This window comes from Perognathus longimembris, chromosome 1 (assembly GCF_023159225.1).
Source record: "Perognathus longimembris pacificus isolate PPM17 chromosome 1, ASM2315922v1, whole genome shotgun sequence".
NCBI classification, from domain to species: domain Eukaryota; kingdom Metazoa; phylum Chordata; class Mammalia; order Rodentia; family Heteromyidae; genus Perognathus; species Perognathus longimembris.
This window is the reverse complement of record NC_063161.1, coordinates 1,364,096-1,506,060: the sequence shown is the minus strand read 5'-3', so window position 1 is coordinate 1,506,060 and position 141,965 is coordinate 1,364,096.

Below are 141,965 nucleotides of genomic sequence, written 5' to 3'. Positions count from 1 at the left end.
GTGGGTATTTAAAGGGAACGGCTTATGATGTTTTCTATCTTTAGATACTTCCTGAGAGCGTGGGTGTGCTTCACTTCCTTCCCGAGGGCGTGGGTGTGCTTCACTTCCTTCCCGAGAGCGTGGGTGTGCTTCACTTCCTTCCTCCCCCAGAGCGTGGGTGTGCTTCACTTCCTTCCTTCCCGAGAGCGTGGGTGTGCTTCACTTCCTTCCCGAGAGCGTGGGTGTGCTTCACTTCCCTCCTGAGAGCGTGGGTGTGCTTCACTTCCTTCCCGAGAGCGTGGGTGTGCTTCACTTCCTTCCTTCCCGAGAGCGTGGGTGTGCTTCACTTCCTTCCCGAGAGCGTGGGTGTGCTTCACTTCCCTCCTGAGAGCGTGGGTGTGCTTCACTTCCTTCCCGAGAGCGTGGGTGTGCTTCACTTCCTTCCTTCCCAAGAGCGTGAGTATGCCTCACTTCCTTCCCGAGAGCGTGGGTGTGCTTCACTTCCTTCCTTCCCGAGAGCGTGGGTGTGCTTCACTTCCTTCCTTCCCGAGAGCGTGGGTGTGCTTCACTTCCTTCCCGGGAGTGTGGGTGTGCTTCACTTCCTTCCTTCCCGAGAGTGTGGGTGTGCTTCACTTCCCTCCCGAGAGCGTGGGTGTGCTTCACTTCCTTCCCGAGAGCGTGGGTGTGCTTCACTTCCTTCCCGAGAGCGTGGGTGTGCTTCACTTCCTTCCCGAGAGCGTGGGTGTGCTTCACTTCCTTCCCTCCCGAGAGCGTGGGTGTGCTTCACTTCCTTCCTTCCCGAGAGCGTGGGTGTGCTTCACTTCCTTCCCGAGAGTGTCGGTGTGCTTCACTTCTTCCTTCCCGAGAGCGTGGGTGTGCCTCACTTCCCTCCCGAGAGCGTGGGTGTGCTTCACTTCCTTCCTCCGAGAGGGTGGGTGTGCTTCACTTCCCTCCCGAGAGCGTGGGTGTGCTTCACTTCCTTCCTTCCCGAGAGCGTGGGTGTGCCTCACTTCCTTCCCGAGAGCGTGGGTGTGCTTCACTTCCTTCCCGAGAGCGTGGGTGTGCTTCACTTCCTTCCCGAGAGCGTGGGTGTGCTTCACTTCCCTCCCGAGAGGGTGGGTGTGCTTCACTTCCCTCGCGAGAGCATGGGTGTGCTTCACTTCCCTCCCGAGAGCGTGGGTGTGCTTCACTTCCTTCGCGTGGGTGTGCTTCACTTCCTTCCCGAGAGCGTGGGTGTGCTTCACTTCCTTCCTTCCCGAGAGCGTGGGTGTGCTTCACTTCCCTCCCGAGAGCGTGGGTGTGCTTCACTTCCCTCCCGAGAGCGTGGGTGTGCTTCACTTCCTTCCCGAGAGCGTGGGTGTGCTTCACTTCCTTCCCGAGAGCGTGGGTGTGCTTCACTTCCCTCCCGAGAGCGTGGGTGTGCCTCACTTCCTTCCTTCCCGAGAGCGTGGGTGTGCTTCACTTCTGCCTTCCCGAGAGCGTGGGTGTGCCTCACTTCCTTCCCGAGAGCGTGGGTGTGCTTCACTTCCTTCCTTCCCGAGAGCGTGGGTGTGCCTCACTTCCTTCCCGAGAGCGTGGGTGTGCCTCACTTCCTTCCCGAGAGCGTGGGTGTGCTTCACTTCCTTCCTTCCCGAGAGCGTGGGTGTGCCTCACTTCCTTCCCGAGAGCGTGGGTGTGCTTCACTTCCTTCCTTCCCGAGAGCGTGGGTGTGCCTCACTTCCTTCCCGAGAGCGTGGGTGTGCCTCACTTCCTTCCTCCCGAGAGCGTGGGTGTGCTTCACTTCCCTCCCGAGAGGGTGGGTGTGCTTCACTTCTGCCTTCCCGAGAGCGTGGGTGTGCTTCACTTCCTTCCTTCCGCGTGCAGAGCTCATTTTTGCCTCTCTATTCTCTGGCCATGGGTGCGGGCTTTACCCTAGACTCTTCTGGGAGCATTTCCGATGCCCCCTGCCTGCCTTCCTCGTGGGGCGTCGGGAGGTCTGACGGGGTCCGGCCCCACTCCCCGAGTCCCCGGGGCAAGCTCTTCCCTCATGCACTGCTGTCTGGAGCAAAGCATTGTGGGTGCCCGGCGGGCGTGTCCATCTCTGATGAAGCCGGGGGCCACATGGGGGGCAGTGGTGGACTCTCCGTAGCCTTGGCCCCGTGGCCCCAACGGGGAGATGCTCACAGTCTACACAGAGCAGCCGGTGGCCAGGACATGAGGTGCTTACTCAGACCATCACGGAGCCCCTGCACCCCAGTCCCCCACCCAGGACACCCCGGCCAGCAGCCACGCCGAGATGGCCCAGACCATGGCTTTGAGGAAGGTGAGGGGTCGGGAGCCTGGGATGAACCCCCTGGGCCCCAGAAAGAGCTCTAGGAGGACCCCGGACGGGCACAGATGCCCCTACCTGTGCAGAAGGCTGTCCCCGGTCTCCATGCCTCCTCCCCTGCCTGGCCCCTCCTCTTGCATTTTAGGATGGAATTATGTAAAACTGTTGCGGTAACTTCCTGAGTTGTTGGGGTGTTTTTGTTTTTTTGCTAGTCCTGGGCCTTGAACTTGGGGCCTGAGCACTGTCCCTGGCTTCTTTTTCTCAAGGCTAGCACTCTGTCACTTGAGCCACAGCGCCACTTCCGGCTTTTTCTGTATATGCAGGGCTGAGGAATCGAACCCGGTGCTTCATGCGTGCTAGGCAAGCGCTCTACCACTGAGCCACATCCCCAGCCCCTTCCTGAGTTTTGAGAGTGGTTCTGGACAACGGGCTGCGTGGCGAGGTGGGAAGAGGCTGGGTTGGGGGGCAGGGTAGGAGGCGTGGGCTTTGGTGGGGGGTGGGGGCCCCTGTCCTGTGCTGTGTCGGTGGCATCTGACCAGGGCGCCGCCCCTGCTGCGCTGCGGCCCTCCGTGCGTGCTGGGCCGGGACGGTGGCGGCAGCGGAGCCCCGGCTGCGTCTCCTCACCGTACTGAAGAGCTGCTCCCCGCGGAGGACGGGCCCCCGCTCTCCCGGCTCTGCGGTCACTGCGGTCACGGTGAAGCAGGGCCGCTGGGACCGGCCGCGTTGAGCTCTGACCCTGTTTCAGGGACATCAGGACAGAGCCGGGCCGGGACTCGCTAGTCAGAGACCTGGATTCACCCGTCCGCTGGACTCTGGGCCCAGACAGGCGCCCAGCTCACGGAGTTCACGCACCCGTCCAGAGGGCTGCGTGGGAAGCTGACCGGAGCGCCCCAGGGCTGAGCGCAGGGGGAGGTCGGCCCGGCCAGCCCGCCCCCGGGACGTGGGTCTTGAGAGCGGTTCAGAGGATGAGACGCTCAGGAAACGGGGACCGGGCACGTGGGACGGTCAGGTCGGAGCGGAGCCGGCTGCGGGGTGCAATCCTGGGGGCTGGAGCTCCGTGGGGATCCCAGGGCCTCGGAGATGAGGGCCTGCCGGGCCCCACGCTGGGGCGGGAGGGGCGGCCGGCACCGCTCCCCGCAGGCTGCCCCCCTCAGGGCCCGCTCCCCGCGGCCCGAGTCCCTCGCACGGGAAGATGTGCTTGCCTCGTGCAGTACAGATGGCAGCAAGGGGGCCAACGCCGCTCAGCAACCACCTGCCCCTCCCCGTCCCTCGGCATGTCGCCCCGAGACCCCAGACGGCGAGGGGCAGGGTGTCCGCGCCGTCTGTACTGAGGTGTGACAGCAGTGCGAGGCAGCACGACCGCTCGGAGGCCCGAGTCAGTGCTAGGGACTGACGTTTATGCCCAGGTAAACCCCCATGTGTCCAAATCGTGGGCTGCACCGTGAGGGCCAACTTGTGTGTTTCTTTTCTTTCTTTTCTTTTATGGTGGCACTGGGGATTGAGGACAAGGAAAGCGCTTTTGTTCTTGGTTTTCTCTTGAGGTAGGGTCTCCTGGAACACTTTTCTGGGCCGGGCTTGAACCACAACCCTCCTACTGCTGCCCCTGAGTCACTGGGATTGTGGTGGACACGTGCCACCAGCCTGGCTGCCAACGTGTGCATTTCTGAACAAAATATAGCATGCTTGGGGGGTTGGGGGGGGTTGGTGGAAGTGTGTTCTTGAATAAATTATATTGGGGGAACCTGTCATGTGAACAGTACTGTTATATTGGACTTCCACTTAATACTTTTGAGTCATATTTTGTGACTTTAAATACATGGGTCTTTTCTTAAATGCATTTACAAAAGATTTACCCCTAAGAAGTTCATGGTTTTTGAAAAAAAAAAAAAGAATCTTGCGATTGTAAAGACTTATAATTAAATTCAACAAATGCTCATTGTTAAACTTATGAAAGAGTTGACTTTTGGATTTTACTAATCTCATTTGTGCAATGTTTTGGTAAATACCTTAGAATGTTCTGCATATATGCTCTTTCCACCCTTGAATTAAAACAGATATCCTTCCATTCTTCATGCTCAGAGTCTCTCCATGGAAGAATATTGAGTTTCGTCAAAAAGCCTCTTTAGAATTTATGGAGCACTTCCTTCTTTATGCTGCTAATATAGGAAAGTAACAGAATCCATTTTTCAAATCCAGTTTACATTCTTAGGATTCCCTGAGGGCAGCAAAATCTGTGGCTGCTCGACTCTCTTAAATGAAATATTGTAGAATTTGCATGTAACCTGTGAGAACTATCTCCAGACGACTCATCATGCCCACTACAACACAAGTGCTGCGTAAGGGGCTGCTGTGCGGCGCGTACACGGTCAGCAGAGACACAACAGTTTTAATCTGTCCAACCCATGGTGGTTAATTGGATCTGCAAGTGCAGCGTTGGCTGGTAAGAAAGGTCTCTCTCTCTCTCACACACACGCACACACGCACACACGCACATGCACACACACCCCTTCATGTCCTTGTCCAGACATCTATGCAAATACCCATGGAGAGGCTCATGTTGCTGATCGCGTGAGTATTTCCTCACCCATGTGTATGATGCTCCGAGAGTTAGCAGCCGTCATTGCCCCCCTCGTGCTTATGATCATGTGGGACAATGGCAGCTCTCTCCTCACACCTTGGAGCACAATGGCAGCTCTCTCCCCACTCCATTTGGTGTCTCCTTTCTTCCTTGAGCATCTGACAGGAGTCACCGGTGAATCCAGCTAGATCTGAAGTTGTCCCTGAGGAAAGACTTCAAATCATGTATTTAATTTCTACTCATACTGCAAATCCTTTCCTTTTCAGTTTCGATCATCTGTTTATTTTGGCGATTTTCTTTCCACTAGCCTAACGGATACATAATCTTACCAGTTTATTCTCACGTCTCTCATCCTCTCAACTTCTGCTGTGCCGGTTGTGATGTCCTGCCGCCGCCACCGCCGCCGCCGCTCGCTCTTCACGTCTTGCCTTTGCTCACTTACCCTGTCTTGAAGAGCTTATGGATTTTATTGACGATTTTAAAGAACGGGCAGAGCGTTGGCCTCCTGCCTGTCACCGGAAAGGTGTGAAGATAGGTCCTGCACAATACGGAGGTGTCAGGTCCATCCAGCCGGCAGGCAGGAACTGAGCTCCCAAGCCTGTTAACAGTTAGAGAGAAGCACAGCACCCCGAAGACAGGAACTGTGCTCACGACCATCAGAGAACCGACCTCACAGGCAGGACGCCCCCCACCCGGCCCCCCGGAGATGGACAGGGCGGTGCCCCTACTCTGGAGAGAACACACTAGCCTTGAATGCTAATTGCTAATCTCCTGTGCTGGTTCGGAAGGACTTTGGAGATTCCACGGGAATCCAACGCCACCGGTGACCGTCTTTCCTCCCCTGCCCGTGCGTGTTTTGCCACCAGGGACCTCCGGGCTCTCCGGCATGCTGTTGAACAGAGGCCGACACACTGCAGACATGCACACGGCCTCTGTTCTTTTACAAAGCACAACCTCGTTTCCCAAGAAGCGAGGCACTGCCCCTGGGACTTTGTAGACTCCTGACGGTGCGGCAAAGCTCCTTTTCATAGTCCTGGTCTGTTGAGTGACTCTTATTATGAATGGATATTGAATTTCATCAAACTATTTGTCTGCATCTATTGATATGGCTTTTGTTTGTTTTTACTTTTTTAGCCTGCTGGTATGATGGATTACATTGATTTATGCTCAAATATTTAAATAGATTTCCACTCCTAGCATAAAACACTCTTGGTCATAGTGTATTACTCAGTTCATATAAACTGCTTGATTTGCTAGAGTTCTATTTATGTGTTTTCCCCCTCTGTATCCACTGGGCATGTCAGGCTACAGTTTTTGCTTTATTCTTGTACTGTTTTGAGCGGTGTTGGTATCTTGGTCAAGCTGGCCCGGTGAAGTGTACTTGGAAGGTTTCCTCCTAGTATCTTTCAGAGCATGCAGAACTGTTGTCTCTGTTTATATGCTGGTTATAATTTGCTGATAAAACCACCCTTGAGTTTACTTTTTTTTAAAGAATATATAACATCAGATAACACTTGTCTAATTGATGGAAATTCAGTATCTGATAGATTATCATTGACCAGGCAGTTCAAACAACAACTATCGTTCTCTAGTTTGGTAGATTGAAAGTCCAGGGTTGGTGCTAATGTTGAATTCTTTTTTGTGTCTTGGGTCCTGTGATTTGGCAGAGTCCATGGACAGGTTTCCTCATATAGGGGCACGCACGCGTTCAAGGAAGCATCATAGTCCTCACGCGGAAGACACGTCCCGTGTGCACTTGAGTGTGACCCGGGTCCTCTCCAGAACGCTTGCAGCTGCTGTCGGCATCGAGACTGGCTGGCAGGCTTGCTTTTTGCCGTGCCCCCCCCCGCCCCCGGATTTGGGGAGCCAGGGGAGGGGCGGCATCGAGGAGGCATCTTCAGAACCTCTGCGGGGTTCTGTCCGAGAGGGAGGTGAACCCTGCTAGTGATGCCACGGCCTCCCGCACACACAGCGAGAGCCGCTGGCTGGGCCTGCACTGCCCGCTCGCAACGTGGCTCTGCCCCCCCCCCGCCCCACCCCACGCGGGCACCTGCGCTCCTTGCAGGGGCTCCGACGGCTGGAATCCCCGGGCATCGAGGCCAGGAGAGCCGCTCTGGAGAGGCGTGCCAGGGTTGGGTAGTACTCCGGTTTCACTCTGCTGGAGGACGCTCCGGATCCACCTGCCCGGTGCCCGTCCCCTCCCAGGCCAGGGGAGGCGCCGTGTCCCTGGCCGCCAGCCCCGAGGGCCCCCCAGCCCCTCCCTGAGCAGAGCGGGCACTGGGCACCACGGCCCAGGAGAGGACCTGTGCCCCACGCCTCTGCCGACCGTGCACTTGCCCGGGAAGGTGACCGCCGTCCACAGTCAGCTTGCCAGCCCCGAGGCCTCATCTCCACGCCGTCGTCCCGTAAGCAAATAGTTGCATTGCGTTCGTTGAGGGTAATTCTTCACACTTCACGGCAGCTGCTCAGTTTGCCTCCAGATTCTGCTGACTCTACCAGGAATTTGCACAATAAAATCACGGAAAACTACAGTAGCCAGCGAAGCCAAACCCCAGATCTCATTCAATCAAACCCCCGGAGCAGAGCGTGCTCATGGGCCCCCCAGCCCCTCTCCCCGTCCTCCCGGCTCCCAGGGGACGCCCTCGCCCGCCCGGCCCGGCGGGGCCGCCTCGGCGTCTTGTGCCGCAGGGGCTCGGCACTGGGTTTGCTCTACCCAGCTTCTGCCGGCATCTTTCGCGGGGTTTTCACCCTGCAGGCATTTCCGGACCCCCAAGTTGAGCGCCTAGAGGGTGGGGCCGCCTCCGGGAGCTGTGTGGAGGCCAGGAGACGGCTGGGGACCGGCAGGGGCAGGCCCTGCGACGGCCCCGGGCTGGAGGCGTATCTGGGGCCAGAGCCCAAGGCAAGAGAGAGAGAGGGCACGCGGAGAGAAGGCTCCTCGGGGTAGGGGCTGCTTGGAAAGGCCCGGTGCAGACAGCGGGAGAGAAGGGAAGAGGCGGGGCGGGGCCCACGGCGGCTGAGCACAGACCGCGCCCACGGGCGGAAGCGGTAACGGGGCCCTCGGGAGACACGCCCGCCTTCTCACTGGGAGCCGCGTCTTTGCAGGTTCGGTTAAGCTGCCAGGTTTTGATGAGATTACCCTCCGTGATCTCCTGACAGATCTGAGCGGTAGACCTGGGCAGGAGGAGGCCCCGGGATCCCTGCCCTCTCCTCCTGTACCAGACCGTGCTCAGCACTTTGTGTGCCGCTTCCGGACATGCCTCCCCCAGGCCCTGTGATTCTGGCACTTTCTGCCTTTCCGTCCTGGAGCTAATGAAGATCAAGCCGCTCTTCCTGGCCAGGAAGGAACTCGCAAAGCAGCCCGGACCCCGTGCTCGTTTCTGCGAGGTCTCGCTCACTGGCTGGGGAGCCAGGCGCCCATCGGGGCAGAATTCTCCGATCACCGGGAGCCTCCAGCGGCCGGCCTGGCTGGGTTCTGCCAGACCTGAGACGGCGGGGGTGGGGGTGGGGGTGGGGGTGGGGGTGGGGGTGGGGGTGGGGGTGGGGGTGGGGGTGGGGGTGGGGGCGGTGCGGCACATGGGCTTCGGGCAGGAGAAGCGTTAGCGAGGGTGGCGCAGTGTGGACAGCAGGCTTGAGCCGGTGGCCCTGGTGGGGGGGGGGGTACCCTGAGGCTCTGGGAGCCAGGCAGGCAGCGAGCGGTCTGCTGTGTAGTCCCCAGCCTGTGTCTCCAAGGACGCGTTCAACCACGTGAGGATGGCGGTGGCAGCGTCGGTGGTGGGTCAGGTTCAAGGTCAAGTCCACGACCTGGGAGGAGCTGGAAGGGGGTAGAGGAGGAGGAGCCGCGGGGGACCGAGGGTCCTTCCCGTGGACGGCTCTGCCAGCAGGGTGTCAGGCTTACGAATGGCGTGCCGGAATGGCCGTGTACCGAGAGCAGGCGTTGTACATGCTCCCCCGCTCTTTATTCGGAGTCAGGGATTGCAAACCACTTCTGCAGCCAAGCGAGTCTTGGGGGACACATTCCACGCCCCGCGCCTCGCTCCGCACCCGCAGACCCACGAGAAACTGCGATTTACGCGTTGGGGACAGTGAGAGATTAGCAATAACTAGGAATAAAATAGGACTATTAGAACAACATGCTGTCATAACAAAATTCCACGAGTGAGCCCTGGCTCCCGCCCTCGCCCCCTCCCTGGAATTGTCCACTCGGCACTCATGGGCAGCAGCTGCCTAGGGGGCCCCGAAGGCACCGGAGGCCGAGAAGGCTGGGGGCAGCGGGGGGGGGGGCCTGCCCCTGAGCCCAGCCACGTTGAGCAGGGGACACCCAGAGCTCTCCTTCCGCGGGGGCGGATGCCGGCGTGGTCCTCTCCCTCCTCCGCCCCCGGCCTCCAGCCGCCAGGCACAGGCCTGTGGGGGACAGAGCGGCCTCGTCCCCGGCCAAGGCTGGAGGCTGGACCCGCCCTCTGGACCCGCCCTCTCCACCCACCCTCTGGACCCACCCTCTCCACCCGCCCTCTCCACCGCCCTCTGGACCCGCCCTCTGGACCCGCCCTCTGGACCCGCCCTCTAGACCCGCCCTCTGGACCCGCCTTCCGGACCCGGGAGCGCAGAGCGGAAGGCCTGGCCTCTGCTCTGCAGATGAGTCGCTGCAGCCAGGGCCGGGCCTCTGTCTCCAGGACGGGGGCTGCAGGTCAGGACGCCCTTCCGGAGAGCCGGCTGCTGTGCTGGCAGAGGACGGGGGCCCCCCCTGCTCGGGCCCCAGGGGATGTCGCCCACCCCTGCCCACCCCCGGCCAGGTGCCCCTTGTGGGGAGCTGGGTCTTCTGCGTGGGGTTGGCGTTTGGGGCAGGAAGCCTGCCCAAGGGGCCTCCGGAAGGTGAGGTGGGGGCGCCTGCCTCAGGGCCTGAGCGGAGCGGGGCCAGCGGAGCAGGGAGCTTGCGGGGTCAAGGCCAAGGCGAAGATGCCCACCCCGGCCCAAAGATGCCCACCCCTTTGCTCTTGGGGTCAGGTGTCAGAAGGACCTTAGGAGCTGGCAGGAAGGCCCAGGAGAGAGCTGGGAGCAGCCGAGGTGTCGCGAGCTCTCGTCTACCTGGAAGAGAGAGAAAGTGGGGGGCATACGGTCCCTCTGGTAGAGGAGACCAGTGCTGCTCGCCACTCTCCAGGGCTCTGATGCCAGTGCCCCCCCCCCCCCGCAAGGGGCTGCGGGGCTGAGGGCTCTGCCGGCAAGGTGCGCGGGAACGGGCAGTTCTGGGCAGACGGCACGTGGTGTGGAGGGAAATGCGTCCCACGGGCCCAGCCCGCGTCTCCTCCTCACGTGTGTTACTTCACACCGAGGACTCGCGGGGTCTGTGCGAGCCACGGCGTTCACAGACCTGGGAGCGAACCAGAGAACCGCCACGCCCAGGCCGCTCCCACCCCACGGCCGCAGCCCGCTGGCCGTGCAAAGCAGGCCCGCGGGAGGGTGGGCAGCTCGGCTGGGTGGCTGCGAGGGGCCGGCCTCCTTGCCACCATGGGGTCCCGTGGGCCACCCCCAGATCTTGTGGAGGCGGCGGTGTGGGGGTCCCTTGGGCGTCAGGGTGGCTGTCTGCCATCCACAGGGGTCAGGGTGCGGAGCGGGCCGAGCGGCAGCTTTGGGCCCTGGGGCCGCTGTCTTACGTGGGAGGGAGAGCGCGTACCATGGGACTGGCGTGGCTCCCACCTGCTCTGTCCACTCCCCCGTGGGCCGCCCCGGCCACGCCAGCTGGAGGAGGCTCCTGCCTTGGGGGCTCAGGCAGAGCAACCGGGGGGGGGGGGCAGCCATCCATCCCTGGGGACCACATACAGCGTGCACCCAGCCGGCCCGCTGGGGGCCGAGCTGCCTCTGAGGGGCCCGGCAGCATCTCCCGCGGCCGTGGCCAGCCGTGGACGTGACCCCCGCCCTGAGCAGCAGGCATTGGGGGAGCTCGAGGACGGCCCTGGAGATGGACAGGCGTCACCTGCACGCCCCTCCCCCACACAGACGCCCAACTCGGGACGTCCCTCCCCCCCCACAGACGCCCAACTCGGGACGTCCCTCCCCCCCACACAGACGCCCAACTCGGGACGTCCCTCCCCCCCCCACAGATGCCCAACTCGGGACGGCCCTCCCCCCCACACAGACGCCCAACTCGGGATGTCCCTCCCCCCCACACAGACGCCCAACTCGGGACGGCCCTCCCCCCCACACAGACGCCCAACTCGGGACGGCCCTCCCCCCACCCACAGGTGCCGAGCTCCGGTGCTCTTGTCTTGGGTGGGTTCACTTTGTCTCCAAAGTTCCTGAGCATCCAGCAAGCGGGGTGCAGGCCGTGCTGGGCGCTCCGGCGAGGGGTGTGGACACAGCCCTGCCTCCCTCCCGGCAGCTCTTCTCTCCTCCCTTCATCCTGGGGAGATGGTGCCCAGGCCAACCGAGGTCAGGCTCCTGTAGCTGCTGCCCACTCCCTGACCTCTGGCCCCCAAGGCCTGGTCCTGGCCAGAGCCCAGCCGCACGGTGCTGGCCAGAACCCTCGGCCTCCTCCATATCCGACAGACCCCTGGTTCTCCTCCTCCCAGGCCGCGTCTTTACCACGACGCCTGTGAGGTTAGCGCAGCCAGAGTCCCCCTTTCCCGCCGACGGCTCCGCGTGGCTTCCCACGCCCTGATGTCCCCTGCGCCTTGCCGGTAGCCCCCTCCTGCCTTCTGCGAGGAGAGCGCGCCTGGCACCTTCTGCCGCAGCCCCGGCTTGGCTCCGCGCTGCCCTCCGCGGCCTGCCCTTCAGACGCTGGCACGTCGAGAGCTCCAGCCTGCCCCACTCCGGGACTGACTCGAAGGTGGTACGGAGCCTAGCCCAGGACGCGGGCCCTGATCTTCCCTTGCGCCCTTGCCCGGATCCCTAGTGGAAGAGCCTAGTGGAAGAGCAGCAGCCGAGGGGCAGCGGGGGCGCGGGGGCAGTGCCCTGCGGGGGCCACGGTGCAGGCTCTCCGCCAGGCAGGCCTGGGATCCCTGGTGCTTACGGAAGTGACTTTCTAGAGCTTCCGGCCTGCAGTGGCTCCAACCCTGCGGCCCATAAATTACTAGCACCCCTGTGCTCTTTGGGGCTACAGCAGTGAGAGCTGGAGGGAGCCCGGAGCACACCTGGAGGGGACCCGGAGCACACCTGGAGAGGGCCCGGAGCACACCTGGAGGGGGTCCGGAGCACACCTGGAGGGGGCCCGGAGCACACCTGGAGGGGACGCAGAGCACACCTGGAAGGGCCCGGAGCACACCTGGAAAGGGCCCAGAGCACACCTGGAGGGGACCCGGAGCACACCTGGAGGGGCCCGGAGCACACCTGGAGGGGGCCCGGAGCACACCTGGAGAGGGCCCGGAGCACACCTGGAGGGGGGCCGGAGCACACCTGGAGGGAGCCCGGAGCACATCTGGAGGGGGCCCGGAGCACACCTGGAGGGGGCCCGGAGCACACCTGGAGGGAGCCAGGCCGGCCCTGTGTCCCCGCCCCTGTCACCTCCACCTGCACCCATGGGAGCCAGGCCGGCCCCGTGTCCCTGCCCCTGTCACCTCCGCCTGCACCCATGGGAGCCACGCAGGCCCTGTGACCCTCCAGGCCGTCCTCGGGGTGCTGGCTACCCAGGTCCTCACGCCTCCCGGGCCTTCCCCGATCGCAGTCCTCCACGGAGCACCCAGCAGGACTTCACCTTCTCCGCAGCTGAGGCCGGTGTTTGGCGATGCGCCCTGAGGTGGGTGTCAGCCATGGGGGCTCTTGTGGGGTGACACCACTGTCACCGCCGCCCGGCCGTCCTCCGCCAGGGAGCAGAGGAGCCCAGTGTGGCGGCTTCCACGGGGGCGCAGGCCTCCGAGCTCGGTCGTCGGCCCCTCCCCCAGGACAGGCGTCCAGACCGCGGCCAGCGCTCAGCCAGAGGCCGCAGCGAGCTTCCAGCGCACCGCGTGGCACGATGGGCAACCTGCAGGGTCTCATCCCAGAATCGTCATGTGGGTGTGCACGCGTGTACACACACACACACGCACACACACACAACCCGATCTCCACGGCACCTCGTGGCACGATGGCAACCTACAGGGTCTCATCCCAGAATCGTCATGTGGGTGTGCGCGCGTGTACACACACACACACGCACGCACACACACACAACCCGATCTCCACGGCACCTCGTGGCACGATGGGCAACCTGCAGGGTCTCATCCCAGAATCGTCATGTGGGCGTGCGCGCGTGTACACACACACGCACACACACACACACACACAACCCGATCTCCACGGCACCTCGTGGCACGATGGGCAACCTGCAGGGTCTCATCCCAGAATCATCATGTGGGTGTGCACGCGTGTACACACACACACGCACACACACGCACACACACACACAACCCGATCTCCAGGGCACCTTGTGGCACGATGGGCAACCTGCAGGGTCTCATCCCAGAATCATCATGTGGGCGTGCGCGCGTGTACACACACACGCACACACACGCACACACACACACAACCCGATCTCCAGCGCACCTCGTGGCACGATGGGCAACCTGCAGGGTCTCATCCCAGAATCGTCATGTGGGCGTGCGCGCGTGTACACACACACGCACACACACACACACACACACAACCCGATCTCCACGGCACCTCGTGGCACGATGGGCAACCTGCAGGGTCTCATCCCAGAATCATCATGTGGGTGTGCACGCGTGTACACACACACACGCACACACACGCACACACACACACAACCCGATCTCCAGGGCACCTTGTGGCACGATGGGCAACCTGCAGGGTCTCATCCCAGAATCATCATGTGGGCGTGCGCGCGTGTACACACACACGCACACACACGCACACACACACACACAACCCGATCTCCAGCGCACCTCGTGGCACGATGGGCAACCTGCAGGGTCTCATCCCAGAATCATCATGTGGGTGTGCACGTGTGTACACACACACACGCACACACACGCACACACACACACACAACCCGATCTCCACGGCACCTCGTGGCACGATGGGCAACCTGCAGGGTCTCATCCCAGAATCGTCATGTGGGTGTGCACGCGTGTACACACACACACGCGCACACACACACATACACACAACCCGATCTCCACGGCACCTCGTGGCACGATGGGCAACCTGCAGGGTCTCATCCCAGAATCGTCATGTGGGTGTGCACGCGTGTACACACACACACGCACACACACGCACACACACACACACAACCCGATCTCCACGGCACCTCGTGGCACGATGGGCAACCTGCAGGGTCTCATCCCAGAATCGTCATGTGGGTGTGCACACGTGTGTACACACACACACACAACCCGATCTTCAGGGCACCTCGTGGCACGATGGGCAACCTGCAGGGTCTCATCCCAGAATCGTCATGTGGGTGTGCACGCGTGTACACACACACACGCACACACACACACACAACCCGATCTCCACGGCACCTCGTGGCACGATGGGCAACCTGCAGGGTCTCATCCCAGAATCGTCATGTGGGTGTGCACGCGTGTACACACACACACGCGCACACACACACCCCGCTCACACTCACCCAGTCGGCAGACAGTAGGCCTGGCGGTGACTGTGTCCCCAGGAGACCGCGAGACTGATCCCAGGGAACATTTGGACTGAGTCCCTGCTCCGTGCAGGGCTAACGAGCTGCCAGGCCACGCTGAGGAAATGTAAAGGCCTCGGAGGCCTCTTCCTGGCCTGGGTTCCCGGGATGGCGCAGAGCACTTCCCGGCATCCATCATCCGTCCTGAGAGAGGCTGCTCACTTGGAGGCTGCATTAATTCATCCGCTAATTGCTTCTCCCGATGGCACAGTTCGGCAGGCCGGAGCGGCGCGGTGCCTTGCAATTAACATTTTGTTCTCTGAAACTCTGCCAAGCACAGGGCTCTGAAAATGCCAAGCACCAGGGCTCTCAGAAACCATTGGCCTTGGCGTTTGGATGGTTCAGACTCTGGGTCAACCGACAGCTGTCAGACCAGGCATGCTCCGCCTCTGCAAGTCTCTGTAATCCTGGAGCTGGGGCGTCCTTTCCGAGGAGAGCCTGGGCCCCCGAGGGCCGGGTGCCGCGGAGACCCGAAGGTTCTGTGGGTCTAGGTCCCCTGGATGCCATCCGGCAGGGCGACGCCCTCCAGTCCCCGGTCCTGTGCCCTGGGCCCCTCTCTCCTCCGCCTGACCTGCTGGCCGTCCTCACCCGCTCTGGTCCTGTCCCGCGAGCCCGCTCCCTCGGAGCACGGAGACACTGACCTTGCCTGTGCCGGCACCCAGCTTGCCCCGGGAGCTGCACAGTCCTCAAGGACACGGTGGGCGCCTCCCGGAGCACAGGGACCCCAGGCTGGAGGTGTCCCATGAAGGGAGAGGAGCACGGGCTGAGCCCTGGGCTCCGAGCACCCCGGTGCCAGGTGCCCTTCCTGGGAGAGGGGCCAGAGAGGGATGCCTCACCCGGCCAGTGGGGAAACAGAAGGTCTGAGAACCGCGGGGGGGCAGAGGAGGCCTCCAGCATCCTGCTGGGATCACTCTCCAAACCCCCACGAGGGGAGGGAAACTGAGGCCCGCTGGCCTAGGTCAGCGTCTTCCCGGGCTCCATACAGGCTCCTCCTGTCCTAGCCATGTAGGGCTTCCCAAAGCAGGAGGGCTCCCGGGCCTGAGCCCCAGCGGTCCTAGCAAGACGCCCTGCCCCACGGGATCTCGCGTGGCAACCCGGGAGATTCAGAGACCGAGGCTGAGCCACCTGTGGCTGAGGGCCTGGGCTTCGTGGCAGGAGAAGGCGAACTCCCAAGAGTCCCTGAGATCCCTGGCCGTGATCGCCGGCCCACCCTCGAGGGCACTGCCTCAGGGCACCTCGCCGGTGGGCGGCACAGCCGGGGGCAGCAGTGTCCCAGGACAGATGCCTTCCTCCTCCACCCGCTTTTGTCAGGAGCTCTGAGCCGTCCTCCTGACCAGGCCGCATCTCAGCCCGTCCAGCCCAGCGCTCCCCAAGCCCCCGGGGCCAGCTCAGAAGGCCTTGCCCTCGGCCTTAGGGCAACGTCTGCATCTTCATCCGGGATACCGCAGGCCTGAGGTCAGTCCTGCTTGGCAGGAGCCCTCCGTGGCCCGCGTGGCACCCACCCCGAGTGAGGGTCTCCCTCTCTTTGCCATGCCGTCCACATTTCACCCGATCTCTCTTGCTGCTAGAAGCAAGTGCCTGGGTTCTAGGCAGAGCCGCCGCCCTCATGGCCTTATTCTGCTGGCTAGAAGTCCCCAGGACCTCCCGGTCCCCTTCCCCCCCCCCCCCCCCAGGGATGCTCAAGGCCCTGCTCATCGGCGCCGAACGTAGCTCGTGACGGATGCACAGTTCTGCACCATCCCACGTCCCCACGCAGCCAGTGTCCCAGACGTAGGAAGTATGTGGCAATGGGCACAGCGAGGCAGGGTGGCCCCTCCAGGGCCGGGCCTGGTGCTTTCCCAGGAGGCAAGGCGAGTGCAGAAAGCCACGTGTGTGTCGGGTGGCCTGCTGGGAGAAGAACACGTACACAGGCACACACACACACACATACACGTGCACGCTCACGGGCATGGGTGCACACACACCCCAACACACACGTTGCTCCTTGCCCTCCCGGTGGTTTGCAATGCACGCTTGATGAGAGAGGAGACAGAGCCTCGGGAACCTGGGGGGGTGGGGCTGCGTAGCCCAGGCTGGGCCGGGCCACCCCCCAGCCCGGGGAAGGAGGGCCTGGCCACTCCACCCCCCCCACCCGGAGGAAGACCACACGCCCCGTGTTGCCCTCCAGGTGTTCCTGGGGCCCCTCCCCACGTTCACCTCTGAGCACCCACCATCTCCTGTCCCAGCCCCCAGTCCCAGACCCTCCCTGGATGGAGGTCTCTAGGGAAGGCCAGAGCTGGGGTGGGAGATGCGGTTGCCATAGCAGCGAGGGCCCTGGTCAGCCAGGGAGGACGGCCGGGTGTCAGGCCTGGCCTCCTTACTGGGGCCACCCGCCATGTGTGGGCGGCCCCGAGTCCTTGCAGATCGTTCCGGCACTCTGTGCCCGCGGCGTGGGGCTCCCGGTCCCCCCGACTGTGGATCGGCGCCCGTTAGCCACCCCTCGCTGCCGTCGGGGGTAACTTAGTGGAGGGAGTCACACCTCTCCAGACAGCACGAGGTGGTGTGTGTATATGAGTGTGTGCGCATGTGCACGTGTGTGTGCGTGGGGGGGGATGTGGTTTCGCAAGCCTGTTTTGGCTCTTTTTAGTTGTCATGTGAACCCACCCGGCTTAGAAATTTCTAGAAGAATTTCTGCATGGACAAACACGGAGGCTTCCAAGGGCCCACGGCGCGCGTGTCCTTCCCTTCCCGTTCCGGCTCACGGCCGGCCGAGGCGGTGCTGGTCAGCGAGCTGTCCCTCGCTGTCCCGGAGTGTCCGAGAGCGTCGCGGAGGGCGGGGGAAGGCCCAGGCTCGCTCACGCCCACCCGCCGTTACATCCGTGGCTTTTGGATGTGTGAGGATGTGTGGCGGACGAAGGCTGCTCGCCTCCAGGCATCGGGGCGCAGAGAGACCTCGGGGCCAATTCCCTTCAAGGCCTTGCCCTCAGGGAAGACACCCCCCCCCCCCAGGTCTTAACCCACGGGCCTCTGGGTCACAGTGCCCACCCAGACTGCAGAGGACCGCCACCCTTGGGGGGATGGGTCCTTAAGTTCACTGTCAGGTGTATTATTTCAATACAATTTGAGGCTGCATTTATTCATCTCTACCCCTAGGGTGGAGGATACGACGGAACAGGCTTACCTGTGCGTTCTTGGGGGCTATTCTTTTCTTCCTCTGAAAGCTGTGCCTGTGTCGACTGATGCTTCACACACACGGGCTCGCTTGCTGCCACGTTTGCTGAGGATGTTCTAGTCTGTGCTCCTTAGGCTCACGGTTTCTAGATTTGTCTTTTCAAATGTCTTTTGCGGGTTTTTAACTCAGTTCTTGAGAGCTTCCTAACAATGTGTGGTAGAAATCCTTGATAACACAACTTTCTGAACGTGTGCGTTAGAACATGACTAGAACATGACTCCCCCAGCGTCCTCATTTCTTGCACTAGTCGCGGTTTCCACCGTGGTGGAATTGTGAAGGAATTGTGAAGCCACAGCAGGTGAATCGTGGTTTTTAATTCTGCTCGCGCATTTTCGAGGAGTGGTGTGCGTTTGCGATCTCTTCGTCCATCCGTCGCTCGAGTCATCTGTCGATGGCACTAAATCTTTTTGAACAGCTGCCTTCTGACCTCCGTCATTTTCTCTGCTGTCCGACTCCTACTTCACCGTATCTCGCTGACATCATTAGGTCTTACCTTATTATTATATCTCACTTCCCTGATTATTACAGCTTCTACGTGATCTGTTTTACCCCCAGTGCCTTTACACAGAATTATACGCAATTGAGTCTTTGAATTCCTTAATTTTTTTTTATTTTTATTTTTGCCAGTCCTGGGCCTTGAACTCAGGGCCTGAGCACTGTCCCTGGCTTCTTTTTGCTCAAGGCTAGCACTCTACCACTTGAGCCACAGCGCCCCTTCTGGCCGTTTCCTATATATGGTGCTGGGGAATCGAACCCAGGGCTTCATGTATGGGAGGCAAGCTCTCTTGCCACTAGGCCATATCCCCAGCCCCCATTCTTGATATTTTTCTTGCAAATATTTTCTTCAGTTCCTGTTGCTTTTTCTTTCAGTTCTTTTTTTTTTTTTTTTTTTTTTGGCCAGTCTTGGGCCTTGGACTCAGGGCCTGAGCACTGTCCCTGGCTTCTTTTTGCTCAAGGCTAGCACTCTGCCACTTGAGCCACAGCGCCACTTCTGGACATTTTCCATATATGTGGTGCTGGGGAATCGAACCCAGGGCCTCATGTATATGAGGCAGGCACTCCTGCCACTAGGCCATATCCCCAGCCCCAATTCCTTAATTTTTTAAGTCTAAAAGTGAGATCTGTCGGTTTGCTCGGGCATGTCATGTCAGCTGCACCCCAGTCTGAATTTTGATATATTTTGTATTCATGGTGATTTAGCTTAACTTTATCTCGAACGTTCCTTGCACTTTCCCTCCCTGACCCATAAATTATTGAGAAGCTGGTTGTTAATTTTCTAATCCGTAGATGTTTTACATAATCACGCTGCTGTTCGTTGGGACTCTAATTCCCTTGCGACCCGTGAACGCGAGTTGTGCAGTGTCCGTGAGTCGGCCTGGGTCTCTTGCACGCCAGCCCACAGGCGGCGAGTGTGGCAGCGTTCCTGTGCTTTGCTCTGTGCCTCCTCTGGTCTGGGTTATTTAGAGGGCTGCACTGGCCCCCGTCTCGCCCGCCTGCCTCACCACCCCGACGGCTGCAGCTTTTCTGCGCGGGAGCCACGAACCGCAAAGAGAGGGGCAGCCAAACCCTGGTTGCACGTGTGCATTCATCCTCCATTTGGTAGATATTTTGCTTCAAGCATTTGAAGCGGGCTTCCTGTCCGTCTGTCTGCTCTTTCTCTCTGTGCGTGCACACTAAAGATGGCTGTGATTTGGGAGGAGTTAGTCTTTTTCTTCGGTTACGTGTCATCTCATCCTAACCCAGAGCTGCCCCTTGTCTTGACTTTCTCCGTGGGTCGGCACGGCACTGGTGATTCTGTGTACCTCTGCTCGTTTTCACTCAGCTGCCGCAGTGGCTAAGCTCTGTCTCCCATGCATAGCCTGCTGCTGGGTCTCGCTTTCTATTCTGTCTCTTACTTCGAAGAGGAGCATTTAGTTCATTTGTGTTTAAAGGGATCTTGATTTACATCGTGTTAAGTTGACTGTCTTTCAGCATACCATTTATCCCATCTGCTCTTTCCCCTTCTTTCCTCCCGATTTGGGTTAATCGTGCATATTATAATAGGTATTCTTCTATTGACTTATTTTTGCTTTACTTCAATGCCATAGTCTTTATATACAGTAAAAAAATGCACTGATTTAACATGGCTACTGCAATGACTTTTGTTACAACAACTTCTCTCTCCTCTCTCTCCCCCCTCCCCCCTTTCTGTGTTTCTCTCCCCCTTTTTGGCAGTGCTGGGACTTGAACACAGGGCCTTGTGCTTGCCTAGCAAGCACTCTGCCACTTGAATCACACCTCCAGGTCTATTTGCTTTAGTTATTTTGCAGGTAGGGTCTCGAGTTTTCCCTGGGTTCAGTCTTGAACCCAAACCCGCCCAATCTTCACCTCCTGAGCACCTGGGATTACAGGTGTGCACCAACACACCCAGGCAAGATACTCACATTTCCTATCAACCTTGAGAGTCACACGCACACCTTGCACGGAATCCACACTCCCACCCCGCAAGGCTAACCTTGAGCTGCCCCTCAGTGCCGCAGCTTTGACTCCGCTGAGATGTAGTACACATTAGTAACCAGGCAGTGCTGGTGTGTGGTGTCTCGTTTCCTTCATTCAATCTGCAGATGCGATCCAGCCACATTGTGTGATGTCAGGAAGCACGGCTGTTTCACTGAGTCTTAGCGCTGAATGGCGTTTCCTGTGCCGCTGTACTACAGCGCAGCTGACAGCCATTTGGGGTTTGCAGCCATCTTCAGCAACGATGAGCAACGCGGCATCAGTACACACAAGTGTCTGCGTGCATGTGCTTTTCACTTTTCCTGGGCTCTGGGTGGGGAAGTTTTCTGATGAGTGCGCCTTGTGCTTCCTGAAATGCTCCTGAGCACCTCACAAAGTGTCCGTGGCCTTCTGGGCTCCCGCGGCAGGGCGAGACCTCTCCTCCGTGCCCGAGCACACCGTGCCTTCCTCCGGCTGCTCTGGTGAGAAGCCATACCTCGTTATGGCGTTCATCTGCATTCTCCTGCAGCTAATGGCAACGGATGTCTTTTCTCCTGCCTATCAACCATATGTTTGTCTTCTTCAGTGAAGCATCTGGTCAAATTTTGCCAATTTCTTAAACATTTCCTTTGTCATCTTCTCACTGAATATGAGAGTTCTGCGTGTCTCCTAGATACAATACTTTCGTATATGTTTTTCAATTATTTTCTTCCCTTCTGTGTTTGATTTTCATTTTCACATGTGGCTTAGGGAGCAGATGTTTTGATTAAGTCTCATTTATGAGTTTTTGAGAATTCTGCGGCTCAACTTTGTAATATGTTACTAAGGAATTCTTGCTTAGCACAAGACCACTGAGCAATCTCATTAAGCTTTGTTTGTTTACAAAGGGTTAGTGTTCCAATGTTTGCATTTAGCTCTACCATCCACTTCAAGCCCAACGTTGCCTGGGGTGTGGTATGGAGTCCCCAGATCTTCATTTCCACATATGGCTATGCCTTCTTGGTCACAAGATTTTCTGAAATGCTGTGTTCTTGCATCAAATTTTGTCGGCACCTTCGTTAGAGCCCCACGGACTGTGCTTCTGTCCTGGTGCCTCACACATCCCCAGCCTTGAAAATAGTGTACATCCTTCTTCTTCAAAGTTGTCTCCACTCAGGCTGTTCCTCGTGTCTGATGCAAACTTGAGAATCTGCCAAAACGTACAGAAAAATCCCACAGGATGGCTGTAGGGAGGGCATCCAGACCGAAGTGGGCTTCCTGACAACAAATCCCTTGGCCTCTCCAGCCTCCTGTTCACCGATGTTCTCGGCACTTCCCTCCCCAGTCCCAGATCCCAAATCAACCACCTCCGCACATGGGGACTGGGATTGAGAGCCGGCGTGCCAGGCAACCGGTGATACAGAACCGGCAGCCTGTGAGGTGGTGGGGGGTACCACCGGGGCACAGTAGCCCAGAAGTGCGGTCATGTCACCCTCCTGCTGAGACAGCAGGCAGGCTCCTGTGCCCCTCTCCCCTGGAGCGGGGTTTGCTGTCCCTGTGGCTGGGGCCACACCCACAACAGGCACCCCTGGGGCTCTGCACCAGCGCGCTCCAATGTGGGGATCCGAGACTGCCACCTTTCCTGGACGTACAATTAAAAATTATGACAATCGCTCCATCTGATATGTTCAGTTAAAAAGCAATAAAGATGATGGAAAGTTATGAGACGGACGCCTAATCAGTCCATCCAGACAAATCGAAGCCATCGATCCCCGTGTGTTTTTCTCCATCCCTGCATGTGTTTTCACAGCCTCCACCCCTGCTCGTGGACCTCCATCCATCCTCTCCCCGTGGTTCTGTGGGGAGTTCACAGGCACGGGCCTGTGGTGTGGTACAGCAGCAGACTGCACCTCATGAAGGTGCAGCATCAGGAGCCAGCATCTGGCCATGCCAGGTGCACTTGCTCTGGGCAAGTGGTTCCCTCCTTAACCAGTGCGCTCCTTGTTTGTACAGAACAGCTACATGATAGCATAGACTTCCAGGTGTGCCAGGGAGATGCCATGAGACAATCTGCATGTGGCAAGTACAGAACATGTGTCCAGTTGGTGCTCGCTCATTCACTTGCTAAGGCATTGCCCATCTCCACACACCACATCAAGAAGAGCACTCCCTGTGGGAGGACCAGGTGATGAGGAGCAGCAGGTGGAGGAGGAGGAAATTCACAGTGGGAAGAGAGGGAAGGAGAGAGCCCTACCTGAGGGGTGAGGAAGATTGAAGGTATACATGGGTCTTTCAATGGGAAGATTGGAAAAGTGGAAGGCAGAGCTCTCCCCAGTTCTGTCTGCAAGTGGAGCCATTCTGGGGAAGGGTGGGAGTGGCCCTCGCTCATTGGCAGGCTAAGGATGGAGGAGCATCAGGTGTACCAAGCAGGAGGCACCTGGCCACACGCCTGTACTGTACACCCCACCCCCAGCACTCAGCTGTGGGCTGCGGCTGGCCCTGTGGTTGTGCGGTTTGCATGTGTGACAACACAGGGCCAGCAGAAAGGCGATGGTTACTGGCCCAGGTGCTGCTTCACAGGGCAGCCAAGGGCTGGCTGAAACACATCTCTCCACCAAGTGGCTGGATTTACGGCTGCTATGACACTGGACACACAGCCCGGTCCTGGAGAGCGTTTGTGTGTAGTGTTTCCCCAGGCTCAGCCCAGCGGGGGGTACTAGCCACCCGCTCGTCCAAATGGAGCAACAGAAGCCCCAGCAGGTATCTCCTCTCGGACAGCCTGCCTCTCGGTCATAGGAACCAGGAGGTCGAGTGTGAGGAGCATCCGGTCTCAGTGTGTGTAGGATGGAGCCGCTCCGTGTCTTCCTGGGCTTAGACTTGCACTTTACTTCATAACAGACTCGCTGAGATCGTGACTTGCTGTCTCCATGCCGGGTCATACAGGAACAAAAGAATAAAAGCCATTTAGCATCGTTCATAACAGCCCCTGGGGTTCTCAAAGCAACGCGCATTCCTTCCTTCCCAGTACTCTCGTCCTAGGTCAGGCTTCACAAAGGCCTGTTGATGAGGTCTGTGAATGGGGGCTGGTGTGCTGGCTTGGCTCCTCTGCCATGAATATTCATGCAGAGAGCACAGACAAAGACACTGAGGTTCAAATAGAGGACATGCTTGTACACAGCCCCCAAGCCCCCAGGACGCTGCAGAAATGCCCTGTGGGGAAGCTACATGGGAAATCCGAGCCTCTGCTGGGCTGGCGTGAGCTCGTGTGCACAGGGCACCACTGTGTGCCCATCGTGAGCTCGCGTGCACAGAGCGCCCCCATGTGCCAATTGTGAGCCCATGTGTGCAAATCATGAGCTCACATGCGCAAGCGCCTCCATGCACAAATAGTGAGCTCACGTGCACAGAGCACCTCTGTGCGCCAATCAGCAGGCCGGGCATCAGATGGGAGCTCTGTTATGAGGGCGGGACTGACCGTCAAGCTTCTGGGAGGAGAGAACCCTGGGGGGTGCATTTTGCCGATGGGCCATGGAGCAGAGGCACAGTGATGCTGGCAGAGTGCCGGGGTCCTTGTCGTGTGCCGTACTTGAAGTAGCTCAGGAGAACCTGAGACGACCTAAGTTTCTCTCCCCATAGGAAACCGCAAGGTAAAACCCGTAGGGTGACAGAATGGAGGGGGGCCCTCTGCTTTATTTCCCCCGTGACTGGGCCAGGAGCCATCACCCCCACCCTTACAACAAGGAAAAGACAAGCAAGGTGAGAATCAATGGCTGTTCCTACACGTGGGAGCTGACAGAGAATCTTGGTGGATGTCTCAGGCCCAAAGCCACTGAGCCACCCACAGGCAGCGCAGGGAAGTGGTCCTTGGGTTCGTTGTTGGAAGCTGGATGAGTCCTCACTGAGCTGAGGGAAGCAGGGATAGTGGGCTTCCGGGGGGGCCTTGTCTCCAGAAACCCTGCTAGATTCTCAGGGTGGCGGGCACAGGAGACCCTCCCGTGGCTCTGGGCAGAAGGCAGAGGTAACAGAACCTCCCTCCACCTCTGTGTTCTGATTGGGCTGAAGGGGTTGGGCGAAGCTTGAGGTGGTGGTCAAATCCATGTGTCAACCTGCCTGGGCACAAGGTGCCACCTGTGGTTAAACAGCACCTCTGGGCGTGGTGGGGCGTGGCTGGGAGGGTGTCCGGGCACTAGAAGCAGTAGACAGAGCATAGCCCATCTCCCCAGGTGGGCCGGGCTGGCATGATGCAATCTGCATAGAATCAAAGGATGGGGGAAGGGTACCTGAGATCAGGGAGATCCTTCCTCCCCTGCACTCAGACCCTGGCGCTCTTGGTGCTCAGTCTCCAGGCTCAGACCCGAGTGTACACCATTGGCTATGTGGTTTTCAGGCTCTCCCTGGGGCTGGAACTTCACCTCGGCTTTCCTGGGCCCTCAGGTCACAGAGCTGTCACTCTGTTGATCTCTTGATCTCCACGAACCCTGCCTTTGGCTGGAGCTGCTCTGGGGTCAGCAGCCGTTCAGCCTCTGCACCCAGCTCCCCCAAATCTGATCATTTTCTCTCCCCGCGCGGTTCTCACCCCTGCAGGGCAAGGGGCCTGACAGGTCTTTTGAGTGGGGCTGGGAGAATTCATATATGCAAGTTTTGGGTAATGCAGCTGGGTCCTTCATCCAAGGGGTCTCTGTGTCTAATAATCCAATTCTGGGTATTTGTTGAGGCTCGTGACTCTCCATTCTTACTCTTCAGATGAGACTTTTCACCCCTTGACCCAGAGCTTTTCTGCTTTTGTAGATCAAGTGCAAATTCAATAAACTTCTAACCTACTGCGTTTCCAGAAACACGATCAACGCTTAGTATCTCAAGGCCGTGTGAGTCAGACTATTCCAGCTGCTGATCCATAAAGCACGTTTTCCATCTTAATCGTGGTGAGGAAGGTAATGTACTATAGGGCGATTCTGAGATTTGCTTTTTTCACTCAACATTCCATTGTGAGACCTATTCTTGCTCAGGCAGATACTACGGCAGAGTCATTAAACAACTGTAAGCGGTGCCATTATGCTGTTATACCCCACTTCACTCATCGGCTCTCCTGTCATAGACACTTTGGTTGTTGCCATATATTTGATTTAACGCTGTGTGACTGTTCCTGTACACAATGAGCATGGGGGCCGGGAAGGGCCAGGTCACACACACACGTGACCTCAGCTCTGCCTGGTCAGGTCACACACACACGTGACCTCAGCTCTGCCTGGTCAGGTCACACACACACGTGACCTCAGCTCTGCCTGGTCAGGTCACACACACACACACACGTGACCTCAGCTCTGCCTGGTCAGGTCACACACACACGTGACCTCAGCTCTGCCTGGTCAGGTCTCACACACACACACACGTGACCTCAGCTCTGCCTGGTCAGGTCTCACACACACACACACGTGACCTCAGCTCTGCCTGGTCAGGTCTCACACACACACACACGTGACCTCAGCTCTGCCTGGTCAGGTCTCACACACACACACACGTGACCTCAGCTCTGCCTGGTCAGGTCACACACACACGTGACCTCAGCTCTGCCTGGTCAGGTCACACACACACGTGACCTCAGCTCTGCCTGGTCAGGTCTCACACACACACACACGTGACCTCAGCTCTGCCTGGTCAGGTCACACACACACACACGTGACCTCAGCTCTGCCTGGTCAGGTCACACACACACGTGACCTCAGCTCTGCCTAGTCAGGTCTCACACACACACACACGTGACCTCAGCTCTGCCTGGTCAGGTCACACACACACACACACGTGACCTCAGCTCTGCCTGGTCAGGTCACACACACACACACACACACACACACACGTGACCTTAGCTCTGCCTGGTCAGATTATACACACACACGTGACCTCAGCTCTGCCTGGTCAGATTATACACACACACGTGACCTCAGCTCTGCCTGGTCAGGTCACACACACACACACACACGTGACCTCAGCTCTGCCTGGTCAGGTCTTACACACACACGTGACCTCAGCTCTGCCTGGTCAGGTCACACACACACACATGTGACCTCAGCTCTGCCTGGTCAGGTCATGCACACACGTGACCTCAGCTCTGCCTGGTCAGGTCACACACACACACACACACCCGTGACCTCAGCTCTGCCTGGTCAGGTCTCACACACACACACACACACACATGACCTCAGCTCTGCCTGGTCAGGTCTCATGCACACACGTGACCTCAGCTCTGCCTGGTCAGATTATATACACACACATGTGACCTCAGCTCTGCCTGGTCAGGTCACACACACACACACGTGACCTCAGCTCTGGCTGGTCAGGTCACGCACACACACACGTGACCTCAGCTCTGCCTGGTCAGGTCACACACACACACACATGTGACCTCAGCTCTGCCTGGTCAGGTCACACACACACACACATGTGACCTCAGCTCTGGCTGGTCAGGTCACACGCACACACACGTGACCTCAGCTCTGCCTGGTCAGGTCACGCACACACACACGTGACCTCAGCTCTGGCTGGTCAGGTCACGCACACACACACGTGACCTCAGCTCTGCCTGGTCAGGTCGCGCACACACACACACATGTGACCTCAGCTCTGGCTGGTCAGGTCACACACACACACACATGTGACCTCAGCTCTGGCTGGTCAGGTCACACGCACACACACGTGACCTCAGCTCTGCCTGGTCAGGTCACACACACACACACGTGACCTCAGCTCTGGCTGGTCAGGTCACGCACACACACACGTGACCTCAGCTCTGCCTGGTCAGGTCACGCACACACACACGTGACCTCAGCTCTGGCTGGTCAGGTCACGCACACACGTGACCTCAGCTCTGCCTGGTCAGATTATATACACACACATGTGACCTCAGCTCTGCCTGGTCAGGTCACACACACACACACGTGACCTCAGCTCTGGCTGGTCAGGTCACGCACACACACACGTGACCTCAGCTCTGGCTGGTCAGGTCACGCACACACACACACATGTGACCTCAGCTCTGCCTGGTCAGGTCACACACACACACACATGTGACCTCAGCTCTGGCTGGTCAGGTCACACGCACACACACGTGACCTCAGCTCTGCCTGGTCAGGTCACACACACACACGTGACCTCAGCTCTGGCTGGTCAGGTCACGCACACACACACGTGACCTCAGCTCTGCCTGGTCAGGTCACGCACACACACACACATGTGACCTCAGCTCTGCCTGGTCAGGTCACACACACACACATGTGACCTCAGCTCTGGCTGGTCAGGTCACACGCACACACACGTGACCTCAGCTCTGCCTGGTCAGGTCACGCACACACACACGTGACCTCAGCTCTGGCTGGTCAGGTCATGCACACACACACGTGACCTCAGCTCTGCCTGGTCAGGTCACGCACACACACACGTGACCTCAGCTCTGGCTGGTCAGGTCACGCACACACGTGACCTCAGCTCTGGCTGGTCAGGTCACGCACACACACACACATGTGACCTCAGCTCTGCCTGCTCAGGTCACGCACACACGTGACCTCAGCTCTGGCTGGTCAGGTCATGCACACACGTGACCTCAGCTCTGGCTGGTCAGGTCACACACACACACACACGTGACCTCAGCTCTGGCTGGTCAGGTCACACACACACACACACGTGACCTCAGCTCTGCCTGGTCAGGTTTCATGCACACACACACGTGACCTCAGCTCTGCCTGGTCAGGTTTCATGCACACACACACGTGACCTCAGCTCTGGCTGGTCAGGTCACACACACACACACACGTGACCTCAGCTCTGCCTGGTCAGGTTTCATGCACACACACACACACACGTGACCTCAGCTCTGGCTGGTCAGGTCACGCACACACACACGTGACCTCAGCTCTGCCGTTTATTGTTCAATCCCAAGCATAGGCACTCCAGCAGGATAAAGCGTCCTGCCTTCTCCTCCTCTCTCACTGACATTTGGTTATTTGGTTTTTATGAGTCTGGTTGATGTGCATAAATTTGTCTTATTGTTTTAAGCTTGAATAAGATTAAGTTTTTTCTCATATGTTTGTTGGGCATTTTAACTTCTGCTGTTCTGATTGTGTATTTATCGCTTACCCAGCCTTTTTCTTTCATTTTATTGTTCATTTACAAGAATTGTTTGTATATTCTAGATTATAATCCTTGCTGGCTTTATTGGATAAAATATCTCTTTATCATTTATGATGATTCTGGTTCATAAAGGATTTAATTTTAATGCAGGGAAAGGAGCCATTCATTTCCGTTATTTTTACTCTTCTGAGTCTTATTTAGGAAATAAGAATATGAATAATAAAAAAGACAATTTCTCCTTCGATTTTAAAGTTTTGCTTTTCACATTCAGATCTCTCCGCCATCTGGAATTCCTTTTTGTGTATGGCTTGGGAGATGGATAAAATTTTATCTTCCCATATGGCCGGCACATTGTCCTACCCCACTCGTAGACTAGCCCGCCCGGTCCTCACTTGCTGTGAACGGAATCTTCATCGTGAGCCAAGTGTGCATTGGTGTTTGCAAATGTTCGTGGCTTCTCTCATCTGTCTCGCTGATCTATTTCTACATCCCCGCTCCCGTGCGATGGAGTTGTTGGATACTTCATGCCGCACTGGTCTCTCTGACGTGGGCAGGTGTCATCTGTTCCCAAGCACGCCTTCCGTTACCTCTGCTGGCTTTCCTCTCTTTCCATATGTACGTCTTTCTTTGGGCTGCGATGTAGTCCAGTGGCCGAGCACTTGTCTACCACGGCAGGAACTGGGTTCACTGCCCAGCACTGAAAAAACAAAAGACTTGCCTCGCTTCTGAGGCTGGGCACTTTCCGGGCAGCCAGGCCCCAGCTCTGCCACCGAAGCCCTCTACAGCATCCAGCACCAGGCGTGGCTGGGGCAGGCACGCCCTCTGGCTCTGTTTCCTCCTGAATCGCCAGCAGGGAGTCGGCCGGGCCGGGAGGAACATCGAGGTGTGAAGCAAACATTAACTACGTGAGCGAAGTCAGAAAGAGATGAAGAGGTGGGTGTTGGGCCATCCTCTCAGTTACCGGGGTCTGTGCTGAGGGGCTGGGAGGAGGCTGGTGCTCAACACGGGGACAACACAGAGAGCAGCCACTGCGGTCACCAGAGCAAAGGGCCAGCAGCCAGCACGAGCCAGGCCTGTCCTCTGCACTGACCACCCCGGCCTCGCCTCACGAGCCAGGCCTGTCCTCTGCACTGACCACCCCGGTCCCCCCTCACAAGCCAGGCCTGTCCTCTGCACTGACCACCCCGGTCCCCCCTCACAAGCCAGGCCTGTCCTCTGCACTGACCACCCCGGTCCCCCCTCACGATCCAGGCCTGTCCTCTGCACTGACCACCCCGGTCCCCCCTCACGATCCAGGCCTGTCCTCTGCACTGACCACCCTGGTCCCCCCTTATGAGCCAGGCCTGTCCTCTGCACTGACCACCCCAGCCTCCCCCTCACGAGCCAGGCCTGTCCTCCGCACTGACCACCCCGGCTTCCCCCTCACAAGCCAGGCCTGTCCTCTGCACTGACCACCCCAGTCCCCCCTCACGAGCCAGGCCTGTCCTCTGCACTGACCACCCCGGTCCCCCCTCACGAGCCAGGCCTGTCCTCTGCACTGACCACCCCGGCCTCCCCCTCACGAGCCAGGCCTGTCCTCTGCACTGACCACCCCGGTCCCCCCTCACGAGCCAGGCCTGTCCTCTGCACTGACCACCCCGGCCTCCCCCTCATGAGCCAGGCCTGTCCTCTGCACTGACCACCCCGGTCCCCCCTCACGAGCCAGGCCTGTCCTCTGTACTGACCACCCCGGTCCCCCTTCCATAACAGCCTTACCGACAGGCTCCTCCTGAGAAGGGAAGGATCCAGCACAGAGCTGGGGGACACTTGCCTAAGATGACAAAACTGGGGTCCACGCGAGGAGCCAGGCGTGGTGCTCTTGACCCTAAAGCCCTGCCCCGTGGCACTTACAGTTACACATGTCTATTTACATTTCTACCAGAAAACGACCACGTTAGCTTGGTCAATGTGTCACACCATGCACAAGGTGCCTTTGAAAGGTCAGGAAGACGTCTCTGTGAACCCTTCCAGAAGCCTGGCCCGCTCTGGGCTGCTCCTGTTCTTCCATAGCTCTTCCTCTGTGCACCGTCGTCCACCACCACCTGGGAAACACTAATAGTAGCACGTCACGCCTCCCTGTTTCGCCTTCATCTTTTCTCACTTAGCCATTCCTTCTAGAGCTATCCTTGGATCATCCTGTTTCTAGCGGCTCAGGGGTGCTCTATAAGTTATTTGCCCGTGTCTGCCGTGAGACATACTCCGTGGAGACACCCCCCAACACAGGCCAGTCCTCAAGCACGGAGCGCTTCACCCTCAGCTTTTAACCCTGGCAACTTGAATACTCTGTGCGGTTTCACCGGGGATTTCGTTTCACACTGGTGTTAGGGGTTCGTCGCCGTCCTGGCTGGAGGCCGAACCCCGGAGGACTGCGGGTTGAGGCCCGCGCGGGCCTGCGCCTTCCCAACCAACCTCTGCACGTGGTGGCGTGCGCGGGTCCACCCAGCCCTGCGGACCCCAGGGAGCCAAAGACCCAGGACGCTCTGGGCGGAAGGGTTTGTAAGATCATCTCCGAGGGAAGGCGCCTGCCGCCCCGGCTACGAGCAAGCCGAAAACAGGTGGGACACATTCTAGGTTGGCCCAGGGCTCAAAAGAACCGGTCCAAAACGTCCCCGCCCGGCGGTGGAGCGCCTCCCTAGCCAGCGCAAGGTCCCGAGCCCCAACGCCAGCACTGCCAGCAAATGCATTTTGAACCATTAACAACTTCTGTTTCAGCACTTGTCAGTGCAGTCTGCCTGTTGGATTACCATAACCGAATCACTTCTGGTTCCTGGAAGGAGGCATACTTACATACCGTGCGTGTTTTCCAAAAAATCAGACGGTTTTTGCTTATTAATGCGGGATGTGGGACTTTTGCACTTCTTACAAACAAGTGGCACTTTTAGCTTTGTGTGTGTACGCACACTATTTGGTTGTGTTGTGTTACAAATCTGAAAAAAAAAAGTCTCCAAAATGTAAGTAATTTCTGCATTCTTCCTCGTTGATGCTTTGAGAAAATTCCGTATAGAATTTTCATGGCAGTGGTGATTTAAGAGGAAATAGCTAGTCCCAACCTTCTAGGCTTTGCATTTGGAAAGCAGTCTATCCAGATTTCTCATCTACAGAATGTTGATAGTGTCTTCCACCTCCATCTCTGTGAGCATGTGGGTGCACGTGTGTGCAAGTGTGTGTGTGTACATGCGTGCACAAGTGTGTGTGGGTATGGGGAAGGCAGCCATTCCCATCTGTGGGTTCTGCATCGGGGAATTCACTTCACCATCTACCAAAATATTTGAGAAATAATTGTTGGCCTTGAACACGTGCACTTTTTCTTCTTTTCTTTAAGTGCTAGAGTGCAATGGTTATCTTGTAGCATTTTCACTGCACTAGGTCTGACACGTTAGAGACAATGCAAGCGGCAAGGGTGCGTATGCACAGGTCGTGGGCTTTCCCTCAGTGTCTTGAGTGTGTTGAGGGATAGAGAGGGTCCTGGAGCCCCCGTGGGAGCTTTGGTGATACACAGGTGTGTGAGTGTGTACACACATACGTGCACACACATGAAGGTACACAACACACTCTCTCATCATAGGTTTTCAAACTATTGTTACAACAGGAAGAAAAAATATATTTAATCTGCATTTTAAATGTCCTACTCCTTGTTTTGTGTTTGCATTTCCTCCCCTTGTCTGCCTTGCACCCTTGAGTCTGGTATCGGGTATTTTATAAGGGCTCTTTGTGAAGAAGTGCTCTGTCCACAGCTCCATGAGACACCTAGGGTTGTTATTACTGTGAATGCTTATAGCTAATGCTATAGCTTAGCGCACAAATTGCCAAGGTCTTATCTCAGCATCTCACATAGTAATACAAATAATGACAATTAAATGCGGTGAGGGATCTCTAGCTGGAGAGCAGTTTGGTGTCGGTCCGCGGCCTCCTGGAAGAACCCCTTTGTTTGGCCTCATTGATTGTCAGCTGGGATGGTGGCAAGTCTCTGTGTGTCTCCGCGTGTGTCGCGCTGGGTTTCCCGGTCGTGAGTGGGGATCGATGGAGAGCTGCCCGGGCCCCCTGGGCACCCGGAGGAGGCTCGCAGGCCCTGGACGGAGACTGGAACCTCTGTGCCCCCCGAGCTCCTCCCCAGGAGAGACGCCCCACGGCTCCCGGCCCCAGCCCGGGGGAGACCCCTGGCCTCTCCGCATCCAGCAAAGGCTCACCCGCCTGGGCACGCGGTGTCTGCTGCCGCAGTCGGGTTACGTGGACGTCCACTGAGTCCTGGCTGGTCTGCCAGGCTGTGTGACCCCGCGTGACCCTGCCTTCCTCCCGGGCCTGCTGAGCCTCGGGTCAGCCTTGCAGGTGTCTCAGCCACACCCCCCTCACTGGTCCATTTCCCCCACATGTAAACTGTACTAAGGCTAGCCACATCTCTGGGGGGGTCATGGAGTAAAGGCCATAGGTCATGCGGGAACAGCTCTGCAGGTGAGGTGCTGATGTCTTGTCAGGAGAGAGAAGGACAGATGGGGAGGGGGGGCCTCCAACCTCTCTGGGCTCTGGGCCCCTCCCCTGTGGGGGAGGAGCCCCTCAAGCCCCTCCCCTGTGGGGGAGGAGCCCCTCAAGCCCCTCCCCTGTGGGGGAGGGGCCCCTCACAGCCCCTCCCCATGGGGGAGGAGCCACTCACAGCCCCTCCCCTGACCCCCTGAGCTCCCAACACCAGAGGAAACAAGCGGCGCCCTGGGGAGGGCCTGGCCCCCCCCCTCGGGGGCTCTGCAGGGCCCAGGCCATGAGGTCCTGAGCCGTGGGCTGCGCTCACCCCTCTGCAGCAGTCCTCTGATGGAGGGCACCAACCGCTCCTCTGTCCACAGAACCAACCGCAGGGCAGGGCGGCCAGGCCTGTCTCCTGTCCCAGGGGCAGCTTCCAGCTGACCCCTGCGCACGGAGGACTAGACCCGGGGCCTTCCCCGAGCCCCAGCCCCGAGGCTCCACCCCAGGACAGGCCTTCCCCGGGCAGCAAGGCCTCTGCACCATGTGGGCGCAGCGGAGGCAGGCAGGCCAGCAGAGTGGAGGGCGCTCGGATCTGATCCGAGGCTGGGACCTGGCACTGCAGCTCTTCTAGGAAACAGGAGGCTGGAGCAAGCCACGCTCACGACAAGCCAGCTGCCAGCACCTTCCCCTCTGTGACAGACACAGGTCTGCCAGGGCCCTGCCAGTCCCCCTCCCTGCCCAGCCCTCCCTGCCCCCCCCCCCGCCCGCCTCCCTGCCCAGCCCTGGAGCACTGCAGCTCTGGGTACTTGCTTCAGCCTCCAGCTCTGCGGCCGGGGGTGGGGGTGGGGGGAGGGGAAGGAGGCATGACGGGGACCCTCCCTGGGGCTGCCCAGGCCAGCCTGTTTGCAGGGCCACCCGGGTGCTCAGAAGACATCTTGTGGGCGCACGGCCCTGCCAGGGCCCGCCCTCCGAGGGCCTGGGCGTCCGTGTGCGCGGTGAGCGGCCACCTGCCTCCAGCCCACCCCTGGCTGCTGGGTCCTGGCCGAGCTGTGAGGACCCTGTTCCTCCAAAGCAGGAGCAGGGCGCCCACTGCCGCTCTGCGGGTCACAGAGCCCTTGCCCCGACCCAGCGTCAGACAGCTCTGGGCTGTGGATCTCACTGTTCCCCTGGACTTCAGAGTGAGGGTTTCCATGGCAACACTGCGGCCTAACGCACCTCCATTTTGGAGAGCGGAGGAAGCCCCGGGGCCTGTGGGAGCCAGGCAGCTCTCCTGATGGAGTCCTCCCAGGGTCAGTGTGCTGCCCTCGGAGCTCCTCCCGGCCAGCGCAGGGAGCCCCCTGGGGGGGGGGGACGCCGGGGGCTCGGGCCGCTCAAGACAGCCCTGAGAGGCTGCCGAGCTCGCCAGGCCCTCCCTGCCCCGAGAGCCACGTGGAAGGGCAAGCCGTGCTCGGAGAGCTCCCCACGCCCAGCGGACGGACCAGCAAGCCTGCGGCCGCAGACAGGAGCCCCTGGAGCCAGAGGAGGGCGGGCGGCAGCGGCTGCCGTGAGCTGCCTGGGCCCGGCTGGTCCCCGGGTCCTCCCGGCCCCGGCTCCCAGGGGTGCTGTCCCCTCAGAGGGACGCGATCCTCAGCCCACGAGATCCCTCCCCCTCCCGGCAGAGGCTTGTCTCTGGAGGACACAGTGCCCCCCCCGCGTGGCGCCTGTAGGCCCCCGAGATGGGCCTGGGCTCAGGGCGGGAGAGGTCTTCAGTGCGCACCGCGGCGGTGGGTTCTGCTGCTCCCCCCATCTTGCTGGGGGCCCTTCTCCAGGCGGGCCCGGCAGCGTCTCCCTGGTTGGCCCGCCCCGTGGTGGGAGTGCACTGCGTGGGGGTGGCCTTGGGTGTCATGGCGGGGTTCTCGGCCTCTAGAACTCCGAGTGCCTGCGCGCTCCCGCTGCAGATCCACCGGAATGCAGAGGGACTCAGAGCCGGGGGTTCCTGCAACAGAGGGAGCCGCAGAGAAGACCATGCGGCAAGAAAGCCAGGCGCTGGAACAGGGCAGGGTGACCGTGGGGCTGGCGAGGCCCCGCCCGTCCTCCGCAGCCGCGCCAGCCCCGCCCACGGCTCCCCCAGACGCTGGCTCCCGAGCCCCGGACACGCACTTCGGTGATTCTGAGCCATTACTTTTGTTGTTCGTTGTTACTTTTTACGACAACCCATTCAGGGCTGTTTTCTCTCCTGGAACCTCCCGGCTCTTCCTACAGTGTTGATTTCTGCCACTGCGTTCTGTGAGAACCCTCTTCTAGAAAGCTTCTGGAAGGGTCTGGATGCAGCCATGTGCTCTTGTCCACACTGCGTGTCCAGTCCAATAGCGTGCTCCGTCCCGCACCGTGTCCCTCCCACGCCGTGTCCCTCCCAGGCCGTGTCCCTCCCACACCGTGTCCCTCCCACGCCGTGTCCTGTCCCACCCCGTGTCCTGTCCCGCGCCGTGTCCCTCCCCGCACCGTGTCCCGTCCCACGCCATGTCCCCTCCCGCGCCATGTCCCTCCCACGCCGTGTCCCGTCCCACCCCGTGTCCCGTCCACGCTGTGTCCTGTCCCACCCCGTGTCCCGTCCCACCCCGTGTCCCGTCCACGCCGTGTCCTGTCCCACCCCGTGTCCCTCCCACGCCGTGTCCCGTTCCACCCCGTGTCCCGTCCCGCGCCGTGTCCCTTCCACACCGTGTCCCGTCCCACGCCCTGTCCCCTCCCGCGCCGTGTCCCTCCCACGCCGTGTCCTGTCCCACCCCGTGTCCCATCCCGTGCCGTGTCCCTCCCACGCCGTGTCCCGTCCACGCCGTGTCCTGTCCCACCCCGTGTCCCTCCCACGCCGTGTCCCGTCCCACGCCGTGTCCTTCCCACGCCGTGTCCCCGTCCCACGCCGTGTCCCTCCCACGCCGTGTCCCATCCTGCACCATGTCCCATCCACACCGTGTCCTGTCCCGCACCGTGTCCCGTCCTGCACCATGTCCCGTCCCGCGCCATCCCCCATCCCACCGTGCTGTCTGTTAGTCTGGGAGAAGGCTCATGGAGATTAACATGGCCGTTGGAATTCTGTTCGGATGGAAAGTCCATTCTCCAGTCTTTAGCTTGAAGCTCTCCTGGGCTTCTGGCTCATTCCATTTTCCACTTCCCTCATCCAATACCATCTTAAATAGAATCCACGAGCAATCAGAGCGTGAGCCCATCAACCCAACTTGGAAGCAAACTCCAGTCCAAGGAAGCAGGGACAGCGACTCTGCGGGAGGGAGCCTCCCGCCGGAGACGGGGGCCGCCCAGCTGCTCCAAACCGCTCCGCTTGCCTGGCCTTCGTCCCCCTTCTTAATGGCCACGGCCGTCCCCGGAGCTGAGAAAGTGGGCCACGGAGTTGCTGTGCGGCAGCAGCAGCACGGGCTCTCTGGGCTCCGAGGGGACCGAGCCTGTTTCCCGCATCTTGGGCAGGCTGCGTCTGTGGGCCAGGCTGCAGGGGGAGGGAGAGGAGGCGGCTTCTCATAGGGACAGCCCCACTCCTGGCATGGCCCTAGAAGTGGGCGTGGCCTGGAGGGCGACCCCCTGGCCCCAGCAGACAGGGGAGGATGAGGGGGAAGAAGAGGAGAAAGAGGGGCGCCTTCTAGATAGGAGCCAGCCTCCGTGCTGGAGGCTGGGGGCCGGGCAGAAGGCCAGGGGATGTGAGAGAGGGGGTGTCAGCATCCCCCACTCTTCCCAGAGCTGGCCGCAGAGATCTGCTCTCGACTGACCTGTTCCCTGCCTCTCCTGCCCTGCAGGCGAGGGGGGATGTCCACCCCAAACGTCCACGGTGACCCCAGGCCAGGCGCTGCAGCAGGTGCCTGCCTGCCATGTTCTGGGTGACCCGGGGGTCCCCCTTGTGGGTGGCACCGGTGGTCCCTGAGGGACGTGGGAGAGTGTCAGCCGATGGGGCGCTGGCTCAGCCTCTCCACCTCGGAGCCCCCGCCCTCGCGCAGTGCCTGCCTCAAGGAGCCACTCTTACCGCTCCACCGAAACCCCCGTCCGGCTCCGCGTGGGGCTGTGATGTCCACCCCGCCACACCGCGCCGGGCCCCCCGGGGTGCCCCGAAGGAATGCCACAGCCCCCCGGGGGAGCTGCTCTGCGCCTCCGAGAATCTTCCTCCGCCCGGACCCGTGTGCTGGGCTTTCCTGTATTCCGAGTTCCCGCGGCAGATGGAGAGCCACAGCGGACTCCGGGCACGGCTGGGCAGGGCGGAGAGGGGGAGCGGGGGAGCAGCGCGGAGCCCGGGAAGAGAATTTCTGGTCCAGACAGAGATGGGGTCTGGCCCCCACCCACACGCCTGAGCCCTTTCCTGCCGACTGGAAGTTGGGGTGCTGGGGTACTCAGCTACACATCAGCTTCTCGCTGCTGAGAAGGCTCCTGAGGGGCCCCCAAGGGGCTTGGAGGACCTCACACCCAGACTGCAGCCCGCCTGTCCCCCCCCCCCCCCCCCCGTGAAACTCCCGGCCCTGGGGCTGGAGGGCGAGCCTGCCCCCGAGGCCCGGGAACCCGCAGCGGGTGGGTGGGTGTCCGGGAGAGCAGATCTGAGCGCACGGGGGTGGATCCAGGTTGAAGCCGAGAGCCGGCGGGGAGGGCAGTGCTGTCCCCGAAGGCCAGGCCCTCGGGCACCCCGGAGCCCACGCCCCGCGCAGAAGGCGCCCGGAGCACTGAAGCGCGCACCGGCCACAGAGGGCCCGGCGGCCTGCCGGCTCCGAGGCGGGCGGGCCAGCGCTCCCCCAGCATCGTCGCCACCCGCACTGGGTGTGGCCGGCGCCATGGGGCGAGCACGGTGACTCGGGGTCACAACCCGGGGACAGCCGTCGTGTCAGGCAGGTCACTGTGAGCGGGGAGAGCCCCCCCATCTGCGTTCAGATATGGTGTGTGCCGAGGAAGATGAGCAAGAAGAGTCCCACACGTAAGATCGGATGCCTCCCAGAATTCCTTCCAGGAGCGTCTAGAACAACGCCATTCTTCCCAGCATGGCGTTCAGCGGAAAGCAGCCCAGGACGGCAGAGACAGGGTCCAGGTGGGGGGTGACCCGCAGACTGTCGTATCGCTCTGCAGATGTCAGTACCGGGTGGAACCCAGGGCTTCTACTTGCCGAACGCTCCACCAGCCGTTACCCCCCCCCCCCGCCCGTCACCCCCCCCCGCCCGCCCCCCACCCCTGGGACGAGACCAGGGCCCTGTGCTCTCATTCTACGTCCCGTCCTTCAGGTCCTGTGGCTGTGTGTCTCTTGCGGCCTGCTTTCCGCGCCGGGCAGGACTGAGTATGGGCAATTACTCAACCCCTGCTGCTCCGGGGGGCGAGAGGGGGTGGGGGGCTCCCTGGAACACATCCCGACTGGAGAGCAACTTAGAGGCCCGTCTCCACCCAGCCCTGCTAGGCGCAGCCTGCATTTCAGGAGAAAAGGGTGTGGAGCCAGGACTGTGTGGGCCGGCGGTGGGCACCCCGCCCGCCGCCCTGCCCGGGCTCCCGGAGGGAGAGGCCCGCAGCGGGCTGACCCGCGGTAGGTGCGTTGGCGTCGTCCTGAGGGCCACGTGGGCGGCCACCCCGGGCAGGAGCGGGAACGCCTCCCCCGGCCCCCTCGCGTCCAGGGGGGCAGGCGGGTGCGGCTCCCCGCAGGGGCATCGATCGTCCTGGGGCGCTGGGTGTCTGCGTCTGCAGTTGTAGATGGGGTCAGGGGCAGCCGCGAGGCGAGGCGTGGGACCAGAGGTCTGGAGCAAGGCACTTGGGGACGTGGAGCATCAGTTCACGGCGCCCATGGGCAGCTCCTCACTGATTCAAGCACGCCGTGACACAGGCGGAAGCCCGCCTTCAGGAGGCCGCCCTGCGGGCCGGCGGTGGGGGGGGGACCCCACCCGCCCGCCCGTCGGGGCGCCCACCTCAGAATGGCACACTCCATTCCCTTAAGGAGGAATCCACACAGATCCAGACAACCTGCTTCCCTAAAGAGAATCGTACACGTCTCGGTGACATCAAGATGGCTGCGATTGGGACACACAGCAAGTACTTAATCACGCAGCAAGTACTTAATCACGCAGCAAGTACTTAACGACGTTTTAACCTGGTATGGTTGCAGCCGGTGCAACAGCCAGATGATTCCTCACGGCACTGTCAGAACTGGGGAAAGGAAGAAGAGCGGGAAGAGCCTTGTCTCAAAGTGGGTTCCTCCGTCCCCCCCTCCTGAAGGACTCGTCCCTTCTGTCTGCAACCTGTGGGCCACTCAGGCGGCAGAGCAAATCATGGCAGCGACGGCCCCTACCACCTGGCCAGTCCACCCTCGCGCCGACCGCTGACGATCCCCGAGAGGGAGGGGGTGAGGGCCGCGAAGCCAGGTCCTGCCCAAAGGCTCGGGCAAGGCCCGGGGGACCGGCTCCTAGCGGACTCCTCCGGGAGAAGGGGGCGTCCTGGGCTGCAGGGATCTCGGCAGGAAAGAGGACCCCGGCGGCTCAGCTGAGGGCTAAGCACGGAAGGGAAGCGGTCGCAACCCGAGCCCAGCAGGGTCTCCGGCACCGCCACGGCCAGAAGCCCGTCCCTGCGAACGTCCGCTGCGTGGCTGGCTCCTCATCCCCGCTTCGCTCCTCCACGCCACTGGGGCCCGGGCCGAGCGGTGGCTTCCTGGGGCCCCTGCAAGGAGGTGCGGGCGGGGAGGGGGGCCCACGGGAGAAACGGGCACCTCGCAGTACTGGAGCTGGTGTGGCAGGGACTGCCTGCCTGCCTCCCTCCCTCCCCCCTTCTCCAGGGCCGTGCCCTGGCCCCTCCCTCCCTCCCTCCCTCCCTCCCTCCTTCTTCCCTCCCTCCCTCCTTCTCTAGGGCCATGCCCTGGCCCTTCCCTCCCTCCTTCTTCCCTCCCTCCCTCTCTCCCTCCCCCCTTCTCCAGGACTGTGCCCTGGTCCCTCCCTCCCTCCCTTTTCACCTCCCTCTCTCCCTCCCTCCCTCTCTCCCTTCTCCCTCCCTTCTTCCTTCTCCAGGGCCCTCCCTCCCTCATTTTTCCCCTCCCTCCCTCCTTTTCCCCCCTCCCTCCCTCCCTCCCTCCTTCTCCATGGCTGTGCCCTGGCCCTCCCTTCCTCCCTTCCTCCCTCGTTACCTCCCTCCCTCCCTCATTCCCTCTCTCCCTCCCTCCTTCTCTAGGGCCATGCCCTGGCCCCTCCCTCCCTCCCTCCCTCCCTCCCTCCCGCTCCAGGGCTGCCCTGGCCCCCAGCAGCTGCTGCGGATCCCAGGGCTGCCCTCTCAGACGCCGTCTCCTCCCATCTCCTCTCTGTGCCTCCTCCGAGCGTCTCAGGCAGTGCCCGGGGGGGGATCAGAGCCCTCAGGAGACCGCGTTGGCTTCTCCTCGGGTCTTTAACGGAGACGGCGTTCCCTGGACGGCCCTGGCATCTTGTGCGCGGGCCTTCGTTCTGGGAAGTCCCCAGCTGTCCGTGTTGACAGCGTCCACCGCTGGCCCATGGTGGGTGACGGTCACAGCACAGGCCGGAAGCCGTGCGCGCTGCCCACAGAGCACGCGTGATGCAGTGAGGGCTCCCGGAGCCGCCGACCGGGCGTGGGCGGGGGCCCCCGGAGGGCGCGCAGGGCTGCGGGGGGGGGGGCGTCGTTCCCATCCGTGGCCCAGACCCGGCACGCGGTGGGGAGGGGCGCGTGTGACCGTGGCCGGGAGGAGACGCAGCGGCGGGGCTCCGGCTTCGGCGGCCCGCGCCTGCACTGCCTGCCTCGGGAGCCCGGCTGACGTCCATCGGGGGGCCAGGCCTGCCCCCCGCAGCCGCGGCCCCCCCCCGCCTCCCCTGGCTCTGAAGACGGAGCAGCGCATGGGACCTGGCTCAAGCTTTGCCTTCCACAGCCGTGGGCCCGGGGGTGGAGAGAGGCCGGGGGGGGGCCTCGCGGGAGGTTGGGGCGTCCCGGGAGCTGCTGTGGCCCAGTATCGCCAGCTGAGAGGGTGGAGGCATGAAGAGTGATGTGAAGAAACCTCCCTGAAGACCCCGGGACGTTCTGAGGATCAGGATTTGTGCTCAGGAGGTCGGCAGGTGCCGGTGAACCCTGCCCCCCCCACCCCCCCCCAAGCCGGGTCCCACAGCGAGGAGCAGGGGTGGGTAGGTCCTGTCACTGTCCCCGGGGGAGGCATCTCTGGCCTCGCTCCTGGACAGGGGACAGAGGTCGTTGGCCGCCCTCCGCCGTCCCCGGCTCCCGTCTGCGTGGCCAGCATGGGAGGAAGCCACGTCTGGAAGCTACATCACAGCCGCTTGTCACGGTGGCCGCTGCCAAGGCATTAGAGCCTCGCGGGTGGGAGCCATGTATTAAATGGTTCATTGGGAAAGATACTTCTGCTTAGCTGAAGGTTTCTTTTAGTCAGCCTGGGGCGTGGACTCAGGGCCTGAGCACTGTCCCTGGCTTCTTTCTGCTCAAGGCTAGCACTCTGCCACCTGAGCCACAGCGCCATTTCCGGCTTTTTCTGTTTCTGTGGTACGGGAGGCATCGAACCCAGGGCTTCATGCATGCGAGGCGAGCGCACTACCGCTAGGCCACATTCCCAGCCCAGCTGAAGGTTTTGATGCAGGAAACGCAGCACATGAATTAAAAATGCAAAGCCAGGGAGTTCTGTGCACAGTCTGACCTTCACGGAAGGTCAGATCAGTGCTGATGATGCTCAACCCACATAGCTTCAGCGTGGGGTCTATGGACACCGCTGCCACTGAACTTGCCCCCGTGGGGATTGCACGCCGAGCGGCCCCCCGTGGGGGTTCCACGCCGAGCGGCCCCCGTGGGGGTTCCACGCCGAGCGGCCCCCGCGCCCCCCAGTGCACAGCCAGCAGGACCCAGGGAAGCGGGGCTGTGAGGTGCAGGCTCTTCAGGTAGCAGGATGCATCCGGTGGCTCCTGAATCCACTGTGTCCCCTGTGAGAGTCAGATGAGGAGACACAGGAGAGAGGACTGAAGAGAGGCAGTGACCTGAGCCTTGCGCCAGAGTCTAGACAACCCCGGAGCCAGGAGAGCGCACACAGCAGCAGGGCTGTCTCCTGGACGCACGAAACGGCTCCGACTGGCTGGGAACCAGCAGCTCACGGAGGGCTTTGCCCCAGGTAAGGGCTGGGGGCATTGGGGGGCTATGCATACTGAGCCGGTGGAGGGACTCGTGGAAGGACGAGCATCTGAGCGCCTGCCGAGTCCTGCCACGGGCTGGCTCTAGCCCTCCTGGTCGCAGGGCCCTGCCTTGAGCCGGGCTCAGGCCGTCTGAGGCTGTGGCCCTCTCCCCTGCAGTTCCTTGTGGTTCTGCAGTGGGCAGGAGAGGAGCAGGGGAGCAGGAAAGCCAGCACTCACACGAAGGCCTGCGGGGTCTGCAGAGCAGAGGCGGGAAGGGCGGGGGCCCAGCAGGGGCCCTGGGGCCGAGCCTGCTCACTGTCCCCAGCTCCTGGGGCCTGCAGAATGAAGCCGTGGCCATGCACCTGGGATTCCTGGACCTCAGGTGGGCACAGGACTCTAGAGAGCGTGGTGCTCACATTGGCTCTGCTTCTTTCTAGAAGATGCTGGGCTGGGTGCTTGTTGTGGGAAGGGGGGGATCCAGGGTCAACGACGTGGCCTGGATTAGGTTGGCACTTGCTGAGGGATGGGCAGAGTAGAGCCCGGTTACCACCTGGTGTACCAGAGGGGTGTGTGTGTGTGTGTGTGTGCGCGCACGCTCGCGTGTGCATGCCGCACGTGAGCCCACCAGTCCTCGGGTTTGAACTTAGGACCTGGGTGCTGTCCCTGAGCTTTTGTGCTCAAGGCCAGCGCGCTACCACTTGAGCCACGGCTTCATTTCCGGCTCTTTGGTGGTGAATTGGAGTCGGGCGTCTCACGCGCGTCCCTGACCTGCCCGGCTTTGAACCGGGATCCTCCGCTCTCAGCCAGCATGCTGTTAGCGATGCTGTGCCCACCTCCCTGGGAAGCCAGTGGAGTGAGCTTGAGCTCTCTGCCCCCGGTCACCCACGGGGGAGGGGGGTGGACAGGCCTGGCACCAAGGTGGCACCACGCCACCCTTGGGCAGAGGCAGAAGGGGGTGCTGTAAGTGCCAGCTGCGGGCTTTCTTCCCGGTCCCCCCCTGGGTCTGCCAGCCCTCGGCAGGCTCCCACCCCACAGTGGCACGTGGGGCAAACACAGCCGCGAGAATGCTGTATGCGGCTGCAGCTGAGCACCCGCAGGCCCTGTCCTGAGAAGTCTGCGCCCACAAACCCCCCGGCGCAATGCTACGAAGCTGCTACCGATGCTCCCCGTACACTGATGGGAAACCGAGGCGTGAGGAATGCCAGCACCTTCCAGGGGCAGCGGGGCCGGCGGACAGCGGCTCCCGACAGGTCTGTGCCGATGCCTCCCGGGAGCCCAGGCCGCGTGTTTGCCGCGCTTTCTGTATTCGACCTTCGGGTTTTCACAGGGAATATCTGAGCTTTCGCAGCCAGTGCCAGACGCCCGAGAAGCCCAGCGCTTGTCTGTGATAAGAAATCGTTTTGGATAAGAAGCGACTGGATCAGATCCGTAAGCTGCAAATCGAATTAGACATTTCCTGTTGTGCCTGACCCTCGGCAAATGCAAAGCACCGTTTGAAGACAGCGGGGACCCCAGAGCCGCCGGCATGGGGACAAGCCAGGAGTCCTTGGGGGTGCTGGGGGGGGTGCCTGAGGGCCCAGGCGGTGGTGCCCGGGAGCTGCGCTGCCCAGCGTGGCACTGCGTGGGGAGGGGCACGTTTCCACACAGGCCTGGGACTCTGTTTCTGCTCCTCTGATCTGGGTTTGCATCTAAGAGACGAGAGGAGCAGGTGGACTTCCTAAACCCAGGGCGTTTCCCAGGGGCTCAGCCTAATCCTCTCAATCAATTAAAAATAAGAAGCCGGCCACACTGGGAACGAGGTTCCAGCCCGGGAGCTTCCAGACCATGGCGGCTGCGGGGACTCACACGGGGCCTAGGGACCCGCCACCTGCCAGAGCCCCTCCTCAAGCAACGCATCTGTGGGTCGAGTACCCGATCCGACTCCTCACCCCCCATTGTCCTCGCTCCTCCCCGCTGCTGCCTCCAAAAGCGTCCAACAGGCCCCATGGTTCTGTGGACACGCGTGCATGCAAAGAACACCGGCTGCGCTCGCCCGCCCTGCCCTCCCTCCACCTCCCGCCCCAACAGAGCCTGCTCACCTTCCCGCCATTCCTTTCTCTCGTCCCTGTAATGTGTATTGCTTGCACAAATGAGCTTATCCACGGCATTTCACAGGTGTGCGTGTGCACACACACAAACATTATGCGCTACTGAATCGACCGCCTTCACTGATCTCTTTCCCAGTCCCTCCTGCCTCCGATGCACAACCTCCAGTGAGATTCCTGGGTCTTCTGCGTGCACAGAGGGCGTGTGTACAGAGGGTGTGCACAGGGCATGTGCACAGAAGGCATGGGCACAGAGGGCGTGTGCATAGAGTGTGCGCAGAGGGCGTGTGCACAGTGTGTGCACAGGGCATGTACACAGAGGGCGTGTGCATAAAGTGTGCGCAGAGGGCATGTGCACAGAGGGCGTGTGCACAGTGTGTGCACAGAGGGCATGTGCACAGAGGGCGTGTGCACAGAGGGCGTGTGCACAGTGTGTGCACAGGGCATGTGCACAGAAGGCATGGGCACAGAGGGTGTGTGCACAGGGTGTGTGCGCAGAGGGTGTGTGCACAGGGCGTGTGCGCAGAGGGCGTGTGCACAGGGGGTGTGTACAGAAGGCATGTGCACAGGGCGTGTGCACAGGGCATGTGCACAGAAGGCACGTGCACAGGGCGTGTGCACAGGGGGTGTGTACAGAAGGCGTGTGCACAGGGGGTGTGCACAGAAGGCATGTGCACAGGGCGTGTGCACAGGGCGTGTGCACAGGGGGGTGTGTACAGAGGGCGTGTGGATGTATGCTCAGAGCACGTGTGCACAGGGTGTGCTCACCGACGGCGTGTCCCCCGTTTCCTCCTCTCATCTCTCCACACAGGCTCGCGGCCACACGTCGCAGGCCCTGGAGAGTCGGGCACTGGCGAGGTACGCACCGAGGCTCCCTGGACAGTGACGCCCCCCCCCCAGGCTGCACGTACTTGCCCCCGTTGGCTTGAGGAAGTGTTTCTTTCAGCCTCTGGGCCTGGGGGCCTTAACTGGCAGGAGCGCGGGAGCAGAGGTGGATTGGAACTGAATGGGGAAGAAGGCGTCCTGTCTGCACCCTCAGGCACAGGGGGTCCCGGGACCCCGTTATGCAAGTGTTTGACAGACATAGCAGGTGTAGACGGCTGAGGCTTTGCTGGAATCGACAGAGCTGTGCTCTCGGCCTTCTCTCCATCTCCTTCAGCACCCCTCGCCCCTCGGGGCCCTGCTCGGGCTGAGGCTGGACCACGGCAGACACATTCATGTCGTCTAGGAATGCGAGTGGATCTGTGTACAGGTCTAGATTCTATCAATCAGTGATATCAGGCTGCTTTCTGAGCATGGCATCTCTTCTTCAATGGATGGTCCCCGGCTCCATCCACTTTCCTGCTTATGACATAACTCAACTTTTTTTCTGGCTGAATACTATTCCATGGTGCATGCCGATGGAAAATGGCCTGAGCTGACAGCACTCACTGTCCTCCTCCCCGACAGCCATACCTCAGGACTGTCCTTGCTGCCCCTCTTCTCCCCTCCCGTCCCGTCCCCCTGAACAAGCACACGGGGTCTTGGAAGGGAGCCTGGGACCAAGGCCGCGTCTGGGGCTGGCGCCCCGGGTGACACAGCTGCTATGTTGACACTCCTCACTCACAACAGCCGTGGGCTCCAGCCCGCCTCCCTCTCACCCCTTCCATCCGCCCGCCTTGTTGTAAGTAAACTGTCAGAGAAGCTGCACTCTGAAGGATGGAGCCAGCCAGTTGTCGCAAAACACACAGACCCTCCACACTGTCGGGACACAGGCCAGAGAGGAAAGCGAGCACAAAAACCATACCCACACACCAATTCAGCTCCACTGGAGAGCAGACTGGGGACGCCATGGTGACCGGAGACCAGCCCGGAGACGGGACACAGGATGCAAAGATGGAGACGTGGGGCCTGGCGTGATGGCACCTGAGCTGGCCTGGCCCTAACTAGGATCAGGTCGGGGGGTGGGGTCACAGGAAGCTCCCAGTCCCAGGCACTTGACTGACAGGGTCAGTAACCTATAAGCCAAGTGCCCACCCCTTCCTCTAGGAATTCAGCCACGCCCATGAAGACCAGAAGCCAGATAGTGCGGCTCTCCAAGTGGCCAACGATGGCGCTGGCCAGACCTGCCCTCCTTTCGTCAGCCTGACTTCTCTTTTCCTGCCTCATGTGTGAAGGATCCTAATTGCAAGGCGGGCGCCATTTCCCCTCCAGCTGGGCTGGCGGAGACGTGGCTGCCCTTCCGGGCGTCCCTCCCGCAGAAAGCCTGGTGGACTGCTGAGTTTGCCTTTCTGCTCTTTCTCTTTTCTGACATACATACCCCCTTTTCTGTACCCATTTGTCGGCTCTTGAGCACCGTGGCTGATTCCGTGGCGTGGCTCTTGGGAACAGCCACTTTGAGGCTTCTCCTCAGATGTTCTTATCCCAGATCCTCTCACTCCCTCCTAAAGCCAGGACTTCCCTCCCTCCCTCTCAGCTGCCAGCCTGGCCCTGCCCCCCCCTCCCCAGGCCAGGCCCGGCTGTGGGCAGCCATGATGGTGGTGTTCTCAGCAGGACCTGGGGGACACGGGGCTTCAGGTCCGCAGGCCCTGCCCTGCCCTCCCGCTTCTGTTTCTTGATGTGGGACTTGAACTCTTTTCCTTTGTGTGTGATACCGACCGAGGGTTGCACTCAGAGCTTCTCGCTTGCGGGACGGGTGCTCCGTCACGAGCTCCACACCTCCAGCCTGCCTTCTCTCTGCCTCCTCATCCGTTCCTCATGCTGGCTGGGTCCGTGGAGGGAACACAGACCTCTCAGGGCCTGGCTGGCCGCCAGAGCTCAGGTCCCAGTCTCTCAGGGGGAAGATTCCAGCCTGTTGCCCCTACCACTGCAGCCTTGCGCCTGCCTTTTTGTTTGCTTGAGGTGAAGTTCCTGATTGCCCGGGGCCTTGGAAGGAAGGGTGAGTGACATGCAATTTACTCCTGGAGAGTCAGGAGGCCCCAGGAGCCGATGGGGGTCCCAGATCATTTAAAAGGAGTGTGCAGATAAACACCGAGAGCCGGGGCCCTGGGGAAGGAGGCGACCTGGCTCCATAAACAGTGATCTCAGTGATCTCGCGTCCTCACTCGCCTGTGCTTAAAGGATGTGGGTATTTCCAAGTCATCCCCAGAGATTTTTCTCCTGTCACTGTAAGGCTTGAGGAAAGTTCATTGCGTGTGTGGCTGCGAGGTGGATAAAAACACACCAGGCAGAGCTGGCCGCCCTCTTCTTCCCACAGGAAACGGGAAGCCAGGGGAGTGCAGGCCCCGCCATGGCAGCCTTTCTGGGCAGAGGACTCGAAGCCCCTGTGGCTGGCAGACAGATGCATCCACACAACCACCCACCCACGCGTGCGAGGGCCACGAGAGGGACGACAGGGGACATCAGAGCACACTCAGGCGAGCCGGAACTGGGCAGACAGGCCTTGACCTCCAGGTGGGTGGCTGATCCCTGCTAGCGCACAGAAGAGCTAGAAAAATTCAGGATTCCTGGCTGGTCTGAAAGAACAACTCAACTCACAGAGTTTCCACAGGCAACTTCCCCAGGGAGACCTGGCTCACGCAGGATGCTGGGTATCTCACACAGGATGTCCCAGCAGACCTGACTCCCAGGATGCTGTGCGCCCTACACACGACATCTCAGCACCTGACTCCCAGGATGCTGTCCGCCCCGCACACGACATCTCAGCAGACCTGACTCCCAGGATGCTGTCCGCCCCGCACACGACATCTCAGCAGACCTGACTCCCAGGATGCTCTGCGCCCCGCACACGACATCTCAGCACCTGACTCCCAGGATGCTGTGCGTCCCGCACACGACATCTCAGCAGACCTGACTCCCAGGAGGCTGTGCGTCCCACACACGACATCTCAGCAGACCTGACTCCCAGGATGCTCTGCGCCCCGCACACGACATCTCAGCACCTGACTCCCAGGATGCTGTGCGTCCCGCACACGACATCTCAGCAGACCTGACTCCCAGGATGCTCTGCGCCCCGCACACGACATCTCAGCACCTGACTCCCAGAATGCTGTGCGTCCCGCACACGACATCTCAGCAGACCTGACTCCCAGCATGCTGTGCGCCCTGCACACGACATCTCAGCACCTGACTCCCAGAATGCTGTGCGCCCCGCACACGACATCTCAGCAGACCTGACTCCCAGAATGCTGTGCGTCCTGCACATGACATCTCAGCACCTGACTCCCAGGAGGCTGTGCGCCCCGCACACGACATCTCAGCACCTGACTCCCAGGATGCTGTGCGCCCTGCACACGACACCTCAGCAGACCTGACTCCCAGAATGCTGTGCGCCCCGCACACGACATCTCAGCACCTGACTCCCAGAATGCTGTGCGCCCTGCACATGACATCTCAGCACCTGACTCCCAGGAGGCTGTGCATCCCGCACACGACATCTCAGCAGACCTGACTCCCAGAATGCTGTGCGTCCCGCACACGACATCTCAGCACCTGACTCCCAGAATGCTGTGCGTCCTGCACATGACATCTCAGCACCTGACTCCCAGGAGGCTGTGCGCCCTGCACACGACATCTCAGCACCTGACTCCCAGGAGGCTGTGCGCCCCGCACACGACATCTCAGCACCTGACTCCCAGGATGCTGTGCGCCCTGCACACGACACCTCAGCAGACCTGACTCCCAGAATGCTGTGCGCCCCGCACACGACATCTCAGCACCTGACTCCCAGGAGGCTGTGTACCCTGCACACGACATCTCAGCAGACCTGACTCCCAGGAGGCTGTGCGCCCCGCACACGACATCTCAGCAGACCTGACTCCCAGGAGGCTGTGCGTCCTGCACACGACATCTCAGCACCTGACTCCCAGCATGCTGTGCGCCCCGCACACGACATCTCAGCAGACCTGACTCCCAGAATGCTGTGCGTCCCGCACACGACATCTCAGCAGACCTGACTCCCAGAATGCTGTGCGTCCCACACACGACATCTCAGCAGACCTGACTCCCAGAATGCTGTGCATCCTGCACACGACATCTCAGCAGACCTGACTCCCAGAATGCTGTGCGCTCTGCACACGACATCTCAGCAGACCTGACTCCCAGAATGCTGTGCGCTCTGCACACGACATCTCAGCAGACCTGACTCCCAGCATGCTGTGCGCTCTGCACACGACATCTCAGCAGACCTGACTCCCAGAATGCTGTGCGTCCCGCACACGACATCTCAGCAGACCTGACTCCCAGAATGCTGTGCGTCCCACACACGACATCTCAGCAGACCTGACTCCCAGAATGCTGTGCATCCTGCACACGACATCTCAGCAGACCTGACTCCCAGGAGGCTGTGCGCTCTGCACACGACATCTCAGCAGACCTGACTCCCAGAATGCTGTGCATCCTGCACACGACATCTCAGCAGACCTGACTCCCAGAATGCTGTGCGCCCCGCACACGACATCTCAGCAGACCTGACTCCCAGAATGCTGTGCGTCCTGCACATGACATCTCAGCACCTGACTCCCAGGAGGCTGTGCGCCCCGCACACGACATCTCAGCAGACCTGACTCCCAGAATGCTGTGTACCCTGCACACGACATCTCAGCAGACCTGACTCCCAGCATGCTGTGCGCCCCACACACGACATCTCAGCAGACCTGACTCCCAGAATGCTGTGCGCTCTGCACACGACATCTCAGCAGACCTGACTCCTAGAATGCTGTGCGCCCCGCACACGACATCTCAGCAGACCTGACTCCCAGGATGCTGTGCGCCCTGCACACGACATCTCAGCACCTGACTCCCAGGAGGCTGTGTACCCTGCACACGACATCTCAGCAGACCTGACTCCCAGCATGCTGTGCGCCCCACACACGACATCTCAGCAGACCTGACTCCCAGAATGCTGTGCGTCCCGCACACGACATCTCAGCAGACCTGACTCCCAGGAGGCTGTGCGCTCTGCACACGACATCTCAGCAGACATGACTCCCAGAATGCTGTGCGCTCTGCACACGACATCTCAGCAGACCTGACTCCCAGCATGCTGTGCGCTCTGCACACGACAATCTCAGCAGACCTGACTCCCAGCATGCTGTGCGCTCTGCACACGACATCTCAGCACCTGACTCCCAGAATGCTGTGCGCCCTGCACACGACATCTCAGCACCTGACTCCCAGGATGCTGTGCGTCCTGCACACGACATCTCAGCACCTGACTCCCAGAATGCTGTGCGTCCTGCACACGACATCTCAGCAGACCTGACTCCCAGCATGCTGTGCATCCCACACACGACATCTCAGCACCTGACTCCCAGAATGCTGTGCGCCCTGCACACGACATCTCAGCACCTGACTCCCAGAATGCTGTGCGTCCTGCACATGACATCTCAGCACCTGACTCCCAGGAGGCTGTGTACCCTGCACACGACATCTCAGCACCTGACTCCCAGAATGCTGTGCGCCCTGCACACGACATCTCAGCACCTGACTCCCAGAATGCTGTGCGTCCTGCACATGACATCTCAGCACCTGACTCCCAGGAGGCTGTGCGCCCTGCACACGACACCTCAGCAGACCTGACTCCCAGAATGCTGTGCGCCCCGCACACGACATCTCAGCACCTGACTCCCAGGATGCTGTGCGTCCCGCACACGACATCTCAGCAGACCTGACTCCCAGAATGCTGTGCGCCCCGCACACGACATCTCAGCACCTGACTCCCAGAATGCTGTGCGTCCCGCACACGACATCTCAGCACCTGACTCCCAGCATGCTGTGCGCCCTGCACACGACATCTCAGCACCTGACTCCCAGAATGCTGTGCATCAGAAGCACTTTAAAAGGTGAGCCCAAGGGCGGCCTTCCGGATGCTTCCCAGGGAAGGCACGTCCTCACATTCTCTAAAGGATCTTTACTTTTTCCAGAAATTACAAGGAAATGTTCAAAGACATCAACAGATGAATTTAGACCACGGAAGCTCCGGGACAGAAGAGGATCGCCCCGTGTAACAGGTCACCTGAATCAATAGAGTAGAGACATGAAACTGAGAGACGAGAGGGAGGGAGGGAGGGAGGGAGGGAGGGAGGGAGCGAGGGAGGGAGCGAGGGAGGGAGCGAGGGAGGGAGCGAGGGAGGGAGGGAATCCACATCAGCTCTCTGTGTAGGCATCCCTGTTTTTAGCAAGAGAAATGCTCTTTCTTCATGGAATATTGTGTTTTCAGTAAGTCCAGTAATGCAATTTTGAAAACCCAGTGACGTTGATCCAGATCTTAGGTAGGAAGCGCATTATTAAAATAGATAACACCAGCCTAATGCATTCTAGGTTATGGGTACAGGAGATGATAAATCTTGAAAGTCTGCATTGTGTAAAAATGTGTTAGTAGACGGTTTTGTAGTCAGGAAGATGAGCTGACTTTTTGATTGGCTGTTACAGCCTGGAAGAGTCAAGATCAATGCCGCCTACAGCACGTGCCCCTCCGGGGGAAAATCGGCCGAGATGAATGGCCTCCGCGTGCCGATCAGGAGCGTTCACCCCTCAGCATCCGGCTCCGCTCACCCTGTCGAGGGCGGGGTGGCCTGGGGGCAGGCCCCGTGGCTGGCTCCGGATCCAGGGGTGGAGGGGCTCCCCCGACCCTCCGTGGCGTGGAGGGAGGTGGGCCTCCCTTGCCCGCCCAGGCCTGCCCCGCAGCGGGCCCTCGGCTGGCCGGCGGGAGGGGAGTCCCGATCTGATGCACTCAAGCGTCTTCTTGCCTTCGTACATGGCATCTGCAGCCTTGTGTTCTGCAACCACTGGCATTTTAGGTCTCCGCCTGATGTCACCTGCAGTTACTGGCGTCCAAAAGTGGATGGGGACACCGGGGCAGGAGGGGGCCTCGGCGTGTTCTGCGCTCTGCCACGGAAGCTCCAGCCCTGGCTCCCCGTGGAAGCTGGGCTCCAGCTCCGTTTGTACGAGGCCCCTCCCTCCTCCTCCTTGCACACTCAGGGGGCACTTCCCCCCCCCCCGGGCGGATGGGGGCTGTGCCTCCCAGCCTCAGGGGAAGCGCTGAATTTCACAAGATTTGTGACGGTGGTTCTGTGTTCAGGGTCTTCTCTCCTTCCCCGCAGCCCAGCCGCCTCCTCCTTCCCGAGCCCTGCCCCCACGTGGCGCGCGGGCTGCGTCCAGAGCCAGTGCACCCTCTGCGGCCACGGCCCGTGGTGAGTTCTAGCTCAGCATCAGGAACACGTCCTGGACTCGGGGAGGAAGCCGGAGCGATTCGGTGACTAACCAAAAAGGAGTACGTTCTGCACTTCCAGATGGCAGTGCCTCTCGGTGTGCACATTATATCCGCATCAGTAAACCCAAGAATGCATGCCTCCTATTCCCAAACCACACAGGTCATTTCTCCCAGCTCCCCTCCACCAGACACCATAGAACCTTCTGGAAAGAGTGTGAGAGATGAGCAAAGGAGTCTCGACAGGGTGCCCAGCAGGGTGAGCTCGGTGCCGGTGAGAGGGAGTCCCCCTCCCCAGGGGGGGGGGACCCAGAGGTGCCCGGCACCTTGCTTGGCCCCACATGGTGGCTGAGTCCAGGCGGAGCAGAGGAGCAGACGTTTCTTTGACCGCGGGCCAGGCCCACCCCCTCCGTGGGGCAGGGCGGCAGGCTGGGGGATGGGGAAGTTCCCAGTTCTCCCTGAGCCTCCCTTTCATGTGAAGGACAGATACGCCCAGGAGGCCGAGGCGTCCTCCACGCTGGGGCTTCTGGTCCAGGGGACCCCACTTTCCTTCTGGGTCCACCTCAGGAAGAGCCAGGGGGAATCTGGTGGCCACCAGGCAACCTCAGAAACCAAAAAGCATGGCAAAGCCAGGAGGTGCGCTCCACCAAAACAGAAGACACCCGACAAAGGAGCAGAAATGATCAGAAAGAGGAAGACGGAACAGAACATACAAAGCAGAAAGCACGCCAGCAGAGGTGCTCTCTGGAGGGCCAGTAACAGAGGGGATTCCACAGAGCACCTGGCGGAGGGTGTGAGGACCAAATCCTGGACTCCGCCGCCCATCCACCCCTCCCAGAAAACAGCCAGGAAGCAGAGATGGGCTGAGGCCCTTCTGTCTGTGGGAAAATAACAAATGACGGAAATTTAGATAAGCATATTTTCAGGGTAAAGAGAGAGGAGAGTATTTAAAGAAATAATGATTGATTTAAAGCGCTCAGAATCTGGCAACAGACACAAACATTATGGATGCAAGAACGTCGGGCACGCCAAATGAAGACTAAATGACAGAAACCCACACCAAGACACATCATTATTAAAATTCCGAATAATGGGGAAAAAGAAAAAAAAACACCTTGAAGTAAACCAGAGCGAAGTGGCCCATCGGGCTCGGGGGAGCACCGATTTGAGTGACAATTTCTCATCTGAAACCATGGCGACGGGGGAGCGCGGCGGCAGTTTCCAACTGCTGAGAGGAGCGTTAAACTGTGAATTCTAAATCTGGCAACAGAGTCCTGCAGGGCCGAGGGAGCGACGCACTCCTCCTCCTCCGAGGAGGGAAAACGGGAAGGCTGGCTCTGGCTCTGGGAGCTCTGCCCTTCCAGGCTGGCCGGGGACTCCCTGCTCGCCGAGGAAACCCCCGACCGTCGGCCGTGAGGGGACCGGAGAGCAGACGGCCCTGCCCTCCCGAGCTTCCGACACCGCACTGAAGGACTCAAAGAACTCATGCCACGGGGGGACTGACTAACGCAAGGGCAGCGAAGGCACTGAAACGCCCGTGGGTCTCCTCTGGACATGGGGGGGACGCTAATGCCGGGAGTCGAAACAGAAGCCCTCTGCGGACTGAAGCACTCAGAGCAACGACCCCCAAAACGACACGCAAGGCGACACGAACATGCTCCAAATGAACCAAAACAGAGTCCCGAAATACCACCATTTAAATCAGAAAAATACAAGAGACAGAAAAGTGAAGTGCATCAAACAATCAGAAAAACTACAGCACACAGACTCAAGCGGCAACTTACAGATCATTAGAGAAATGTGAATGGCTAAGGACGCCGCTACGAATAGCATCACTCAGAAGTTTGCAGGATGGACGATCATGTGTGCACGTGCATATACGTGTACATACACACATTCGTACGTGGGCACACACGCATGTGCACGTGCATACATGGGCACACACTTGTGCACACAGAGGCACGTGTGCACACATTCCATTCGTCACTTTCAGCGGTACAGGCAAGCTGGCTACGAGGAATGGGGAAAGACGCATGTTGCACATATTCATAGAAAACAAAATGCATCGGGCAGATGACTATCTGGTAACATAGATTTCAAAACCCAGAAAAGCGCTGGAGACGATGATTATACGCTGACGAAAGATCAATCTACCAGCAAGACAAGGCAATCATTAATGCAGGCACAGCGAAACAGTGAAACCACCACACTCCTGAGACCAAATGGGTGTGGTGAAGGAGAGAGGTCGCAGCCCCTTGTAACTTCAGCGTTGGCCTTCGGCGTTCGGTTGAGCCAACGTGGGGGGAAGAACACGTGTGTGCAGAAGGTCTACCGTGCACAGTCAAGGACAGGCCATGGGAGGACACGGACGGAGCTCTGCCCAGCCGCACGCGTGTGCAGAAGGTCTGCTGCGGTGGACAGTCAAGGACAGGTCACCAGCGGACGTGGGAGGAGCTCTGCCCAGCCACACGCGTGTGCAGAAGGTCTGCGGTGGACAGTCAAGGACAGGTCACCCGCAGACGTGGGCGGGGCTCTGCGCAGTCACACGCGTGTGCAGAAGGTCCGCGGTGGACAGTCAAGGACAGGTCACCCGCAGACGTGGGCGGTGCTCTGCGCAGTCACACGCGTGTGCAGAAGGTCCGCGGTGGACAGTCAAGGACAGGTCACCCGCAGACGTGGGCGGTGCTCTGTGCAGCGTACAGGCAGGCCATCGTCCAGGGCACGAGCCACGCCCCCCACGGTGGCACAGGCTGCGTCTTCAAGGAAGCCTCAACAAATTGAAACGTATTGGTCTCTGTGCAAAGTGTGTTCTCTGACTACAGCAGAGTCAACCAGAAGTCAGTTTCCAAAAATCCCTGGCCCTGAAAACCAAACACTGTGCTTGCGAACCATCCATAGGGTAAAGAGGGAATTTTGAGTGAAGAAAAATGCTAAGGAGAATGAAGGATAACGCACCACACATTCAAATTTGGGGGATGAAGTTAAGTCAGGGTTGAGAATGGGATCTATTTGTCAGGGACTAATAAATGCTTATTTAAGAAATGACAAGGGCTGGGGATATAGCCTAGTGGCAAGAGTGCCTGCCTCGGATACATGAGGCCCTAGGTTCGGTTCCCCAGCACCACATATACAGAAAACGGCCAGAAGCGGCGCTGTGGCTCAAGTGGCAGAGTGCTAGCCTTGAGCGGGAAGAAGCCAGGGACGGTGCTGGGGCCCTGAGTCCAAGGCCCAGGACTGGCCAAAAAAAAAAAAAAAAAAAAAAAGAAATGACAAGAGCTCTCAAATCAATAATTTCCCACCCAAGGACCTAGAGAAAGGAGAGCAAAATAACCACACTCAAGAAGAGCATCAAAAGAATAAACACAAGGGCAGGAGCCAGTGAGAGTAAAGATAATAATAATAATCAAGAAAATAAAGCAAAGGAACTCAAACTAAACAAAACACTGGTTCTATTAGAACCAATAAATAAAATTATAATCTTGTATCATGTTGAAATGCTGTCGAATAGGAGACATCACTACGGACTCTGCAGCCTCTGAGTTCAAATAGAGGGCGGCCATTCGCATCTCTGCCACCCCCTTCTCCACAGCCCAGGCCAAGCCCTCGGACCCGCCCCACGCTGAAACCCGGCCAGGGTCACGTAGAGGGTCCCAGCAGTGCCTCAGGCCTGGAGACGTCACCGTGGACCAGGCCCAAGGTCCAGTCGCTGCACCCCAAGGAGAAAGGTGGCAGCGTCGTCACAAAGGAGTAGTTCTATGTTGGAGAGCTCCACAAAAGACACATTCCCTCTCAGGCCCAGACAGCCGGGACGGGCGGGGCAGGAGGGGCCCTGGCGGGGCAGGAGGGGCAGGCGGGACGGGCGGGGCAGGCGGGGCCCTGGCGGGGCAGGAAGGGCAGGCGGGACGGGCGGGGCCCTCGCGGTGTGGGGTGGGGAGGGGCGTGGCGCGTGCCGGCTTGCCACTTTCATCGGATCCTCCTCCGGCTGACAGAAGGTCCCATGGCTGCCACCAGCCAAACACCTGCCCGCAGCCATGGCACTGAGGGCTACGGGGGAGGCGGAAGAAGAGCTGCCTCCAGGGAATGCGCCAGAAAGGGAAACTGAGGGAAAGCCCTGGCCAGGGGCTGCCCAGGCTCGCGGCCTCCCGACACCGTGGGCTGGGAGTGCAGCTCCGTATCCGGAAGCAGGTGGACGAGGCGGGCCCTTTGCCCAAGGCCGTCCTCCTCACCCCTGCTCCTCCCGGGAGAGGAGTGACCACAGCCCCGGTGGGGGCCGGCAGGGGCACCCCGCAGCTGCCCCCCGTGCCAGGGTCCTCCGCCCCTCCCACCCCCGCAGCCAGGGACTTGGGTGCAGATGGGAGGAGGGCCTCCTTCATGGCGCAGGCCTTCCTCCCCCACCCCTCACCCCCACCACCGCCTATCATTCTACCAAAGCCCCAGCAGGCAGGACGCCACCCGGGCCTCAGCACCTGTGGTGTCATGGAGAAGCCTAGTGGCTCCAGCACCCCACCTGCGTGTGTGTCCGGTTGTGTGTCCATGTGTACTGAGGGCCAGCACCCCGCCTGCATGTGTGTCCACGTGTACTGAGGGCCAGCACCCCACCTGCGTGTGTGTCCACGTGTACTGAGGGCCAGCACCCCGCCTGCGTGTGTGTCCACGTGTACTGAGGGCCAGCACCCCGCCTGCGTGTGTGTCCACGTGTACTGAGGGCCAGCACCCGCCTGCGTGTGTGTCCGGTTGTGTGTCCATGTGTACTGAGAGCCAGCACCCCACCTGCATGTGTGTCCAGTTGTGTGTCCATGTGTACTGAGAGCCAGCACCCCACCTGCATGTGTGTCCGGTTGTGTGTCCATGTGTACTGAGAGCCAGCACCCCACCTGCATGTGTGTCCACGTGTACTGAGGGCCAGCACCCGCCTGCATGTGTGTCCGGTTGTGTGTCCATGTGTACTGAGAGCCAGCACCCCACCTGCATGTGTGTCCAGTTGTGTGTCCATGTGTACTGAGAGCCAGCACCCCACCTGCATGTGTGTCCAGTTGTGTGTCCATGTGTACTGAGAGCCAGCACCCCACCTGCATGTGTGTCCAGTTGTGTGTCCATGTGTACTGAGAGCCAGCACCCCACCTGCATGTGTGTCCACATGTACTGAGGGCCAGCACCCCGCCTGCGTGTGTGTCCACGTGTACTGAGGGCCAGCACCCCGCCTGCGTGTGTGTCCACGTGTACTGAGGGCCAGCACCCCGCCTGCGTGTGTGTCCACGTGTACTGAGGGCCAGCACCCCGCCTGCGTGTGTGTCCGGTTGTGTGTCCACGTGTACTGAGGGCCAGCACCCCGCCTGCATGTGTGTCCACGTGTACTGAGGGCCAGCACCCTGGTTGCATGTGTGTCCAGTTGTGTGTCCACGTGTACTGAGGGCCAGCACCCTGGTTGCATGTGTGCCCGGTTGTGTGTGTCCACGTGAACGGGGAGCAGAGCGAGGCAGTGGGGGGTGGCGCGGGCACCTGGTACTTCGTGCTTTCTCAGGACACCCAGGGGACCCTGCTGAGGCGCGGCCCCCGAGGAGTCCCGGCACACCGGCACCTGTGGAGAGCTGGCTCAGTCCTGGTGTGGGGCTTGAGCCCGGCCCCCTGCCGGGCCGTCTGGGAAGGTGGCGAGGAGGGGGGGGAGGGCAAGCGTCAGGCGGCCTGTGCCTAGGACAGGCAGTGAACACGGGGAGCCCCTCAGCCACTGCGCCCCGACGGCCCGAGCCTCACAGCCACTGCCCGGGCCCTGCCTGCGTCCGCTCCCTGCAGCCTTCTGGGGCCATCGCCCCCCTGGAGGACGAAGGGCAACTTCGCCGAGGCCACAATGATTGGGAGGACTCTGTGGAGGGAGCCCCTCCTCATCGGCGTCCTTGCTGAGCCCCCCACCCCGGGAGGGGCACGAGCTGGTCTCTGGGGGTCCCTCCCCCTAAGGTGGCAAGGCGGCCCGAGTTGTCCCTAATTTGCCCCTCCCATCCTCTCTACAGAGCCCCTTGCTCGTCTTCCCAAGGCCAGAGGCCCCGGCGTCCAGCCCCATTATTCCTGTGACCCGGGTTTGGAGGGGAGGCGTAAGCCTGCTCATTTACTGCGCTCGCTCATGAGAGCCGGTCAGACGGCGGGTGACGGCAGAGCCGCGGGGCGGCCGGCCTCCAAGCCGCCCCAGGACCCGCGCCCGCAGAACCAAGCCGCCCCAGGACCCCGCGCCCGCAGAGCCGGCAGAGCCGGCAGAGCCTGCAGCGTCAGCATGGGAGGCGTTCTTCAGGAGATTCGAACTGCGTTTTCCTCCCAAGGTTGATTTCCTGTGATTAGAAAAGAGTGAGGCCAATGGTCTCGCGCCGTCCCCCTCCCCCTCCTTCCTTGGGAACGGAGGAGGAGCACTGGCTGGGAGCACTGGCTCACCCCCCCCCCCCGCTGGTCCTCCTTGCACACTCAAAGAGGCACAAGACAGAAAGCTGAGCGCCAGGGAAGGCTGGAGGAGCCCCGGTCTGGACGCGACGGCACGCGCGGTCACCCCTTCGGAGCCCCGGGGTGGAGCGGGGCTGGGCCGGCCTGGTCTCCCCGCCCCCCGCTGCCCCTCATCTGGGCACAGTGGGGGTTGTTCCTGGAGCTGCTGCATTGTAAACTGTCAGAGAAGCCGCACTCTGAAGGACGGAGCCTTGGAGTATTTATCAGAGCATTAGCAGTCTGCAGGCAGCCAGCTGTTACAAAGGCCTGCAGCCCACACAGACCCTCCACACTGTCGGGACACAGGCCAGAGAGGAAAGCAAGCACAAAAACCATACCCACACACCAATTCAGCTCCACTGGAGAGCCGACTGGGGGCGCCATGGTGACCGGAGACCAGCCCGGAGACGGGACACAGGGCGGGGTCACGGGAAGCTCCCAGTCCCAGGCACTTGACTGACAGGGTCAGTAACCTATAGGCCAAGGGCCCACCCCTTCTTCTACGAATTCAGGCACATCCATCGCTGGGGGTGGGACTTCCCTTCCTCTAGGAATTCAGGCACGCCCATGAAGACCAGAAGCCAAATAGTGCAGCTCACCAAGTGCCCAACGACGGCGCTGGCCAGACCTGACCTCCACACTACAGAGCCTCCCAACTACGGACTCACGGAAGGGGGGGGTTCTAATTAATTGCATAGTAGAGGATTGGAACCTAGTGGATCACTGTGGGTAGCAGTGGGGCCTGCTGGGTAGGAGGCTGGGGGCCCGGCTGGTGACGGTGAGCGCGGGGGAGGTGACCCGAGAGGCCCCTGGGGTCCCTGCTCAGCCCACGCGGGGCAGGCGGGGAAGCGGGGTGGACCAGGCCCCCGGGAGAACTGCCCTGGGTCTGCACAGCCTCGGGACAGTGAAGGGAGGAGGCCGAGAGGGAGGGGCCGGGCCTGTCGGTGTGTCGGAGCCCGCGGTGCCCCCCAGTGCTGGACGAGGAGAAGCCCACGCCCTCCGCCCCGCCCCCGGCCGGGGCCTCGCTCCGCCCGGGGACCCGGGGACCCGGGGGGTCAGGACCTGCGGCACGGCCCCCAGCTCCGCCACACAGCAGGACGCGGCCCCTTCCTCCCATGCGTGCGCAGGCCCCGGCCTCGGCTCCACGCCCCCATCCTCCGGCCTGAGGCCCCCACGGAGACGACGAGGCCGTCGGGGGCGGCAGCCGCGCCCCGGCCGCGCCTGTGCTGGCCACAGCCCCCTCAGCTCCACAGAGCTTGCCCGTGGGTAAACCCCACCTGTGAGTGCCGCTTCATGGAACATGCTGGAACTTGGGGGGCCTGGCATCCCGGCATCGCTGGGTGGACACCGCTAACATTTCTGTATACACACCGGCCACCCTCCATGTGCACACCTGTGATCCCTGTGCACACCCCGTCATCCATGTATGCACACCCTGCCCTCCTCTTGTGCACACCCCGGCCACCCTCCATGTGCACACCTGTGATTTCTGGGCACACCCCGTCATCCATGCATGCACACCCTGCCCTTCCTCGTGCACACCCCGGCCACCCTCCTTGTGCACACCTGTCATTCTGTATGCACACCTGTCGCCTGTGCAGCACGTGTGTCACCCACCTGTCACCCTCGTGTGCAAACACTGGCGGTCCCTGTATGCACACCCCTGCCATTCCAGTGGGGAGACAGAGACTCATCTCGGAAATTCATCACGATGGAGGGAGCGATTGTGCCAGCAGCATCAGGGCCCCAGCCAGGGAGAGCAAACACATTAATACTGAAGAGCAGCACGGCCCGTCGGATCCGATCCACGGCCTGGCCCGGGGCCCGGCACCTGCTGGGTCTTTGGGAGCTGGGCTACAGTCCTGACTGTTCAGTGTGAAGGGGGAAAAGAAAGAGACGGGAGAACAGGAGAGCAGAAGAACACGCTGCCCTGACCGGAGCCCCGTCAGCTCAAAGCTGTGCGTGTCGGATTGGAAATGCCAATCAAATCTACCCATAAACTACGAGTTCAGATAGTTCCACGCACAACTCACAGCTGTCCTCACGCAAAAGGAAGGGGCGAGGAGAGGAGGGAAAGGGTGGGAGGAGAGAGAAGGGAAGAGTCTGCAGCTATACAAGTCTGTCGGTGCCCCACACAGGACACAAGATGCAGGAAAAGGGAGAATCAACAAGCCGTGGACCAAGCAAAGCCTTAGACGAGCCGAGACAAGGCGAGGCTGACCTCTGACACGGGACCCTCGGGCGCGGGGAGAAGAGGCGTGGCCCGTGTCCTGCGGGCCACCCAAGTGCCAGGCCTGTGTCTGTGGCCCGCAACCCAGGCCCGGACCCATTCCATGTGACCCACCTACAGACGTGGCGACAGGGCAGGGAGAGCAGAAACAAGGGCGGAGCCGCTTCTCAAATAGAGGCAAAACCCGCCTGGCGTGCAACCTCCACCCAACCCAAAGCTAGCTCCCCACGGAGGGGATAAATAAACCTCTCCAGGGGGAACACGGTCGGTGACTCGGAAAAATGGGGCATTTTGTCCTCATGACCTTGAATTAGAAGAAGACACGTGGAGCCGGATGGGCAGCGCAACCCACGGAGGGAACGCCCGAGTGACGGACGGCGCTTCGTGTGTCCGTGACAGGAGACGTGGGGATGAACGCTCAGAGATGAGCTGGTGAGGGCGCCAGGCCTGAGACGCCACAGGGGGAGCACTGCTCCCGGAGAGCCCGGGCCGCAGACACCGCGCGGAGGCTCCGGCGGGGCTCGGAGCCAAAGCTGTCTCGAGTGAAATGTGCTGCTCCAAGTGTGGGGGGCTGGGGGGCACTCTGAAGAGCGTGCCCCCCACGGGCCCCCCCTGCTCTCCCCTCCTGCTTGAGTAGCTTGTCTCCAGGTCGCCATTGTGCTGCGATGGCTGCTGGTATTCCAGCAATCCCATCTCCATCCCAGGCCGGTGGCAAAACGAAGAGCGGGGAAGAGTGGGAAGACACGCCTTTCCTTTGAGAGAGCCGGCCTCCACACACGTCCCCAGACTCGGGCTTGAAGTGTGATTCTCACATAGCCAAGCCCCGCTGCGAAGAAAGCCCGCAGCTGGCCGGCGTTGGAGGTGCGCCGGTGTTCTTCTCTTGTTACCCGGGAGGCAGGGACCTGGGAGAGGTATCGGGCAGTCCCCTCCTGGGCTGCCGCTGGGCTGGGGGGGGGGGTCAATGGAATGGATGAGGAGAAGAGGGGAGTCCCCACCTGGGCTGCCGCTGGGCTGGGGGGGGGGCAATGGAATGGATGAGGAGAAGAGGGGAGTCCCCACCTGGGCTGCCGCTGGGCTGGGGGGGGGGCAATGGAATGGATGAGGAGAAGAGGGGAGTCCCCACCTGGGCTGCCGCTGGGCTGGGGGGCCACCCGAATGGATGAGGAGAAGAGGGCATCAAACTGATTTTCTCAAAAAACATTAATAGGAGCAAATAAGGCAATTTCAAATCTCCTACTTAGGAGCAAGGAAGAGCAGATGGCCATAGCTGCCATTGTTGTGTTTACATTACTGATCCTCAGGGTTTACTTGTCTGAGAAAGTTCACAGCGGAAACCTGAATACAACTTCATTAACACATGGATTTCTATTAATGATATAAATGACTTGATAATTTGTGACAGCAATGAATAATAACCTATGGTCAAATGTCCTTTCCCTCGTAAGGAAGGAGGTCTGTGGATTTTCTGACTCTCCAGTCCTCCCGGCTCTGCCGATTAGTTACCGGCCCCGGCTCCCTCCTCTTGCCCTCCTCTCTCTCATGCCCTGCCCCCGCTCTCCTCACGCCAGCCCCCGTGCCCTGTGCGCCCTGCCCGGCCACGCACATCCTCTCTCCAGCTGTCACACGCCGCCCAGCCTTTGCCGCTCTTTGCAGCGCGTCTGCCCGCAGGCCGGGCGGACAGAGTGGCCTGGGCCTCGGTGCCCGGGTCCCTCCCGGGGGCCCTGACGCAGGCGCCCCAGGAACTCTGCTCTCTGCCCGCGCGGGCCACACCGCCCTGCAGCGGGTGCCCCCGCCTCACCGCACCGCCCGGCCCGGCGCAGGTGGTTTAGGGATAGGAGCGGCGTGACCCCGGGGCTGCTCAGGGAGGAAGCAGCACGGCGGCCCGTCCTGCCCAGTCCCCGCCCGGGTGCATTTGCCACAGACTCTTCCATGTCCCACCCCGTCCTGCGGGGCCCAGGCCCGGCCCGGCACTGCCGCTGGCTGCCCATCATTTCTCTCTCTATTGACCCTATCTTCTCTGGATCTGCTGCCTGGCCGAGCGTTACGAATTCCGGCCTGGGAGGCTCTTGGTGTCCCATGCTTCCGATCGTTTCCGAGCGTGTCGCTGGGGCCCCTTGCCGAGTCCCAGGCATCCGGGGGAACTCGGCCCTGGCGGAGGGAGCACGGGGCTGTTTCTGACTCCCCTCCCCCTCCCCCAGGTACCAGTCCGCGGGTGACATCCTGTCCCCGGGCCGCTCGCCTTGTCAGAACGTGGGGTGGCCCTGGGCCTCGACGCATGCAGAGCAGACTGCCCCCCGGGGCCTTGGCGTGGCAGGGGACCCCCCCCCGTCTGCCATCCCGGCCCTGCCACGAGCCAGGGATCCCAGCCCCAGAAGTCGGGCGATTGGCAGCTGGCTATAAATAAGCTCATGATAAATAAGCAACCGCGGAATTAAAATGCAAAACGATTCTTCCAGTTCGCTGATAACCACCGAAAGGTAAAAGCACTCGTCTTTCCCGGGAAGAAATTAGCATTAATAAGATACACCCGTCTTTGGGATAGCGGACGCGCTGATGAATGCGAAGGCGGATGGGATGTGACGCTTTTGATGGATAATATTTCGGGTTGCCTCAGGTTGCGTCTAATTGTTCCTCCTTCGTCCTCAGCTTTAGTTAAGTGAAACAGAAAACCCAGCGATGCTGGGATTCATCTTTCCGGCAGCAGATGCACGGCTTAATTATCAATGCGGGCCGACAGCCGCTCGCCGCGCAGGCCAGGCGGGCGCGGGCCCGGCTCCCCGCCGCCCCGGCCCCCCACCGCCCCGGCCCCCCGCCGCCCCGGCTCCCCGCCGCCCCTCCACGCCCAGCGCCCGGAGGTCCCCGCGCCAAGCGGTCGATCCCTGGGGCTCAGACCGCACGCAGCTCCGCGCCAGGCGGGGCTCTGAAGGAGAACGGGAGCGAGGGCGCGTGGCGAGCACGGTGCCCGCAGGCTCTAACCGCCAAGGGCGCCCAGAGGAGGCCCGGCTGGCTGCGGGCTCGGGCGCCGTCGGGCCCAGCCCGGCAGGACGGCAGGTACCCAGGGGTCTGCGCCCGCCCTGGGGAAGGTGCTGGAAGGATTCTGAAGCTTCCCTGGAGGGCAGAAGCAAGAATGTTTGCAAAGGAACGCTTGGGTCTGGGATGAAAAGACAAAAGGGAATACAAACAGGATCAGGTGTTTGATAAAAAAAAGACTCATTCTCCCAAAGTCCAAAGTATTTAACTTAATTTGACTAAGACTACTTTATACTCAAACGCCTAAACGCTTGTCTAGAAGTAACAGGAAAATCTATGAGGGGAGAAACCAAGATGGCTGCCACCCCAGAGACAGGTGCGCTGTGTCGGGGACCCTGGGTGGAGGAAGGGGGGAGGGTGCCGTGGATGGAGGGTGCAGGGGCCAGGCCGCCCCGGGGCCCCCTCGGGGCCGCAGCAGACCGGGCGAGGCAGCTTCCTGTGGTGGAGACCCGGGGCCACGTCCCACGCCCATTCGTGTCAGGCTCCCAAGCAAAGACACCCCCGGTTACCTGGTGATCCAAGAAAGAAATATGAGCAGACAGCAGGTGGATGAATCGTTGACCGTTTGGCCAAGTGAATTTCACCAATATTGACAACGGGGAAGCAATTGAGAGAGAGTGACGGGGGGGGGAGGGGGGAATGAGAATCTATAACTCCATTTAAACAAGCGTCCTGCGAAAAGACCGAGTCCTCCGTCAAAGGGGAGAAACGATGAGGGCAGCGTGTGAACGCAGAGAGCTCTCGCGCCGAGAGCTGCTGCAAATCGATTTCTTTTTTTGAGACAAATAACTTAAAAGAACACTAGGCGAAGGATCTGCATGACCACTTAGTAGAACATTCCCAAATGGCCAGACCTAGTATGGGAATTCACGCCGACACAGGTAGCTAGAAAATGCAAATTCTCTTAATAAGAAGAAATTGATGTTTAGCTTCGCGACAGGCACAAATAAAAAGGTAACAGGTTGTGTGGAGAAATAAGAGACCGACAACGTAACCGCGGTGACAAAACCCCTGGGAGGTGAACTGCCCTGCCTCTTAAGCATGGGCCAGCGCGGAGTTCAGCTTGGAGACACCCACATCCTGGAGCCGCTCTTCCCACCCCACGTGCCCCTCGGTGGCATCAGAGAAGAGGCACCGACAAGGATGCCGGGACCAGGGACCAGGGGGCCGCTGGGGGAACCGAGGCAGCCTCTGACAGAGAGCACTGTCCCACGGAGAGAGAAAGCAAACGAGACGCGGGCACCGAGCCCTGGGGACGCCACATGAGTATCAAAATTCCCAAACCTAGGCAAAGAATGCAAATGTTAGACAATCTACTAATTTTACACAACACCATTGAGTAATATTAGTGTGTATTGCCTGTGTGCATGCTCTCTGCACGTGTGCATATGTGTGTGCGCAGGTATGTGCATGTATGTGCACGTTCGTGTGTGCATGTGTGCGTGAATGTGTGCGTGCAGGTATGTGCATGTATGTGCACGTTCGTGTGTGTGCGTGTGTGCGTGCATGTGTGCGTGTATGTGTGTTGGCATCCATGTGCCACGGCTCTGTCTTGGGGTGACACAGTCTCGGTGCCCTTGGCGGGTCTGGGCTCCTCGCTGTGACTGGGGGGTGAGCCTACCTCCTGCGAGGGGCCCCCGCCTCTGTGTCCGAGTGTGAATCTTCCCTCCAAGCCCTTTGCAGGAGCCTTGGCTCGGGGGCCACACCTGCGCTCAGCCCCGGCGCTGGGGACACCCCAGAACTGAGAGCACAGGGCACCGGGCACTGCCTGACCTCCAAGGCAGGGGTCTGGGGGACTCCAACACCGTGCTGCACCCCAGGACGTGGGCTGAGAGCAGGGGACCTCCCTGCTGTGACCCCAGGACGTGGGCTGAGAGTGGGGGACCTCCCTGCTGTGACCCCAGGAGGTGGGCTGAGAGCTGGGGACCTCCCTGCTGTGACCCCTGGACACGGGCTGAGAGTGGGGGCCCTCCCTGCTGTGACCTCAGGAAGTGGGCTGAGAGCTGGGGACCTCCCTGCTGTGACCCCTGGACACGGGCTGAGAGTGGGGTACCTCCCTGCTGTGACCCCAGGACGTGGGCTGAGAGTGGGGGGGACCTCCCTGCTGTGACCCCAGGAGGAGGGCTGAGAGTGGGGGGACCTCCCTGCTGTGACCCCAGGACAGGGGCAGGGCCACATGAGGGGAGCTATGCCCCCACATGCAGGAGGGTGCGGGCAACTCCTCCCTCGGGTCAGCCCTGGCTGGGCTCCAGGCTCGGTGTGGAGGTGCTGTGGCCCGTGGGCTGGGGGATGGCAAGCCCCCCTCCCCTCCCCCAGTTCTGCCCTCTGCACACTGAGAAACGTGTCATCCCATGTGCTTCATCATTGCTAGCACTGTCTTCCCCATCGCCCCCATCACCCCCGTCAGCATCTCGAGTCTCCAGTGACGTGGTCAGTGCGGGCGCGCCGCTCCCGGGAGGCTGGTGGTCACGGGAGGCCGCGCGTGGGGTCCCGGACGCCTGCCTGGCCTTGCCGTCCCCTCCCAGCCCCGTCCGCTCTCAGCCTCTGCTCTGCAAAGGCAGCGGAAGCACGGTCAGGAGGGTGGGTTATGAGGACTCTGGGGCGGCCTCCCCCCCCACACCCCCTGTCCCCCCCCAGCCCCGTGCCTCAGCTCCGCCTCTGCACTGAGCCAGGCCACCTGCACTGCAGGGGTTTGCAGAGCTCGGGGGCAGCCCGGCTGTGGGCCGACCCGGCAGGCGGCAGGCAGGGCAGCAGGTGTGGATGCGAGGACACGCGGGGCTGGGTGGGCAGTGCACGGTGGCACTGGGGCGCATGTCCAGGGCGCCCGGGGACAGGAGCGACACGACTCAGATGATCCTGCTGACCACTCGTCCGTGATTAACTGCTGGGCTGCAGCCCGGAAGGCCCGAGCCCCCGGCGAGCCAGCTGCGTCCGCGCCAGCTGCGGGTGGCACAGAGCCGTGCTGGGCTAGGGGCCCGAGCAAGGTCCTGGCACAGCTGTCACGGCCCTGGGCTTCACGGAGGAGCTGCACTGAATAGTGCGCCCCCAAAATCCTGGGGTTCACGAATACTACCTCAGATAAGGTGGGGAGATGGCACGCTGGTGATGCCAGCGTGCCTGGGCTCAGGACAAGTGTGTTGCCACTGGGGGTGCACACTTCCCCTGCTCAGCCACAAGAGGCCACATGCTTCCGTGCTCATCCACGAGAGTCCACATGCTTCCGTGCTCAGCCACGAGAGGCCACACGCTTCCGTGTTCAGTCTCGAGAGGCCACTCGCTTCCCGTGTTCAGTCACGAGAGTCCACATGCTTCCTGTGCTCAGCCACGAGAGGCCACTCGCTTCCGTGCTCATCCACGAGAGGCCACTCGCTTCCCGTGTTCAGCCACGAGAGGCCACTCGCTTCCGTGCTCAGCCACGAGAGGCCACTTGCTTCCGTGTTCAGCCACGAGAGGCCACATGCTTCCGTGTTCAGCCACGAGAGGCCACACGCTTCCATGTTCAGTCACGAGAGGCCACTCGCTTCCCGTGTTCAGTCACGAGAGTCCACATGCTTCCTGTGCTCAGCCACGAGAGGCCACTCGCTTCCCGTGTTCAGCCACGAGAGGCCACTCGCTTCCCGTGTTCAGTCACGAGAGGCCACACACCTTCCGGGATCAGCCATGGGAGGCCACACGGCTCCTGTGCTCAGCCACAGGGGGTCACACACTTCTGTGCTCAGCCATGGCGGGAGTGGGGGGAGTCACAAACTTCCCTTGCTTAGCCACAGGGGTTCACATGCTTCCCATAATCAGCCATGGGAAATCACAGTCTTCCTGCTCCTGTGCTCGGCCCCGTGGCTCTCCTGCTCTGTGCTCAGCCCCGTGGCTCTCCTGCTCCGTGCTCGGCCCCGTGGCTCTCCTGCTCCGTGCTCGGCCCCGTGGCTCTCCTGCTCCGTGCTCGGCCCCGTGGCTCTCCTGCTCCGTGCTCGGCCCCGTGGCTCTCCTGCTCCGTGCTCGGCCCCGTGGCTCTCCTGCTCCGTGCTCGGCCCCGTGGCTCTCCTGCTCCGTGCTCAGCCCCGTGGCTCTCTTGATGTGACACAAAGGCCCCAGGGGTGGTGAGAATTCTAACACGGGTGAACCTGAGGGAGACCCATTGCTTCCACAGCTGACTAGATCTCCTGGGCGAGGTCAGGCCCTGTGCATTTCCTCAGCACACAGCTCCTGATCCCATCCCGGGACTCTCATTGTCCCGCCTAGCATGTGCAACAAAGTGACTTGGGAAGCCAAGGCAGTGATGACTACAAAACACAGTGCAACCCGCCCTCCTATTTCATTCACAGAGTCACCATCGTCATCAGCACCACCATCCGACCAGCAGAATCACCATGCCCCTCACCCTCACCACCATAAACACCACCACCATCACCACCACCATCACCACCACCATCACCATCACCACCACCACCATCACCACCACCATCACCACCACCATCACCATCACCACCACCATCACCACCACCACCATCACCACTGTCATCACCACCACCACCACCATCACCACCACCACAACCACCACCACCACCATCACCACCATCACCACCACCACCATCACCACCACCATCACCACCATCACCATCACTACCACCGCCACCCTCACCACCATCACCACCACCACCATCACCACTGTCATCACCACCACCACCACCATCACCACCACCACCATCACCACCACCACCACCATCACCATCACCACCATCACCACCACCAGCACCATCATCACCATCACAACCACCACCACCACCACCACCACCACCACCATCATCACCATCACCACGATCACTGTTAGCACTTCCTAAGGACGATTCATGAGTGCACAGCCTAGAAGCTCACTGCAGACGGATACACATGAACTTATGACCATGTGTCCCATGTTCCTGCCCCACAGTGTCCCATGTTCCCTTCCCCTCCCCTCACAATCACAGATGCCGTTCCTCTGTCTCCTCTAAAGGCATTCTGTGCAAAGCCTTGGTCACCCACAGTCACGCTGAGCCTCGGTCGCAGGTGAGAGTCTGGCCTACAGGACCAGCCGTCCTGTGCTACCCGAGACAGTCCCAAGAGTGGAGTCCTGCATGGCACCTCAAGATGGTAAGCAGCCTTTTCCCTGAAAATACAGAAAATCCTTGAAGATGGTATGCCGTAACTGTGCACAGAAATGACGTGCAAAAGGCAAGTGAGACTCAGGCCACTGCTTCTGGGAGGCCGAGGCCCGGGCCAGGCTGCCCACGCTGCCCACGCTGGGAGGCCGAGGCCCGGGCCACACTGCCCACGCTGTCCACGCTGGGAGGCCGAGGCCCCGGGCCACGCTGCCCACGCTGCCCACGCTGGGAGCCTTGGCTCCCAGCCACATGGGCAGACCTTGCATTGTGCAGAACCCTGAGCATGGAGTGACTCACTGCATGCCAGCCCAGGCCCGTGAGGGAAGGCCATGGAGAGGAGTCAGTGTCAGGCTGTCCTCCCTCCTGTGGGGTGACTGCCCTGCTCCCTCTGGGGTGACTGCCCTCCCTCCTGTCCCCACCATGTGGGGTGACCGTCCTAAACCCCACACCCACAGCCTGTAAGCGAGGGCCACACCGTGCCTTCTTCCCTGGGAGTGAGGTGGGGGAGGCCCCGAGTCCTGAGCTCCTCGCCTCCCTCCATGGCTCCTCTGTGGCTCCCCTGGGCCCTGCTGTGTTCTGGGTGTGCCTGGTCCCTGTGGGGTGTGCCGGCGGCCGCAGGCGGTGTGACTTTCAGGACGGCCGCAGCGGCTCTTCTGTAGCCCAGATTCCCCCCCGGCCCTGCGTGGCACGCGGCTGTGGCTCATGCAGAAGCCGGGGGCCGCCCCGTGGTCATGTCCGTCAGAGCAGCGCTGGCCTTGGAGGCTGAAGGAAGTTCCCAGCCCTGCTCCAGGGCCGCGGGTACAACGGAGCGGTGGCTGGGGGCGTCGGGAAGTGGGGTTCAGTGGGGCTGAAGCTGTGGGCATTGGGAAGTGGGGTTCAGTGGCTGTGGTCATTGGAAAGTGGGGTTCAGTGAGGCTGTGGGCATCGGGAAATGGGGTTCAGTGGGGCTGAAGCTGTGGGCATTGGGAAGTGGGGTTCAGTGGCTGTGGTCATAGGAAAGGGGTTCAGTGAGGCTGTGGGTGTTGGGAAGTGGGGTTCAGTGGGCCTGAGGCTGTGGGTGTCGGGAAGTGGGGTTCAGTGGGGCTGTGGGTGTTGGGAAGTGGGGTTCAGTGGGGCTGTGGGTGCCGGGAAGTGAGGTTCAGTGGGGCTGTGGGCATCAGGAAGTGGGGTTCAGTGGGGCTGTGGGTGTCAAAAAGTGGGGTTCAGTGGGCTGTGGGCCTCGGGAAGTGGGGTTCAGTGGGGAGATGGCGGTTGGCCACAGGAAGTGAGCACCCGGCGCTGGGCTCTCGGTGTCTCTCCGTCGCCACGTGTCTGGCCCAGGACCCCCTCTCCCAGCGGCCCTGTGGAGAGAAGTCTGGAGTGAAGGTGCGGGGGACAGCAAAGGAAGCCCCGCGGGGGGCGCGCGGGGGGGATGGCGGCAGCTCGAGGCCGAGCGAGGGGCAGCAGGGGCTCCGGCCACCTTGGGATGAGGCTGCTGGTCTCAAGGGCCTGCTTCCTCCACCAGCACCCCGGGGGCGAGCCGCTGCCGGGCGTCGGGGGGCCGTGGCGGGGTCTCGGCGGGCCCCGCTCCCCCCTGCATCCTCCCATCCTCCTCGGGAGCTGGACCGGAATCCCTGGGTGGCCTCCAGGCCTGGCCACGCCCCAGAGCTCACTGCCACGCGCGCAGCGAAGCCACGGAGCGGGGACCACCGGGCGTCCACCGGGCCCGGGCGTGAGCGCGCAGCCCCTTCTGCTCGCGCGGCCCGTGGGGGAGGACCGGATGTGTCGGGCGCCGGCCGTCTGCGCGTCCCGGGGCAGACGCGTGACGTGGAGTTAATGGACTCCCGTCGTTAGCATCCGAAACCTTTCACGCTGACCCCTCACAGCAAGTGCGTGTCAGAGAAAGACTCTAATAACTCGCTTTGTGGCGCGGGCGCGTCGGCGCTAACACCGCTAATCCTGTTTTCCATAGTTGGCAGGAGGCTTTAAGCGCCTTTAATGCCTTCCAAATCTGACGGTTTTAATTATTTCCCCCGCACCCTTATTGATCCGCTGAGTCAACCTGTGACTTTGACGGCCTCCGTCAATACCCGCTGCCGATCCTCGAGCCGAGGGCGCCGTGGCAGCGAGGGGGCCGCCGGGGCTCGCATCGCGGAGCCCCCCCACCCCCGACCGTAGCCCTGCGCGGCCTCGGAGCGCCGGGGAGGCCGCGGGCCGAGGGCGGGCGGCCCTGCCCGGCCTTCTCCTAACGCGCGCGGGCCGGCGGTGGACACGGAAGGTGGGGTGAGGTCACTGTGGGGCCCCCCACCTTGTCGTCATTGAAGGTCAGTACCCCAGTCCCACCGCCGTCCCTGAAGGACTCCAGGCCTTTCCTTGCTTTGCTCAGTTTACCCCCCTCCCTGCCCCCGGGGCCTTGGCTTTCTTGTCGCTCTCCTGACACGTCCCTGATGCCATTGCTCCCTCCTCCACTGCCTCCTCGGCATGACTGCCTCTCTGTGTGGGGCAGGACGGCGCTTTGCCCGGCCATGCTGGTTTCTACACCATAGCTTTCTTCTCACCACCCCGGCCTCGTCCCCGCTGCTGTGAAGGTGACCTCTGTTCTCCTCCATTCCACTCAGGGCTCCCACCCTGCCCCGCCTGGCTCCTCCCAGCAGACGGCAGCGGTCTCAGAACGACTCTCGAAACTACCATGTCAAGGGTTTGGGAGTGTGGCCTGCATGACCTACCACATGCCCCGTGTTCCTGGCTTCTTCCTGGGTTTCCTTCCTTTCTCCATGGGTCCTTCTGTTTGTCTTGTGCTGGAACTTTCTTTCCGCGAGGTCTTACCGCACAGTGCTGGGTGGCGGTCCCCGGAAGCCACCCGCCTCGTCCTTGTGTGTTCAGGGTGGAGCCTGCCCGTTTCTGCTCCAACTGGCTCGGCGCTCGATGACTGGCGCCCCTGACCCAAAGCCCCCCGAATCCACGGAGGGACTGGAGATGGTCCGGTGTCCTCGCCAGGCTGGGTCTCCTCGGCACAGCAGGGCGAGGTCGCAGTGGCTCCTGTCAATGCGACCGAGCTCTGGGGTGTCTACAGAACTGGACAGTGTGTCGGGGTGTGTCAGTGAGGGTGTTTCCAGAGGAGTGTGACCTGGGAAAGGGCGTGTGTGTGCACGTGGGCCTCGTCCTTCTGCAAAACGATGCCTCTATCGGTCTACTATCTTCCGTCTATCCATCCATCCATCCGTCCATCTGTCCATCAGCTGGTCTGTGTACACATTTATCAATCATCTGTCCATCATTGATATACCTACCAATCTATCCATCCTTTATCCATCTATCACCTAGTGCATCTATTCTCTCTAGTAAAACTTGGTTATATTTGTGTATTTACAGATAGTTTCACTGTGTGTGCAACTTGCGTGCGTATGCTCTTTTCCGCTCTCGTTCTCTTTAAGTGGTTTGCAAGGCAGCTGTCACGTACCGAGGCGGCCTGTGCGCGTGTCTGCCCGTTCTTCAGACCCCCCTTCCTCCCAAGCTCCTGCACGGTTCCTCTGCCCCATCCATGTGAGCACGGTGACCCCTGGGTGTCCCTCTCACTCACTGTGCCGCGTGAGGGGCTCCCATCCTCATCTGTGCCCCAGTGTGTGATGCAGGCAGGTCAGGAAGCTTGAGCGTGGGGTTCGGGGTCACAAGGAGGTGACCTTGCCGGCTGCCCCCCCCCCCCAGTCAGAAAGCGTTAGTGCACGGCACCTAGGCGAGGAGGCTTTCCACCAAAGGCAGTGGCAAAGCTGCTAATGCTCAGTGTTCATTAGGGTGCTTGCTACAGGCTGGGGTGGGTCCATCTATCACAGGAACGTGGTATTAACTCATTAAAACTTTAAGATTGGAACGGGCGTTTACGCCACGCAGAGCCGGGGTGCGGATCGGAAGGCCTGGGGGGGGGTATTTCTCTGTGATCAGCCAGCGTGTGTGGGTTTCCTACGCGGAGACGCCTACAGGCTCCGCCTGTGCGGCCAAGGCCCTCGGAGAGCGGCCTGCACCCGGCACCCCGGCCGCCGCCAGCGGGCCCCGCAGCCAGTCCCCCCACATGCGGGGTCCTCCGTCTCCGGCAGACCCCCCTTCCCGTGGGTTTTGTGAGGTGCAGCTTTGTGTTTAGAAGGTAAAAGCAATCGTTCTTCTATCGTACCGTTAGCTGATCACGGTCTCACGGTTTCTACATTTTAACGGCATTTCCACAAAAAGGAGCCCCCGCTGTTTATTACAACTACTTCTTCATCGGCCGTTACTTTTCCAGCCTTATCGAGATGTCTTTGATGTATTCACATGACAAACGCGTTGTTAACGCTGTACACGTCGAGGCTTTACTGTGGAGGGCTAAGTCCTTGCTGGCGGGTGCCGGGCGGGTGGACAGCCCTCAGCCCTGCTTGCCAGGGGCTGCTCCTGGGGGAGGGGGCCTCGCACGCGGCCCGGGCTCGCCCACGGCGTGCGAGGGGCCCGGCCAGGCCACACGCCGGAGCCTGAGGCGGGAGCAGGCCCCTCGCCGTCGGCGTGTCCCCGGCCCCGGCAGCCCGGCCTCCGTCCCCGTAAAGCGGTGCGGTGTGCCCCGCGGCCCGCAGCGTCCACGAGCGCCTCCCCGCTCGGCGTGGCGGCTTCCGCGATGCGCCCGGCCCCGGGCGACTGGGCCTTCCTCCCGCGAGCGGCGTCCCCGCAGCGGCAGCCAGCGACCCGCGACCCCGGCCGGAGGAGGGCCCAGTGTGGGCTCCGCCATCCTGCCGTCTGGGCTCCGGGGGCTGGCACGCGCCCGTGTCCCCGCGAGCCCCACGGGGAACGCCGCGGGGTGGACCCCGCCTGCCCCGCACAGGGGTGTGGCGCCGATTCCTCCGGCTACTTCCCGGCACACAGTAGGTGTGGCGCCGATTCCTCCGGCTATGTTGCACACAGGTGTGGCGTGGATTCCTCTGGTACATTGCACACAGTAGGCGTGCTGTGGATTCCTCCAGCTACCTCCCAGCACACAGTAGGTGTGTCGTGGATTCTTCTGGCTACGCTGCACACAGTAGGTGTGGCACAGATTCCACTGACTACTTCGTGGCACGCAGTGGGTGTGGCGTGGATTCTTCTGGCTACCTCCCAACACACAGTAGGTGTGGCGTGGATCCCTCCGGCTACTTCGTGGCACACAGTAGATGTGGCGCGGATCCCTCCGGCGGCCCCACACAGTAGGCACTTTGCTTCTGGAGGTGTGGACGAGCTCCTTCCTCCTGAAGGCGGCTGCGCCCCCTTGCAGCCGTGGCCGACGCGGCGGGTGCCGCCCCTCTTTGCCCTTTAGACCCCGCCGTCCCGCGTGTGCGCCTTGGGCCCCGCGGCTTCCACGCCCCTCTGCTGGCTGACTGTGCGCCTCTCCCCGAGCTCTCGTCCCCATCTCCAGAGCTGGGCAAATGTCCGCTCCATGCTTCTGCTCCTTATTTCAATGTCTCGTTTGGAGCCTGAGTTGTCCGCTTGCTCGTCTGCGCGCCCTGCTCGCGCCCTGGGTTGTAAGAGGTCTTTCTGTGCTGCCGACGCCAGTCCTTTGTTCGACTCACGTATTACAAATGCTTCTTCTGTGACTTTGCCTTCTGATTTTCATTTTATTGTTCTATAAAGAGCACCTGGCCTTTGGGTAAAGGGCTGTGCATTGTTAGGTTGTTTCATAGTGCGTCCTATGTGAACTGAATTTAAGAGCGATTTGGTGCCTCCGACGTCTTCTGCGTGTGGTTTCCACGCCGCCAGCCCGCCGCCGGCAGGCCACGGGGAGGGGGGCGCCCAGGTCCTGCGTGCGAACGCCCAGCTGCTCAGCCCCATTTCTTACGGCCACCTCGGGTACGGTGAGCTCCACGGAGCCGTGTGGGGAGGAGGTGGGCGGAACGTGCCGGTCTCTGGACCGCTTTCGTGGGCACTGGGTTTTATGGGCATCCTTTCTTGGGGGAAAGTCTTCTGGGGGGGGCTCCTCTTTGGAGCCTCCCTCCGAATGAAGGGTCTTGCTGCTTTCACAGCTCTCTTTTAACTTTCCAACTAACTCGTCTGTCAGCCTTTAAAAGAGTCTTGGGCTCTGAAGTCTTGTAGAAAGTGAAGTCGGTCCTCCAACTTCGTTCTTTCAGCAGTTACTCTCCTTCCTCCCATTTCCATGTGGACTTTAGCAGCAGCGGAGCAATTGCTCGACGCAAGCAAGTGGCTGCAGCAGTATTTCCCGAGCCAGCGTCTGCTTTGGGCCCCAGGCTGGCGACTGTTAACTGAGCAATAACAGGTCTTCTGTGCCGTGAACAAAATGCATATTTTTTTATTCATTTGGAATTTATGAAACAGATTCTGTAGTTCGTAGGTGCATCTTGCTCATCTTTCATCAAAGTTCTCCTTGAGCGTGGTGCTATTTTGAGGATTGCCTGTTCTGAGGATGCATTGCTATGGCAGAGAAACACCACTGCTTTTCATAGACGGACATTTCACTGTCATTCATTAAACTCGATTAAAAAACAAATTCTACTAAGGGCTTTGTGACGTCCGTCGGATTTTCTCTATATGGATGATCGTGCCATCTTGGGCTGCTGATGGCTTTATTTATTCTCCCCCAGCGGCATGCCTTCTACCCTGGCCGCATGAACTGCTGGGACTTGGGCTCTGGTGTTGGAGGGAGCGAGCGAGCCCACGTTGCCCCGGCCTGGCTGGGGCGGCACGCTGGGGCTCTCAGCGAGGCCACGTCGGACGCTTGGTTTTGGATGCGTCTCTACACGCCCAGAGGCATTTCCTTCCCCTTCCAGCTGGTCTACAGCTACGTTTTTTTGTGAATGGCTGCAGGATTTGGTCAAGCAAATAGAGAGTGTGTCTAAAACGCTCCGATTTGCCCGTGCTTTTCAGCTCGCTAATATTATGAATTTGCTTTGTAAATGTTAGGCAAATCTTTTAGTCTTAAGATAAACACTACAGACGGTGTGGACTAGTCTCTCGCTGCTCTCTGGGTCGTGTCCTCTCTTCCCATCAGATCATGGGCACAGGCGTGTGTATGTGTGTGTATGTGTGTGCATGTGCGTGTGCGTGTGCAAACCCAATAGTTTTCTTTTTCAAGATACAAACATATGGGGTTATTTTTCATTCTGATGTTGCTAATTAATATTCATGCCTTTGTTTATGAGCCTAGCTGGGGGCTCTTCCATTTTATTGCTATCTCCTTAGCGCTCGTATGCAGTATAGTTCCCATTCTCCACGTCGAGGTATTCATCCTAAGTAGAGCGCGTGTGTGCGTAAGCCGAAGCGTGGGAGAGGAGCCCAAGCTGGAGACAGCGCAGATTTCCCTCGTGGGTGGACGGTTGAGCCAAGTGAACGGAACCTCCCTCGTGCCACAAACTCAACAGGACACGGCAGTCAGCACGAGCCACTGTGAGACAGGCAAAACGTGGACCCCTCTGCAGAGAGGTACACTCAGTGAAAACGGAGCCAGGACGCAATGCACAGGATGGTTGCATTTCTATAACTCTCCTGGGGGGGACACTACGTAGCTGGAGAGAAGGGGGGGCAGGAGGGCATCTCCAGGCCACGGGAGGAGCCACGCCCGTGTCCACACCAGCACCCTAGCGGCGTGGCCATGCCGCCAGGTGAACTGTGCGAAGGATTCCTGAGGGCACTCTCCTCTCACGCACCTGCACGCGCGTGTGCGACGTCTCAGGGACAGCGCTTCAAGACAAATGCGGTCAAGACCCCTGCCCTGTGCCGAGGGTGGGCCTTGGGTGCGGCTTAGCCCTCCGGAGCCGAAGGCCAAGGAACAGAGGCCGGCAGATGGCGACCCTTCCCCCCGGCTGCCCGCAGGCCCCGCGGGACGGTGACCAAACGCGGGCGCTGGGGATGATGGCCAAACGCTCCCTAAATCACCTTTCCCTTTTCTCAGGAATTCTTTGGTGGGGCTGTTCATTGCTGCTTCCTTGCACAATTTGTATTTCATCAGCTGCTTCCGCCTTGCCCCCGGAGCCCAGGAGGAGGAGGAGGAGGGAGATGGGAGTTGGAGCACGTTATGCTGTCCGGAAAGCACAGTGCACGCGTCCCACGCGCCTCCCGGTCTGAGTGCTGCTCCCCGCGCTACCACCGGGGCGCCGGGGCCTCCTGCGCGCTTGCGCCCCACGGGGCCCACCCCCCAGAGCTGCCCCCGCCCGGCTTCCCAGGTAGAGTGAGGGGCCCTTGTTACCCCTGCGGGGAGGGGCTCGTCCTCTCTGGCGGGGGAGGGGCTTGTCCTCTGGAGGGGGAGGGGCTCGCCCGCCCGGTGGGGGAGGGGCCCGCCCTCTCTGGTGGGTACAGGGCCCCGTGGCTCCAGGCACGGGCACAGAACCCAGGCCACACCACGGCGCCCGAGCGTGCGAACGTGCGGAGTCGGAGCTGCCGCTGGACGGGGCGGGGGGAGCCGTCCATCTGTGTCCCGGCTCTCCGGTCCTCAGAGCATGGGCTGGGCGGCAGGCGCGGCCCGGCTGGGCTCCCGGCGAAGGCCGAGGCTCGGCCGCCCGTAACTCTGAAGGGGAAAAGACTTCCCGCAGCCCAGGTCCCTGGACCGGGGCGAGAACCGGCTCGCTGCGCGGCGCTGGCCGAGCTCACGGCGGGCCCGGCCCCCAGGGGGCAGGGGCAGCCCAGCCTGCAGTCCTGAGATCCCAGAGGGGCCCACAGGCGGGTGCACTCCTGCGGACGCCTGTGCACACTCCCGCATGTGCACAGCCCCATGCACATACGTGTGCACGCACGTGCCTGTGAACACGCTTGGGCAGGCAGGCACTCACACACACGCTCGTGTGTACCCGGGTCTGCACACGTGGCCACACGCATATGCGCTCATGAGCACACGCGTGCACGCGCGTGTGCGCTGCGTGGCCACGTGCGCGGGTGCTGGAGAAGGCTTTCCGGAGGCTGCCCTTCCCCGGAGGGCCGGCTCTGCCGGCCCCATGCGCCAAGGGCGGGGCGAGGGACACGCGCCCCAGCTCTTTGCCCACCGAAGCCCTCGGGGGTCACCCCGCCTCTCCTGTGGCCCCGGCTGCACCGTGTCTGTTGGCAAAACTCAGAAACGTCACTTCTTTTTGTGGGAAATAGAAATTGGCTCAGAGCAGACCCTCGGGCCTGCGGGACGCTGCAGAGGAGCCGCCTCGGGTGTCCTTACTGGGATAACGGGGCCCGGGGAGCCAGGAATGGGGAGCCATGAGCCTCATTCGCGCCATGCGGCCGAGTCTCCTGGAGCAGGAGACAGTCCCGGCGGCGGCAGGGGGGGGGGAAGGAATGGAGCAACGGCACTGGGGGTGCCAGGCGCGGTGGGCAGGCCAGCGACGGAGGCGAGCCCAGCTCTGCTCCAGGAAAGGGATCCGTCTGAGATCTGTGCCTCCCCATGTGTGCACGCATGTGTGCGTGTGCGTGTGTGTGTGAGAGAGATTAAGACAGACACACTGAGGCGAGCAGAGTCTGCAGGTCTGCACCCTCCTCGTCCTAATGAGCCTCAGGACTCGGGCCGCCGATGCGGCAGGCAGCGCCCCCAGCTGGGCACAGGGGAGAAGCCAGGGGCACCGGGGAGAAGAGGGCCCGGGGGGAGACGCTGGGCAAACGCAGCGGGGGCTCTGAGAGTTGGGTCAACGGAAGAGGCTGCCTTGGGATCAAGCCCAGCCCTGGGCACCTTGGGGACAAAGCGTTCTGAGCCCAGCGTCTGCGGCTGGTGCTGCGAAGGGAGGGGACACCTGCGCGCTGACTGCGGGGAGAGGAAGAGGCCCCCCACCATCGAGCCCAGCACCCTGTGGTGGCCAGGCAAGGGCTGGCTGCTCTCCTCCCCTCCCCTCCCCCCTCCCCTCCCCTCCTCTCCCCTCTTCTTCCCTCCCCTCCTCTCCTCTCTTCTCTCCCCTTCCCTGCTCTCCCTTTCCACTTTTCTCCTCTCCTCTCCTCACTTCTCCTCTCTTCTCCTCTCCCCTCCCCTCCCCTCTCCCCTCCCCTCCCCTCCCCTCTCCTCTCCTCTCCTCTCCCCTCCTCTCAGGAGTCTCCTGGTGAAGCCATGGCAGGAATCTGGCCCCTGTGTTCACCAGCTCCTCCCTGTGGGAGAGGAGGACTGGGGTAGAGGCGATGGAGAGGGTCCTGAGACCCAGATACCGAGGCCCTGCCCCTCCTTCCTTCCTGCCCCGGGGCAGAGCTGTCTGCGGTGCAGATCCCCGCCACCCCTTCCAGCTCCTGGGCTGCCTCCCTCTTCCCGAGGCCTTGCCCGGCGCCAGGGCTCCGTTTCTCCTCCCAGGACCCCGAGCCTGGGGCCCCCAGGCGGCGCCGGATGTCCTCAGCTGGAGATGAGCCCGCCTCCGGGCTCCAGGGGCTCAGCGGTGGGGCCACTGCCCGCCCGCCCGCCCCACTCCGAACGTGCCCTGCACCGGAGCCAGGCGGGCTCCGAGTCTGCCCTCCCCCTCGCTCTGGAGACGGGCGGACCGCGCGCTCCGCCTCTGCGCGCACGGGGCTGCAGCCAGAACCCAGCTCTGCGCTGGCTCTTCCTGGGCATTGGACCTTCAGCCCGGTGGGCAGCCTTGTCCCATGCAGGCCTTGGGGCTGAGGGCCGGGCGGGGGGGGGGCACTGGGACCTGTGTCTGCCCCGCCAGGTCCTGGGGAGGGTGGCCCCCTGCCAGGCTTCCCTACCCCCTCACAGGCACAGCCTGGCACCCAGGCGAGGCTGGAACAGCGGTGCTTCCTACGATTTGCTGGGACGGGGTGCTGTAAGAGCTGCCCGGGGTGCCTCCTGTGCCCTCGAGAGAGGGCAGTCAGGACCCGGAGGAGGGCCACGCGAGACCCCGGCCGACAGGCCCGCGGGGGCCACCCTGCCCCGGCCCGCCATCCAGATCGGACTCTGGAGAGGACGGGGAAGGCGATGAGACCCACGCGGAGGCCCGGCCTCCGCAGCCGAGGCGCGCCTTGGAGAGAGGCTCGGCCGGAGCGTCCGCAGGTCCAGCCAGCCCCGCAGCTCCGCGCCAGCACCTGGCACTGCGTCTGCCTCCCGCGCAGCCAGGGAGCCCGACAACGGCATTACTCATGGCCAGTGAGTGTCAGCGTGGCGGTCCCATTGCCTTCCCCCACTTGCGTGGTCTGCAGGCCTCAGAGCTCCTGGCCCGGCCTGGGGGAGCCCCGGCGAGGGGAGGAGATGGGGGCCGGGGAGGGCCCTGCCCAGCACGTGGCCTGCCCAGCACGAGGCTCACACTCCCCGATGGCGTTGGAGGGGCTGACAATAGGGTCTCCTAAACCGGCCGCAGGTGTGAAGACCGTTCTAGGCTCTGCTCACGGCCCAGAGAAGCTGCAGTCTCCTGGAAGCATTTTTGCGGGTGAAACTGGTGCGAGGCACCAACTCCCAGAGCCTGGACGGCCGGAGCCGATCCGAGGTGTGTGACGGGGCCCCGGGCCTGACGCCCCTGGAGCGGGCTTCCCTGCAGTGCTTCGGGGCTGACTCTGCGCTGAGACGCAGGGCGGAGCTTCCTCAGCCCTGCTCTGCGAAGCTGCCCGGAGGGCAGCCGGAAGGAAGGGCTTGCCCTCCCAGGGGGCAGCCCAGGAGGGGGCGCCACGGCCCTGCTCCCGCCCCCGCCCCCCGCATCCCCGAGCAGGACGGTCAGGACGTTCTCTTGTGAAGGAGGATGCACGGCGGCCACCTGGTGCTGGCCAGGCAAGGGCAGGGTCCCACACGCATGCACACGCCTGTGAGGGAATGGACGCATGCGTGCACACGCATGCACAGACAACCACTCACCGTGCACACAAACATGCACACACAGCATGTGCACAGAAGCCCATAGGCAAGGCGTGCACACCCGTGTGCGTGTGGATGCACATGGACGCAAGAGCATGTGCACATACAAACACACGCAGGCAAGGGCACGCGCACATGTACGCGCGTGTGGGGCATGCACACTTACGTGTGCACATGCATAAACAGACACATCCATTCCACACACAAGCTCACACGCGCCTAGAAGCAGGTGTGCCCTGTAGTGCACACACAGGACTTTAGAGAGCCTCAGGCCTGGGAGAGCCGCGATGTGGACAGAGGCGAAGCGAGCGCGCACAGCCACACACCTGCCGGATGCGGGCTCCTGTGCCGGGGGGCTGGGAGGTGAGGGTGCGCGGGTGCGTGGGGCCCCCGCTCCCCCGCGCCCCTCGGCGGACGGCTGGGCGGGTGACTTGCTTCCACGCGGGTCCCGGCGAGGTCAGCCAGACCGGGCTCGCGGCCACCGCGGGCTGGCTTCCCCCCAGACCCCGCCGGCCCTCCGGCGGCCTCGTCCCCACCTGCACCGGGCCGCAGCACTTGCCAGCCTGCACTGTCACTGTGTGCGAGGCCCCCGGCCCTCACTCCCCCCACCCCCGTCCTCCTGCCCAGCCCTCCTGCTCACTGTCTGCTCAGGACGATTCTGACAAGGCAACTCCCCGAGGCAACGGCTTTATCTCTGCTCAAGGAACTTCAGATGGTGAAGACTCCACTCGGGGGCCAGAGGGAGGGAGGGAGACGGGGAGACCTGTCATCCCCCACCCGACCCCCGCTCCTTCCGAGGAGGGGGGAGGCTCTGAGAGGGGCAGGGGGAGGTGGGGTGGAGCTGTTCAAGCCCCTCACACCTCAGCCCTCTGCCAGGCTGCATTTGGGCCCCGCGTCTGCGAGGGAGGAGGGGGGGCCGGCTCCCCAGGCGCAATGGTTACCGAGTACCGCGGAATCTTATTAAAGAGCAGACAATGTTTAAAACCAATTTGAAGTCCATGAATGCCCCCCCCCCCCGCCCGGCCGTTCGCCGCCGCCGACACCGTGCCTTCCAAATCCGTTTTATTCTGGCTCACGCAGCTCCATTCCGAGGGAAGAAATGGCTTAATCGGATTCCTCTGCTCCTTCCAGGCAGGCGACTTCGGTGGCGTGTTTATTTTCCAGACTCGCTAGACTGTATGGAAACAGACAGCTTGTACCTGCGCCAACGTGGCGTCTGTATTTTGGGCAAGGATCGAATGCAAATGTACTATTTTGAGGGTGCCCAGGCAGACGGTTTCTCTCCCCAAATCAAAAGCGCCAGATCTATAGTTAGCAGGTGCCTCTGTTCCATTATGCTATTATTTAAAGCTCGATTTCTTTCTTTCAGCGCGAGAAGGAGTCATTTGAAAGCTCCTCCTGGCCGGGCCGGGTGCCTGCCTCGGTTGCCCGTCGGCTCGCAGGTTCTCGGGGTGCAGCCTGGGCAGTCGTCACCCGGTAGCCGGAGCTGTGCTTTCAGGAGGCTGAGAAGGACCCGCCGCACAGGGGGACCCATTAGCACTGAACCGGGGCGCGGGGTCTAAGCCGTGTCGTCTTGGTCACGCGGCAGATAGGGGGTTGGGCTTGACGGGCGCCATCTTGTCTTCATGGTGGTGGAAGGTGAAGTCCCACCTTCCAGGTGACGCGCGTGCCTGAATTCCTAGAAGCAGCGGGGGGGGGGGGGCCTTGGATGACAAGTTAGTGGGCCTGCGGGCCCTGGGCCTCAAGACCCTGCTCCCCCCGCCCCTTGCCCAGCTCAGGCGCCATCGCGCCCCGCTCTCTCCTTCCTCGTGTGCCCTGGCTCTCCTCCAGGCTCACCTCTCCATGGTTGGATCACTGTTGGGGTTGTTTTCCTCGGCTCTCTCTGTTTTCTCACAGTGTCAAGTGTACTCGAGGGGGAGCTGCCGGTCGCTGTGACAGGAATCCACCTGCAGACGCTGGCTTTCCCGTGGAGACTCCCAACTCGACCTCTCAAAGCATGGCGTCTCCGTTTCCTCACAACCGGATTCGCCACGGAGTTTTGCCTTCTTGCAATACTATTTGCCAGAGCTCAAGAAGCAACTCCGTGAAAGCAAGATGCAAAGACAGATTTCAGAGGAGCGAAGAAAGTAGCCCAAGGATAAAGAGCTATGAGGGGCTGTGGCCAAGATGAGAAGGTTCTGGAACTCAGGTTCGATGGGGTGACTCCGGTGCGGCTTGGTCGCAAGGGGCCGGGGCAGGCCGTGTCCGGATCTTGCCTTGGTCAGCTTCCTCACTTCTCAGTGTCGTGGTGAATTCACCGAGGGTGCCGTTCCCACGCTTGCTGGGGATTAACCCAGCCGTCCGCCCCGGTGTTTCCATCGGGGCCAGCGGACTCGCCTGGCGGTCCAGAGCACTGGGACCTATCTGCGGGGGCTGGGCGCAGACGGGACAGCCTCTGCTCCAGAAGCCAAACCCGACCAGGACGGACAGCCCTGACGCCAAGCCGCACGCCTGTTTGGGGTTGTAAATAAAGATTTCCCGGGGCACAGACACGCCCCGCTACCTGATGACTGTCTGGGGCTCCCTGCCCCTCCGGTGGCAGGCAGAGTTGGGCGGTTGTAATGGAGATCCCACGGCCCAGGTCTACCACCACCTTATGAGTGTATATTAACTGTACAAAATGGTGGGCTTCGTTCATGCACACATGTGAGGACATGCGGTAGTTCTCTCGTGTTGATCCTTCTCGGAATGGCCTTGCGTGCCCCGCCCCGCCCCGCCCGCTCGCCCGGCCCCGCCCTGCCCCGCCCCGCCTTTAGAGCAGCCTGCTGCCCCGGCTGCCTGTGGGGGCAGGGACCACCCAGCACCGGCGATGCCCGCGGGGCCAGGGACCACCCGGCACCGGCGATGCCCGCGGGGCCAGGGACCACCCGGCACCGGCGATGCCCGCGGGCTCCCCTTGGGGTCTCCGCCGGGCAGAGCGGCGCGCGAGCCGCCGTGGCTGGCAGCTTTGGGACGGAAGTCAGGATGAGCACACGCGTCAGACCACCCGAAAGTAGAACCCGTCCCAGTGCGTGCGTCCCACGCAGCAGGAACAGAGCACCCTTCTGGAAGGTTCTGCCAGGCCCTGCGGAGCTCCTCGCTTGGCTCTGGGGCGTGGGGCCCTCCTCCGTTCTGGACTGGCGGGGTCCTCAAGGCTGGCTCAGAGCGGGGTCCTCAAGGCTGGCTCAGAGACGTGGCTGTCGCCTGTGGGTCCCGGGTGCCCCAGCTTCCTCCTGGGCTCTGAGCACCGTGTCCCTGGAGCCCCAGTGTGGGCGGGGCGGAGGAAAGACGGGACGTGGAGCCTTCCCCTGCCGGACCGCCATTCCAAACAGCCCGGCCGCCCTCCCCTCTCCCGAGCCCGTCCGCATCAGCTCCGGCAGCGTGGATGCCCGCCCACCCACTAGCAGCCCCTTCTGGGCCGGGGGCCAGGGCGGGGCCTGGTCCCGGGCCTCTGACCGGCAGGGGAAACGGGCCTGGGCACCCCACGCCGCACGGGGACCTCTCCCGTGTGGGCCTCGGGCCTCGGGGGTGGGGACGTCCTCCCCAGCCCTCCCCCATGCCAGGCTGGCCACACTTGGCCATTTCACAGGTGAGCCTGCCGGACGGACCCGCCCTGCTTGGTCACCTGCAGAGGAAGGAAGGGCTGCCCCCCCTCCCCCTACCCAGGGGTGACCCTTCACCTCTAAAACCAAGCCAGTCAGAGCCCCAGGTGTGTGTGTGAGCAGGGCAAGCCCCAGGCACAGGGCATTCTGGGACATCCCCAGCTCGCCATGGCCTCCCGCTAAGTGTCGGGACAGGATGTCTGTGGCTCGATTACCTGATCTTGTTTGATTTTATTCACAGAATAATTAGCCTAGGGAACATGTAATTATTGCTCAGGTATGCATTGTCTGGGAGCCTCGCAGACAGGGCTGCCTGGGACCGGGTCTCAGGATGCAATAACATCTGGAAATTCATTATCTCCTCTTCATAAAGCTGGCTCCCGATTTACCCGGGTTCTCATTGTGCCTTGCATTGTCTGTACTTGGCTGCATTTTCAGGGCTCGATGTTTTCAATTGAAAGTGGACTCAGAAAACAATGACTCCCGACTCAAGGTCAGGGCCCCTCTCTAATCCCAAGTAAACAGGGTGAATCTTTTATCTCCTCCATTCCGGGAGATTAGAGCAGCTTCGTTCCCTTCCCGTTTGTCAAAGGCGTGGGATCCGCGGGAAACGCAAGCAGAGAAGATGGGCAGATAAACGGGCGGTTTATGATTCCTCTAATCAGGAAGTCAGCAGGGCCTTGGGGTACGAGGTGTTCACCACTGAGATTTCTATCTGGAAAAGAAGCAGCCGCCCCCCCCCACCCCCCCGCCCTTTCTTGGCGAAGGCCTCCGTGTCTTTCTGCGGTAGAAGCCCTGGGTCCTTCCATCAAGCCAAGCGCGGGCCAGGCGTCCTGGAAATGGGAGTGACCCCTGGCCACTGTCCCCAGCCCGGTCCACGGGGGCCCAGACTGAGTCTCCCGCCGCCTCCCCAGTGAGTACCCATCCAGCCCCTGACAGAGTGCCGAAAGCCAGGGGCTGCCGGGGGGGTGGAGGAGCCCCAAACAGGACCCCGGGACCCTCCGCCTCCCCCCCCAGGCATTCCTGCCCCCGGGGGTGGGGGGGTCCTGGGGGGCCCCTGGCAGCGGCCTCCCGGAGCAGAGGACAGAGCACAGAGCCTCCTCCGCCCAGGCCCCCTGGCCAGTCCAGCGAGGCCCTGAACACAGCCGCCTGCCTCCGGGTCTCAGTGTGGACACCGGTTCCACACACCGAATGCCCCCCGGGGTGCCTGGGCCCGGGGTCCCGGCCCCGAGCCGCGGACCTCCTTCCGCACGGCACTTCCGCCGCGGGCAGGCGGGGCTGGGGTCCAACTCGACTTCCCCAATCCAGAAGTCAGGCGCTCCAGTGTGCCCCCCCGCCCGGCCCCCGCCAGGGGCCCCCCGAGCGCCCTCCCCTCGCTCCCCAGCCGGTCCGTGGTCCTGACTCAGATCACAGTGCTGGGGCCCGGAGGAAGCGGTGCACACAAGGTGACCACTGCGAAGGCAAGCGAGCAGGCCCTGCCGGCTCACACAGCATCGGGACTCGGGGTGGGGATCGAACCCCAGCAAGTGCAAAAATACACATTCTATTCCGTCTTTACGGACTCCCCAGCACCGGAGGTGGCCAGTTCACCACTGGGGCTCCGCTCAGCATCAGGAAGGCCAAGCCGGCCGCGACTGCCCCTCACAGGCCGGGACTGCCCCCCACAGGCCTGGACTGCCCCTCAGAGGCCGGGACTGCCCCTCACAGGCCGGGACTGCCCCTCAGAGGCCGGGACTGCCCCCCACAGGCCTGGACTGCCCCTCAGAGGCCGGGACTGCCCCTCACAGGCCGAGACTGCCCCTCAGAGGCCGGGACTGCCCCACACAGGCCGGGACTGCCCCACACAGGCCGGGACTGCCCCTCACAGGCCAGGACTGCCCCTCAGAGGCCGGGACTGCCCCTCACAGGCCGGGACTGCCCCTCAGAGGCCTGGACTGCCCCACACATGCCGGGACTGCCCCTCACAGGCCGGGACTGCCCCTCACAGGCCGGGACTGCCCCTCCCAGGCCTGGACTGCCCCTCACAGGCCTGGACTGCCCCTCACAGGCCGGGACTGCCCCTCAGAGGCCGGGACTGCCCCTCACAGGCCTGGACTGCCCCTCAGAGCCCGGGACTGCCCCTCACAGGCCGGGACTGCCCCACACAGGCCGGGACTGCCCCACACAGGCCTGGACTGCCCCTCACAGGCCTGGACTGCCCCCACAGGCCTGGACTGCCCCTCACAGGCCGGGACTGCCCCTCAGAGCCCGGGACTGCCCCTCAGAGCCCGGGACTGCCCCTCACAGGCCGGGACTGCCCCTCAGAGGCCGGGACTGCCCCTCACAGGCCGGGACTGCCCCTCCCAGGCTGGGACTGCCCCTCCCAGGCCGGACTGCCCCATGGTGGGGGCAGGAGGGCTGGCCACCCCCCTGGTGATGCTTAGCATAGTTTGTGCAGTGTCAGTTCCCCTGCAGGTCGACGGTTATCCTCTACTTTGTCAGGCCTTCCTGTGGGCTCACCGGCATGCTTTGTTGCTGTTTTTCTTCTGGTAGGACCCGGGCCTGATGGTTTAATTATTCCGTGTGTGGCTGCTTTTGAAAAAAACAAGCTTACATTTTCCATGTTGAGCAATGTGTTGTTGTTCTGAAAGAGCATGACTATTTAGAATTTCCTTTGCACGTGACTACCCTTGAACGTCCCGTTGTGTTAGGATGTGTGCAATCCCTAGCGGGAGAGTGTGAAAACCCAGCAGCTTTCCCTGTGCGCGTGACCGTGGCTCTTCTCCAAGTGCTCGGGCGGGCACCAGCTGTGGGCAAAGTCTCCGGTCCAGTTCCCGAAATGCGCACTGCGTAGATGAAGGCACCGGATGCTCGTGTGCGTGCGTGCACACACCTGAGCACGCGTATGCACGCGTGTACACACGTGAACGTGCACGCGCACATGTGCTTTAGCGTGTGTGTGCATGTGTGTATCTACTTCAACGTGAGTGTATGATTGGGCATGCGTGCGTGCGCGTGTGGACCTAGCTGAGCACGCCCCGGCCTGGCACACGCCACTCGCCTCACGGCTGTGCCCGCCGCAGGGGCGAGCCCAGCCCAGGCCCTGGAGGGCGGGGCTGCCAGATTGAGAAGGCGGGGTCCTGGGGACAGAAGGGGTGCGGGCAGGAACCCCAGAGCGGCCGCAAGGTGCAGGCCAGGGCAGCCCGAGGCCGCGTCCCAGCTGCGGGGCCCCCGGGCCAGGCCGCCCCCAAGTGCGGAGCCCTCAGTCTGCACCTCATCGGCTGCACAACCCCCCGGGCCCCCCGCGTGAAGCCCCCGGGCGCCCCGACAACAGGGTGGAAGGAGCGCCAGCCCCTGGGGGGCCCGGCCGAGCTCAGCGGCTCAGGTCCTGTGCACTGCGGGGGGGAGGGGGTGCGGACCACGGCCGTCCCGTGTCCAGGGAGGGAGGGGGCCGGGATTCCCACGGCCCCCGCGGGGCAGACCGCCTGCCCGCCTCCCTCCCGCGGCCGTGGCTTCCCGTGTGGTCCCTGGGCTCCACTTCGTAGTTAGACTTGACGTGGAAAGCCCCGTGCAATATTAAACAGAAAGCCCTCGGTGGGCCGCGCCCGCCGCACCTATTTTTAGCCCCTGCGCGGGTCCCGGGGTGCGGCCCGGAGGCCCAGGGTGCTGCGGGCTTCTTCAGCCTGGGATTAGGAGCTCGAGGTTTAATTTAAATCAAAATGAAGATGAATTAGGAGGCCAGGTGAGCCCCGTTCCGCAGGCTCCTGGGGAGACCGCCTGAGGCAGGGCTCCGGGTGTCTGGGGCCCACGGGGAGGGAGGAGAGCCGAGCGGGCGGGGGGGGTGTGTGACCCGGAGAGGAGAGCTGAGCGGGCGGGGGCGGGGGGTGGGGGTGGCCCGGAGGAGAGGAGAGCCAAGAGGGCGGGGGGGGGGTGTGACCCGGAGAGGAGAGCCAAGAGGGCAGGGGGGGGGGTTGTGACCCGGAAAGGAGAGCCAAGAGGGTGGGGGGGGGGGGTTGTGACCCAGAGAGGAGAGCCAAGAGGGCGGGGGGGGGGGGTGACCTGGAGAGGAGAGCCGAGCGGGCGGGGGGGGGGGTGTGACCCGGAGAGGAGAGCCAAGAGGGCGGGGGGGGGGTGACCCAGAGGAGAGGAGAGCCGAGCGGGTGGGGCCGGGGCTGGGGGGGACCCAGAGAGGAGAGCCCCAGGTCGGGTGCCTGAGCCGGGGGAGCGGCAGGGAAGGGGAAGACCAGATGGAGCGGAGCCCTGGGTAAACTGACTTCACTCTGCCCTGGGCGGAGCCGGAGGAGGAAGAGGAGGGAGGGGAAGAAGGGGACAAAGGCCAGGAAGAGCAAGAGGAGGAAGCGGAGGAGGAAGAGAACAAGTATGAGAGAAGCAGGATGAGGAGGAGAAGGTGGAGAAGCACGAGGGGAGGGATGACCGGGGGAGGGGCAGGGGGAGGGGAGAGCAGGGGGGTGGGGCCAGCGGAGGAGGGGGAGGAGAAAGCAGCTGGCCGTGGAGAGCGCCCTGGGCTGGGGTTGAACAGATTGGGGGGGGGGGGCAGGTGTCTACAGGACCCTGGGGAGAGGCTCGCAGCGGGCGGGAGGCCCGGCCTCCTTCCCCGTCGCTCTGCCCCCCACTCCGGAGCTCTGCCCGTCCTCTGGCTGCCACCGCGGTCCCGGCAGCCATCACGGGGCTGCGGCTGAGCCGGGCGTGCGGACGGGCGCGAGTGGGGGGCAGAGCCGGCGCGTCCCAGGCGGGCGGCGGGCGGCGTCCGCGTTCGGTGCGGCACACGCAGGCTCTGGTGGGGTGCGGTCAGGGGATCCCCGAGGCCCCGGCGTGTGGCTCGGCTCACGTGCTGCTCGCACACTCCACGACGCACCGCCGTCCCGTGACACGCGGGTGGGCCAGTGAGCCGGGAGGTCTACGCAGAGCCCCCGGGCCCTGGCCCTGGATCCACCTGCCGGGGCCCCTTCAGTGCCGTGCCCTGCTTGCTCTGACGGCCCCACCCGGCCTGGCGCCGGGAGAGCAGGGGCCCTGCGTGGCTGTCACTCCCTGGCAGGCCGGGGATGGCGCTCGTGGTAACGGGTGACAGACGGTGCTGACTACAACAGCGCAGCACTGGCCTCGCTCAGGAAGGCTTCCAGAACAGACGGTCCAGTGCTCTGTTCTCCGGCAGCGGAAGCCCCCTCGCCAGACACCCGTGCGCCCGCCGTCAGGCAAGGCCAGGCCCTCGGGTTTCCTGCGGGCTGCCTAGGCGCCGTGGGGAAAGCCGGCAATGCGGATGGAAAGCACCGATTGCACCAACTCTAGAGAAAGGTCCTGTGGAGAAGCAAACAATCCCACTGCATTCGAACCGAACCGAGAAGAGGGGGGGCTGAGACACGAGAGCGGAGCTGGGCTCCACTCCCTCCCCCTGGGCCCAGCACTCGACGTCAGGGGGAAAAGAGCCAGGAGAATCCTTGTCTGCGTGCAGTCAGAGCCCTGCAAGACGAGCAGGCAGAGCCCGGCGGTGGACACAGAGCCGCTGGACCACCACGAGGGCCAAACTCACCCCGAGGAGTAGAAAAGAAAACAGGCACAGACCACGAAAGGGGAATGTCTCCAACAGGAGGAAAATGTTGATACCACAAACCACGAGCCGTCAAAAATAACGCCACCGCAGTCTCGTGTCTGCAATCACTGCTCGAGGAGGGCGGGGATTGAGGGGCGGAGGGTTCAGACCGCCGCCCGGGAAAGCGAGACCTCACCTCGGCGACGGCTGGGAGGAGGGGCCCATGCCTTCCACCCGAGCCCCGTGGTGCATACGGTGGGAGGACTCTGGTCCTGAGGCCAGCCTAGGAAAACCAAAATGAGACCCTAGCTGAAAGACAGCGAAAGCAAGAAGGGCGGGTCAGGGCACACATGGTAGAGTGCCTGGCCCACAGCCACGGTGAAGCCCCAAGTTCGAACCCTGCATTCAGAAGTAAACATCTGACGACATGCTGCCCACGGGGGGCAAAAGGACGAACCCCAAGGGACTGGGAACATAGCACGGGTGAAGCCCCGGGTTCAAGTTCTCAGGGACAGTGCCCAGGCCCACGGATCAAGCTGCAGGACTGGCAAAAAATAATAATAAAAGGCGAAAAAAGAACAGATTGAGTGCTAAACTCTCATTATTCTGCACCCGAGGGGCGTCCTGGTGGAGAGGAGGGCAGGCGTGGGACGGCTCTGCTCGCCCCGGGAGCACCCCAAGACGGCTGTCTGGGCCCACGGGGGCAGCGGGGAGGAGGGGCCTGCTCTCTGCACAGGCTGCCCCAGCCTGCCTCCTGGTACAAGGTGGCGGCTGCGGCTCCAACAGGGCACCCTCGTCCTGGGCAGAAGGAAGGAACGGATGAGAGAGAAAGCTGCCCGGGGCCTCCTCGCAAGGCCTGGGTCATGTGACCATCAACGCGGCGGGATGGCGCCCAAGGGGTGCATTCACCCCTTCTGTGTCTGCCTGTCCGTTTGGGGGAATTCGGAAAGAGGAGGCTATGCATGTTGGGAAGACATCCTTTCCTCAGCAACCCAATGGGATACATGCTGACCTGTCCCCCCCAGAACACACTTCCGGGGGGTCACAGAATGTCCCCCACAATATCTGATACCTGAGCAGGGTCACATGGAAGGGAGTCGCTCCAGGGCCCCCTTCTCATCTGGGCGTCCAGTCCCTGCCTTCCCCCGAGGCTGACCACCCGCCTGAAGGTCTGTGAGTCTCTCACAACCAGGGAGAAGGATATTTTATTGGAAACCTATCTGTGTGCTCAGAGCAAACCCTTAATTTTGCATTAACCCGACACTCGGTGCTTGATTTATTTTAGTGTTTATGGAAATTGTTTTTGATTTTTTTAAGATAAAGAGGACAGAAAGAACAAGGTAGCAAAATGGGGTTGACAGTAAGTGCTCATTATGTAATTACGGGCTCTTTAATATGCATATTTTTCTCGGTGGTGGGTACCAACTAAATACATCCTTGCTGAGTTTCAAGGAATAACATCTACAGGGCCCTCTGCCCGCTGGAACGCGGGGAAGACGCTTGCCTGGAACCTCAGTTCACTTCGCCACGCACGGCCCGGAGGGTCGGGGCACCCCGGCCCCACCCCGAGCAGGACGCGCCCTGAGAGCAGGGTGGGCTCTTAGGGTGGGCTTCTTGTCTAATGGGGAGGGAGCACAGGGCGGGAAGCCCCCTCCCCTGCCCTGGTGTGGCGGGGACGGGGCCGCGGGGCGGGGAGGGCTCCCGGCTCCCTCTCCTTGTCTTCTCTGCATCGTTGGGCGCCCACCCCAGCCTGCTCACAGGGCAGCGGGAAGGGTGGGGCTCGGCGCCCCCTCCCGTTCCCCTCACCCCGCTCCCGGGCTCCGTCTCCTGCACAGGTGCCTTCTAGTGGGCAGATCGTGCTGCCTGACCTAAAGCAACAAGGGTGCGGCACCCCTCGCAGGCCCCCCGGCTCCGGCGCTGGGCCCCGCACAGCCTGAGCACCAAGGGGCGGCAGGTGGAGAACCCCGATGAATGCTGGGAAAAGTAGTGCTGGCGGGGGGGGGCGGGGGGGGGCTGCAAGCTGGGCACACAGCATGCTGGGAGGCAGGACTGGGGCATGCTGGGAGCAATACGGCCAGCGAAGTCTTCTTCATACGGACCCCAGGCCTGCTCCCGCCTCCCTTGGGGCCTCCTGCAGGTTCTGTGTGCAGGGGCTGGGGGGCCTGGACCCATGCAGGAGCAGAGGCCGGTGGGCAGCGTGGGCAGCGTGGGCAGCGTGGGCAGCGTGGGCAGCGTGGGCGGCGTGGGCGGCGTGGGCAGGGTGGGCAGCGTGGGCAGGTCGGGCAGGGCGGGCAGGGCGGGCAGCGTGGGTAGTGTGGGCGGCGTGGGCGGCGTGGGCGGCGTGGGCAGGGCGGGCAGGGCGGGCAGCGTGGGCAGGGTGGACAGCGTGGGCGGCATGGGCAGCGTGGGCAGGGTGGACAGCGTGGGCGGCATGGGCAGCGTGGGCAGGGTGGGCAGCGTGGGCGGCGTGGGCGGCGTGGGGCGGCGTGGGCAGGGTGGACAGCGTGGGCGGCATGGGCAGCGTGGGCAGGGTGGACAGCGTGGGCGGCGTGGGCGGCGTGGGCAGGGCGGGCAGCGTGGGCAGGTCGGGCAGGGTGGGCAGCGTGGGTAGTGTGGGCAGCGTGGGCGGCGTGGGCGGCGTGGGCGGCGTGGGCAGGGCGGGCAGGGTGGGCGGCGTGGGCAGCGTGGACAGCGTGGGCGGCGTGGACAGCATGGGCAGCAGGCCGCCTCCCTCCGCGCCCCGCCCGCTGCGCTGTTTCGGGGGGCCGGGGGGTCAGGCAGGGCCTCCATGGTCCTCTGGTCCCTTGCGTCTCGCCGTGGCAGCCCTGTTGGAGGGCGGGCTGCAGCCCCACCCCATGCTACTGGACTCGGATAAGGACTAGAGAGGCTGCAGCGTCCTGTGCACAGGTGGTGCTTGTGCCTCAGTCTCCCAGCTGCGCCCCAGCCTGTCCCCCCTCAGCCCCTCGCCAGGCTGTCCCGGGCTCCTCCCAGGCCAGCCCCCCGCGGTCAGCTTGCTCAGCCCCCGGCTGCCGCCCTCTGTGCCCGTGCTCTCCAACCTCTTGCCCTTCCTGCCTGCTGCCTGCAGCCCCGGCCCCGCCCGCCCGCACGGGAGCCTCCGCCAGACGCTGGGCCCCCCTCAGCCCCCAGTGGAGATTCTGGGCGCCCCTCAGCCCACCAGATAGATGCTGGGCCCCCCTAAGCCCCAGTGGAGATTCTGGGTGCCCCTCAGCCCGCTGGGGAGACGCTGGGTGCCCCCCTCAGCCCACCGGGGAGACGCTGGGCCCCCCTCAGCCCACCGGGGAGACGCTGGGCCCCCCTCAGCCCACCGGGGAGAGGCTGGGCCCCCCTCATCCCGCCGGGGAGACGCTGGGCGCCCCTCAGCCCGCCGGGGAGACGCCGGGCGCCCCTCAGCCTCAGGAGCTCCTCGCTATCTCCTGCCGTGCAGCCGGGCCTCTGGGCGGCATCCCGTGCCTCTGGCACCCGAGCCCTCCCTTCCCGCTCCCCTCTCTGTGAGCTGATGCCCCCGCCTCCAGGCAGCCCCCACAGCCCCTCCTGCCAAGCAGAGCTCTCTCCCCGGCGGGTCGCCCCCCCCCGCCCCCCATGGCCAGCCTAACTGCCCTCTAGCAGCAGCTAACGGGCATGAAAGTGAGTTTGGGACGTGTGCCCAGAGGCCAGGGGTGAGGATGTTGAGTGGCAGTCACCAGGGCAGTGAGGAGCCCTCCCCTCCCCCGTCCACCCCCCCACCATCTGCCCCCCCCAGATTACAGGGGCTGGTTCTGCGGGAGACCAACAGGGCCGTCAAGTAAACTCCCGACGGTTTAGTCCTGAGCACTCCTGCCACCATCCACACTCTACAATGGAAAGAACCGGACAGGCGCCCGGCCCTTCCTCGCCGATGGGCCCCACGGGAGCCCGCGGGCAGGCAGAGAGCGGCGCACACGTGGGGGACCCCATCCCCGCCCCCCCAGGCTGGCTACAGCGCAGGTAAAGCCTCCTTTGACTGGCGGGTCTGGGCCGGCTCGCCGGGTCCCCGGGAAGACATGGATGGCCCCTGCCGGCCGCGGCGGCTCCTCCACCGCGTCAGCAGAGAGCAGGGCGCTCCCGCGGGCCTCGTCTGCAGCCCGGGGCCCGGTTTGTAGCGGGTCTCCTGGAACCCGCGTGGCTGTTTGCATGGGGCGTCTTCGCCTTGGAAACATCCTGCCCCCTCCCCTCCCCCCCCCCGCCCCGGGGCCCCTCCACTGCCTTCGTGGGGAGCGAGCCCCACCGTGGAGGGAGGCCAGGAGCAGGAGGCCGAGGGAGGAAGGAGGCTAAGGGAGGAGCACCTGGGACCTCGGGAGTCTCTCCTCCTCCTCCCTCCCAGCCCCGTTAGTCCATCCCTTCCCCCCAACAGCCGCCGTGCGCCTTCTCCGTGTTGGGTTACTTGTCCCCAGCTATCTCTGCTCGCATCTGGTTGGGGCGGATCCAGCCCAGCCACCACCCCCGGGGCTCCCAGCCTGTGAGCAGGGGGGCCTCCGGCAGCCCTTTGCACCGTGTCAGAGGCGCCCCTACGTCTTCATCACTTATGAAAACAGTATCACGTTTGACCTTTTAAAAACGAAACATTTCAAACCCAGACAAAAGTTAATAATTTAGAAACTGTTTTACCTGCCGCTTAGATGTAGCCATTTTTGAGATGTTTGCTTGGAATAGTCTCCTAAGGAAAGGAATCCCACACGGGTAAGGAAATCCTCGCCCCGTCCAGCCTCCACTGGGGTCTCAGCCCCGTCCAAAAACTCCACTTAACATATTAGAAACAAACAGAAACAGAGAATAGTAAATATATATATATATATATATATACACACATATGTATATACCTATATAATCATGTGCTTAAGTAAATTCAGGAATGAAAGCCGTAACTTGGAGCACCACGGGTGCCCAGGGCTGCTGCTTTATGGAGGGAGCGTGTACAGGGACAGCAACATGGATTCCACACGGAGGAGACGGGACAAGCGAGACTTCTAAAGGAGAAGATTCTAGTGCAAATAAACTAGATCAAAAACAAGATAATACTGCAAACTATTTTAACCATCTAGCTTAAAATATTTGAATCAGAGTGGATAATCCAAATGGTATTTTACCAAAACCATTTTTTTTCAGAAATAGAGTTGCATACATATATTTAATACCATGAATGAAATGCCAAAGTTTTTTTTTTTAAATCAACTGGCATTTCTGACCTCCAAACATCTCACTCTCCTCCTCTTCTCCCCCCCCCCCCCGCCAAATACCCATATGTCTTTCAAGGAACAGAAACTTTCCATTTTGTAAAGATGTTTAAGGAATTAGGGAGAGTTAGCAATAGTCTTCATTCAGCCGGGCGCCAGTGGCTCGTGCCTGTAGTCCTAGCTGCTCTGCAGGCTGAGCTATGCGGATTGCTGTTGGAAGCCAGCCGGGGCACTTAATCCTGCGAGACTCCTATCTCCAACGAACCACCAAAAAGCCCCACGTGGGGCTGAAAGGCAAGTGGTAGAGCCCTAGCCTGCAGCAAATGAAGCCCAGAGGCAGCACCCAGACTCCGAGTTCCAGCCTCAGGCTCTGCACCAAAAAAAAAAAAAAAAAAGAAAGAACTACTCTCCTCTCTCTGTAATGACACCGTGAAACTGCAGAGTCTATGTCTTTGATAAGAAACCAAGTTTCGAGGGAGAAAGATGGCGCCGAAACAATAGGGAGGCACCCCGACTCGCACCAACTGAATAGCGAGCTGGGAACTCCAACACCCAACACTCCACCAAGAACCCAGCAAAACCAGCATCCAGAAGCAGTGGAGAAACGCAGGAAAACAAAAAGGAGCAAAAAAGAAGAACCGAAAACCTACACGGAGCCGGAGATTAATCGGGGCACCCTCCCCCCACCAGCCGACCCTGGCCCAAACAGGGTCAGGCTGGGAAAGGGAAACCCGGCGATCGGCAGACAGGTTGCCAGGAGAGCAGAATCCATATAGCGGGAGACCCCACGGACACAAAGCAGGGTGCGGACCAAGACACACCCGGCAGCGACGAGAAATTCGGGTCCACACCGGATTCGGACAAGGGAACCCAGCGCGGCAGAAAGAGGGAACGGGGAGCCACCACGACACTTCGCCAACCCCTGAAGGGCCAACGGCGGCGCGGGACACACACACAAAGCAGCAAAAGTGAGTCCCCCATAATCCCTTCCCCCAACGGGAGACCCAAGCCCGAAAAGAAGCTAGATCTCCCTCCCTCCCCCTCCCCACTCCCGTGGGAACAAAGGACCCCCAAATCAGGCGGGAAGCTCCCATCAGGCGCTGGGAAGCCAGTCTAGCAGGGGAAGGGCGGAACAGCCCCAAGCCCCCAAAGGTTCCTGAACTGGCAGAACCGGCCCCGTCCCCTTCCCAACAGGGGCCGGGGATGGCCGGCAGGGCAAGCCCCACCCGAGGCGCCTAGACCTTGCGGACTCTTACAACTAAAATCACAGGCGCTGGTGGGCAATACCAGCCCAGCAGGGTCACCTGAGCCTGATCTCGTTCCCCCTCCTCGCAGCGGAGGTGAGGTCTGAGAGTGCCAAGCCACACCCGGACAGTCGATCCCACTGGGCCCCACACATACTGCCTCCCCCCCCCCAACGGACTCGCGGGAGGGCGCAAGCACAACCCAACAACCCAGGGCTCGCTCTGGGAGGCAGACCCCACTTAAGTGCCTGTTGTAGGGGACTCACAGTGCACAGGAGGGCGGGGCCCCGGCGAAAGCGCCCGCTCTGGTAGGCGTGCCCTGCATTGGTGGGCGGGGCCACAGCGACAGCACCTGTTGCCGCAGACACGCCTACACAGAAGGGAGGGAAGAGCTACACAGACTTCCAGATGCGCAAATCACAAAGAAACATAACTCAGTTCATCAAAGGACAAGCCAACTCGCCAGCTCCAAAAAGCAGCACGACTGGAGAGGAGATGGAGAATAAAAAAGCAAATGAGGACATGTTAACAGGAATGATCGAAACCGTCAGAAATGAAATCAGAAAACAATTCCAGGAGTTTAGAGCGGAAATCTGGAAGGACACCCAGGAAGCCAAGAAAGAAATGGAAGCAAAACTGGATACAATGCAAGCCTCATTTAAAGAAATGGAAGCAAAAATGGATACAATGCAAGCCGCCTTTAAAGAAAATCTCCACACCCTGAGAATTGAAATGCATGAAAAAATAGATTTAAAATACAACTCTTTAAAGGAAGAAATTTCCACGATCAGAGCTGATATGACAACCATGAATAGCTCTCTGACATCCATAAACTCCGCAATTGAAACCATAACACAAAGAGTGGACCATATGGAATCCAGAATCTCTCGCCTGGACGATGAAGCAGCTGACAACAACCAGAAAATGACCACACTCCAAGAAAAGGTGAAGCTTCAGGGAAGATTAATCCAGGAACTAATGGACAAAGACAAGAGATATAATCTGCGCATAATTGGAATAGAAGAAGGAGCCGAATATCAGAGCAGAGGGCTTAATCATGTTCTCAATAAAGTTATTGCAGAAAACTTCCCCAATCTCACAGGGGACCCCATCCAGGTAACCGAAGCCTATAGAACACCTGGCAGGCCAGACCCCAGGAAAACCACCCCAAGGCACATAATATTCAAGACTACAGACCTCAAGATTAAAGAGCAAATTCTGAATTCAGCCAAAGCGAAGAAGGAAACTTTTTTCAATGGGAAGAGGATTCGAATAACATCCGACTTATCCACACAAACTTACCAAGCTCGAAGTGAGTGGAAGAACACCATCCAAGTACTTCAGAATAACAATTTACAACCTCGGATCAAATATCCAGCGAAACTGGAGTTCACATTCGAAGGGAGAACCAGATCTTTCCACACCAAAGAGGAGCTAAAGGAGTATGTGAATAAAAAACCAGCCCTACAGTGAATATTAAGAGGGGAAGCCCACCCAACAGAGATCGTAAAAGACACACAGACAGAATCAGAAAGAAACTTCAATAGCCAAAGTCCAGCAGAAAGACCAGCTCACTAAAGACAAGAAGAAAAAAAAAAACAACAGGAAAAAACAGCCCAACAAGAAAATGGAGAGAGAAAAAACACCCTTATCCTTGATCTCTTTAAATATAAATGGCTTAAACTCCCCGATCAAGAGGAGCAGACTGGCAGAATGGATCCGCAAGCAAAAAGTTGACATCTGTTGTCTACAAGAGACCCACCTTACAGCAAGGGACAAAAACAGGCTTCGAATGAAAGGATGGAGCAAGATCTACCAAGCAAATGCACCCACCAAAACGGCAGGTGTAGCCATTCTGATCTCAGACAAGCTGGATTTCTCTTTAAAGTCCACTCAAAAAGACAAAGAAGGACACTACATATTGATACAAGGAAAAATCCAGAATCAAGACATCACGGTGATAAATGTATACTCACCGAACAAAAGAGGCCCGACATATGTCAAGCAAATTCTCACAGAATTACAGAGCAAGATAGATGCAAACACAATCATAGTGGGTGACTTTAATACTCCTCTCTCTCCAAGAGACAGATCCAACACCCAGAGGATTAGTAAGGGAGCTGAGGACCTAAATAACACCATTGCCCAAATGGATCTAACAGACCTATATAGAACCTTCCACCCTACAGAGACCCAATACACCTTCTTTTCAGCAGCCCATGGATCATATTCCAAAATAGACCACGTCATAGCCCACACAAAGAACCTCAGCAAATACAAAAGAATTGACATCATCCCATGTATTATATCTGATCACAGTGGATTAAAGGTAACCCTCAACAACAAAGGATACCACAGAGCCTATACACACTCTTGGAGGCTAAACCCCACGCTGCTATCCAACACTTGGGCCACAGATCAAATTAAAGATGAAATCAAGGAATTCATAAGCCACAATGACAAAGAAAACACATCACAAAGAAACCTATGGGACACAGCTAAGGCAGTACTGAGGGGCAAGATCATTGCACTCAGTACCCACATTAAAAGAATGGAAGCAGAGCAGGTGAATACCCTCACGATGAAACTAAAACAACTGGAGAAACAAGAAATGACAGAATCTAAAACGACTAGGAGGGGAGAGATTACAAAGATTAAAGAAGAGATAAATCTGATCGAAAATAGAAAGACCATTCAACAAATAAATAAGACTAAAAGCTGGTTCTTTGAGAAAATAAACAAAATTGACAGACCCCTTGCAAGACTCACAAAAAAAAGAAGAGAAGAGACTCATATTCGTAAAATCAGGGACTCCACAGGAAAAATTACAACAAATACACACGATATTCAAACAATCATAAGGAGCTATTTCCAAAACCTCTACTCAACAAAAAACAATACTTTTACAGAAATGGATCAATTCTTAGAGAAGTACAAACTGCCCAAACTGAACCAAGAAGAAATAAATCAACTAAATAAACCAATAACTTACTGTGAGATACAGGAAGTAATCAAGAACCTCCCTACTAAGAAAAGCCCAGGCCCAGATGGATTCACCAATGAATTCTACAAAACCTTTAGTGAGGAGCTAATTCCAATACTCCTCAAACTCTTCCGCGAAATAGAAACGGAGGGAGAAATCCCGAACTCATTCTACGAAGCTAATATCATACTCATCCCCAAACCAGGCAAAGATCCAACAAAAAAAGAGAACTACAGACCAATATCACTAATGAACACAGATGCAAAGCTCCTCAATAAAATATTAGCTAACAGGATCCAGAAAGTGATCAAGAATATCATACATCATGACCAAGTAGGCTTCATCCCACAGTCACAAGGATGGTTCAACATCCGTAAATCAATCAACGTAATTCACCACATAAACAGATCTAAAATTAAGAATTACATTGTTATCTCAGTCGATGCCCAAAAAGCCTTTGACAAAATACAACATCCATACCTATTAAAAGCTTTGGAGAGAACAGGAATAGATGGAACATTCCTCAAAACAATAAAAGCCATATACAACAGACCAACTGCTAATATCATATTAAATGGAGAGAAACTTAAATCATTCCCCCTAAACACAGGAACAAGACAAGGATGCCCACTCTCCCCACTTCTGTTCAACATAGTACTGGAATCCCTAGCCATAGCAATAAGGCAAGAGGAGGACATCAAAGGGATCCACATCGGCAAGGAAGAAATCAAGTTATCCCTATTCGCAGACGACATGATCTTATATCTCAAGGACCCAAAAAACTCAGTACCCAAACTCCTACATCTAATAAACCAATTTGGCAAAGTAGCAGGATACAAAATCAATCCACAAAAGTCAGCAGCTTTTCTGTACACCAGCAATAGACAAACAGAAAAGGAAATTATGGAAACAATTCCATTTACAGTAGCCAAAAAAAGAATAAAGTACCTAGGGATCAACTTAACCAAGGACGTGACGGACCTATTCAATGAAAACTACAAAAATCTAATAAGGGAAATCAAAGAAGACACAAGGAGATGGAAAGACCTCCCATGCTCATGGGTAGGCAGAATCAATATAGTGAAAATGGCCATACTGCCCAAATTGTTATACAAATTCAATGCAATACCTATCAAAATCCCAGCCACATTCTTCACTGAAATAGAGAAACCAACCCATAAATTCATATGGAACAGCAAAAAACCTAGAATAGCCAAAGCAATTCTAGGCAAAAAACATAGTGCAGGAGGTATCACCATAACAGACTTCAAGCTCTACTACAAGGCCATCATAACAAAAACAGCATGGTATTGGTATAAAAACAGATCGGAAGACCAGTGGATTAGAATTGAAGACCCAGAAATAAAACCGCACTCTTACAGCCAACTGATATTCGACAAAGGAGCTAAAGACATACAATGGAATAAACATAGCCTCTTCAACTACTGGTGCTGGGAGAACTGGGCAGCCATATGCAGAAAACTCAAAGTAGACCCAAGCCTATCACCATGCACCAAGATCAACTCAAAATGGATCAAGGACCTCAACATCAGACCTGAATCCTTGAAACTACTGAAGGACAGAGTAGGAAAGACACTAGAACTTATAGGCACAGGAAGGAACTTCCTGAATAGAGTCCCAGGCGTACAACAAATAGGGGAAAGACTCAACAAATGGGACTACTACAAATTAAAAAGTTTCTGCACAGCTAAGGTCATAGCCACCAAAATAGAAAGACAGCCAACGATATGGGAAAGGATATTTACCAGCACAGCAACAGACAAAGGCCTGATATCTGTCATCTACAGAGAACTCAAAAAACTAAGCCCCTCCAAGCCCAATAAACCTATTAGGAAGTGGGCAAAAGAGCTAAAGAGAGACTTCACAAGAGAAGATATAAAAATGGCAAAGAAACACATGAGGAAATGCTCAACATCCCTGCTAGTAAAGGAAATGCAAATAAAAACAACCCTGAGATACCACCTCACCCCAGTTAGAATGGCCTATACTCTGAACTCAGGAATCAACAAATGCTGGAGGGGCTGTGGGGAAAGAGGAACCCTTCTCCATTGTTGGTGGGAGTGCAAATTAGTACAGCCACTTTGGAGAACAGTATGGAGGTTTCTCAAAAAGCTCAATATAGACCTACCCTATGACCCAGCCATACCACTCCTAGGCATCTATCCTAAACAGCAAAACCCAAGATATCAAAAGGACATTTGTACTTCCATGTTTATCGCAGCACAATTCACAATAGCCAAAATTTGGAAACAACCCAGATGCCCCTCCACAGATGAATGGATCCAAAAAATATGGTACTTATACACAATGGAATACTACATAGCGATTAGGAATGGTGAAATATTGTTATTCGCAGGGAAATGGTCAGAACTCGAACAAATAATGTTGAGTGAGACAAGCCTAGAACACAGAAAACAAAGGGGCATGATCTCCCTGATATATGACTGTTAACAAAGGGAGATGGAGAGACAGTAGAGACCAAGTCTGTGAACACTGTATATGTGCTTGATACATTGTATACTGCATATGGGTCTACCTGACCTAGACAAGGGATGGGAAAACAGGTTGTAAGATATCACAAGAAATGTACACACTGCCCTACTATCTAACTGCACCCTCTTTGCACAGCACCTTGTAAAAAAAAATTTATGTTCAATTGATAATAAAAAAAATTAAAAAAAAAAAAAAAGAATATCATACATCATGACCAAGTAGGCTTCATCCCTCAGTCACAAGGATGGTTCAACATCCGTAAATCAATCAACGTAATTCACCACATAAACAGAACTAAAATCAAGAATCACATTGTTATCTCAGTCGATGCCCAAAAAGCCTTTGACAAAATACAACATCCATACCTATTAAAAGCTTTGGAGAGAACAGGAATAGATGGAACATTCCTCAAAACAATAAAAGCCATATACAACAGACCAACTGCTAATATCATATTAAATGGAGAGAAACTTAAATCATTCCCCCTAAACACAGGAACAAGACAAGGATGCCCACTCTCCCCACTTCTGTTCAACATAGTACTGGAATCCCTAGCCATAGCAATAAGGCAAGAGGAGGACATCAAAGGGATCCACATCGGCAAGGAAGAAATCAAGTTATCCCTATTCGCAGACGACATGATCTTATATCTCAAGGACCCAAAAAACTCAGTACCCAAACTCCTACATCTAATAAACCAATTTGGCAAAGTAGCAGGATACAAAATCAATCCACAAAAGTCAGCAGCTTTTCTGTACACCAGCAATAGACAAACAGAAAAGGAAATTATGGAAACAATTCCATTTACAGTAGCCAAAAAAAGAATAAAGTACCTAGGGATCAACTTAACCAAGGACGTGACGGACCTATTCAATGAAAACTACAAAAATCTAATAAGGGAAATCAAAGAAGACACAAGGAGATGGAAAGACCTCCCATGCTCATGGGTAGGCAGAATCAATATAGTGAAAATGGCCATACTGCCCAAATTGTTATACAAATTCAATGCAATACCTATCAAAATCCCAGCCACATTCTTCACTGAAATAGAGAAACCAACCCATAAATTCATATGGAACAGCAAAAAACCTAGAATAGCCAAAGCAATTCTAGGCAAAAAACATAGTGCAGGAGGTATCACCATACCAGACTTCAAGCTCTACTACAAGGCCATCATAACAAAAACAGCATGGTATTGGTATAAAAACAGATCGGAAGACCAGTGGATTAGAATTGAAGACCCAGAAATAAAACCGCACTCTTACAGCCAACTGATATTCGACAAAGGAGCTAAAGACATACAATGGAATAAACATAGCCTCTTCAACTACTGGTGCTGGGAGAACTGGGCAGCCATATGCAGAAAACTCAAAGTAGACCCAAGCCTATCACCATGCACCAAGATCAACTCAAAATGGATCAAGGACCTCAACATCAGACCTGAATCCTTGAAACTACTGAAGGACAGAGTAGGAAAGACACTAGAACTTATAGGCACAGGAAGGAACTTCCTGAATAGAGTCCCAGGCGTACAACAAATAGGGGAAAGACTCAACAAATGGGACTACTACAAATTAAAAAGTTTCTGCACAGCTAAGGTCATAGCCACCAAAATAGAAAGACAACCAACGATATGGGAAAGGATATTTACCAGCACAGCAACAGACAAAGGCCTGATATCTGTCATCTACAGAGAACTCAAAAAACTAAGCCCCTCCAAGCCCAATAAACCTATTAGGAAGTGGGCAAAAGAGCTAAAGAGAGACTTCACAAGAGAAGATATAAAAATGGCAAAGAAACACATGAGGAAATGCTCAACATCCCTGCTAGTAAAGGAAATGCAAATAAAAACAACCCTGAGATACCACCTCACCCCAGTTAGAATGGCCTATACTCTGAACTCAGGAATCAACAAATGCTGGAGGGGCTGTGGGGAAAGAGGAACCCTTCTCCATTGTTGGTGGGAGTGCAAATTAGTACAGCCACTTTGGAGAACAGTATGGAGGTTTCTCAAAAAGCTCAATATAGACCTACCCTATGACCCAGCCATACCACTCCTAGGCATCTATCCTAAACAGCAAAACCCAAGATATCAAAAGGACATTTGTACTTCCATGTTTATCGCAGCACAATTCACAATAGCCAAAATTTGGAAACAACCCAGATGCCCCTCCACAGATGAATGGATCCAAAAAATATGGTACTTATACACAATGGAATACTACATAGCGATTAGGAATGGTGAAATATTGTTATTCGCAGGGAAATGGTCAGAACTCGAACAAATAATGTTGAGTGAGACAAGCCTAGAACACAGAAAACAAAGGGGCATGATCTCCCTGATATATGACTGTTAACAAAGGGAGATGGAGAGACAGTAGAGACCAAGTCTGTGAACACTGTATATGTGCTTGATACATTGTATACTGCATATGGGTCTACCTGACCTAGACAAGGGATGGGAAAACAGGTTGTAAGATATCACAAGAAATGTACACACTGCCCTACTATGTAACTGCACCCTCTTTGCACAGCACCTTGTAAAAAAAAATTTATGTTCAATTGATAATAAAAAAAAATTAAAAAAAAAAAAAAAAAGAAACCAAGTTTCACACAGGAAAGAAAGAAAATGCAAACAAAACCAATCCAGGATCGCACAAAAGTGCATGGGGGCGATGGATCCCACCTGCGATCTTAACTACTCACCACCAGCTAGAGAGCCCTAGGATTGTGGTGTGAGGCCGGCCTGGGCGAAAAACGTGCATGAGATTCCATCTCCCCCATTGGTCAATCCGGTCAGGCGGGACGCATCAGTAATAGGGCAGAGGCAGGGCCCTGCCGGGCAGGGGCGGGGCCCGGCGGGCAGGGGCGGGGCCTTGTCGAGAAGGGGCGGGGCCTGCCAGGCAGGGCTGGGGCTTTGTACCAAGCGAGGCCCACCCATGTCTCTAGCCAGGTTCTGGAGGCTGGAGCTGCGTCGGCACAACAGAACCAGGCTGGAGACACAGTGTTGCAGCTGTCTTTCCAGCGGTGGGTTTAAGGAGCTGCCTCGGGGGTGCACAGTGTGGTCTGGAGAGTTGTGGGCGGCGGGAAACGTCCGCAGCGGCTTGGTTAATACGGCCACTGCCCCCCGGGCTGCCTTTGGAGAGGCGCCCGTTCGGGGTCCCATGGCGAAACCGACACCACCTTCTTGTACAGATCTCCAGAACGAAACTCGCCTCTGAGCTGGTGCAGAGCTGCTCCTGGGGCTCCCCCCCCCACCCCGGCTGCCGGCACCCCTCAGGTCTTCAGGGACGTTGCTTCCTGGTTTGTTATCATCTTCCTTGATGGGTGGGGCGTTTAGAAACAACCGTGTTAGAGCTCCTGTTCGTGGGATGTTCTCACAGTGGTTTCTAACTCTGACGGGTGGTTCTGAGATCACGTCGCCTGTACATCCTCATCTGTCATAATTGTTGAATCCCATGAGATCCATTTTCGAAATGGCCACCACATCGAGGTGTCAACAAAGGCCGGCCATGGGGCTCAGGGGGGCAGGGGGCAGAGGCAGCATGGGCCTGCAGAGCAGGGGCCTCCCCGCTTTCTGCTGCACCCGCTGTCTTGTGTGCTGGGGTCTGCACTCGGGTGGGGAGGGACGGGTGTCTTGGAGGAGGCCAGGCCCCCATGCTGGGCTGCCGTGTGGATCTTTACAGCCCTGGGAGTGGGTGGCAGTGGGAAGGCCTCTCCTCTCCTTTCCAGGCCTCTTGTGAAGTCAGAGCCTGGTGCAGAGCAGCGGGGGTGGACGGGGAAGCAGGAAGTCCTGATCTGCACTCAACCACCACCAACCCACCCCCACCTGCCGGGACGGGGATGCGTTTGCACCGGGAGTGGGGTGGGGGGTGGGGGCAGGAGTCCATCTGTGCACTCAGAACCGAGTGAGCGATCTGACGGGTGTGCCGGAAGGCTCTCAGGGTGAGCAGAGCGGCAAAACACCGGCTGAGATGTCCCCAGGTGTGCGGCCGGCCGCGGTGGCCATCATGGTGGCCGTCCCCAGCAGGTGTGCGGCTGGCCACGGTGCCGTCTCCAGGTGTGCGGCTGGCCGCGGTGGCCGTCTCCAGGTGTGCGGCTGGCCACGGTGGCTGTCCCCAGGTGTGTGGCCGTCTCCAGGTGTGCGTCTGGCCGCGGTGGCCGTCCCCAGGTGTGCGGCCGTCTCCAGGTGTGCGGCTGGCCGCGGTGCCGTCTCCAGGTGTGCGTCTGGCCGCGGTGGCTGTCTCCAGGTGTGTGGCCATCTCCAGGTGTGCGGCTGGCCACGGTGGCTGTCTCCAGGTGTGTGGCCGTCTCCAGGTGTGCGGCTGGCCGCGGTGGCCGTCTCCAGGTGTGCGTCTGGCCGCGGTGCCGTCTCCAGGTGTGCGTCTGGCCGCAGTGGCCGTCCCCAGGTGTGTGGCCGTCTCCAGGTGTGCGGCTGGCCGCGGTGGCCGTCCCCAGGTGTGTGGCCGTCTCCAGGTGTGCGGCTGGCCACGGTGGCCGTCTCCAGGTGTGCGTCTGGCCGCGGTGGCTGTCTCCAGGTGTGTGGCCATCTCCAGGTGTGAGGCTGGCCGCGGTGGCCGTTGGGACACGCATGACCTCTGTAGCTGCCGTGTCTGAATCCTAGACGCAATCTCTTCCCAGAAGGGCAAACGCCGCTCTGGGGGCGAGGTCGCTGCGAGCTGCCTCAGGCACTGGGGAGCCGCGTGCCTGGGCAGGATGGGGGAACTCAGCCAGCCCGCTGTGTGTGACCAGGGCAGGAATGGCCGCCGCCGTGGGAGCCGAGCAGAGGCAGGCCGGCCTTGACCTTCCCCTGCGGGGGTGACAGGCACGGAGTAGAAACTCAATAAACGTGCGCTGGGCCCACCCGTCAGCACAGCTGGGAGTTCCACGGAACGCGTCCTTTCGCTCGAGCACGTAACGACGTGGTTTGATACTGATTTCTATTAATTAGGCTATTCATTTTCTGAGGCGAAGCTCTGGAGCAGTGTGGCGTGGTTCCTGCCCTAAACTAAAGCCACGTGCACATTGACCCGGATGCGCAGGGAGCCCAGGGAGCCCAGGGGCCGCGGAGGGCTGATTTCCCCGCGAGTCAGCGGCCGCGGGGCAGCGCGAGGCGCGATAGCCGTTAGGAGGTAACGATCGCACACCTGGCTCGCGGTAACAGTTCGGGATAAATGGCGCCGGAGTAAAGAAATCTTCAGTCGGTTTTACCTTGGATCGCCCCTTGCCATTGATTAAAGACGCTTAAGCAGCAATACACCGTAAAGGGGGCGGGGCTCGATGCTTTGTCTTAATTAACTTTACCTTTTATTTAAGGCAACCGAGATGCACAATGGTAAACACTGTGCGCGTGGAGGAAGCGTGGAGTAGGAGACGCGCGGGCCGTTGACGGGGCCCCGGCCCCCCCCTGAGCCCCCGCACCTCGCCCGGGGCGCGGGGCCGGAGCGGGGGTCCCCCGTGAGTCGGGGAGGAAGTGAAGCCGGGACCGCGTCTGTCCTCCTGGCCCACCCAGGCCTGGCTGTGGGTGGCTGTGCCCCCCGCCAACCCCCCCCGCACTCTACTCACAGGCCCAAAGCTGTGCCGCGGCCAGCGGACCCCCTTCCCACCCCACAATGCCACAGGGCCCAGCCCAGGCTGAGGGGCCCCCCCGAGCCCGGGGCGGGAGGCCCCCGCTCCGGGTCACACGGAGAAGGGAAGACTTCATGTCACTAATGGGAAGGGAAAGCAGAACCCGACGGAGACGGCCCGGGCCCCACAGGATGCGGCGGCGACAGAGCCCTCCCTTCCCCCCTCATACCCCCCCAGCACCAAGGAACGGGGCTCCCCACCTTCTCCCAGCTTCCGGACGGCGCTGCGGGCTCTGGGAGCATCCAGGCGCCGAGCTGGGAGCGGCCCCGGCGGCGCCCACGGAGGGTTCCGGAGACGCCCGTCCGCCGGGCCGCACCGGGACCCCGCGGATCTCCGTCGGCCCCGGGAGGGCGCGGCCGGCCCGCACCGGCACCAGCTCTTCTCGGGCAGACGCGGAATCGTGAGAGGAGAGCACCGCAGCCCCGCTGCATCGACACACGCGGAGCGGGAGAACGGCGGGCTTCCGCGTGGGCAGGACCGACCGTGACGCACCCACGGGCCCCGTCGGGGAGACGGACACGGAGGAGATGCCGCAGCAGGTTTGCAGCCTGTCCGCACTGGCCACGCGCGCGCACGCACTCCCAGGCGGGTGGCGGGTGGCGTCTCCTCCCTGCGTGGCGGCAGCCGGGTCCCCGGCCCGGGGCCCCTTCCTGCCCTGGAGGAGAGGGGAGGCCGCGGCCCGGCCAGCGGGGAAGCGAACCGGCACCGAGACAGAAGGGAGAAAGGTGACGGCGTCGCAGTGAGGGCGGCCTTTCCCTGCCGGCGTCCCCCTCCTGCAGAAACCGCCCCGGGGGAGCCCAGCGGCCCGCGTGCAGGACGAGACGGGGGTCTCCAGCCCAGGGGGGCCACCCGGGCCCCCGAGTGCTCACCACCCGCGACGTGTGGGTGTTGCACACGAGACCCAGCAGACACATCGGCACGCCCGTGGCGCCCAGGGCAAACACCACGGGAGCGGCGTCAAAAACCAAGCAGGGGAAACCCCAAGTTGTCATGGAGAGCATCTTCCTGAGGAGCCTGGGAACAGGACGTTTGGTCTAGCTAAGCGTTCCATGCATATATAGATATATAGATATCTATATATGAAATCATAAATTGGTGTAAAATTATAAAAGCCATGGTGAAGAAAAAAGAAAACAAAACCACGAATCCTAAGAATAGAAGGCAGTGGAAACGTGAAACTCAATCAGCCCCCCCCCCCCGCCGGCCAACACGCAAGCACTGCGCGGTGCCATTCAGAAAGCCCAGGAGTCATCACAAGTGGCGCTGTTAAAAATGAAATGTCCACCGATGCGGGAGCAAATCGTGGCCAGGGAGCCAGTTTGAGCTGGAAAGCGGGGCGCGAGGGGGGGAGTGGATCATGAGGGCTTAGTAGGAAGAAGCCACGCTTTCTAGGATGCAGTTCCCCCCCCCCATGCCAGCCCCCCTCCCCACACGAGACAGGCTTGCACGTGGAATCGCCGCGGGCGGGCGGGGGGGGGCCCCGGAGGAAGGACGAGGCCACGTGAGGTCCCCCGGGAGGCGCCGGCCCCCGGAATGAACTGAGGGCGCGAACCCAGCTCACAGTCCACAGGTGCTTTCTAAACCACCACAGACGAATGCGATGGGACGACATTCAAATCGTAAAGCAGAACCCACAGCAGCCACGGACGGACATGCCACGCTGGCCACATCTCTAGGATAGTGAGAGAGAGTGGTAAAATCTAGCCAGGTCGGACATGGATAAAATGAGTTCATGCTGTTGGAGTGGTTGTAGCCAAAGCTGCAGACAAGGTCAGCTGTGTTTTACCCCCTCAGAGGATGGGGGAAGGAGGGGAAGGAAATGTTCACTATGCAGAACTGGAAGCAAAAATTCCTCAGGAGGTTAAAATACCTTCGTCTTTTCAGAAAACTGAAGTCCAAGTACACAACGATGACCGTATGAACTCAGTACCACCGTAATTCCAAGGTCCAACAAGTATAATAAAATAAAACACACAGACCACTCCCATTGAAGAATTCAGTTAAGAGCTTCCCGGTGAAGTAGCAGAAAATCAGGCCCTACAACATTTTAAGGACATTCTACCGCTGCCAGTTATCACTTAGCCTTGCAGAGAACATTCCATTGCCAAATGAAGCTTTTTCTTGTAGCAAAAATGTCTTGGTATTTAAAAATATGTTCACTGGGACACTAATAAGGTCATAAATAACAGATGATCGCATTGATGGATGCTAGAACAGCACTTTTTGGACAAATATGTCTGTCTATCTTGTCACGTGCGTGTTTTTCCTATTGATTTGTTCTGCTTATGATAATGGTCATCTCCACCATCCCCCAAGGTTATCTGAAAGTGCTACGTACACACAGTGCTTCTGTGGGCTTACTTTCTTACATTTATGTGTGGAATTCACACAATTTTTTAAACTTCTTTTCTATTGTCGAAGTGATGTGCAGAGGGGTTACAGTTGCCTGCACAAGGCAGGGAGTGCATTTCTCATCAACCTTGTTACCTCCTCCTTCCTCTCCCTCCCACCTCCCCCCCTCCCCAGGTCCCTCCCCACCCTCCCCTGAGATGTACCGTTGGTTTACAGCATATTGTGTTGTAAGTGTTGATTGTTGCATTGGTTCACCTTTTACCCTTTGTCCTCTCCATTGTGGTGTTCCCTCCCCTGGTTCCAGTAAATGTACATTCAATACCCAGTCACACAATTTTTTTTGTGTGTGTGTGGGGGTCATGGGGCTTGAACTCAGGGCCTGGCCACCGTCTCCGAGCTTTTTTTGTTCAAGGCTAGCACTCAACCCCTGTGAGCCACAGCTCCACTTCCGGTGTTCCGGTGGTTAATTGGAGATAGGAGTTCCCCTGCACGGGCTGGCTTTGAACCGTGGATTCTCAGATCTCAGCCTCCTAGTAGCTAGAATTGCCAGCGTCCAGTTATAAAAATCCGCACGGATGAGAGCTTGCGTGAGCGGTCTAAGTCACTCCCCATCAATCTCAAAGCAATGCAAGATTCCCTTTTCCCTCAGGCAGCGCTCTGGGTGCGAGCGAGCCCTCCCTGTCTGGATTTCTGTGTTGCTGTCCAGATTTTACATTGAGGGTTTCCTGGGTTCCGTTGCTCCAAGCACAGCCTCGAGTCTCCTCCCCAGTGCGTCGCCAGGGCTTCGATTGCAGCGGACTGGCCGTTAAGTAGGTGCTGAATTTCGAGTGCCCGCCTCCTGCACCCCCTCCTCATTACCCGCTTCTCCCCAAATTACCTTCCAAATAAATCCTCCCCAACAGTCTTTGAAATCATGTTCACTTCATTTGCTTTCTTCTTTAGCTTTTCTGCTTTCTCTGTAAGATATATATTATCTTTGTCGACAGAAAAGTTCAATAAAAGCTGGTCGTAAACAACACAGAAAACAAAATTCCAATTTGAGGGAAAAATGATATATTGTTATAGAAAGAAGCCTCAAAGAATATATGCCAGATGTTAACAAGGCCTGGTTAATTACTATTGATGAATGTTTCTTTCCACGGACGATTCTGCATTTCCAAGCTTTCCCCGGAATGCGCGTGTGTTCTCGTGGAACCGGGAGCAACCCGTTCCTTGAACGCGGAGGTGCAGCGTTCCGTGCGGGGACCCCCGGCGCCCCTCACCCAGCCGGCAGGCGGGGCGCTCGCCGCTGGGGCTCTGCACGGGGCGGGAGGGGGGCGGCGAGGCCGGGCACTCGGCCTGCACACCCTCGTCTGCTCTGTGCACACAATTAGCCTCGCACAAACTCCGCAGCCCGAGCCCGCAGTCTCTTCCGAGACTCAGAGCCAACGCTTCCCTGTGAGCGCCCGCGAACGCAGAAAGCAAGCCACACGCGTGTGTCACGGAGCAGCAGGAAGGACGGACGCCGCCGAGGGCGGAATGGGGCCCGGGAAAGAACAACGCCCGGCGGGGCACACAGCAGCCCCGGTAGCTCCACACAGGACATCGGGGGACTCGAGTCAGGCAGGGCGTCGGCTGCCCAGGGCGCGGCCGCCCCCCCCCCCCCCCCCGCCCCAGGACCTTACTGGTTCTAGCCCTCCTGTCTCCCCGCAGACGGACCCTCCGTGCCCCCCGTTGCTCTGGCGAGAACGCCGATGCCCTGGCTTCTCCAACGTCCCGGAGCCCTCACTGCAGCCCCGACCCTGAGTGCGCCTCACGGTTCCAAGCGCCGTCCTCCCCCCGGCGTGGCCCGGCCGGGTCCTCGCTGATCCACGACGGCGGGGCCCCGCGGGCCTTCCCTGAAGTCCGGACGGAATCCTCCCGCGCTGTGTCCCTCGGCTGTGCCCGTGCCTGCGGGACCGACCTCACCCGGGAGACGCCAAGGCGCACCGGCGGATCAAGAAACACCCGGACACAGCGGGCCCGCGCGACCGCGGCCACGTGCCCTCCACGGGGGCAGGGCCACGGGGGAACAGCGCCGCGCGGGCCTCGTCCCCACGTTCTCACGGCGCGGGCCGCGGGCCGTGTCGTCAGCCTCGCTGAGATGGCAGCAGCCTGGGTCCCCCTCTCGGCCCACCGACACCCACTTCTCTGAAGAACCCACGGCCACCCCCGGGGCCCTTCGCTAGCAGGAGGAACTTCCTGCTGCCTGCCTGTAGACGTTCTGTAAATGTGCGGCCCCTTCGCGCTCACTGAAACTCACTTCGTGCCCACGACTGGCTGAGCTCGGGGGTCAGGTCACAGAACACCTAGAAACCCGGTCGTGGCTTTGCCTCGGGGCGACGTGACCCGAGCTTTACGGCGCCTCTCCGTGCCTGGCCGTCAGGGTCCAAGGAGAAAATGGCTGTGGTGTCTTTGTAATCTGAGGAGATACGATCCTCATTGTATAAGACTGATTTCTGCCATAATAAAGCGCGGGCGTTCCCCGGGCGGGCCGGGGAGGGGGGCGGCGGGAGGGGGGCAGGCCGGGAGGGGGGCGGCGGGAGGGGGGCGGCGGGAGCCGGGGCGGGCCGGGAGGGGGGCGGCGGGAGCCGGGGCGGGAAGCGGCGTGGAATTACCTGCTCGCCGACAGGCTCTGCCCCCAGTGCCCTGGACGGCGGATGGATGCGCAGGGGAGGCAGCCCCCCCTCCCACAGCTCCTGAAGAGTCTCGGGGCATTTTAAAACCCTTGAAAAGCACTTAGCCGATAAAACCCCGTCGTAATGAATAAAAGACAGGCTCTTGGAACCGCGAGGTCCATGTAGACGGTGAAAAGCGGGGCTCTGGCTCAGCGCAGCCTGGCCCGGCGAGACGCGTTCCGGGCAGAGCCCCCCGCTCACCGCGAAGCCCCTGCCTGGCACGCGCCGCCCGGGGTGCAGTTCTGCACGGCCATCCTCTCTCCTTGCTCTGAGGGTTCGAGGCCCAGCAGCAGATTTGCTGGAAACATGGCCTGCGGCCCAGGGGACCCTGGGCCCACCCTGTCAGTCTCTGCCTGCTGCCCGTCTTTCTGGAATCCTCTCCTCTCCCCTCCTTTCCCCTCCCCCTTCTCCTCCCCTCCCCTCCCTCCCCTCCTCTCCCCTCCCCTCCCCCTCCCCTCCCCTTCCCTCCTCTCTTCCGTCTTTCCCTCTCTTGTATCTTCTGCCTCAACTCACCTCCCCCTCCTTCCTTCCCCCCTCTCCTCTCTCGTCCTCCCTTCTTTTCTCTCTCTCCACTGTCCCCCTTCCCTGCCCTGCCCATCTTTCTTTTCTTCTCCGCTCCTCTCCCTTTCTTCTCTCTTGCCTCTTACCTCCTCCCTACCTCCCTTCCCCTCTCTGCCTCTCTCTTTTCTTCTCCTCCTCCTCCCCTCCTCCCTCTCCTTCTCTTCCCCTTCTCCCCTCCTCCCTCCCTCCCTTCCCTTCCCTGCATCCCAGGTTCATAGAATGGGACTCACCATTCTGTCATAATCAAGAAAAGGCCCTGCACACCACTTCCCCGCGTGTTCCGGTGTCTAAGAGCACGGTCCCGGCCCTCCCTCCCCTGGGACCACTCCTCGTCCCCAAGCCCAAGTCCAGAGCCCTGCTACCCTTCTATGGCTTTTATTGCGTGTGTTTTATGTGTGTGTTCCTAACGGTGTCGCTAAGTGTTGCACCGTTACGTTGTTGTGTTTCTGGTCCATGGTGGGGCTTGAATGCAAGGCCTGGGTGCCGTCCCTAAGCTTTCTTGCTCAAGGCTAGCGCTCTACCACTTTGAGCCACAGCCCCACTTCTGGTTTTCTGGTGGTGAATTGGAGAGAAAGAGTCTCACAGACTTTCCTGCCCAGGCTGGCTTCCAGCTGCAGTGCCCCAGACCTCAGCCTCGTGCGTAGCTGGGAGGACAGCGTGAGCCCCCAGTGCCCGGCTTTTGCTGTGTGGTAGTTAACGCTATTGTGAAGCAGCCTCGCAGAACTTGTGGTCCCCGAGCCACGCTGTGATCTGCTTATTTCGTGTGGGTTCAGCTTTCTGTTCCATTATGTGAAGGGCCAGCGTAGGATAGTGTGTGTGCTGAGCCCGGCTGTCACCCGTGTTGGTAAATAAAGCTTTATTGGAACACCGTCATGCCACTTCCTTTACAAACCAGCCATGGCTTCTGCATTCTGTAGCGGAATTGTGCGTTTGTATCGGGGTCCATATGGCCTGCAAAGCTTTCCGTGTTTTCTTTCTGGTCCTTTGCAGGACACAGTGCCGTTGCTGCTGTGGCAGCTCTGCTGGGGGACGGAGGTTCTTCTCTGTATCTCCTGGCCCACGTTTGAGCCGCTTTGGGGAAAGACTAGAAATGCCATTGGCGGCGCCGGGCAGGCGGGGTTCAGCTTTGGAAAGCCAGGACCCGGGGGTTTCCCCAGAGCTCTGCAGCCATTGCAGCTCCAGCCATGAGTGGAGACCAGGCTGCCCCTCCGCGCCCGCACCATGGCTGGCGGCCCCCTCGGTGAGCACGCCTGCCTTCTCACCCCGCCCCGGGCCAGGGCGGCCCAGCACAGTCTCCCCTCGAGAAATCTCGGTCATTTTTTACTTTCAGAAAACCACATGGAGCCTACTGTGGCCTGAGAAATGGGCCCAGGAGGGGGGCAGAGGTAGAGGGGAGGGCAGCCCAGGAGGGGGACCCAGGAAGGGAAGAGGGCTCAGGAGGGGGGCAGAGGAAGGGAGGGAGGGCTCAGGAGGGGAACAGGGAAGGGAGGGAGGGCAGTTCAGGAGAGGGACTCAGGAAGGGAGGGAGGGCAGTTCAGGAGGGGGGCAGGGAAGGGAGGGAGGGCAGTTCAGGAGGGGGACAGGGAAGGGAGGGAGGGAGGGCAGTTCAGGAGGGGGACAGGGAAGGGAGGGAGGGAGGGCAGTTCAGGAGGGGGACAGGGAAGGGAGGGAGGGAGGGCAGCTCAGGAGGGGCCCTTCCCTTAGAGACCACAGAGGGAGAAATAAAAAGATCCATCCAGAAATCCAATTATGTTAACTTATCTCTGCTATTGATCCGACATCCCGGGTCCGGAGCGAAGTGAGGGGAGAAGGAAAAACCTAATTACTGTACTGCTAATGACTGGGATGACTAACGGGCCCCGCAGAGGGTGCCGACGGCAAGGTTTTAATTTCCTGAGGCCTGGGGGTGGGGGCAGCGTGGCTCCTCGCCGGAGGACTCCTCTCCCACTTCCCGGGTCACCGGTGTCCGGGGGGGCCACCCGCCACCCCGGGAGCAGACTTGGTCCAGGCCACCCCTCTCCACCGTGTTGTCTGAGCCGTTGCGTTCGGGTCTAGAAGCTTCTGGAAAGGGTTTCTCCTGGCCCTCTGTTCACAGGCCCGCAGAAAGACAGCCCTCTCCCGGTGGGAAAGACAGCGTGGAAATCAATCAGGATGCCCTCCGCCCCCGCGTCCGGGTGGGGTCGGCGCCTGTGGGCCCCGAGTCCTGAGACCTCCGGAGAGGCAGCTGGAGTGACAGCGCGTCTCCATTGCTATCTGCAGATGTAATTATCTAGAGAATGCATTTAATGCTTCACTGGGTAACTTGGTATAACAGTTTAATTTTTCACTGAAATCTAAATTTGCTCCCAGACTGTATATTTTTCTATCACATTAGATAATCAATCTGAGCAGAAATCCAATTTTAACTCCATCTCCACTCGGGAGAAAGCCGTGCACAGGAGCGCTACCTCCTCGGGGACGCTGCCTGCGAGGACGGGACGCGCAGAGGCGCCCTGGCCTCGGAGGGACTGAGCTCCAGCACCCCCAGGCCGGGCGCTGGCCCCGTGACGGGGAGGGCGCGTCCTTCCACAGCAGGAGCCCGCTCATCCATCCACGCATTGTCCTTGTCAGTCACACCTGTGGCCAGAGCGCCGTCCAACTTGGCCCTCTGCTCTGTCCCTACACAGTGCTTGGACTGTACTCCACTGGATGGACGGACGGATGGATGGACAGATGGATGGAGGGATGGTGGGTGGATAGATGGATGGATGGATGGATGTGTGGATGGATGGATGGGTGGACGGATGGATGGATGGATGGATGGATGTGTGGAGGGATGGATGGACAGATTGACGGATGGATGGATGGATGTGTGGAGGGATGGAGGGATGGATGGGTGGATGGGTGTATGGACGGACAGATGGACGGATGGGTGGAGGGATGGACGGATGGATGGATGGATGGATGGACAGATGGACAGGTGGGTGGAGGGATGGATAGATGGATGGACGGATGGACGGATGGATGGACAGATGGACGGATGGATGGATGGATGTGTGGAGGGATGGATGGATGGATGGGTGGATGGGTGTATGGACGGACAGATGGACAGATGGGTGGAGGGATGGACGGATGGATGGATGGATGGATGGATGGACGGATGGACGGATGGATGGACAGATGGACGGATGGGTGGAGGGATGGATGGATGGACGGATGGACGGAGGGATGGGTGTATGGACAGATGGACGGATGGGTGGAGGGATGGATGGACGGATGGACGGATGGATGGATGGATGGACAGATGGATGGATGGGTGGAGGGAGGGATGGATGGATGGACGGATGGACGGAGGGATGGGTGTATGGACAGATGGACGGATGGGTGGAGGGAGGGATGGATGGATGGACGGATGGACGGAGGGATGGGTGTATGGACAGATGGACGGATGGGTGGAGGGATGGATGGACGGATGGACGGAGGGATGGATGGGAAGTGGACCCCCCCCCAAGGGTGGTCAGCGTCACTGCTGTGTGCACGGCTCTGGTCACCACCCAGCGACACTGTCCACTTTCATGCCTCCCCCGAGGCCCTATCCGGAGCTTGTGTCCTCCGTGGGTGGCCCAGCCCTCAGCAGCTCCGAGGGGCAGCAGACAGGGAATGGCCTGGAGGCTCCCGGCTGAGGCGGGCCACAGACTCTTCCAGAAGAATCACTTCTATTCCTGGAGCCTGCCCCTGACTTGCCATGGACCCCACAGGAGTCCCTCCACCCTGGGAGGCGGCTGGAACAGCCTTGGTGTGGAACCCAGAGCCAGTGCCTGGAAACATTGAGGAGTCAGGACCGGCCTTCCCTGGAGCCCCTGGGGACACATCACACACACACAAACACACACACACACACACACACACACACACACACACACACGGGCCTGGCCTGCCAGGTTCTCCGAGCCACCACTGTCCAGGCTGCCAGCTCTGCCAACTCCTGCCCGAGAGGCGCTGAGAATCCCTTTGGTCCCCCCATCCACAGACCCATCGAGCCTCTCCTGATCCTTCCTGGGACTCTCATGCTTCCTCTCCGCCCTCTCCCCGGCCCCTCTTCAAGGAACCTTTGAATTTCATAAAGAATATTTGCATGCACAGGACAGCTTCCTTTGAAGAGAACCTGCATGAACTCTCGCAAGACAGATCTTTCTGGCTTCCTTACAAGATGAATATGTCCCCTAAATGTCTCTGCTGTGTAGATCCTGATTTTCATACATCATGTTTTCCTTGAGCACAGCGTTAAGATAAGTAGATGTTCCTTATTCCTCCTTGAAGATAATGTTCGGAGGAGAAAATACATCTTTTGAAGAAGCAGAGCACTCCATAACGGCCTGCCCGGGGACTTGCAGTGCCTCGGCCTCTGGCAGCAGCCGAGACAGCGGCTCCGAGCAGAGAGCTGAGTGGGAACGCAAGGCCCCTGGCGTGGGCCCGCACGCTCTCCTTGCTTGCTTTACTTTCCCTGAGCATTTCCCTTACTGTGCCACGCGGAATATGGTGACTTCAGGCGACACCCAGGGACGCCTAAGATGCCCCCCACCCGGCACTGGCCACGTGCAGGACGCGTAAGCCCGGCCACGCCCCTCTGCCCGCCCTGCGCCGGAGAAGCTGTATGTTCCCTGCACGTCCCCAGCCTGAGATACCACGGGCCGGGGAAGTCTGCAGAGGACAAGGGTCTTCTTGGACCGTGACTCAGTTTCCCCTCATAAGACGCACTTTCGGGGAGATTGATTTTCTTTTGGAACGATGCAGCTCGTACTCCTCATCGGCCTTCCTGGAGAGGCCAGGAGCCGGCCCGCGGGAGGGGCCCGCGGGAGGGGCCGTGCGGCAGCGGGAAGGGCGCGGTCTTCTCCCCGAGGGGCGGCCATGATGGTTGGCAATGGAGACCTGCAGCCTTCCCCGACAGCTGTGAGCGGCTGGCCAGCAGCACGTGGTCCCCCCCACCCCCCCCCCCCCCCCAGCGCTCTGCAGGAGGGCAGCCGGCTTTCTGTCGGAAGCAGGCTCGTGTCTACCGCCTCAGAATCCACAACGCTGACCCCGCTGACATTGGGCAGCTCGCGCCGGACGAATCCTTTTCACGGGGAGAGACGGCGCCGTCCCGGCCTGGCCGCCTCTCGGTGACAGATGGGACCCCTGGAAAGAAAACCACGTCTCCCCACCCGCAGGGCTGGCATGGTAATTAATAGACAGCTGAGGAAGCTTGATTTGCTGTTCGTGGGTCTAAAAATGGCTAAACAACCATCATCGCCAGGAAGGTCCGGGCCGTATTCATCACCATTACGGAGAGTAATTTGGTTTGGGATTGTTAATCAATCACCGCCTCTCGCTGGGGCCGGCCGGGCCGGTCCCCGGGAGTGGACGGGCCATCGCCGGCTCGCGGCCCGACTCCAGACATGATGGATTGCAGCTGCCTCGGGCTCCAATCTGGACCGGATTGTTGGGGTTCGGGCCGGCTGCCCTCCGGACGTCCATCTTCCCTGCGAATTATGCAAATGGAGGGAGGAGGAGGGGGGCTGCTCTGCGCTCCCCGGGACGGCGGTGGAACCGGTGGGCGGCTCCCCCCAGCCCTGGGCACCGCGGGGGGCCGGACGGCGGCCGTAGGGTTCACCCACACGGCGGGGGGTGCGGGCGTGCATGCTGGGGCTCGAGGAGACCGTGACACACGGGGTGCGCGTGACGAACACAGTCCTGCGCCTCGTGCACACAGAGGCCTTTCCTCTTCCTTCTTTTCTCTTTTTCTTTTTTCCCTCCCCTCCCTCCTCCCTCCCTCCCTCCCTCCCTCCCTCCTCCCCTCCTCCCTCCCTCCCTCCCTCCCTCCCTCCCTCCCTCCCTCCCATTTGAGAAGTGGGATCCATCCAGCAAGGCAGAGGAGAGTGAGGAGAGCCAGGACTGAGCAGGCCCGGCAGCCATCGACACTCAGAACGCGCTGTGTGAGCAAAGAACCCTGCGGGCTCCCCAGTTCCCGACCCTCCCCCCCATTCACTGCCAACTTCTGTGCCCTGCCTCTCATGTCTCCTCTCTCCCACCCCAGACCTGTGGGCCCCACTGAAGCCCCTCCCCTCCTCCTCCCTGCCAGACCCCCCTCCCCTCCTCCTCCCTGCTGGCCCCCAGCATGGCGTCAGGAGCCCGGGCGGGAAGGGCAGGGCCCCGGGGACCAGTGGGCCTCAGTTTCCCCCCGCGGGCCCCTGTGCTGGCGGGGAGCAGAGGCCCGTGTCCCGCCAGGCGCCGTACCCTCAGCGCGGGCCCCCTCGCGGGGTGGCCTCGCGGGCTCTTGTCTCGGGAGGAGCGCCGCCCCGAGTGTGCAGGACCAGAGGGGGAGCCGCGGGGGGGGGGTCGCATGGTGAGCCCGCGGGGAGGGAGGTGTTCAGGACGGGCTGGGCGGGAGATGGCTGCCCACGGCACAGGGCTCTCCTCTGCTCCCGGCCTCCCCGTCTCCGCGGGGTGGACGACGCTTCCAGAAGCCACCGTCCATGCAGCAGGCGGCACCAGCGCTGAGCCCCGACCGGCTGTGGGCACAGACTGGAGGCCGAAGGGGCGCGTGGAGACGAGCCGGCCCCGCGGGTCCTGCCCCGCACAGCCTGCGCCAGGACCGGGCCGGAGGGACACCGGCCTGCCGCTGTGCGCTCGGCCCCTCCCCCGGCCCGCTTCCCACCCCCCCCCCGCCCCTGGCCGCCCAGGGCGCAGTCACTGCCCCAGAGCTGCTTCCATTCCCCCCCCCCCAGGAGGAGGGAGGCTCTGTGGGGGGCCCCCTGGGAAGCCCAGCTCAGATCCCGGGGGCAAGGAGGGGCGAGCAGAGCCGGAGTCTTCACCAAGCTCTCAAGGCCTCTGGGCGGCACACATTCCTTCAGGCAGGGGCAGACCGCGGGGGAGGGCCACGAGCCCCTGGGGCCAGTCCTAGCTGCCCCCAGCCCCCCCCCCCCCTGCCCCCGGGGACACCCCGCCTGCCCCCAGACCACCCCCGCCTGCCCCCGGGACACCCCGCCTGCCCCCAGACCCCCCCCCTGCCCCCCAGACAACCCCACCTGCCCCCCGGGACCCCCGCCTGCCCCCAGACCACCCCCGCCTGCCCCGGGACCCCCCGCCTGCCCCGGGACACCCCCGCCTGCCCCCAGACCACCCCGCCTGCCCCCGGGACCCCCCGCCTGCCCCCGGGACCCCCGCCTGCCCCCGGGACCCCCCCGCCTGTCCCCAGACCCCCTGCCTGCCCCCAGACCACCCCCCGCCTGCCCCCAGGACCCCCGCCTGCCCCCAGACCACCCCGCCTGCCCCCAGACCCCCCCCCCACCTGCCCCCCAGGACCCCCGCCTGCCCCCAGACCACCCCGCCTGCCCCGGGACCCCCGCCTGCCCCCAGACCACCCCGCCTGCCCCCAGACCCCCGCCTGCCCCCAGGACCCCCACTCTGCCCCCAGCCCCCCCCCGCCTGCCCCCAGGACCCCCACCTGCCCCCAGCCCCCCCCCGCCTGCCCCCGGGACCCCCCGCCTGCCCCAGCCCCCCCCCGCCTGCCCCCAGCCCCCCCGGCCTGCCCCCAGGACCCCCGCCTGCCCCCAGCCCCCCTGCCTGCCCCCAGGACCCCCATCTGCCCCCGGGACCCCCGCCTGCCCCCAGGACCCCCGCCTGCCCCCAGCCCCCCCGCCTGCCCCCAGGACCCCCACCTGCCCCCGGGACCCCCGCCTGCCCCCAGGACCCCCGCCTGCCCCCAGCCCCCCCGCCTGCCCCCAGCCCCCCCCGCCTGCCCCCAGGACCCCCACCTGCCCCCGGGAACCCCCCGCCTGCCCCCAGACCACCCCCGCCTGCCCCCGGGACCCCCGCCTGCCCCCAGACCACCCCACCTGCCCCCAGCCCCCCCCGCCTGCCCCCAGACCACCCCGCCTGCCCCCAGCCCCCCCCCGCCTGCCCCCAGACCACCCCGCCTGCCCCCAGGACCCCCCGCTTGCCCCCAGAACCCCCACCTGCCCCAGGACCCCCACCTGCCCCCAGGTCTAGGCGCCTGAGGGTCCTCAGTGCCAACCCACCTCTGCATCCCCCTCTCTCTGTGACCTCTGCGCCCGACAGAGCCCGGCCGGTGCAGGTGGGCCTGGCTGCCTCGCCTGTGCAAGAGGCTCCGCCAACCACCAATTCCTTCATCCTGCAAATACGGCATGGGAATGCAGGGGTCCTAGGGGCGGGCCAGAGGCCTCACCGACAGGGCAGGTAGCCTGACCTGCCCCGGCCTCCTGGCCACACCCATGTGCACAGTACTGGAACTCACTGCGCAGATGATGCCACATCTTCACAGGTGCACACACACACGCCTGTATGCATCTACCCCAGTGAACACACACATGCACAGCTGTGCACACACATGGGTACACGCATCTACTCCAGTGAACACACATGCACACAGGTGCACACACCTGTTCACATACACCTGGGTGCATACATCTACCCCAGTGAACACACGTGCACACACGTGGGTGCATACATTGACACAGGTGACCTTCCTTACATGGGTGCACATAGCTACTCAGGAGCACAAGCATGGGTACACTCCCCACACAGGTGCACACACCCATGAGTGCATGCACACACGGGGTACACTCCCCGCACAGGTGCACACATGCATGAGTGCATGCACACACACGGGTACACTCTCCACACAGGTGCACACATGCATGAGTGCATGCACACACGGGTACACTCCCCACACAGGTGCACACATGCATGAGTGCATGCACACACGGGTACACTCCCCACACAGGTGCACACATGCATGTGCATGCACACATGGGTACACTCCCCACACAGGTGCACACATGCATAAGTGCATGCACACACGGGTACACTCCCCACACAGGTGCACACATGCATGAGTGCATGCACACACGGGTACACTCCCCACACAGGTGCACACATGCATGAGTGCATGCACACACGGGTACACTCCCCGCACAGGTGCACACATGCATGAGTGCATGCACACACACAGGTACACTCCCCGCACAGGTGCACACATGCATGAGTGCATGCACACATGGGTACACTCCCCACACAGGTGCACACATGCATAAGTGCATGCACACACGGGTACACTCCCCGCACAGGTGCACACATGCATGAGTGCATGCACATGCATGGGGACACTCCCGCACAGGTGCACACATGCATAAGTGCATGCACACACGGGTACACTCCCCGCACAGGTGCACACATGCATAAGTGCATGCACACACGGGTACACTCCCCACACAGGTGCACACATGTATGAGTGCATGCACACACACAGGTACACTCCCCGCACAGGTGCACACATGCATGAGTGCATGCACAAACAAAGGTACACTCCCCGCACAGGTGCACACATGCATGAGTGCATGCACACACACAGGTACACTCCCCGCACAGGTGCACACATGCATGAGTGCATGCACAAACAAAGGTACACTCCCCGCACAGGTGCACACATGCATGAGTGCATGCACACACATGGGTACACTCCCCACACAGGTGCACACACGCATAAGTGCATGCACACACGGGTACACTCCCCACACAGGTGCACACATGCATGAGTGCATGCACATGCATGGGGACACTCCCGCACAGGTGCACACATGCATGAGTGCATGCACACACATGGGTAGACTCCCCACACAGGTGCCCACATGTATGAGTGCATGCACACACGGGTACACTCCCCGCACAGGTGCACACATGCATGAGTGCATGCACACACGGGTACACTCCCCACACAGGTGCACACATGCATGAGTGCATGCACACACGGGTACACTCCCCACACAGGTGCACACACGCATGAGTGCATGCACACACAGACATCCCTACTCTCTTCCCATGGGAAGTGTTCCACACCACACGACCGCTGTCTGCGGTTGGGCTTCTTTGTGCACTGACTTGCTGCTGTCAGGCCTCGCACTGGAGATGGTCATGGGGCAGATTGTAAGGAATGCGGGGTGTCCAAAGGCGCTTCCGCTTCAAAGAGCAACTCTTTCCGCAGCTGAGGTGTATCCCAGAAATGGCGATTCCCGTGCAGTTGCATGGTTGTTTGCTTGACATCGCATTGCTCTGGGAGACCTCTATGTTCTCCAAACCTGACACCTGTCCCGGGCCCTGAGTGGCATCTCTACGGGGTCCAGAGTGGGGCTCGAGGCTGTGGGCTTGGGGCGCTGCGTACCACGTGGCCTGCGTGCCAGTCACACTGCAGGGGGGCTGTCCACTGGTGTCCAGCTTCTCACCTCTGTGCGTTGACTCGCTCAGGATCTGATCACAGGTGTTCAGAGAAGGGGGGGCAGGGAGCAGACTGAGAAGGAGCCCCTGCCCGGGGGGAGCTGGAGCCCCTGCCCGGGGCAGCTGGAGCCCCAGTTTCTGCCCTGAGTGGGTGGCCAGGGCAGAACTCACATGGAAGCGCGCAACACCCTGTTGGTTCGGCTCCAGGCAGAGTGGCTATGGGGAGGGGGTCAGACTGAAATGGAGGCTCCCAGGACCCCCCCTCCCCCCGTGGCTGGAGGTCAGAAGGACTCCTGCAGAAATGACCTCCAGACACCCAGGGGTGCAAGCCAAGGACGCACGGAGCCACCAGGGCCCGGGAGAGGCAGGGGGGACCCTCCCCTGGAGCCTTTGGGGCATGCACTGCCTGACGGGGGCAGGCCGGCCGCTGTGGGGGCAGGAGGAGGGCAGGGGGCAGGCCGGCCGCTGTGAGGGCAGGAGGAGGGCAGGGGGCAGGCCGGCCGCTGTGAGGGCAGGAGGAGGGCAGGGGCAGGCCGGCCGCTGTGAGGGCAGGAGGAGGGCAGGGGCAGGCCGGCCGCTGGGAGGGCAGGAGGAGGGCAGGGGGCAGGCCGGCCGCTGGGAGGGCAGGAGGAGGGCAGGGGGCAGGCCGGCCTGCCGCTGTGAGGGCAGGAGGAGGGCAGGGGGCAGGCCGGCCTGCCGCTGTGAGGGCAGGAGGAGGGCAGGGGGCAGGCTGGCCGCTGTGAGGGCAGGAGGAGGGCAGGGGGCAGGCCGGCCTGCCGCTGTGAGGGCAGGAGGAGGGCAGGGGCAGGCCGGCCGCTGTGAGGGCAGGAGGAGGGCAGGGGGCAGGAAGAGGGCCGACGGTGGGTCAGCCATGGTGTGACCCGGATGGCATGGTGGGGCTAGGTCCAGTGGTGAAGGATCAAGTGGTGAACTCATCACAGGGGTGCAAATCAACTCCTAGTGTGCTGCTACGGGCAGACAGGTCTGCATGAAAGTAAACCAACCGCTGGTGGGGGCGGGGGGGAGGGAGGGGAGGGAACCCGGGAGGAGGGGGAGGAATAGGGAGGAGGAAGAGCAAGAAGAAGGGAGAGGGAGAGAGGCACAAGGAGGAGGAGGAGGAAAGAGGGAGGACAGGGAGGAAGAATGGGAAGGAAACGAGGAGGGAGGAGGCATGGGAGGAAGAGGAAAGAGGGAGGAGGAGGGAGGAGGAGGAGGGAGAAGAAAGGGGAAGGGGGAATGGAGAAAGAGACCACAGGAAGGAGGAAGGAGGAAAGGAAGAAGGGAGGAAGAACAGAAGGATGAAGGAGGAGGAACTGTGCAGAAGAGGAGGAAGGAGGAGGGAGGAGGGGAAGGGGGAAGAGCAGGGAGGAGGAGGGAGGCCGGGCGGAGCGATTAGCTGGGCTCCACCCTGCCTCTGGTGACACCCCACCCCGCACCGTGGGCCTGAGGCCCCTGCCGCCCGCGCCCCTCCTCTCCGGTGACCCCGGAGGCGGGGGGGGGGGGGGGCTGCCGGAGCCGGGGCTCCGTCCAGGGCCCGCTCTGGGCCCTCCTCTGACGTGGCTCCCTCCTCTAGGCCTGCTTGACGGTAATTAAATATTTCAATATTTGTATCCGAGAAAATGCATCGGAGCACACCTCAGTCGTTTCTGATTAAATTACCAAAGAAGGGCTGCTCGGCGACTCCGATAAATGAATACATTCTCAACATTTTTTTTTTCTGTTGAAGGTAATTTTCATGGCTGGTTTAACTTGTAAGGATGATAGAAAATATTAATAAAACATTTGATGTCTAAGTTTGGGTAGAAGTTTAATAAATGAGATGGGCATATTTTACTTCTCATCACACGGCTGATCTGAGCAGGAAGGATCTTCTGGAAAGTTCTGTGTCCTGCGGCTTGGGCCCCTCGGCTCCGGTGGGGAAAGGGCGGGGAGTCCGGTGTCAGCCCCTTCCCAGCCGCGGTCACCGGGCTGCCCAGCGGGGGTGACCCGGGAGCCGGGGCGGGAGGAACTGGGCACCTGCTCCCCAGAGGTGCTGGGGTCCGGAAGCCGGGAGGGGAGAAGCGAGGCTGTGTCCAGGAGGCGGGGTGGCCCCGGTCCCCGGGCCAGCCTCACACGCACGCCCAGCGCCCTGTCTTCCCACGCTCGCCCTCGGTGCGCCCCCGCCGCCACAGGCCATGCGCGTGCTGGAGGATCCGCCCGCAGTGGTGGGGCTGGGCGGGGAGGGGACGTGGGCGGGGACAGGTCCCGCATGAAGGCTCGGTGGCAGTCGGGGGAAGTCGGGGGGCAGAGGGGGGGCTGGAAAGGCGGACATTTCCCACCCAGGGGCCTCAGATGATGACAACACAGCTGCAGGACACATGCGGAGACACGACGCACACACACGCACGCGCACTTAGAGTCTGCACACAGGGTGTGCACGCACCCACGCCCACGTGAGCTTGCACACGCAATGCACACATGTGCACGCGCATCTTCCCGGTGTCCGGAGCCGGTCACGGCGGCCCTGCCGCCTTGGGTCGATCCCGCGGCTGTGGGGGTTTCCGCGCGCCCGGGGTCCCCGTGGGGTCCGCGCGTGAGCGTGCAGTCCACAGCTGCGCAGCTCTCCCAGGCCCCCCAAGTGACCTCTCACCCCTGTGCTGGGGGGGAGGGGTGCGCGGCCGCATGCAGACGCGTGTGTAGCTGCGGACTAGCTATGTGTAGCTCTTAGCTAGTGAATTGATTTTATAGAACATTTCCATTCACTTGAAGAATGGCCGGCCCTCTATCGAGTATGAATTACAGGATAATTACACTCCATATTTAAATAATCAGGGTTTTCTTTGGCTGTGCACTATCGGAATGTCACCATTTACAAAGCACTTTAATTATTTGGGAAAAAAAATTACACGCTGGTCGGTGCGTCTTCGTAATTAAGTGATTCCCACGGAAGGGCGGTGACGAGGTGGACGCTCGTGTCTGCGCCGTGACGGTGTGGACACCCGTGTCTGCGGGGTCGGCCTTCACCGTGGGCACAGCCGGCATGCGCCCCCTGGGCTCCGACGACGCTCCTGCCCCTGCTGGGGGGCCCCCTCCCCGAGGGCCCAGCTACAACGCCCCTCAGGCCGGAGCTCCCCCACGCCGCCCCCACCCTGGCCCACGTGTGTTGCGTCCGTCCGGGGTCTCGAAGCCGGGCAAGAAGAGCTCTGGGCCCGGAGCCCCCGTCCAGGGCGTCCGAGCCTCGGGCTGCGTGGCTGACACAGCGGCGTGGCCGGAGGAAAAGCAAACACCCGCCGGACATCGAAATGAGTGCGCGCGAGTCCCGAAGGCAGCGGAGCCTGGGCAGATAGCGCGTCTGTGGAAAACATGCCGGGCATTGGGCTCTCTCGAGTGAGCTGAGAACGTGTAAATGGGTGAGTAACTGCAGGCGTGCAAGGCGGATGCGTGAAGAACTGTTTGAATGGGGCGTGTGCCCCTGCGCACACGGGCTTGCTCTGCCGTCGTCCTCCTGGTCCGTGCGTTCAGCTTCCGGCCAGGTTGGGCCTGCGTGTTTGTTGGGGAGCCTCCCCTAGCTGCGGGCCCCTGGGGACTCCCCCGCCTCTGGAGGTCGAGGCAGCCCTGACCCCCGCAAGCTCCGTCCTTCCTCACAGTGGAAGGGCAGATCCAGCCCGCCCCCTGCCTCCTGGTCTCACACACAGGACACACGGAGCCAGAGTGGCCCCGGCTGCAGGGTTGGGGGGCGCAGGGCTGCGGGGGGTGGGGGGGCGGGGGGCGGGGCCCCGTACCGCCCTGCAGCTCAAGCTCTGGCCGTCTGTAAGCTCCCCGCGTTCCTCTGACTGCTTTGTTTCTCTTTGTCAGTTACTTTGTATTTAATTCACACAGTCATCTGAGTTAATGGTTGCAGAAAAGCTGCAAAGCTCCGGGATTTGTGCCTAATTAAGGAATATGATAATGAGGACCACGGAGGGCAGCCCTGCGCTTGGCACCGTCTCTGTTTCCTTTGTCGGGTGAGCCTGTCAGGCCGCCGTCAGAGGTGGCGGTGGCCCGGGGAGCAGGGGCGCCCCGCCGGCTCCGGAGAGCGTGGGGCGGCCGTGACGGGCGTCATGGTGTCTGCGGGTTAACACCGGGCTCTAATGGTTTACCTGTTGCCTTCCCATCCCAGAGGCCCAGGGCTTCAGGAGCCCTCCTGGGGGAGGGGGAGGAAGAGCCCCCCCCACCCCCGGCCGGCACCCAGAGACCGGCAGCCCTGCCCTCTGCCCGCCATCCCCGCACCCCTCAGAGTGGGGGGGGGGGCAGAGCCCCAGCCCTCCCCAAGGCCTGGGGCATTAATTTAAATCAGCTGATTGCCAGTGAAAGGTCTCATCAAAGATTAAATAAGCATAATTTAACTGAGGGAATGATAATAGATTTAGTTAAGAAGAGAAAAAAAGGAAAATTGAATTAGAATGCATATTTGAGGGAAAATTGGAGTTTAATATAATTACACTTAGAGATGAGACAGATTACAATTACCATGTTTCAGAGGTGGAATTTTTAATTGCATTATTTAAGAGCACGCCTGGTCTCCGGCGTGTCACGGGTCCGGAGGAGGGCTCGTGGGCCAGCGCCCCTCCCCGCGGGGGCCCAGACCCTGCAGCCGCGTCCCACGGGGGGCCGGGCGGGGCCCCGAGTACCCACAACCCCACCTGGCCGGCGGTGCCTTCCAGATTCGATTATCCTCCGCGCCGATGCAACCTCTCGGGCAGAAATAAAGTCGTCCTGCAGCCAGAGCTCAGTTCTAGCAGACATCAAGTTTCCCAGCTGTTCCATCGACCTCCCAGCCTCCACCAGGATCAGCCACGGGTCCGGGTACGGAAGCATCCGTGGGGGGCCCGTGGGCACAAGGCACACGCGGGCGCGGGCACCCGGGGCGAGCGGCCCGCGTTCTCGGGGCGGTGGCGGCCGCCACACCGCGTGCAGAGGGAAGGGGTGGGCGGGAACGCGTGTTCACCGCTCAGAGCACGAGCCCTAGGTGGCTCGGGGTGCCCTGGAAGCCCTTCCTCCTCCAGCCCAGAAATCTGTGCCCCAGGGGAAGCTCCGAGCTCGCCCACCACCCAGGCCCTGCGTTCCGTGGCCCGGCCCCGCGGGAGGGCCCTTCCTTCACCCACGGGGCCACCAGGAGGCCACCGTTTCCCCCGGCCCGAAGCCTCCGGGGCCTCGGGAGGGCTGCGATGGGAACCAGGCCGAGCTCCGTCTTCCCCGTGAGAGACGGGGCTTTTCCCGAGTGTGGCCCGGGCTGTGAACCGCTGTCCGCTCCGCTTTGCCTCTCCCAGGTGAGTGTGAAACGCTTAGGGGCCGCGGGGCAGCGCGACCAATGGAGCTCTGGGCACGAGCTGCGTTCGACTCCTGAGCCCCTTTTCCAAGTGCAGAGTCCAAGCCGTGGCCCCCCCCGGGAGAGCTCCGCGGCCGCGGGCCCGGGCGTCGGGAGCCGGGACCCTGCAGGGAGACCTTCGGGATGTAATTTTCTTCTCGTGCCTCACTTGGCGTATTAATAAGTTAGCTCCAAAGGAAGCACCGTAAGTAGCAGTGTGGCTACTACATCATGGAGACACCAGGTGGAGTCCACAGCTTTGCAGGCAGAGGTGGGGAGAGGAGAGGAGCTGGGGGGGGGGGAGGGGAGGCCCAGGCTTCGGAACCCTCTGGGGAGACTGCGGCTCACGCCCCCCCCCCCCCGGCGATTCTCCTGGGGGGTCAGGCGCCCGGCCCCGGCTGGACCCACCGTGACCACCACGTCCGCATCTCCGCCCCCCTCGTTTCTTCTGCGTGCGTCACGCCACCACCCGCTGTCGCTGCAGACCCCCGGGCAGGTGTGCGAGGCTGGCTTCTGGCCTGGTAGGGTGTGGCGCTGTCAATACTCTCAGTCCCGCGAGGCGGGATCACAGCTGCAGGGAGCCACAGAGCCCGGCCCCACCGTGGGCACCGACACGGACGGAAGGGTGGAGGGAGCTGCGTGGTACCTGAGGTCACCTCCGGAGCAGAGGTCTCCAGCCCTCCTTCACCCCCGACACCCGGCCACACACCCAGTGGCCTGGAAGTAGACTTATTCCACGCACGGAAACTAACCCCCGGCAGCCTTTCTGGTTCACTTTTTAGTTCTAGATGTGAGTGGATTTGCTCAACGGTGCTACCACCCACCAGCGACAAAGGTGGCGAATCACGTTTCTTTTTTTTCTCATCTAAGAATTACTGAGGGTCCCCTCTGCTCCCCTCGGCAATGGGGAGTCTCCCCAAGCACGGAAAGCGGCTTCACGCAGCTCTTGCTCTAAACACAAATGCTCTGGGGTCCCATCTTTGACCACAGCCTTCGCAAGGTCGCTGCCATGTTGCTGTGCTCTTGCTGAGTTGGTTCACTGCCCACGCTTTTGACAGAGAGCTGAGAGGTTCCGTAGGATTCCTCTAGATGGTCAGATACAAGCAATCCATACTTATTGGTTTAAAACCATTCACAGAAATCAATTCCTTGAAGCTCGTCGGTCTGTGCTCTTTGCAAGTTGTGTTCACTTTTATCGTTATTTATTCATTGAATATTTTATTATCTCTAAGTATTTGTACAAAGCGTTTTCCACTTACCACAGCAGTTTATGAATTCGGTGCATCCTGATCGCGTTGCCCCTTCCGACATTCTCACCCACCCCCTTCCCTTACTTAGCCTAATTTCAGGTGATGTATTGAATTTTTTTCCCATTTCACAAAGCAGTTCACGCGTGCAGTGCATCTTCATCGGTGTCGTCTTTCAACGTCTTCATCTCTCCATTCCGTGGTGTACGGGATGGATTCCGCCTGCACCCTCCCCCTCCCCTCTTCCTTCTTCTGCCCCTCTCCCCTTGGCCCTACCCTCCCCCCATTTCCTGGTGCTTATTTTGCTGGGCCTTGACTTAGTCTTTTAAAGAATTACACCATTTGTCTTCTCCATAGTCTATTATACTTCGGTTAATTCATTGATAACCACTTGCACACCCGCCCAGTGTGTTGACTCGTAGGTTTATAAATATATTCTAGCTACCACAAATGAGGGAAAGCACGCAACCTGTGTTTCTCTAGGTCTGGCGTAGTTCATTTAATGTATTTTTTTCATCTCCTTATTGATGGTGCAATATCATTCTTTCTAATATATATCACATTTTCTTGATCCATTTGTCCACTGAGGGGCATCTGGCTAATCCCATATCTTGGCAATGAACATGGTTGTTGTGCTGGTAGCTGCAGTGTGACTTTGTTGTTTGTTGATTAAGTTGCTTATTTATTTTCAGTACTAGGGCTTGAACACAGGACCCTTCACTTGCTATGCAGGTATGCTAACTCTTGAGCCACACTTCAGCTCTTTTGCTTGAGTTATTGTTCGGGTAGGGTCTTGGGTTCTGGCTGGGGCTTGCTTCCTACTGCAGTCTCCTGAGTAGCTGCGTTCCCAGGCACACACCGTCAGGCCTGGTTGACTGATTGAGATGAGGCTCTCATTGACTTTTTCCCTTGGCTGGCCTTGAACGACAGTCCTGCTGATCTCTGCTTCCAGGGTTGCTAGATTAGAGGCATGAGCCACTGCTCCACACCCTGCTTTCGCTTTTGCTTATTAACACAGGTCATTTCTTGTTTTCTTATCCATCATGTCTTCTCTTAAATTAAAAGAAAAGTGTGCTTGTTAAACCTCATTATTGGTTCTTTGTAAGGTATTTTACTGATTTATGTTTTTATCCTTAATATTTCCTTCTCGTTTCCTTAGATTTATTTTAACTTCACTAGATCCTAGAATTGAACACTTATTTATTGTCATTAATAAATCCATATGCGACGATAAATCCACTCCAAATTGCATCGCATAGAAGCTGTGGCTTGCCTCTTCTCGGTTACAATGACGGTCACGCATTGCTTAGAAACAGGGACTTCTTCTGGGAAGAATATTGTTAGGCAAATTTGCCCTTGTGCAAGCTTGATAATCCCCCCTTCCCACGCCCAGACGGTGCAGGTCGGGCCCTGGACGAGGCCCCTGCTGCAGTCAGGAGGAGTCACTGAACTACGTCCACAGCCCCCTGTAATTACCATGTAACGTCCCTGTTTCCCCAGCTGAGTTTACAACTCTCACACTGCTGGTGGCTTTGGCTTGGTGCTCGTTTCCGTCTTGTATTTCATCTGGTTTGAACACTCAGATTTCCTTTTTTTGCTGTTTGTTCTCAATTGCCTATGTTTCCTCTCTGAGTTCTCTCCTTTTCTCTCCAAGGTATGAAGATGCACACACAGCAAGTCGTGTGACCCTGAATGGCTGACTTGTATTTTGTCTTGTACACAAACAACGCCTGCGTCATGTGAGACATTCAAGTCTCAAAAACACAGAGGCTTTTGGTTGGTTATTTTATACAAAATCAAGCAGAAAGTAGTGGGGAAAACTACCATACAAGTCTAGCTAGCTAGCTATTATTTATCTACCTACCTGCTTATCATCTCAATATCAACCTTCTCTCTGCCATCTATCATCTACTTCCTTTCTGTCCTCTGTCATATTTATCTAGAATCTATCTGTTGGTCTACTTATTTATATGTAGTCTATCTGTCTTTCTCTCAAATGCTTGTATTCACTGAAGTTGGGATGTCATGGGAAATTTGTGACACAGTGGACTCGGCAGGACTCCTTGTTGAGAGGTGAGCACCAGCACTTTCTCATTTAAATGTTATATTCTGTGATACTTGGGTATCAACTACAGTTGTAAGACAAAAGTATGCAATGGGATCTCCAAAATGCCATCTACGTATGCACACACAACCAGCATTTCAACACTGCAGCTCAGTGACCACCTCTCACTTCTCCAGACTTGGTTGTACTTGTGTGTGTGCGTGTGTGTCTGTGTGTGTGTGCGCGCACACCTGGCTCTATGTCGATGCTTTGTTCAGAAACTAGATATCAGAGTGACCCAGGCGGGCGGCTCTGGGTTTGGCCTGGGTAGATCGGCAGGGCTCCCAGCCAACACCACATCGCTTTCGTCTGTGTTGATATTACTAGAACACAATTATAAAAAAACAAACTCACTTAACCTGGGCTAAGGACAGCAGGAAAATTGCCCCAAATCTGGATTAATGGAAGTGAAACGGTGGTTGCGCTGATGGTAATTATGCAGAGGTTAAAAGCTTTCGAAGCCAGCTTTCAATAGCTGACTTTCTCAAAGACCTCAGGGACCAAAACACACTCCCGATATTTATTCAGGCTGAGATTCGGACTCTCATTTAGACTGCTAAATTAATAAGCTCGGAGACCTCTCCCCTCCCCCAGCTACCCTCTGCCTTTCATTTATCCCACAGAGATGCATTAACATTCTGTAATGCCATCCATTACTTGGAATTATTAATTCATCAGTTACTCAGTTGAAAAATCTGATGAGTCAATACAGAAAATCGTTGGGAAAATACAGGACCCCAGTGAAAAATTAGGAGCTTGCTCAGGAACCTATGGTCCGGGAACAACGACCAACAAAAGAATTCCTTATGGAAAAGACGGAAGAAGACTCAACTCTGGCTGGAGCTCCGGGCGCCTCGAGCTCCTGGGAAGGCGGTGCCGATGGAGACCCCGGCCAGGGACCAGGCACGGCTGGCTGCCACGGCTGGCTGCGTAGACCAAGGGAGGGGGCCCCCCTCCCCCCCCGCCCTCCCTCCCTCCCGGCCTGCCGTGGCACAGGGACAAGCGGGCCCGAGTGCAAGGAGCACAGAGGACTCGCGTGGCCCCCGATGCCTCCTCACCCACCCTCCCTGAGACACGAGCCAGGGGTCCCCTCCGTTGAGAGGGAGCTGGCTGTGGTGAGTCCCAGCGCTGCCGTGACAGGAGGTCTAATGATGGAGCGTGGCCGCCTTAATGGGGCGGCAGTGTCCTGGTCATCCTTTTAGCCCTGGGATGATTTGGGTGTCTGCGGAGAGACACTTAATTAAGGCTTGTTAAATCGTGCCCGGCAATATCTCTAATATTTATCCACCTCCACTCGGCACTGTCTCGGCTTCGGTGTCGATGATGGGGTGATGAACCAACCCGCTGGAACCTTCTATCCTCGGCGAGACGGCCTGTCACCCGCCCTCCTCCCTGCCCGCGCCCACGGCCGCCTCTTGACCCTGTCTTTCTGGCTCCCAGCAGGGACGGCTTCTGTCCAATGGCCCAGTGCAGGTCGGAGGTGTGGAGTCTGGGGCACTGCTCCCTGGACTTGACACCGCCCCCCCCCCCATCCGCTGCTGCTGCTGCTGGGAGGGGAGGGTGCCCGGGCCTGACAGCCCCCCCCCATCCGCTGCTGCTGCTGCTGGGAGGGGAGGGTGCCCGGGCCTGACAGCCCCCCCACATCCACTGCTGCTGCTGGGAGGGGAGGGTGCCCGGGCCTGACAGCCCCCCCCCCCATCTGCTGCTGCTGGGAGGGGAGGGTGCCCCGGCCTGACAGCCCCCCCACATCCGCTGCTGCTGCTGGGAGGGGAGGGTGCCCCGGCCTGACAGCCCCCCCACATCCGCTGCTGCTGCTGGGAGGGGAGGGTGCCTGGGCCTGACAGCCCCCCCCCCATCTGCTGCTGCTGGGAGGGGAGGGTGCCCGGGCCTGACAGCCCCCCCCATCTGCTGCTGCTGGGAGGGGAGGGTGCCCGGGCCTGACAGCCCCCCCCCGCATCCGCTGCTGCTGCTGCTGGGAGGGGAGGGTGCCCGGGCCTGACAGCCCTCCCCCCATCCGCTGCTGCTGCTGCTGGGAGGGGAGGGTGCCTGGGCCTGACAGCCCCCCCCATCTGCGGCTGCTGGGAGGGGAGGGTGCCCCGGCCTGACAGCCCCCCCCATCTGCGGCTGCTGGGAGGGGAGGGTGCCCCGGCCTGACAGCCCCCCCCATCTGCGGCTGCTGGGAGGGGAGGGTGCCCCGGCCTGACAGCCCCCCCCATCTGCGGCTGCTGGGAGGGGAGGGTGCCCGGGCCTGACAGCCCCCCCCCCATCTGCTGCTGCTGCTGCTGGGAGGGGAGGGTGCCCCGGCCTGACAGCCCCCCCCCATCCGCTGCTGCTGCTGCTGGGAGGGGAGGGTGCCCCGGCCTGACAGCCCCCCCCCATCCGCTGCTGCTGGGAGGGGAGGGTGCCCCGGCCTGACAGCCCCCCCCCATCCGCTGCTGCTGCTGCTGGGAGGGGAGGGTGCCCCGGCCTGACAGCCCCCCCCCATCCGCTGCTGCTGGGAGGGGAGGGTGCCCGGGCCGTGTGGGCGGAAAGCTGGGTTCCACACTGGTCCGTGCCCCTGAGCCCCCCGGCTGCCGGGCTCTGTGTGCCCTGTGCCCCATCCCCCGCCGGTTCTCAGGAGCAGACATCTTCCCCCGCCCGCCGCCGCGCCCCTGTGGACGCCGGAGGACACCCCAGCCTCCCGTCTCCATCTTTATTTACCAGATTGCCGTCCTCATCCCCAAGCACCACCCCTGCAGAGCTGACGGGGCCGGGCGGCGAGGGGCTCGGCGGGGCCGGGCGGCCACACTGGCGGGGCGCGGGCGGCCACACTGGCGGGGCGCGGGCGGCGAGGGGCTCGGCGGGGCCGGGCGGCCACACTGGCGGGGCCGGGCGGCCACACTGGCGGGGCGCGGGCGGCGAGGGGCTCGGCGGGGCCGGGCGGCCACACTGGCGGGGCCGGGCGGCCACACTGGCGGGGCGCGGGCGGCGAGGGGCTCGGCGGGGCCGGGCGGCCACACTGGCGGGGCGCGGGCGGCGAGGGGCTCGGCGGGGCCGGGCGGCCACACTGGCGGGGCCGGGCGGCGAGGGGCTCGGCGGGGCCGGGCGGCGACACTGGCGGGGCGCGGGCGCAGCTGGGGTTCCAGTGGCAGGAGAGGAGGAGGCAAGCGGTGGGGGCAGACACTGCCAAGCAGGGTTCCCACTCCATTCCCGATCTGATCGGTGCACAGAGCGGGGTCTAAAAGAACAGCAGAGGGGTTGCGGGCAGTTGAGGGGCAGGCGGTCTAGCTTGGGGTGTGGAAAGGGCTAGATTGAGCGGCCCCTACAGCTCTTCCCAAGACTGGGAGGGTGGGCCTTGCTCGCTTGAGTCAGTGACGAGAAGCCCCTGGCCTGCAGCTCAGAGTCAGAGAAAATTGGATAGGCAGTCTCCCGTGGAAAGAGGCCAGGCGTGCACCGTGGTCAAGTGTGTACCTGTGCAAGGAGGCCAGGCGTGCACCGTGGTCAAGTGTGTACCTGTGCAAGGAGGCCAGGTGTGCACCGTGGTCAAATATGAACCTCCTGTGCAAGAGGCCAGGCGTGCACCGTGGTCAAGTGTGTACCTCCTGTGCAAGGAGGCCAGGTGTGCAACCTGGTCAAGTGTGTACCTCCTGTGCAAGGAGGCCAGGCGTGCACCGTGGTCAAGTGTGTAACTCCTGTGCAAGGAGGCCAGGCGTGCTCTGTGGTCAAGTGTGTAACTCCTGTGCAAGGAGGCCAGGTGTGCAACCTGGTCAAGTGTGTACCTCCTGTGCAAGGAGGCCAGGCGTGCACCGTGGTCAAATGTGTAACTCCCGTGCAAGGAGGCCAGGCGTGCACCGTGGTCAAGTGTGTACCTCCTGTGCAAGGAGGCCAGGCGTGTACCGTGGTCAAGTGTGTACCTCCTGTGCAAGGAGGCCAGGCGTGCACCGTGGTCAAGTGTGTAACTCCTGTGCAAGGAGGCCAGGTGTGCAACCTGGTCAAGTGTGTACCTCCTGTGCAAGGAGGCCAGGCGTGCACCGTGGTCAAGTGTGTAACTCCTGTGCAAGGAGGCCAGGTGTGCAACCTGGTCAAGTGTGTACCTCCTGTGCAAGGAGGCCAGGCGTGCACCGTGGTCAAGTGTGTAACTCCTGTGCAAGGAGGCCAGGTGTGCACCATGGTCAAGTGTGTAACTCCTGTGCAAGGAGGCCAGGTGTGCAACCTGGTCAAGTGTGTAACTCCTGTGCAAGGAGGCCAGGTGTGCAACCTGGTCAAGTGTGTAACTCCTGTGCAAGGAGGCCAGGCGTGCACCGTGGTCAAGTGTGTAACTCCTGTGCAAGGAGGCCAGGCGTGCACCGTGGTCAAGTGTGTAACTCCTGTGCAAGGAGGCCAGGTGTGCAACCTGGTCAAGTGTGTACCTCCTGTGCAAGGAGGCCAGGCGTGCACCGTGGTCAAGTGTGTAACTCCTGTGCAAGGAGGCCAGGTGTGCAACCTGGTCAAGTGTGTACCTCCTGTGCAAGGAGGCCAGGCGTGCACCGTGGTCAAGTGTGTAACTCCTGTGCAAGGAGGCCAGGTGTGCACCATGGTCAAGTGTGTAACTCCTGTGCAAGGAGGCCAGGTGTGCAACCTGGTCAAGTGTGTAACTCCTGTGCAAGGAGGCCAGGTGTGCAACCTGGTCAAGTGTGTAACTCCTGTGCAAGGAGGCCAGGCGTGCACCGTGGTCAAGTGTGTAACTCCTGTGCAAGGAGGCCAGGCGTGCTCTGTGGTCAAGTGTGTACCTCCCGTGCAAGGAGGCCAGGCGTGCACCGTGGTCAAGTGTGTACCTCCTGTGCAAGGAGGCCAGGCGTGCACCGTGGTCAAGTGTGTAACTCCTGTGCAAGGAGGCCAGGTGTGCAACCTGGTCAAGTGTGTACCTCCTGTGCAAGGAGGCCAGGCGTGCACCGTGGTCAAGTGTGTAACTCCTGTGCAAGGAGGCCAGGTGTGCACCATGGTCAAGTGTGTAACTCCTGTGCAAGGAGGCCAGGTGTGCAACCTGGTCAAGTGTGTAACTCCTGTGCAAGGAGGCCAGGCGTGCAACCTGGTCAAGTGTGTAACTCCTGTGCAAGGAGGCCAGGCGTGCACCGTGGTCAAGTGTGTAACTCCTGTGCAAGGAGGCCAGGCGTGCTCTGTGGTCAAGTGTGTACCTCCCGTGCAAGGAGGCCAGGCGTGCACCGTGGTCAAGTGTGTAACTCCTGTGCAAGGAGGCCAGGCGTGCACCGTGGTCAAGTGTGTAACTCCTGTGCAAGGAGGCCAGGCGTGTACCGTGGTCAAGTGTGTACCTCCTGTGCAAGGAGGCCAGGCGTGCACCGTGGTCAAATGTGTAACTCCTGTGCAAGGAGGCCAGGCGTGCACCGTGGTCAAGTGTGTAACTTCCGTGCAAGGAGGCCAGGCGTGCACCGTGGTCAAATGTGTAACTCCTGTGCAAGGAGGCCAGGCGTGCACCGTGGTCAAGTGTGTAACTTCCGTGCAAGGAGGCCAGGCGTGCACCATGGTCAAGTGTGTAACTCCTGTGCAAGGAGGCCAGGTGTGCAACCTGGTCAAGTGTGTAACTCCTGTGCAAGGAGGCCAGGTGTGCAACCTGGTCAAGTGTGTAACTCCTGTGCAAGGAGGCCAGGCGTGCACCGTGGTCAAGTGTGCACCTCCCGTGCAAAGCTGCCAGGCGTGCACCGTGGTCGAGTGTGTACCTCCCGTGCAAAGCTGCCAGGCGTGCACCGGGAGCCAGAGCTGCGTCTGCCCGCGTCCCGCAGCGGACGTTGCGTCATGCTGAGCTCCCGCTGCGGCCCGCGTCTGCTCCGCCGGCCCGCATTGGCTCGGCGCTCTGTCAGAGGCGCTGTGGACGCACTGGGGAGCCTGAGAACGAGGCCGGGAAGTTCCACGCTGGCTTGGTGGAGCCGCCTCCTCCCGCGGGCGAGAAGTCAAGCTGGCCCCGCGGGTGTGTGTTTTACTTTGCTCTGTGGCCCTCCAGCATTCCCGTGTGTGAAAACTAGACTTTTAAGGAACTCACACCCTTTGAGATTTGGAGCACCCACGTGAAGGAGAGAGAAAGCAGCTTGCTGGAGCCAGGAGGATGCCTGCCTCCCCAGAGGGGGGTCCCCCCGCCCCCCACGTGTCCATTTCAGAGACCAAAGCGCTGAGCAGTAGGAGCAGCGGGGAGAATGAGGGAAGGAGCCAGGCCCTGCAATCCTAGCTACAAAGGAGGCTGAGATCTGAGGATTGCAGTTCAAAGCCAGCCCAGGCAGAGGAGCCCCTACGACTCTTATCTCCAATGAACCAGCAGACGCTGGAGGTGGAGCTGTGGCTCAAGTGGCAGAGCGCCAGCCTTGAACCAAAGAGCTCAGGGACAGCGCCCAGGCACTGGTTCAAGCCTTAGGATACTCTCTCTCTCTCTCTCTCTCTCTCTCTCTCTCTCTCTCTCTCACACACACACACACACACACACGCGGGGGGAATCAGGGTGAGAAAGCTCCTGGGCACCATGACAGAACCTTTGGACCTGGAAGGGTTGAGAGGCAGGGCTGGAGGGGCTGGATGGGGTCAGAAGCCCCCGGGGTGGGGGTGGGGGGCGGGATCCCACCCGGCCTGCCCCTCCCCCTCCCCGCTGCTCCTCTGGACTGAGGGGCGGGCGCCCCCCCCCCCCGCGGCGTCGCCATGGTCCTCGCACAAAGCATCCGATCTCTCAGCGGCCTAAGGAGGATCCGGACGGATCGCGTGGTTCTGCTGCCCGCGGCCCCGCGCAGACGTGTGGGTGAGGGCGGTCGCCGGTGCTGGCTGGGACCCAGGGCCTCCGAGGCCGCCCCCCCGCCTCCCCCCCCCCCCGCCCTTCCGCCCGCCTTCCTTGCCCTGCGAGGAGCGCCTGCCAGCGTCCTTCCTCCCGGACAGGGCCCAGGGAGGCTCTGGCGCTGTCACCACCCGCCTGGGGGCGGCAGACCGGGAGCCTTTGCTCTTCCCCGGACGCCCAGGCCCGCAGGCTGCCGGGCAGGGCGTGGACCGGGCCCCCGCCAGCCTCGGGGGCCACCGCGCACACAGGACACCGGGGGGGGGGGCCCGGGGGCTCCGGGACCCTCATCAGAACCAGGAACAGAGCAGACGGGGCGCGTTACGAAATCCTCATAACTAACGGCTAGGTGGATAGCGAGACAGACTAGGGAGAGGCCAGGGCCACCAAAGCAACCTCGCGGGGTCTCAGCCCGGAGGGTCCCAGGAGAAGGGCGGAGGGAGCGCTGGGACCACGGCTGGGCCCAGTCACCCAGCCCCTCCCGCTCCCTCGGTGCCCATTGCTCAGACCCCCCCCCACTCCCCCACCCCCCTCCCGTGAATAGACCGGAGCCCTGGACGGGCCAGGCGGCCAGGGCGGGCTCCAGAGGGCGAGGCGGGGAAGGGGGGCTCTGGGCGTGAAGGTCACCGCGGACGGATTAGACAGACGCAACGCGTCAGGAGAGGCTGCCTGCACAATCAGAAACGCATCAGCAATCGATAGCGACAGGATCAAGAAGAAGGCTGGCGAAATGAGGAGCTCAAGGGGAGAAAGGGAGAGAGAGGTGGACAGACAACGGGAGGGGGCGGGAACGGAAGGGAAAGCAACGGCAAACGCGTTCACTGGGGGAGAAATGGAGGTGAAGGTCCTCGGGCTGGCCTGATGAGGGAGATGGGGGGGAGAGGTGGGGGGGAGGGGGAGGGGCGGAGGCGGGGAGACAGGGAGAGACGGGGGTGATGGGGGGGTACAGAGCGCACGCCCGGGCCTGGGGCTAACGCGCCCAGCACCAGGCCTTCACACGGGGCCCCGTCAGGCCGTCCGCCCGGTGCTAGGGGAGAATCGCGCCAGCTGCTCCCTTCCCGCCATGCCGGGGTGCAGAGCAGGTTCCGCGTCTGAGACGGGCCTTGTGCGACTCGCCGACCAGGGGCCGGGCTGGGATTCCCCCATGCCGCTGACTCCCGCAGACCTCCGCAGACGCCTTCCACGAAGGAACGAGCGAGCTGGGACGCGTCGGGGCCCGCCGTGGGAGGGTTTCCCCCGGCGCCCGGTGTCGTTCTTTCTCCCAGCAATCCGGGGCCCGGGAGCAGCCCTAGGCCCAGCCCTGCTTGCAGCCCTGGGACAGGCACCGTGGGGCCGGGACGGAGCCGGTGCTGACAGCTCGGCCTGGGGGCCGGGGCTGCCCTGAGTCCACCCCACTGGGGTCCAGCCGAGGCCCGGCTCTTCCTGAGCCTCTGCAGAGGGCGTTGTGACCTGTTCCCTGGACGTCCCGGGATCCCCGGGACACACCCGGGCCCTCCCCTCTCTCCCTCCGTGTTCCCTCTCACGAAGGGACGCCCGGAACTCCACCACAGCCCACGCGCAGCCCGTGACTCGACGAGCTGAGGAGAACGGGAGGATTCCGATCAGGCTTATTAGACACCGAGCGCGGAGCGGGCGAGGGGTGAACAGAGGTCGTGAGGTGTGGACGCACACAGAGGGGGTCACTGAAAACACCCCCGTCCCCCCCGCTGCTTGGGAGAACGGAGAAGCACGGCAGCCGGGCCCTCGGGGTTCCTCCGCCATCGCTGGCTGAGCCAGGGCCTCGGGAGCCCCGTGAGGGCCACTCCCACCGAGCTGCGCCTTGTATGCCAAGGAGCCAGAGGTCGCGAAGCTAATGAGCCCCGGGCTGCACACCACCTCCCTCCTTCAGTGCAACCGACCCCTGCTCATTTCGCCATTGTTCTAGGAGTCCACGGGGCTCTGCCGAGCTCAGCTGCTCTCTGAGAGGCTGCAGAGGGGGGGGCCTGGACGCGTCCGGGGTGCTCCGTCCAGATGTGAGAGCGAACGCTGCCGCAGTTAAAACAGCTGCCGCCGTCGGGAGACAGGTGCCAGGCACCCCAGCCCGGCTTCGGCTCGGCCCGGCTGCTCCCCCTCTCCTTGGCCCGAGAGCCCTCAAGCCAAACCAACAGCAGCGTCCTGAGGCAAGCGCTCTGTTTGGTTTTATTTGAGAAATACAGAAGGCAATGGCATCTTCAGAGAAAACACATTTCCCAGGCGCTCGGAACAGTGACTTATGGGGAGGGGAGGGGAGGGGAGGGCAGACAACGAAACCCAGCAGCCGAAGACGAGAGCCGCGCGGGCCGGGCACCAGGACTGACGCGGCACGCGTCCATCCAGGGTTTCCTAGGCCCAGGGTGTGGACCTGAGCCAACCCAGAGCCCCACCCCATCTGAGGGAGCCAAGGTCCTGGGGCGCACGAGGCACACGGGCCCGAGCTGAGAGGACAGCGGGGATCTGAGCGCGGGACTCCGGACGGAGCAGGGGTGAGGACAGCGTGGGACTCCGGGCGGGATGGAGCAGGGATGAGGACAGCGTGGATCTGAGCGCGGGACTCCGGGCAGAGCAGGGGGGAGGACAGCGGGGATCTGAGCGCGGGACTCCGGGCGGAGCAGCGGTGAGGACAGCGGGGATCTGAGCGGGGGACTCCGGGAGGGACGGAGCAGGGGTGAGGACAGCGGGGATCTGAGCGGGGGACTCCGGGAGGGACGGAGCAGGGGTGAGGACAGCGGGGATCTGAGCGGGGGACTCTGGGCGGAGCAGGGGTGAAGACAGCGTGGGACTCCGGGCGGGACGGCGCAGGGGTGAGGACAGCGTGGATCTGAGTGGGGGACTCCGGGCGGAGCAGGGGTGAGGACAGCGTGGATCTGAGCATGGGACTCCGGGCGGGATGGAGCAGGGGTGAGGACAGCGTGCATCCAAGCAGCGGTGAGGACAGCGTGGATCTGACCTCCAGACCCACGCCTGGGCCGTGATTCTTAGATTTCACACGCTCACGCTTGCTGAGACATAGACATACACTGTGTGTGTATATGTGCGTGTGTGTGGTGTGTATGTGTGTCGTGTGTGGTATGTGTGTCCTGTGTGTGTTTGTGCTATGTGCGTGCATGGGTGGCGTGTCTGTGTGGTATGTGGAGTGTGCGGTGTGTGTGGTGTGTGTGGTGTGTGTGTGCTATGTGTGTGCATGTGTGGTGTGTGTGCGTGTGGT